Here is a 143,670-nt window from a genome sequence, read left to right as displayed (position 1 = left end):
CACAATTTGACAGTTTGTACCACAAAACAAAGTACCATAAACTGCCAGATTACCAGAAAGCTTACAAAAAGTATTACAACAAGCACAAACCACCAAAAAGTACCACAAAATGTTTCATAAAGTGTTTGTTATATTTGTAGATTGTAGATTGTGGTACTTTTGTAGTGTTAATGAAAGTGTGTGTTACATTAGTTACAGTTAAAGTTTGCAGTACTTTGAAGTTGGTGGCTGGTTTTGTAGTTCTTTGTGATACGTTCTTACATTTTGTGTTACACTGAACTTTGAGCATTTGTTTCAGGGTGTGGTACTTTGGCAAAGTGGGGTTGTTGTAGTACTTTTATGCTTTTGTAATGTTTCTTTGTGGGACACTGTGGTGATTAGTAGAAGCCCACCGGGGTGGTCCGGCTCTGTCAGGTTCATCCAACTGATGAACAAAGTGAGGTTTCCTGCTTTGTATTAAAGTACTGAATTAATAACACTGATTTAATTATAAATATATATGATATGATTAAAATATCAGATACTAAATGTGCTAAACTGCTTCATAAGTCAATAATGTGAAAAGGCAAAGGTCAAACAATCAGTTCCTAATTTTTTGTTTTCTAAAACAGGCAAAATCTCTGTGTGACACACACACACACACACACACACACACACACACACACACACACACACACACACACACACATATAAACAGGCAGTCCATTCTTATACAGTAGTTCAAAATCACATGTGAGCACTGCTGCCCTCTAGTGGCGACACCTGAGACCAACTATAGAAAACAGTAAAGTATATAATCAGATTGTGAAAATACACAAATGCCATAGAGATGAAATGCAGACTGTCAACCTTTATATGGAGCACGCTTTGTACAAGCGTGAGCTCCTCTTGAACACACCAACGTGACGCGTCCACCTGCCATCAGGGCTTATAGAGCAGCGTCATGTTACGGTCGTGTGAATACAGACAACTGTGTCGATGAGGCCGAAGGCTTCCTGCTGATAGAAACAATAGCTCAGTTTCAGCTGTGAGGGGAGGTCAAGCATGAAAGTCCCTCAAATCACGGGGAGATTATAATTATCATATCGACACTGCTCGCATCTATTTAACCATCTCTAATGAGGACTTGAGTCATCCAGCTCAGCTGTCTGAACTTGCCAATTACCACTAATGAGAAGCACGTACGTGACACAATTCAACATATGGATTCCAATAATAATCTTTTCGTTAACTGTACTTGTCTGAAGCGTCATTGTGAAATTAGATCATTAAAATAGTGATGGAAAGGATTATTGGTCGTTTTTCAAAAGGCTGCGACACATAATCAGCATGCTGTTATGAACGTGGGCGCCGGGTCGAAACCAAATCAACTTAACTCGGTTAAATTATGTTTATTTAAAAAATATATAGAAACAGGACACTGGTGTAAACATACAGTAACACGGAACAGTGTAGATATTCACACTTCAAAGCAACCCTGTTCACCTTCAACCGAGACTGGAAAAAAAACCCAAAAAACTCACAACATCACAGCAGCACTTTACCCTCAAACACATCATAACTGCACACACCGGATCCAACCGCAAAGGAAGTTTCTCAATTATGACACAACATTTTCAACAGAGTGGATCTCAGTGGGTTTTTTTAATCAGTGAACTTAAAAGAAATAAAAACGGTAGCCTTTAGTACTTCTGTGTACAGTATCATGTAGTTGGCCAAGTATTTGAGAAGAACACGAAGCTGAAAACTGTAAAGTACATCTGAACATACTGAATACTGGAATAAAAAACTCAAACCTTCGGTCAATTCTTTGTAGCATTACTTTGATTAAAGAAACTCACTTTTTAAATCGCTGCTTAGCAGATTACAGTTTTATGAAGAACTGGACTGACTGGAGCTCTTGTTAAACACCTTGGGTCAACATCATAACAACAACGTTTGGAACAGTTTATGTCGAATTAAGAAGTTTTACTACTTAAGAAAAATGAGAATTAAACGTGGGTGCCAGCATATAACTGAGAATGCAAATCCAACCTGTTACAGAAACAACCATAAAATGCAATCGTTAATGGGTGAAATTAGGTTCACTTATGGTCAGAAAAAACTAAAGTCTGGATTTAAACTTCATATTTGGATATTTCGTGTTCTCAGCTGGTACGAACACGAAAGACAAGTCAAAACGTGTGCCAGTGACAGGTAACTGGTAACTGGTAAACTGTAAAGAGACAAGAGATTGGTTTGTTCATGCGACTTTTGTTTTCCTTGTAACTGAGCAGTGGGAATCTAAACAAACCAAAAAGGAACAAAGGAAGGTCATCAAATATGGTTTGGACAAAATAAAGCAACGTGTTAATGAAATCACCAGAAGAAAACCTGTCGCGACAGAAATGCACGAGGGGGAAAAATATATACACGCTACTCCCAATATGGTAACGGCCAAAACATTTTTCTCATTTTGTTGGGACAAATAATCACATCAATATAATGCAATACTTTCTCCTACAATACTAAGGTGGCATTTTATCCGACCTGTATTTTAACTATTTAACTGTTTTGCCTTCTGGTTGAGCTTTTTGACTTTTAAATGATGGCACGTTCTCCAACTTCACGCACGTCGCACATTGTCTGCAGTCTATAAAACTACGTAAAACTGAAAACGGTTGAACATGTAGTCAATACAGAATAAGATTCATTCTTGTTGTTTAGGTGATGCATCCCAGATGTTCGTCTAACAGTCACCTGTATTATGATACCAAAGTATTGTGGAAAACTTGTGATAGTTAATGCTCTAAGTTACTCAATGATTCCCAAGTCCAGTTATGATGTTCAGCTGTATAACAGTCTGGTCCCGACTCATGAACGTCTTCAGTAGCTCCATTAAGTGAATGTCACTTGCCCATTCTCCCAACAGCATCACAGCAGGGCAAACGTCACAAACCGTCTGCTCTAAGAAGAAGCTTCTTCCTCCTCGTCCTGAAAAGGGTAGCTGAGTGCAGGAGGAAAGCCCTGACTCCGAGGCTGTTCGTCCAACAACATCAAATCCTCCACATCTTTCCCTTTGAACCTCCGTCTGCAGATCTTTACTGTCACTTTTCGGCCCTGAAAGACTTTTAGGGCCTCTTTGGAAGCCATGGCTTTGGCAGCAGACTCGTCACGCCCGTATCCTGTCCCCATGTAAACAGTCTGACAGCGAATCTCACACACATGGCCTTCCTTCTGTGTGCGCCCTGCGGGGAGGCCTTCAATGTCCTTCAGTGGCACAAACACACAGGCCAGGGTCTGTTTACATGACTCTACACAGCTACGAAGTATTTCAAAATGGTCCAAGTTGGGCCCGAAGCCCCCTGCCGACACCAACTTCCAGGCCACCGCCTTGTAGAGGCGGTTGAAGAAGGGCTGGTGCTCTGCTGGAGCCTGTGGAGGAGGTCCTGATTTCTGATTGACAGCCCACGTAGCTGTCCTCACAGCAGGTCGACTGTCAAGCTCATTAGGCCCACATTTGGCTCTTTTCATACAGCTGTCAGCATCGCCCTCTGCAAATGATGACACAACAGGCAGGACAGTGATGACTGCACAAAGTAACAGCATTTAATGAGGAAACAGACTCCAGCCTCAAGTGTGGGTGTGTAAAGAAAAAAACCTGCCTGTAGGTAATTACACTGAAACCCTGCTGAAATACAAAATAGCACTGATACACGCTGATGGTCCATAACGAGCTACGGAAGGAGAGTGCTTCCCACTATCTAGCTTATTCAGTTTGCAAGTAGTCACATATACGGGCTATTCAAGGTAACCAGATTTTGGTAATCCCTAATGTGTGTTCAAATCACCCCAAATCAATAATACAAAAATGTTATTACCATGCACTGTTTGTTGTCATTTATTGTAAGCCCTTTCTTAATACCATGAATCATTAGAGATGGGCTATAGGAAAAAAACACACAAAACATCAATAACATGACGACATTTTGTGGGTGACTATTTCAGCTTTCATTTCGGTTTTTGTGGAGACTGTCACAGAGGTGTTTACTAATGTCATTTTTAAGACCATGATGGATTGTGATGGATTGCAACGAGTTGAAAGGCATTCTAATATTTTGTTTCCAGCCATATTTACATACATGGCACTACCTACTTCACCTGCCATATACTACCTCATTATTTATTCTTTTAAACAGTGCAATACATATATACATATATATATGTATATAGATACATATACATATATACATAATATGTATATATATACATATATATATAGGTATATACATACACACATACATACATATACATTGTTTTTGTATATATTTTTTATTTTTGTATCTTATCTTTTATATCTTATTTTTGTACATACTCTTATTTCTAAATTTATGTTACTTTCTACTCTTGAATGGGAGCACCAGTACTGTATAATTTCCCCCCAGAATCAGAATCAGAATCACTTTATTGATCCCCGGAGGGAAATTGATCAATAAAGTATTTCTAATTCTGATAAACAGAATATTAGAAGCTTACAATGCAATCCAATACAACACCACCATCTGCCAGCATGCATAGTACAGTGTCACTTTCTTCTTATTTTTCTGTCACTCCACAACAGGCTAAAATGATAAAATAGTGTTATTGCAAACATTAGGTTTTCATACTGTGTGCACCTGAACTGTTCCTGCTTTATTAAAAAGATTTCAGCCGCATCATACACAAAGTAAATGCAGCAGTTTGCTTCATTAAAAACATGCAGTACATTACCAGATGTGGCACTCCTCTTTCCTCTGGCCATGATTCCATCTTTTGTTGTTTTATGAACTGGAGCATCTTGGACAACGATCCCCTCACCCATCTCCTTGATCTTGTCCATGACAGCCTGTGGATAGCTGAGGGATGAAGGGGGCAGAGAAAAGTGGACTAATGATCTGTATGCCTTGATCTTTGCTTTCTGGAGTCTATCACTCTGCTCTGTCAGTGTGTCTTACCTGCAGCCGAGGAAAACGTGATTGGCCCATACCATGGACAGAGAGAGCAGCCTGTCCAGACTGCTGCTGGGGACTCCTGGCTCCACTGTAGGGAAAGCCTCCATGTTTCTCAGGATGAACTCTCTACGAGCAGACCACTGTTTGTTGCTCTCACAGTACTCCCTTAGAGTGTCGACCCATTCGGCCAGCTGCGGGTTCTGGTCCAGGTACTCTGAAACGACGTCCTCTCCACTCCTCTCCCCCGCCATCCCTGCGATGACAAACTCTGTATATAAGAGGCATAGAAAACCCACACATGCTTATTTATTTGTCTGGCAGCTAAGTTAACGTTAGTACAGCTAGCTTGAATCGGGCTAACTGATGTAATTAAACCGAACGAGGCTAGAGAAGAACTGATAAAGCTGTATGCCTAGTAGTATCAGATAGTATTCTGTTGTTAACTTGCCTGGTTGTAGCCTAGCTAAGCTAACTAGTTTTCCAGATAGCCACAGACACTAACTGACTTTAGCAACTTACGTTAAGTTAAGCCGAGCGGCTAGCTGTTCAATAGCTGTGCTAGAAGCCACGCTGATAATTATATCATGTTATCAAGCTTAATAAAAAAGCGAGTAACGTGATATCCACAGCTTATACAGTCTGTATAAAGTGGCGTTAATCGTTTTTAACTTGTAACTACGACATACCAAGCTCTCTCCGTTGTGAGGTGTTGCTAGCTATCTACATGACCGAATGATGACGCAAGAATGACGACGCTGCCTTTTGGCGGGGAGGAACTACATTTCCCAGAAGCGCAGTGCTAGCTACAGGTTGCCATGCTAACTTTCGCTTGTTTTGTTTACATACCTCGCAGAGCTCATTTAAGCCCCAAAGCAACAACTTGTGCTTTAATGTCGTCTCTTAGCAGTGTAAAACCGAATAATAGCCCGTTTTACTTTTGTGACATTTCAAAATCAAAGTAAATGATAAGCGAAAACGACGCATCGTCGCTGATCGTTACTCTGGTTACTGCTGGCTAGCAACCACAGTCCATGCCCCGTGATGCTTTGCGTCGTTACGTAGCCAGCCTGCGACAGCTCGGGCGGCAGTTTGTTTTGGTGGATGAATTACAAACTCACCGCTGCATTTTCAATTTTACTCAATTCACGGTGAATTAACATGATTCACGAGCTGTTGCTGGCGTTGAGTGGATACCCGGGGACGATTTTCACCTGGAACAAACGAACAGGTTTGCAGGTAAAACTAAAACACCTTGCAGCTCTCTGAAGAAACAACGCTTCTGATTTAACATTGACATGCTAGCTAAAACGTTTTGCACTTTTTAAAGCATGTACTTTATACATCATATAAAACTTTTTTTTTAACAAGCCTAACATATCGCAATCATATTATTGTCTTTGCTGGCAGTATAGTTACACGTTAGCATAAGTTAGCTTAAGAGAGTGATTCAAATTCAGCAATTAGAAGTGATATGTACAATATTATAGAAACAATAATGTTAGACACTCTTATCTGCCTCTGAAAGTATCTTCTTCAAATATAGATGTATTGCTCTTTTTCTTATTTATAATAACCAGGGCTATATGAAAATGAAGAAGCATTTGAAGTGAATAGTTACATTCAAGAATGACGTTTTATTATATACATACAGAAGTTAGGAGAGTCTATAAATGGAGTTATATTCTTCTATAGCCTCTTCCCTGACTTTAGGGATTTTGATTGTAACGAACAGGATGATTGATGTTTTGAGTCACAGGAGGGTGCAACTATTTATTCATGTGCAAGCCTCGCTTAAAGAGTGGGTGTAACATCGTCATTGTACAGGGTTAAACTTGACAATAAGCAGCTGAAAGAAAATGCACCACAGTAGCCTTTTATGTATTGGAGGCACACAGTGTTTCTTTTCAAACATGAACCACTTTGTTTCACCCTCAGGTGTCCCAGGACCTGCCCTTCCTTCACCCAAGTGAGACCAGTGTCCTCAATCGGCTCTCCAAACTGGGCTCAGATTACATACGCTTTACAGAGTTTATAGAACAACACACCGGCCATGTGCATCAACAAGTGAGTAAAGTCTCTAGATGCTATATAACAGGACATATTCAGTAAAGAGCACCTTACCATTCTCTGACTGAATAAACCTTCCTCGCTGGATTTTTTTTTCTTTTAGGAACATCACACGAACCAGCCCAACCAGACGGGACTTCATGGAATTTACTTGCGGGCTTTCTGCACAGGGCTGGACTCTGTGCTGCAGCCGTACAGACAGGCCCTGCTGGACCTCGAACAAGAGGTAAAATGACACAACCAACAACAATAAATGGTGAAGTATGTGACAGGATGCTCATTTAACTTGTGTGTATCTTTCAGTTCCTTGGAGATCCACATCTCACAATATCTCACGTGAATTACAAGCTTGATCAGGTAAAGCATTAATGGGATTTCTAAAGAGATAAGTTTAAGATTTTTTCCATTGAACACATCTGTTTGTCTAACACTGTACTTTGTCTTTGTTAAGTTCCAGTTGCTGTTTCCTTCTGTGATGGTGGTGGTAGAGACTATAAAATCACAGAAGGTGAGGATTGTTTATAGAAGTAGTTCACCAGGAGATGTAAGTTCAGGGTGGCGCACCGTGCTGCCCATGTTGCACATGATTAGGAGGGGAGTGCAAACCAGAACCCTTGTTGCACGTCATCCCCCTTTTATCACCATAGCAGCCGATAAAAACCCAACAAAATACACGTGATCAAGAGACCAAAGTAATTTGTTAAAAATTGAGAGAAAACACAAATGTCTTCTCATGTGGGAGGCAGCAATGACGTGCCATGATGCCGGATTAATCATGTCATCTGGTCACATCCTCTTGACTATATTCATATGAAGGTAGTCAACACCCTGATTTAATTTTGCAGAACTTTCAGAAATTTGACAATCGGTCAGTCGACAATCATTTTAGGGTGCAGCTTGTCCATCTCTCAGTACATTTTATGCAAACTAAACGAAAAAAGAGACCAAAACATGACATAAAATTTGGGGTCGCACTGTGTGAAGAAAATGCCTAGAAAACTAGATCTACTAATCTAGAGTAACACTTGGGTACTGACAGTACTGGCAGAACTGACACCTATGTACTCCTTGCCTTGTGTGATGCTTTAGATCCATGGCTGTCAGATCCTGGAGACGGTGTACAAGCACAGTTGTGGGGGGCTTCCTCCTGTACGCATGGCCTTAGAAAAGTAAGTCCGCTCCCTCTGACAAAGACCTTAATCAAAGTTTATCATTGGTGGGCTGGGCTATATACTCCCTATATAATATAATTATAGTCATATTATCTTATTTATTATGTACGTTTTCACACTAAGATACAAAAACATTTGTGTGTCTTTGTGTTGAAGTTGTTTTTTCTACGTTCTGCAGGATTCTTGCAGTGTGCCATGGTGTGATGTACAAGCAGCTGGCAGCTTGGATGCTGCACGGATTGCTGCTGGACCAAAGCGAGGAGTTTTTCGTGAAGCAGGGGCCAAGTGCAGGAGGAGCTGCTGCCAACCAGGAGGAGGAGGAGGAGGACCTGGGGCTGGGAGGCCTGAGCGGGAAACAGCTCAGAGAACTACAGGACCTGGTGAGAACTACAAAACTACAGACCCACATCCAACACTGGACAAGAGCTCAGTACGTGTTTTTAAACTTGATGTCCTGCTGTGTTGTGGTGCAGAGGCTGATCGAGGAGGAGAACATGCTGGCTCCGTCTCTGCAGCAGTTCTCCCTGCGAACAGAGATGCTGCCTTCTTACATTCCCATCAGAGTGGCTGAGAAGATCCTCTTTGTTGGAGAATCTGTGCAGATGTTTGAAAACCACAACCACAGCCCATCTAGAGCCGGTAGTCTATCCTGCTATGATCTAAGTGAAGTCTTGTACTAGCAAACTCTGTCACTAAGAGAATACAACACATCTCGTTTGTTTCAGGCTCCATACTGAAGCACCAGGAGGACATGTTTGCTGCCGAACTGCACAGACTCAAACAGCAGCCTCTTTTCAGCCTGGTGGATTTTGAAAATTTGATTGATCGCATCAGGAGCACAGTGGCAGAGGTGAGCTCATGTACTGCTGCATTATTCTCTTCTTTCAGCTGAATAACATTCAAGTTGATGCTCAAAGTGACAAAAGTAAAAGGTCCCAATCTTTCTGACTTGCAGCATCTCTGGACGTTGATGGTGGAGGAGTCCGATCTGCTGGAACAGCTCAAGGTCTTCATTATATTAATCACACTTCTGGATCATAAATCAGTGCAAAATGAACATTGCTGACGTTTGTATTTTCTCCCAGATTATTAAGGACTTCTATTTGCTGGGTCGCGGCGAGCTCTACCAGGTTTTTATCGACCTTGCGCAGCACATGCTGAAGACGCCTCCAACAGCCGTCACTGAGCACGGTAATTTTTGATATGCAAACCTGACGAGATGTGTGAAGTCGTTTTCCTCCAGGCTTCATTGTTCAGTTGTTACACAGAATGCTTGTTGTTGCTGCTCCAACAATCCCAACTGGAAACCACAGCAGGGAGTAACAGGCCATTGATATTCATGGCTAAAATATAATAGCGTATAGATCCGATATCACAATGCCACATGTTGGGAAACATAAAAATAATCTCATTCATGCTTGCTCACGTTTGGTCAGAAGAAAAGGAGGCAATAAACCCAAACTACTTAGACGTAGATTCACTATTTTACTGTTAACCTCATTTTGGTTTATTGAAAGGCAAATGTAGAATGTTTTGCACATTGAACTCATATCAAGGCAAAGCAAAAAATCTACAATACTAAATTTAAATGTTGATGTTTTCATCCAGTGTAGGGGCAGTGGAGCATGAGAAGTCAGCAGCACCAGTGCAAACTCACTTATTGTCCACTTCATTGCATTCAGAACTCGTGGTGACAGCTGTCATAAGAAGAAGTGTGTGCGTGTGAACGTGTTTTCTCTTCCACAGATGTAAACGTGGCCTTTCAGCAGGCAGCTCATAAGGTGCTCCTGGACGACGACAACCTCCTGCCTCTGCTGCACCTCACAGTAGACTACCAGGGCAAAGACAGCAAAGGTGTGCGGCCGACCAGAGCTTACTGTTGATGTTGTGTTAACAGAAATGAATACCAATAGAAGCCTTATTACTTTGAGATGATGCTCGCCTTTATTTGGTATTTAGCGCCATCCAGTGGTTTTATGATCAAACTGTTAGACAATCAAGAGAGCAGCCCTCATCTTATACCCTTACATATCACACAACAAGGTGCCAGAAATGAGAAGAGAACCACACCAAATCTTCTAACTTGTGCTGAAACAATCACGTTTCTCTCAATCAACTAATCAAAGAATTAACAACAATGTATAGTTACTCAAACGTGAGGACGTGTTGCTTTTCTCTGGTTTATCATTGTAAAATCAACTATCTTTTGTTTTGTTTATTGTTTTGTAAACGATGTCCCCCTTGGGCTCAGGGAAGCTGTGGTGAATCCTCCTTACACACACCGTGGACGGAGTCAGTTATCGTCCAATCGGTAGTTAATGGTTATTATACCTGTGCTTTCAGAGGCGACAGGCCCCAGAGATGGAGCCACTCCTCCACAAGACACCTCCCCCCGTGAGGTCCCTCCCACAGGTTGGGCGGCTCTCGGCCTCACCTACAAGGTCCAGTGGCCGCTGCACATCCTCTTCACTCCTGCTGTCTTGGAGAAGTGTGTTCTCATTCGGCTCCATATTAGCATCTATTCAAAAGTCTCTTTGTTTTGAGTACAGCTGGTGAGCACGCTCTCCTCCCGTTTCCTCTGTGCTCAGGTACAACGTTGTGTTCAGGTACCTGCTGAGTGTGCGGCGGGTGCAGTCGCAGCTGCAGCACTGCTGGGCTCTACAGATGCAGAGGAAACACCTCAAGTCCAGCCAGACAGATGCTGTTAAATGGAGACTACGCAACCACATGGCGTTCTTCATTGACAACCTGCAGTACTACCTGCAGGTAATAATACTGTGAAAGAGGCAGCAGATGTATAAACAATGTGCACACATGCACCCCCCCCCCCCCCCCCCCCACACACACACACCAGTATTTATAAAAACAGACTGTGTTCTTCTTACAGTACGCTTGGTTTTCGAGAGCAGGTAAATCCCTGTTGATCTTTAAAACATGCACAATGTCATTTAACAAACAAACATTAACGGACCAGTTTTCAATGGATTTCCAGCTTCCATAAAGACCCTCGTCTTCATCTGGTTGAAAAAAATAATCACCTACAAGATAATAAAGATTAATTTCTAATCAAAACAAAGATGGCAGCTGCGAGTGACATGTCTGCCAACTTGTTTTATATAAAAAAGATGAACCCGTAATTATGAATGAAAATATAAAATACTAAAATAATAGTAATATTGATAACCTGTAATAAAACGTGTAACCTTTTCTATAATGTGCTAATCAAAGACGCATGTATAAACTTTATTTTAAATAATTACATTTGTGCGCTCGATTTTATTGTTTTTATTTGCCTGGTTTTCTAGTTTACATCATTTTATTTCCCTGTTTGTTCTCCTCATATGATTCTTTGTTAAGCACTTTGATTTCGCTGCAGATGCTTTCCAGGTGCACGTGATGAATTACGTCAGTGTGGGTGCTATAAACAGCCACAGCCTGACGTGATGGTTGTTTGTAAGAAGGACTGCTGTGGTAATTTTGGAGGACTTCAACAATGCGACACAGACAATCACTGAAATTGTGCTTCTTTGTTGTTCTTTTCATTGACAGATTTTAGGACTAATGGCGTTCGTACATCCACTCATGGCTAAATGTGGGAGTGGACACCAGGCCTGTGCACGTGCACAGTCTCACAGTTCTAGAGATTTATAAAGCAGGGCCACATAGCTTTATACATGTCATGAAGAGTGCATATTTGTCTTTGTGTGTAGGCAGAGTTGTATGCATCTGGCCCCAGAGGTGGCTGTTTAAAGACCCCTGTGATTGGAGCATTGCTTCCTGTTGTCTGTCTGTAGGTGGATGTGCTGGAGTCTCAGTTCTCTCAGCTGCTTCAGCTGATCAACTCCACCAGAGACTTTGAGAGCATCAGACTGGCCCACGACCACTTCCTCAGTAACCTGCTCGCCCAGTCCTTCATCCTCCTAAAGCCGGTATAAATCACTCGGCCAAAGTATGTTGGAGCTGAGACTATTTGCTCTCTAAATAATAAGTCTCAATAAATGTCTGTCCTCAGGTGTTCCACTGTCTGAACGAGATCCTCGAGCTGTGTCATAACTTCTGCTCTCTGGTCAGTCAGAGTGTTGTGTCACTGGACGAGAGGGGAACGGCTCAGCTGGATATCCTGGTCAAGGTGGAGTCACATATCTCCTTATTTGTCTAATGCTGGAAAATGTAAAGATATATTTTGTTATAACGCCATGTTTAAATTTCAGGGCTTTAGACGCCAGTCCTCCTTGCTGTTTAAAATCCTTTCAAGCGTGAGGAACCATCAGATCAACTCTGATCTGGCTCAGCTGTTACTGCGACTGGACTACAACAAATACTACACGCAGGCTGGAGGCACCCTGGGCAGGTAGGACCCAGAATACCACCATGCACCATTATCTGCTGGGCTTGAAATTAGCATCAAAATAAATTTGAGACAATTATTAGAATGCACTAATCAAACAGGGGTCAAGGTGCTTATGGTTAATCCCAAAATGTTCTTTAACTTCTTTCTTTTCAGTGTTTAAGAAGAGCTCGAAGGATTCATCTATTGCAAACTCACACTGAACAGAAGAAACTTTGCTTTTGCCTTAACCAAAGTACTGTTAATGTGGCATGCCTGTTAAAATCATCTTTAAAGGGTTAGTTCACCGAAAGTATTTTCCTCACTCACCTCTAGTGGTTTCTAGCTGTGCAGATAGTTTTTGTTTTCTGTCCAGAGATTTTCAGATGCGTTCCTCTGAAACTTAAAACATTTGCTTTCTTGCTGAGAGATGTAAAGATCAATAACACTCTCACAGAAGTCAAAACTCCAGCAACACTTGTAGTATGTTTGTATACGTTTCGTCAGGGCTACGGCCAGGATGGTTGGCTTAGCTTAGCAAAAAAACGCCTTTGGACACAGCCAGCCAGGCTAGATGTTTCCAGTCTTTATGCTAAGCTAAGCTACGTCTCCTGGCTGTAGCTTCATATTTAGCATACAGACTTGAGATTTATTGATCTCCTCCTTTAACTCTCGGCAAGAAAGCGAATAAGCTTTCGAATAAGTCTCCTGTGATACGTTTCCATGGTAACTGACTGTTAGTCAAATTTATTTAAACCTGCTTTATAGCAGAAATCCCTGAAAATGAGTCTGGCGTAACTGGTAGACCTGCTGTCATTTCTTTTCAATCTGTGAACATTACAAGCAAATTCCATTGACGTCCACTGTGAAGGGCTGGAAGCAGGAACCTCAGACAGCTCTCAGCAGCTCGGCTCAAACGCCGGACGCTATCTGCAGGCCGAGAGACCTCTGGAATGAAGTGGGAAAATGTTTTTTTGTGGTTTGGGTGATCCGACCCTTTGGCTATCGCTCATTGTCCTTGTATAAACTGTAAATATTAAAACCCCGCATGTACAATTGTCTGTAGAGAAAATAAACTTAAATCAATTAAAATGAAACAAGGGTCACAATTTATTATCCCATAAAAACAGACAGGATAAAGTTATATACAGCAGAGGCATGCAACAGAACTAATGCTGAACATTTAACGTGGTCGAAGGCATTTTGCACATGTGGACTCAGATTATGAGGAGGAGTAGTCGTGGCGATACTGAGGCTTGCTATGGAAACCCAGGCGCTCCCCACGGATGAGACTCTGGATGAGCCACTCAGGAGATACCAGCGGGACTTCCTGTGACGTCACATTATTCTCTACCAATGGTGGACAGGCATGGTCTGTCACCACGACATCATACTTGCCAGCAGGAATGTCTGCAGATGGAGAACAAACTGTCGAGCATCATATTTTTCACAGTGCACATTATTTGGACCTTCTGTGGTGGATTCTGTACCTGAGCTGTCCTTGTCTGCCTGGAACTGTCTGATGGAGGAACCTCCACCCAGGGTGATCAGCTGAGCCCAAAGCTCCACTGGTTTGTCAAACACCAGAAGGACCCGCAGAGCCTTGAACGGGCTGCAGCGGGGATGCCTGGTTGGAGAGAAATAAATAAATATATATATATATATATATATGCAATGTGTTGCATTTTCTAGATGTGGGAGGGCATACCAGGTTAATACTGTCCCTGTAGTTCCACCCTCAACCACCAGAGTCAGTAAGGCAATGAGAAGCACAGGAACCTTGGCCATCTTTGCACCCTCTGACAAGCCAATTATCTAAGTTACTGTGTGATTATTAGTATCAGTAACTCTGTATATCGCTGTGGTGGGCGGGAACATTACAACTGCACCTGTTTGTCTTGTTTTAATTTGGTCTCAGCTGGACTCTGGCAGCAGGCCTGACAGAAGAGGGTGAAACTAGATCCTGTTTGAGATCATCTCATCGTCAATCTTCTTCACTGTGTAACAGACATTTTGAGGAGTCTTGAAATACCAAACCAGCAGCAAGTGTTGTCGAACAACCTTCTGGGTTTTTACAGACTGTCAGGGATCTATCACAAAAACAAATGTTCAGCTCTACTAGATCCTAGATCCATCTGAAACCCAAAGAATGAAAAGCAACAGAAGGTGGAGCTTCATCTCACCACTCTACTATAGCATCATCTGGCCCCACGCCGGCAGGCAGCAGGTAGTTCCTGTAGTTGAGCAGCTTGTTGTCTTTGCAGCAGTCTCGCACCCAGATGTGCGACACACACGGCACGCCGCTGGCCAGACACAGCAAGTACTTCCTTGTACGACAGTGCTGGTCTGCGATGAGCAGGCTCTGGTAAGCTGCTTTACACTGAAGAGGGAACCAGACACGGACGAGAGTGATGATTATAAACCTGCATTATTCATTTACTGTAGCTGGAGCTGTGCTTTTACATGATATCATCATGGATAAGTACATTAAAACATGACTTGAAGTTCTACAACAGATTTAACAAACATTGAAGGGGCCCAGAATAATTTAGGGTTATAAAATACTGGAGGCAATAAATGTAACAGATTTTAGGCATTAACTTTTCTATTCACAAGAAGTTGGAAGTTGAGTATTTTGGGGGTTTTCAGAGCTCTTACCTGCTCTTCATTGAAGTCCGGCAGGATGAAGCCTCCACCTGCCTGCAGCTGGGACTCTGTGTATACTTTGTTATACGGGCCTGTCTGCACGTAATCTGTTGAAAAGAAAGAGTTTACAATAATTATCAATCCTTCAACCATTAAAAGGAAGTTGGAAAGGAAGCTTCAGCTGATTCAGCATGCTTCTCCTCATTTTGTTGTCATCTTCTGCCTCACCGTCCTCATCATCGCTGGCCGGCTTGTTGGTCAGCCGGTCGATCTCAGACGAGGCCGTCAGCATGAAGGCGAAGCCCATGAAGAGAGACGCGTTCTGGGGCAGCGGACCGTGAGTGTCTGCCACATCACGAGACTGACCGGGGAGATCTGTGCCGCTGCCGGAGGTGTTGCACTCACCGACCCGCTGAGCTGGAGACAGAAATACAGGAAAGACAGTTGTTGAAGCAGGAAAGACAGCAAGCAGATAAAACCTGGGACTTTAAAAGGTCTGCTCATCCAAATTACAAAAACATTGTCTCTCTCACGCTTAGTGATTAAAGCTGCTGACTGTGTGTTTTGTGGATGACCCAGAGTAACAGGGACACGGTTGGAAAAAGATGTTGCTCTTGTTGCTAAAAATCAGGGCACACATGGTCGACACTATCTGCATGGCTACATAAAACTTCTTTTCTGTCATTTGGCTGAACAGACCAAATATAGCAAATACCCCCGTGACTTTACAGAAACACACACTTCATCTTCCCTCCACCTGTGGACCAACACCATGGTTATACAGGTGCACGTTATTAATTACCAAGTCAGCCTCACCAGCAGCCAGCAGCCAGCAGCCGAGGATGGAGGTCAAAACGTCTTAGTTATGCTCAGCACAACAATCACACATTACTGACTTCATATCACACAAAAAGAACATCTGAAATCTGACAACCATCACTGCATCAAGTTGGTTGTAATATTCTTGAAGTGAATTAAGACAGAAAACAAGATTTAAACATTTCACATGCTCAAAAGTACCATTAAGTACGATGTTAAACAGGTTAAAACATCAGGTTCAAAAAGCATTTAAAAAGTGCAAACTGACACTGTAGACTTATTAAAAGCTTAAATATTTTCTATCAAAGCCCATTCACATGAGAATACTCCATTATGTTTAAAATCTAAAACTAAATTAAGTTGATGGATATAGTTACACATAGTATGTAGGAGTATTTAAAATATGTAGGCACATAAAAAAAATGGAAAAACAAAATCAAAGCATCAATTAAAGAAAACCTGGTTAAGAAAAACTGAAAACTCCTTGTGTTAAAAAACATGAGAAAGAAATACGGCAAATCACGAAATCCTGACCACCCCCCTACACCCCACCCCTCAGATGCGGTCATGGTTTTGGTGAGCGGGTCTCCGTACCGGCTCTGGCGCCGGGGCCCCTGCGGCCCCTCTTGGCCGGCATCCTGTCGTCCTCGGAGCTCATCAGCTTCCTCTTGCCGGAGGGGCCGGGGGTTCGGGGGCTGCTGGAGGAGCTGCGGTTGGGAGTGTTTTGACCCTCGGGGGCTCCTCTGCGCCTCCTCTTCCCCTCCACCAGGTTATCTGAGGAGAACATTAACAGCCCTTTTTATTAAGGATCCAGATGTTTAACAGCACCGGGGTTACGACAGAATCTGAGATTGATAAAAACACACCAGCAATTCAACCTTTATCGAGTTAATGAAAGACTTTTGCATTTTGATTAAAGAGAAATGAAACATTAACACTATCTGTCTGCAGTTTTCTTACCGAGGCTGATGTCGGAGGCTTTGGCCAGAGGAGTGGAGGGCTCGTAGGGCCCGAGGCTGTGCTGCTCCCTCAGCTTGTTTCCCTGCTCCAGAGACAGAATGATGGCGGTCCTGTTGTACCACTGCCTCTGGCCGTCCTTCTCCACACTGTAGAACAGCTCCTGGCCCTCTGTTTTATGACCCCTCACGACACCTGCAGACACGAACAAGAGACAGAAGATTATCAGAACCAATACCAATATTAGTGAGTTTTTACTGGTTTCTACAGACACTGTGATGCTTCTTTGCAATGTGAAAACGTGTCTATATGGTGATCCACTGAAACAGCTGTGTGAAACAGCTAGTGAAATTGCCCAGTCCAGTGTCCCTCAATGATCCCTGACTATGTTTCCCCAAAACTCCATTACTCCAATGCTCCATTCATTGTTTTTTCCTGACTTTTTGTGAAACATGAGACAGAGATTTCAGTGTTCACGGTGTTTCAGAAGCTCACTCGTTTCCTCTTATGAACATCCTGAATATTATATAAAAACTGTCAAATTGAAAAATATTAGAGCAGAATATTTGTAATCAGCAGCATCAAGATAAAACTATCTGTGGTCGTCACTGAGCTCAGAGGTCGCGTTAACCCCTGAACCTGCCTTCGACATAACCCTTCTCTTCTCCCTCACCTATGCTGAAGTACTCGTCCTCCAGCAGAGCAGTCACCTCCGTCTCCAGAGGAATGGGATCACACAGCAGGATATCCTTCCCTGCCACCTCACACTCGTAGCCGTCGTCAAACCGCAGGCGGAATCTCCCCTCGCCGGCGTCTTTGATGATGCGGCCTGAGTAGAAGTAGCCGTTGGACGACCACTTGGCCACCACCCTCAGGCCGACGAAGCTGCTTCCGGCCGAGCTCGCCTCCTCCGGCGATGACCTGAGGGAGTCCGAGTGGCTGGGGAGCTCAGCGTCTGTGGGGCTGACAGGGAGGCGAGGGGGGAGCATGCGGGTGTAGGGCTCGTCCTCTGGGGAGGACAGTGGCTGGCCGTGAGCACCGAGCCTCTGCAGAGAGCCAACACCACTTCCCCTTAGAGAGAGAAACAGAGTCTTTGAGAGTTGTTGATTTGAAGGGTCCCTGTTGTAAGAATTCACTTTTTCCTCGTCATATATACACATCTTTTTTTTAAAGATAAGACATTGGCAGAACTGGCTAAACCTTAGTTAGTAAAGTTATTGTGTCATAACTGGAATGGGTCTTGATTGCCTGCCTTTACTATGCAATTACAACCACTTAGGTCAGTTTGCTCCACTGAGCAGGTTTAATTAAGTTCATTGTAAAGAAATTGTAAATTTGAACTCGGATTTTTACACACGTCATTGTATGTTGAATATCTTTGGGTTTTGGAATGTATGTCGGACAGAACAAATCTGAAGATGTCACCATGGGCTCACCTTGGGAGTTACTGATTAATTGAAAAAACAATCAACAAATGAATCAGTAGTTGCAGCTCTGAGTGAGAAGATTAGTGAAAAGAGGAAAAGTAAAGTGTTATTAGAGATAGAGTAGGAGGAGTGGGCTCATGCAGTTTCCTGTTGTTATTGCTGGTGCAGGGCGAGCCTCAGAGAGGACTCACCTGGACAGGGAGGAGCGGGACGGGGGTCGGCCCCTTCTAGCCCTTCCTCTGGGGGTCAGCGGGATGAAGGCCCGGGACCCCAGGGTACCGTAGCCTCTGTCCATTGTGATCACTGACCCTGCCCTGTGACCCCTGTGACCCCTCTGTTGCTGCCCGCCTCCCCTCCTGGGACTGCGGACACACAGAGGGGACGAATGGAGTCGGTCAGGTTGCACAGGCACTGATCTGGGGCCACTCTCAAAATCAAAAGCACCCCCCTCCATTGAATGAGGGGCGTCTAGTGACCCCAGATCCATGCCTGTGAGCAACTTGTCCCTGAAGCTGGGACCAGTGAATCACTGAGAAATTAGGATGTTAGAAAGTCACAGAAAGTGAAGGAGTGACAGGAATCAGCATGCAGCTACTACAGACAGATAAAGCAGAGAGACTTTAAAGACCGGACCAAAGAGAAATGTGAGAATTGGACTGGCAGCATGGAGGTGGAGGCAGCACCTGGTGGATTTGGTTCCTCGGCTGGGCGGCATGATGAAGTCCGGCCTGCCGAAGCCGATGCTGCTGCTGGTTCCTCCGGAGCTGTGCTGCAGGCTGGAGGCCTTGGACGACAGAGAGCTGATGTCTCCCAGGTCACCAGAGGTCACAGAGCTGCTGCCTGTGCGGCACGGGGAGATGTCGCTGTCCAGCACCTGGCAGTCCACCACTGGCTCCTCGCTCTCCTGGTAACATCAACGAAGAGCATTTTAAAGTCAAAAAGATATTAAATATGTAGATTTACAGACTGCTACTATGGTTGCATCATCAATCCATTTAACAGTGTTACGTTTGACTGATAAAATGTGAATTCAAATGAATGCTCGTTGGGGAGGATGTAGTTTGTGCTAGTTTGTAGAATTGTATTGCGTCATACTGAGAGGTGCATCCAATATTTAGTCTACCCTCGAATACAAAACCACCAAAGTGACGGTAAAGGAGAATCAACACCTCTCTAAAACAGTTTGACTCAGTTTCATATGTTTACTAATCTGTTACCTCTGAGACTTTGCGCTCCACCTCTTTGCCATCCTCATAATACACGTCTGTGATGATCCGTGTGATGGTGGTCCGCACTTCCTGGATGGTGCGCACGTGTCTGCGGTGGGAGGGGCCTGTGGTTCTTCTGAAGGACGGAGACTCTCGTTCACCCTTGAAGACAAAATGCGAGAGCGTCAACGGGACAACATTCACAAACACAAGCATAAATTCCTGTCTCCGTACACTCCTGAATCTCCGTACCCTGCCAGCTGGGGAGCGCAGCCCCGGTGCATCGAAACTGGTCTGCTGGGAGACAGTCCGCTGACGGAGCTGAGACACACAGGACAGAGTGATCAACACCACCACGCTAGCACTTACTTAGGTCCCAAAAACGGAAAACCTAAGCAGCTGATTTAAACACTGAACACGAGTTCAGGTGTTTGTTTGACTGGGATGCACTTCCAGTTTTTAAACAAGTCTGAGATTTTTAAGGCCGTTTTAATGCTGCTGGGAAAAAAACGTCCAAAGACCTGAGAACAATGTTTAAAACTCAAAATCAACCAAACACATTTAGGACTTTAGGACCTTTCATTTAAATTCAATAAAACATTTTAAACTTTTAAAAACTTCTACTTAAGGGACAGCAGATTGTATTCCAACAGTGTACATTTACTCAAAATGAATAACTAAAATCATTATGTGCTCAATACAACATTTCCCTAAATGAAACTGAAACTTAACTTTTATTGAATTTAGCTGTAATTTCGGTCTTTTAGCCAGTCGAGACAGTAACACTGTGCCATGTAACGTAATATAACAGACCATAATAACCATGTTCAGTATCAACATGACCAATTAGCTAAATTCAAACACATCCTCTACACTGGCCTTGTTAACCCTTTGTGCTGTGGTGAGCACCAGATGTGTCCAATAACTGACTAACCTTGCTGGACGGACTGGAGGGGATGATGTCGAGGGTCTGCTGGGAGACCCTCTGTCTGGCATCTGTCCTGTTTGGGGTGGGCGGCTCTGGAGCTTCAGGCGGTCCTCGTCTATCTGCAGCAGGGGCGGGAGGATCCGTAGGGGTCTCCTGCGGTGCTGTCAACACTTCCTGTTGTGAAGGCTCTGATTGGCTGTTGGGGAGGCTGTTGCATCCCAGCAAGGACGCCTGAGAGCTCCTCTGTGGTGAGGCGAACAGCTCCCCTCTGCAAAGATGTTAAAAATATATATAAATGTGACACTGTGGGACATCTAGCAGGCAGCCAACAAAAATATGGCATCAATATTAGAATCTACCCTCTTCAGAAATCAAAGCCTCTTAATTAGATAACAATACACTCTTTCCTCTGGAACCATCATCCGGCCAAACCTTAAATCTACAATCCCTCGTATTTATATTGACAAACAAACAGCACAGTCCTCTTAACTATTTACTGCGACAAACAAGTGGATTAAAGAGAGGATGTCAAAGCGGGAGGACAAAACTACACCTCACCGCCCCTCGTGCCCCAAGAGAATATGCACTCAGTGTAAAAAATAACCATCCGACCCACCTCCAAACTCCTAATGTAGGTCTCTCTCTCTCTTACACACACACACACACACACACACACACACACACACACACACACACACACACACACACACACACACACACACACACACACACACACACACAGTGGTAACCAAAGTAGACCTATTTCTGTCTACTAAAATACATTACAACAGGGGGAAGCTATTCATACTTCGTCGGGTCAAACGGACATGTGAAGCTCCTGCAGGCCAGCGATCTCAAACAAACATGTACATAAACAAAGTGTGTTACAAACTACTCAAATAAAACTAACCTTTTAGCATCTTTTAGAGTGTGTGTGTGTGTGTGTGTGTGTGTGTGTGTGTGTGTGTTTTTCAGATCCTACGCATGGTGGTGTTACAAATCTAGACTGCAAAGCAAACAAAAGTGGGACAACACTGTAGTGAGCATATGGCAGGCTTTTCCCCTGGTACCTTCATGTCTGCTATATATTGCATTCATTCTCGCAGGACCAGGGGGGTGTACGTATATACACACACACACACACACACACACACACACACACACACACAGTGATACAGAGAAACTAATGAGAAGCTGCAAACCAACGGCAAGGACAGTAGAAGACGTTTTGGCATTTCACAACCACAGTTTCAACCAGTTTTCTACAGGTTTATTGTCATCACAGTAACAGAATCACATCTGGCTCAGTGAGATAATATTACATATGGCATTACACAAGTAGATGCACTCCTGTACTGTGTGCTTACCTGACAGGTGTGGTGTTGCCTCCAGCCTGGCCGTCCTCCTCTGCATCCTGCTGCCTGTGCACCTGCCTGACACGACTGAACACTGACGGGCTGCTGGGACATGAAGCATCAGTGTTACACTTCAGCACAAAAACCCTCTTGCAAAGCGGTTAACTCATTGATCTAGCAGTGTAAACTCATGTGCCAGGGGCCCAAGAGGTCAAAAAAAAACGAAGATGCATTAAACTGCAGCTAACAAATCATCACATTCACACACTCTAATTGTCACTTGCAGATGCAGTGAAATGCTGCACCATTAAGATATGCCCTGACCTGCGCCAGTACCGATCCTCGTGATCAGCTCGGGACATCTCTACCTCAAACTTTTCTGTGCTGGACTTTCTTGTTACTAATCAGACAACACACACACCGATATATCTGTGATACGCTAAAGTTGGCCGATGCATCAGTTGGGCTTCTAGTAGATTTACAGTTGAAGACATTTGTAAATATCCCAATACATCGGTGTAGTTGTGTGTGTAGAGGCTGAAGAATGTCTGACTGAAGGCAGCATCACACCTCTGCAGGAGTTCAGTGCATGAAGAGAGTGCCAGGTTACCTGGTTACAGCCTTGGCACCAGTGATGACCTTGACCACAGATCCGTCCTCGTCTGATAGTGTTGGCTCTGTAGGAAAGAAATGTATTACTGAGAGGGTGATGACTGCATGCAGCGTCTCCGTGGATACACTTGTCACTCCCAAGAAGATGCATACGCCCGGGGCTCAGCATGAAGGAACAGCTCTTACTCTGCAGGCTGAAGCGCTCCGAGCTGCCCTCCTCGACGGGGGTCACCAGCTTCATCCTCAAACTCAACTTCCCGTCTCCCTTTTCCGTCGTGTCCTCGCCGCTTTCCCCGGACACAATGTCGCTGGCAGCCATTGCATCCGCAGAGACATCACCCACCACGTCCGACTTCTCAGAAAAGGAAGTGATCTCTGGAGAAAAAGAAAAACATTGAGGAAGGAAGATAATGTTATGCTGCTTGACATTTAGTAGACGAGCTGTTGCGCAGCTCCAGCTTGTCCGGCACAAGAACCCACCAATGGGAGTGCTGTGTCTCAGCGTCTGCTTCAGCTGGTTGATTAGAGGGGGCGTGGCACCGACGACAGGACCAATCAGCTCCCCTTCTTTAGGAAGTGTGAAGTGGAATGAAATTTCTGTCATAGAAAAGCATAATTGGAATCTGATCAGATCTATTATAAAGAGGTTTAGATCATTTGTACACGGAGAAATTTGGCTTCCTCCGTTTGCACCTGACCTGGAACCACTGCTTTTAACACTTTGCTGACTGTGAGATCTAGAATATCTGTGCCCAGCTTACCTCCCGAGCTGTCACTCAGGCTCTTGTCTTTGAGACCCTCTTGTTCAGGCCCCGCCCTCTCCATCTGGGAGAGCCTATCAGGAGTCACATGCACCTTCTTCGTCTGAGCCTGGGACTCGTGGCCGTTAGTGGAGATGGACACTTTGCTTCTGACTGGCTGGGAACTATTTGTCTTTGACTGCGGCGTCACATCTTTTTGGAGAATCTGGGAGTCTCTCTCGCTGTCTGCAACAACGATGACGCTGTCCTCTCCCTTGTCTTCACTCTCGTCCTCCTCCATGGGCTCAGGAGACAACAGCTGGCTCTGAGAGAGAACCAGAGCCATTCCCGAGGCCCCGCCTCCCACTGTGCTCTCCTCCTTCATCACCACCTCCTCCTCCTCTTCGTCCTGCTCCGCCACGTCTTTGACCGTTTGACTGTTACCAACTGTTCCACTCTTCTGTGACAGTGACTCTACAGACTGACTCTTTGCAGTTCCTCCTCCTCTCAAGTGTACAGAGCTCTTCACCACATCCACAACAGACGTCTGAGAGATCATGGACTGCGAGGGCGAACTGCAGGGTGTAGTGTCTGAGGGAGTCTCCTGCACACAGCTGTTCACAGTCACATCAGAGGAGTCAAACTTTGGTTGAGAGCAGGACACCACGTCAGCTGAGCTCGCCTCTTTGCTGTCTTTTACATTCACATTTTGTACATTCAAAGAAGTTGCTGTCTTTTTGTGCACGTCGGACTTTTGCGACAGATTGGACTTGGACTGCTCGTTCTTGGCACAATCGCTTCGATGCTTTGGTGATTCAGCAGAGGTGGAAGCTTTGGAACTGGTGGCGGTTTGGGACTCTGAAGTGACGCCGTTACTCTCGCTCCTCTGATCGCAGCGTGAAATCACAGAGTCGCTGGTGTCGACACCGGGCGGCTCTTCCAGTTCCTCTATCTGCGTGGCCTGGCTGTCCTCCTCAGCATGTTCTGAGGTCTGCTGAGCTGCGCTGCTGCTCTCCGTGTCCACAGAGAGCTGCAAAGGCAAAGTGAAAGAGGCTGACTCCAGACGCTGAGACTGTGTCTTGCGAGGCAATGATGCCGTCTTCTTATCTGACTGCTGTTTTGCCTCCTGACTCTGTGTCGGGGCAAACACGTCCTGAGAAAACAGAAAAACCCCACACATGGATTTCATTATTGATTAACCTGTTGAACCTCATATTTTGAGAAGCTGTAACCAGCGAATATTCAGCACTGTTCCTCGATAAACGACTTAAAGTATTTATCAATCATCAAATATCATAAACCATGGAGCAAGTCAAAAAGAAACAAATTAGTGCTGAATGTCCATTAAGCAATTAGTCGATCAAAAACAACTCATCAAGCAAAGCTGACATGACGTTCTCTGACTCCAGCCTGGAAAACGTGAGGTTTTCTCTGTTTTGTATCACTGTTAACGGAATATCTTTGGGTTTTGGACTGTTGCTCGGACAAAACAAGACATCCGAGGACGCCAACTTAGGCTCTGGGAAAGTGTGACAGGCATTTTTTTAAATAATTAATCGACTTATGTAAAAGTCAGCGAAGGGTAAGTCAATCATGTTGCAGCCCTAAAACAAATAAGCAAATGAATAGGCTCATTAATTAAAATAAAAAAATGTACATACATGAGAGAACTCTGGCTGGGAGGGTATAGAGAGAGTTCGCTCTAACACAAAACCAGGGGAATTCTGGGATACAGGAGTAGAGGCAGATGGGTGTGGCTTGGAGGCGGCCTCTGTTTCCATTGGCTCTTCGTTTTCCCCTGCTCGGTCTTCTGGGGGCAGTGAAGTGTCCATCGGTTCATCAGCACCTGTAAAGAAAACTAATGTTTAGCTCCATTTACCAGCTGACTTGCTCTCTCAATTTAAATTCAATCATTAAAGTAGGTCAAGTCACTTACCGTGTTCATTCTCTGGTCCGGTTGGTGAGTTGGGAACAATTAAAGGGGTGTGGGTGAAGTTGTCCGGAGTAGGGGCAACATAGTCTATAGAGCTCCTAGAAAAAAAAAAACAAAGAGCGCAGAATATCAGGTCATTTTCAAGGCTGTGTGGAAAGGGTAACTCAATATGAGAGGCCACTAGGGACTTACTGGGACAGACTTTCCTGCACCAGTGTTCCCTGTCCAGACAGATGCAGCAGTCGCAGGGTGTGGGCCGGTGTCGGGGTGGGGCGACCCTGCTGCTCCGGCTCAGACACCGTGCTGTCTACTGCAGCACCTGAGAGGAGCACACAGGTCTTTCTTATTTGACCGACACAACTGTAACTTTGAGACAGAGAGAACTGATGATCTGGTCTGAGAGAGGCTCAAACTGGAGCTTCAGTCAGCCAGTGCACTGCTTTTTATACATGGCGAGGCAGTCAGGGGATCAACATGTGTAACAGACATCAGAAGTCTTGCCTATCACATCAGGGTTTAGGAGGGGCGAGAGAATTAGGCTGAACTGAATTTTCAAATCCAAGCAAAGACATACAAATGACCTGTTTTAATATAATGTGTCAAAAGGAGTCTATCTCTTTACGTACCCATGTGTGTCACATATGCATGACTTTACCTGTCTTGTCAGCGTCAAACATGTCCTCCTGTGAGGACAGGATCTCACAGTCCTGCTGGTCCTGCTCTGCAGAGGCCTGGGGGCCCTGTGAGTGCAGCAGAGCCTGGACACTCAGCTGCCTGCCCGACTGACCCGGAGACTCCAATGAGCTGCTGGAGCTCACCTCAGACCTGGAGGAGGAAAGAAAAAACACGGCTCACACCAGACCAGTAGGTGCCCTCCAATGAAAGTAGACTTTGAACACCACATGGAGCTGTACCTCACTGCTTTGTTGTCCTGACTCTCTGAAGTCCTGGGAATGATTTTCTGCTCTGCTGGTGATGAGAAGAAGGTAGAAGTGAGACTGACTCTTTAAATCACATGTGACCCTCTTTACACTTCATCTATTCAGATTGAGCCGATTAAATAGCTATCAAGAGACAAATAGCCACGTGTAAATACAACCAAGAAGCACTGAAGCTACAGAAGAGGGACAAATACTAACATAAAGTGACTTAGCAAGTTGTTTTTACACCACAAGCCAAGTCTCTGAACTCTACTGGAGAGGCGAACAGCATTATTCTAAAAAATATTTCTGATGGTGGTGGAGAGCATCGTCTAACGTGCCGCCTAAGTGTTCAGTTGGGATGAAATCTGGTGACTTTGTAGGGTCCTGCATGGAAGCATCTGCATTTGTTAAGTTGCTCCACTCATTTATTCAGGTTCTTCCTTTTATTTGTCACCCGTCAGTACATTCGACTTGAAGGCCTGACCGCAGCCTTTTAAAAGTGGAAATCATTCGAGATGTGCAGGTCATGTTCTCTGGAGATTAGAGGCTTAATAACAAAGAAATACAAAAGAGGAATGACAAAACAAAATCACAGCATCTATAAATAAAAGTGTAGATACCTAATTTGGTGCGTCTCTCGCTGTCCGGCTGAGGTACGATGTCTTCTTCTTCCTCCTGACTGTTTGCCACTTCACCACGCAGATCCTGACTCTGAGAAAGCTCCAGAAAACCAAACTGAGACGTTCCCTCTGAAACACAGACATACAGGAGTCGTTACACTTAATAACACATGCTGTAATAATTCACTCTTAAAAAGTACTATCCTAGACATGACTCAGTATGTGAGAGGAGCTCCTACCCTCAGACTGAATGCAGTGTGTGGTAGAATCAGCTCCTGATTCCATATCAGTGTCCTCTGGTGCACGCCTGAAAGAATAGGAGGCAGTGAAAACACTATCATTGTCTAATCCTGACAATCAGCAAATCAATCAGCAAAAATGTCTCCAAAAGGTCTCCACATACTTTTTCTTGTTTGGAGGAGTGCAAATGTTTATAACTTGACTCTCCTCCTGGAATGCTGAACTGGGATTGGCCGCCATGAGAATGCCTAAATAAATAAACAGCTTTGTTTTTTTTGTTTCTGTTATTTTTAATACAGGATAAGTGATGTGCTGTACATGTACAGGCCGTATCCATGTTGTTATAAAGTACTGACCCGGTTCAGCCTGGCTGTTGCACTGGGAGCCCTCTGATTGGCTGTCAGTCTGAGAGCATCTGCTTCCCAGCGGGGAGGATATCAGTTCCTGGAAAGGGAAAACTCTTCCTTAGTTTGAAAAATCTGTTGTCATTAGTCAGGTTAGGTTCCCTTTATCATTATATATTGGTGAAGCAAAAGAGGAAAAGTTCAGATTTAGAGGCGGTGGTGAGCAGCGAGGGATGTCTATCTACTAAACAAACTTTTCAAAGCTATGTATATAAATAAATAAAAGATTGTTCTGTAAATAATATTATAAAAAGAGTATGGTCTAGACCTGCTCTATATGAAAAGGGCCCTGAGATAACGTCTGTTGTGATTTGGCACTATATAAATGAAACTGAATAGAATTGAATGTCTAGAAACTTGTCCAGAGTGTATCCTGCCTCTCGTCCGATCTCACCACGTCACCCTGAACAGCTGATGGACGGGTGGCTGTTGTAACTGTGCAGGATGAGGTTGGAAAACACTAAATATATTTATGGGAAAGTGTCAACAAGCTGGCTGACCAGCAGCTGTGGAATGTAACCAAGTACTTTTACTACTTTTGGTACTGTACTTAAATACAATTTAGAGGTACTAAAATATTGTACTTTTTACTCCACTACATTTATTTGACAACTTATAGTTTACTTTTTTCCAGATAAAACATCCTCACACTAAATTAACTTGATAACAATTAGATTATGTTATCAAATATGATGCGTTGTTATACAGTATATAAAAATGTTTAAATCCAGCTTCAAATTGAGTAAAATGATGCTTATACAATAATGCATCAGTACTGATAATCATTATATAATAATTTAAAACTTTTTCTACACAATGACTACTTTCATTTCTGATACTCTATGGACATTTTGCTGATAATGCTAGTACTTTTACTTTATTTGGCTGCAGGATTTTTACGTGTACTGGTGTTTTTTTTTTTTTACACACTGTGATACTTTGGGAAAAGTATCTGAATACTTCAAACAGTCTCAGCCGTGGTAAACCTGCATCATCGTCGCTGCAGCAGAAACTGTAAACAAGTCTTGGATGTTAGTAACTCGGTAGCTTACCAGAACGGGGCTGCGGGCGGTGGGCTGGAGGCTGGACAGGCGGCGGGCCAGCAGAGCTCGGTAGCTGCTCTCGGGGTCGTCCTCCAGGGCGACACTGTCCGGCTGGGAGTCCTCCACGATCAGACACGGGTTCTCGGGTTGAGGCAGGCTGGAGTCCAGTTCACTTCCACTGGGATCCATGAGGTCAGGCCGAGGACAGGAGACGGGGCTGTTGTTAGCTAGCCAAGCAGCAGTAAAACAACGAGGGCAGGAATGTGAGTCTCCAGCCGGTTATTGTTACCTAGAGCTAGCCGGTGCTAGCATGTGAGCTAATGGCTAGCAGCTAACGCTCCGCCCAACAACAAAGCGAGTGGTTGCTGCCCACCGAAGAGTCAATGTGCTCCGAAGAAACATCAGCACACATCTGGAGCCATGTAGTTTAACTGATAACCCGGCAAGTTATCAAAGTATTAACTTATATCTTCATATGTGTTCAGCTACTTGTCATTTTATTCAGAAAACATACACACCCACTCCGGCTCAGCTCCGCTGCTCCCGGCAAAACTTGCCAGAAGCGATGCCATTGGTCGGGTGGCCGCGGTGACGTCACACGCGATTGCTGATTAGTTTTATGGTTTCAGGGTTTTTCTTTCTTTTTACTTCTTAATCATTAATGGAAATATTAGCCCTATATGCACCTTCTGTCTAGCTGCTGAATGATGGTTGTTGGCACATTTGAAAAAGAGGGTTTATTATTTCTTGTATTTTATAATATTTTTGCTTTTTAATTTCATCAGATATCAGTATATTGTCATTTTGCACACTCTGTATCATTAACGCCCCCTGATACTTTCAACAAGAACTCTTAATTTTAAATGAAATAAACAAGTTAATCTTTTTTGTCCATCATGTAATCCATCATACATTCTGAAATCCCTTTTCTATTAGACTTTTGGTATTTCCTTGTATTTTCAATTATAAAGACACTTCAAGGTTTTACATGTTATGTTATACTACTACTGATATAACACTGTGTAAAGATAAATCATATAAAAGAGAGAAATCTAGGCCATTGCGTCCCACAGTGGGATCTCAGAGACCTTCAGAGGTCCTTGAAGGGCTTTCAGGGACTCCAGCAAAATGAGATATAGGTTAACTTTCACAATCATTTCCCTCAGCTAAGAGTCACTGAGTTTGTGTTTCTCCACAGATTTCTGCATATACCGAGCTATCTGATTTGATGTTTTAATCATCACTGAGGCAAACTGTAAGGAAAACTCTTTACAGAAGGGAAATCTTGGAACAAAATCTGAAAGCATGAGAGTTTAAGATGCAATGATTGTGCATCAGGGCCATTCTTCATATTGAAAATACTTGAAGAACACAAACACTGAATAACCACTTTAGAGCAGTACAGTACTGTAGAGTACCCTCTTCTTCTCTTTTAGAAAGTGGGATATCTGTGTCATAACAGATAATAATAATAATAAACATATCTTAATCATAACAGATTAAAATTGCAAACAAGCACAGGTTAGATGCATGCATTTTGTAATGAGCTTTTAATGGCGTGACGCTCACAGGTTTGAAGATTTACAGGCAGCCTTTCAAATATTAACATCACTTTGTCATCATCATTTGACAGCCTCAGTTTCCATGGAGACACCACATTTCCTGTAACACCGCAGTCTATGCAAATGCGGATCACAGAGACATTGGCAGAGAAAGTATAAAGCAGCCATCATTTGCCTGTTTGAGGCTGCTGGGAAAGTGAGTTGCTACACAGCGAGTCCTCAGAATGAACTGAAACCTGGGTGAACTAAGTCACACTGACGCTTTGTTGGAAAAGAGTCGAGAAGACCCCGAATAAGAGTCATCACAAGCACAAATGCTTTTAACTTACCACTGAAGACCTACAATTACCCATGAATACATTTTAGAAGGATCAAATGAAATGTCATAGTCACAGTGATGATACTAAACACCAGGAAGCAGGATAAGGTCATTTTAATTCACTACAGACAGACTGAACTTCATTTAGCAACATTATAGTGATTTTAGGAGTAGAGATTGCAATTCACTGCAGATTTGAATGATTTCAGCTTCTCTGTGAAGCCTCTGGGTCTTTTTCTGTTCTGCTCCAAGTCAGCTGAAGGTGTATCCTGGCAGACAGCAGCCATGGGCCTGGCCACAGCTCTGATTTACAGGAAAGCAGCAGCAGCAGCAGCAGCAGCAGGGGATATTCTACTGAAAGGCACTTCAACATGAGGACACTGAGGAGGAGACATCCTGGCTGCGAACAATGCAATAACTGATTCTGTTAAATGACCAGATACGCAGCTCACACTGGTTCTGTTCCTGACAAAAGAGATAAGGAAACATCCTTTTCAGCCCCAGCTGGATGCAGGCGGGCATCAGCCTCCAGCAGCCGAGCTTACCGGCTGGCACCGCAAAGTTCAGCGTTACGTCGTCATTTCTGCAGGTCGGGCTGACACCCACATTAAGAAATGCGCAGCCACTGCCCAAAATGTCTAATCTTAGCCACCTCTGCTGGAGCTGACAGACACTGAAACACAGACTGGAAGCGTACGCTGCTGCGCCTCCTCGCCCTCAATCATTCACCGTGATTTCACCGCAAAGCAGAAAGAAACATAAAGAGCTTTACCTTCGAAATCAATATGTCAGCTCTTGGGTTTTCCAATTTGTTTCACTGTCCCGTTGGTTGCAATAATAACGCGTCCAACATCGCTCAGTGCTTCCTTGCCTCTGTTTTGCTGAGAGTCAGGGTGTGGAATACACACGCATGGCACGTCAAGATGCAAAGGCATTTTTTAATGTAGATATCATGCTCATTTCCTCCGGAGTCAAACACAGCTGCTTCTCACGGATGATGATCGGGATTAGATTCATTTAGAGGCAAAAATGTTTGTTTTTTTTGGATTCCAAAAGTCTACTTTAAAATAACTTCTTTAAAATAAAGCAGACAGAAGACAGCTGAGTGTGCTTACAGTGTTTATATGGGACAGAAAAGAGTCACGTTTATTCAGTTGTTGCATTTGTAATGGATCATTCAGTTTAGTCAAATCCATGTCAGTAGCACGTTTATACTATTTATTCTAGTTAAATGTAACTGGAAGTCTTTGCGGATGCTTTATTTATCGTACTGTAACATGGAAATGTAACTGTGGGACACAAAGAAACAGACTAAAAAGACTAAAAAGTCTTGTTATTTGTGTTCTTGGACTCAAGACTAATAAAAGAAAACTGAGTTTCTCTCATCTTCAGTCACAGCAGTTAAAAGCCACACAGAGTTTTGGTCTGTTCAAGTGATTTTATCTGCTGTTGTACTGAAACATCATTAACACGTTAATGCAACATGCACACAGTCTCTCAAGTGACGGATATATGATGTCTTTCATATGTTCACAACATATGAAAACAAATGTTACCCTCATTTTCTTTGTCCTTGTATCATTTTTTTCCCTTCATGTGTTTTAACAACTTAATATGAAAAACTCTATTATCTTTAATCTATAACAATATGTCTTCAGCATTGCTAAAGAAAGCTGATTTGAGCTGAAGTCAAACTGTTTGAGATTACTGACATTTTTTAATCTGTAATTGGGTTCCGGGGTTGTTAGGAATAAAACTGTAGCTGGTAGTCTTGCAGCTCCCGTCGCTCCCAGCAGAGGCCAGTAGACATCTGGAGTGTCTGAGGCCGGAGTGCTGACTCACTCCTGGTAACACACACCTTCCTGAGGGGAGATTTACACACAGAGAGGAGCCAAATTAAACCCCACAGTGATCCAGCACCGCAGCAGATGTGTCACTGTCTCCCGGCCGCACCAACAGCACCACGGCCTCGGCTCTGAAACATACATGTGAAGAGAAACCGGGAGGAGAGGACCATCACTGACCCATTCAGATCCAGAATGATGACTAGAAACTAGTCATTTACCAGTTTATTAGGTACACAGAGCTCAAACTAATGCGGTCTGACACAACAGTTCTGCAGTTAATCCTCCTTCATGAGGGTTATAATGTTCACTTCGTGTTTGTGGTGCTGTTGTACTGTATTTTGTACGAGTGACAGGTGTTTCTATTATTTTGTCCACCCCATTTATATGAATGAGGGTAGGCTAATTAACAGAAACACCTCTCAGCACATAATTCAATACAGTTTCAACACAAACTGAACATTATAACCTTCGTGACGGGAGGATATTCACGGTCAGGTTGCTGGTAGTGTTTTTAATGTAGTTATTGGACGACAAGTTCAATTTTTAATTAATTTAAAAAGCGTCAAATCACAACAGAAGTTATCACAGGGCCCTTTTCACAGAGCAGGTCTACACTGTTCTCTTTATGATAAAAGAATAAGATGCATCAGACTTTGACTACACAGATAACACAGGTAACAGCTGTACTAGTTAGTAGCAACCATAAAACACCACCAAACTTATCCTTTAAATATTGTTATATGTTTAATGTTAATGGGTTTTATTACATTGCTCAATGTGTTGTCCACATAATGCCAACGTGCAGCTTTTGTTTTTTGGCGGAATGAGCTCATTCAAATGTCTCATGAAGCCTAAAATAAGGGTTTTTTTCTGTGCTGACGGTGAGCCTTTGTTGACAGTGTTACTCTCTGCACAGCTGAAGCCTTGTTTCGCTCACGATGGGAACAAAGAGGTGTCAGTTTAGTAACCAAAGCACATTGCCTGGTACTTGCAGTGACACTGATATAAATAGAACCTTTGTGTGCCACAAATGTCTTATTTTCAGCCCCTTTTGTCACGAGAGAGATACTGTAAGTCACACTGATTACACTCAGTAACCCCAGATTAGTTATATTCTTTTCTGGAAGCGCTCACTATACTTTTATAGATGTTTTCAAACATTGGAGCATTTAACTTCAATCTCGACCTTCGGGTATTTTCAAACATTGCCATTGCGAGATAAGTTGTCAACAGCTCTTAGTCAATGGAAACAATATCTCCACCTTCACTCTCTTCCTCATCATCAGTGACAGTGTGCTTCAGCAGTGTCATATAACAGAAATATGATCAACATTTTCCTCTTGTCCAATAATATGCCGTGACATCAAATAGCCACATAACCTGCGATCCAATCAAATATTCACCATCCAAAGAGCCACGCCCACCAATCCTCCCAGCTCATCCTGCACTGTCATGGTGCTTGCTCCGGATGCAGTTGTCATGGAGATGGAAAAGGGCTCAGCGTCCACGAGTGGCACTGTTACCATGGAAATCCCCATCGCAGCAGCTGCCTCAGTGGAGCGAGCAGAGCCGGAGGAGTCTGTTCAGCACCATGGACAGCACCGCGCCGGAGCTGACTCCCAGCACAGAGACTATCGCATGCTGATTGTGATCGGAGAGATTTCCACCAGCCATCACCTCGATGCTGCCAGGAAACAGATCACACAAGGTGAGCCGACGGGGGGGTGGGGTCAGAGGAATAACTGGCCGAAGGGAAGTGGTCTCTGGGTGTCAGCCTGGAAACACTGCAGCTGGAAACATCTCGGCGTTCAGTTAACATCTTCAGTTCAACTTAAATGTTGTCAAATCTATTTTAAACAAACAATATACGTTGCAGCTGTTTTACTGTGTGCTCACATTTAATTCTCCAAACTGTCTTTAGATAGCCGCACATTTGAATTTTTGGGGCAAACAGCATTCAGCACTTTTAAAATGTGAAGGATGCAATCCTCGAAAGGGCTTCAGTTAATTATTAGATGTCCAGTAGTTCCTGACTCCATACTCTGATTTCAAAACGTTATTAAGTAAAAGTACAGTATCAGTAATATTTGATTTAAGTATCAAAAGTAAAAGTACTCATTATGCAGAGTGGCTCCTTTCGGTTTTGTATTAAATAGTATATTGTATATTAATACTTATGACATTTTCAATGTTGTAGTTTGTAAGTGTAGGTCTTTTATACACTCCTGAGTAGTGTCAAATAAATGTAGTCGACTAAAAGTACAATCTTTCCTTCTGAAAGTATAAAATGAAGAAGTGAAGTACAAGTACTTCAAATATGTACTCAAGTACAATACTTGAGTAAATATACTTAGTTACCTTCCACCTCTGTAGCCTTCCATGATGCTGCACATGCTGAAAAAATCCCCAACTTCTCAAACATGTTTGGACAAACCTGCAGAAAGTTCTTCAATATTTGTAAAATGTGGGTTGAATGTGTTATGATACCAACTAACAACACAATACTGTAATTACTGTGACGTCAGTGGTTGTAGTAGTTACATGCTGAACATCCCATCTCAGATCCAGAGCAGCTGAATACTCTAAATACCCTCCAGTCATATATCTGAACCATCTCCTGTTGGGAGAGATCTAAAAGTTCAAATAGAACTTTTCAGCCTTGTGACCGATTCTTTTAAAATCAAAAAGCAAATATATGGACGTTCTCATGCAGCTGGTTAGACCACACTGTCAGTATCACTTTCCTTACTCTTTACTGAGGATAATGTGGAATTAAAGCTGAATTTTAGACACACATTACCAAGTCAGTTATAAAGGTTCTTTACTTTTATGTCTGTAGTTGTCCGTCAGGTGATTCTCTGCAGTAATGTAGTGCTTAATGTGAAGTATCTTCCACCATCGATGAACATTACTCATGCTGTTCTGTTTTAAACAGGTTTGCGTTCCTGGAACGTCGATCTGACTGTTTGTGACCTGAACAAGGAGCTGCAGCTGTTTGAGGCCAGACACACCGCTCAGTTTTCTTCGCAGGTCAAAGGTCAGTGAGTGCACTGAATTGGCAAACTGTATAGAAACTTGAATGGCAGCAGTTACTGTATTTTGCCGCGTGTACAAGTTGTTTGTGTGACACGTGTCCATGAGGACTTACCACGTTTTGTCGCTTGGAGACGATAACTGTCAGCTCGGACTTGTGATGGTATCAGCTGGAGGGACTGAATGTGTTGCTACCTGCCTGTCAACGTATCACTCACATCTGTTCACGTGCAGCCAGTCTGCAGCGGTGACTGCAGACAGACACAGATCAGACTGCAGTCAGTCTGACTTTGTCCCTCTCTTGTCCCCTTTCTCCGCACATGCGTGAGACGGTTCCTAAGGATCTAGAGACGATGCGGCCTGTATTGATCAGGCTCTCGTGCACAGACTGCATGTCAGAGTGGGAATCAATGAGGGCTGAATGTCAGAGTGAACACTATCTGCAGCGGGATCAGGCCCTGCTCTGTGAATGGAGCCAGTGTTAATGTGGAGCTGGCTGGGAGGTTACGTCTGTGAATGTGACTGCTGTCTGGGTCACTGCTTAGTATATACAAAGAACACTTGTATACCCGCATTCATAATATCTTAAATTCAGCATTTACTGTAGCTTAGTGGGGTCAAACAAACAGCTCAGATGAGAAGATGCACTGGCTGAATAAATGGAACTGAGTGTTTTCACTTGGTGCACATCGATCCTCCCACGCAGTTCTTTGGCTGGTTGTGTTACGTAAAGAGTAGAAATAAGCATATCTGTTTGTTGACATAAGTCTCACAAATAACAATGAGTGTGTAACCATTTTATAATCCTTCAATTGTTGATAGCAATCCATCTTAAATGTATACTCCAGTAAATCAGAATTGCACTTCCATAAAGTTGGGGATCAAAATGAAAGTAACTGAGGCCAAGATATCGTGATTTATAGTCTGTAGCGTTGGTCACGCTCCAAAAACACTGGATCCTACATTTCCCATCATGCAACCAATAGCATGATTTTATTCCTTCCTCCCTGCCTGGTTAGAACCATAGAAGACGTGATAAAAAATATCAGTTATAGCAGCTTTAAGTGTGAAGCTGGAGCTGGGAGGTTAGTTTAGCTTAGCATAAAGAATGGAACCAGGAGGAAACAGCTGGCTCTGTCCTAAGTTCATAAATCTGCCCACCAGCACCTCTAAAATTAACTAATTAACATGTTATATCTACTTTGTTTAGTACATACAAAAAACGACGTGTAAAACAACAATTTGAGGTTTTATTGGGGGTTATATGTCGGACTATTTCTTGGCGACTTCCGCGAGTCTTGTCGTCACAGCAGAGACTCCAGATTTTGTTAGCTTTGAAGGGAGTCAGGCTAGCTGTTTTTTCCTGTTTCCAGTCTTTATGCTAAGCTAAGCTATCCAGCTGGCTGTAGCCTTATATGGAACAGACAGATACATGAGTGGTATTCATTTTGTCATCTAACTCTCTGTAAAATGAACGTATATCTCGATATGTCAAATTATTACTTTTAATGTGGAGCTAGAGCCAGGAGGTGATTAGCTTATCTTAGCATAGGATGTGTTAGCTTGGTGGAGGTACTGGAGGTGTGTTGGTCCAAGAGAGGAGGAGTGCTGCTCCCGGGAACCCCAGAGTCTCTAATTTACATGTTGTCTCATCTAACTCTGTGTGAAAGCATGTAAATACATTTCTCAAAACGCTGAAATATTCCGTTAAACAGGAACCATATGTCGTCTTTCAGGAGCATATTTTGATTTTTAAGCACAACTGACTTTATAGAAATTAATTTTAAATGAGGGTTGCAACTTTTAATGTTAGCTTAGAGGTCAAACATTTGGCATTTGTGGTTTTTGCAAGTTATTAGATGCTTTTTAGATCGACCCAGCTCTGCATAATTTCACATTACGTCATTGTCTCACTATCACAGTCCACTCAGGATGCACAAATCGACATCCTCCTCTGGATCTCGCATTTCTGTCACCACCACAAACCGACACGGCAGCATGTTTTCAGAGCATTTCAGATGGAATATTTAACAGTTTTTATCACCTTTCTTCTATCTTTCAAACGTAGCTCTCATGTGACTCTGATTGTGCCGCTGTATTCTAACTTTCCTGCCAGCTACTGCATGAATAATTCAACATTCTCCATTAATTATCCTTTTCTGATAAATAACAATTATTTCCAACCTTTCTTCTGTCAGTTTCAGTTTCTTTATTTCCCCCCTGATTTTACTGAAGCACAGAAAGAGGCTCACAGCTCAGTGCTGCTGGAGACTCAGAGATGCAGAGATGGCTGACAGAGAGCATCCTCTGGGCTCCAGCCCGAGCAGACATGCTGAAAGGCAGAATGTTTCTCTCACTGGTGGAGTTAACCCTGCCGCTGCCGGGACAATCTTATTTCTGCCTGTACAGTCATGTATTTATACCTGTTTATATCTTGTAATCCACTGCAATATTCTCTAGACATGTAGAGGCTGTATTATCATCATTGTTTTGTCTGTTGCAGAGTTATACAACATGCAACCACACGAAACTGACGATAGGAATTTAACTGGTTGCAACAAGTAACAGTGTAAAAGTTGTGTAGACAAAAAGCCCTATTTTTTACATTTCTATCTACGTCTTGACAAAATACCCCAAACATTACAACAGGAGTCAAAATCCCTGTCTGTTAAAGAGGTTCCTATGTAGCTAATAAAATAGTTTTAACAATATCATTGTTAAAACGAAAATGCAATTAAGTAATCTGGTTACTGTTGGCTGTCTGAAGTGATGAGATTTCTTAAATGTCGTATAAAGGAGAAGCCCGATATCAGTAACTGCAGTGAGAGAAGACTGTAAGAGAAAGTTTCGGCGGAGAGGACGGATTTCCTGTCCATGTACAGGTATATGCTGTATGATATACTTAACAGGGTTTCCAATGGGGTTTTACATGCGTGCATTTGCATGACAAAGACATTAGAGAGATAAAGCGTCGCTGTGACAGCAGTGTGGCAGAATGAGAGGAATAATGTTTGCTCCTGGGACATCTTTGTATCCAAGTAATCCAACCTTCAGTCAAAGTCAAACAGAAACGAACAATTAGTTAAAGAGGTCAGTTTACGTAGTGGAACAGGAGGTTGTACACGAATGTACGGTAAGAAAAACTACAGTATGTGGTCTCTCACTGCAGAGCCTAAAAACAAAACAACATGCAATATCAAAGTATATCAAACATAAGCAGTCGGAAAGGCGATAAATGTGATGCATGTAAATGTGAGTTTCCCAGTAAACTTGATCAACTTGATCACAGTCAAGCGCCACACTATTGATTACTCTCTCTGTGTCTTTGTCTTCGATTCAAAACCCTTCAGTCTGCCTCACGGCTCACACGGACTGAAATCTTATCCAGCTTTTATCAAGCTTTAAACCCACTGCAGTGAAAACAGAGATGGGAGCATCACATGAACATACGGAGATGTGTGCTGCAGCTTAAAGCAAACACAGTGTGTCCCTCAGGATCACCGACAGATTGCAGCAGTCATCTGCCTGCTGAAGCAACACACAAACACACACACACACACACACAAAACAAACAAAATCTACAGGATTGTATTTCAGTAATTTGCAGGATTTGTCTCGACAGTCTGTGGACGCTGCAGCGAGGATATCAACCTGTCCAGATTTTCCCATTTCAGTAATTTAATATGATGTAAGAGATTATCCATGCATAGGAGCGTTCCAGTAAATTGCATTATAGCACATTATAGAATCCACTATGCTCTGGTTTTCATTCATTCAATTGTTATTTCATAGGTACTGTTATCATGTTATATCAATAATTATTTCCCACTAATTCCTGCTCGTGTGCTGTTTTTCTTATCGGCACTGAAAAAAGATAAATTTTAACACAAAAGTGCATGTTAATGCTCCATGCACTGATAAACGTGATGACGGAGGGATGAGTGCAGCTCAACACCTCTGTGGATACGACATCTAATAGCTGTCAAGACATTTAACTCAAAACCACAAATGTCAACCTCATGGTGGCGCTAGAGGAAAGGTCGGGGGATCGCCATAGTTCATGGGATTCCTCCTTTGGGAACCTTGAATGTTACATTTCAACATTTCATGACAATTCATGAGATAGTTGCTGAGATATTTCTGTCACATCATTGTCACCCCCAGAGCTAATCTGCTAGTGTGGCTAGAAACTGTTTATTGCTTAAAGTAGTCTTGAATAGGACCTAGTTTACTCTGGTCTCAGTCTTGATGTGATCTTGTCTCGATCTGGACCACATCCGTTTTTTTTGCTTCTCGTAAACAGCCAAAAGAAATGATGACATGAACAGCAATAATAACCTACAAAGGTAGTCACATGAAGGTTTAGAGAAGATTGTTTGTGCCTTCAGGGATGCTGGTTCAAATCAGGGTCACCCCAGAGGGAAATGAGCAGGTAAGTAACACTTCAGTTTAGCTGCTCGTCTGAGCTGTGAATGAATTTGAGGAGAAGATTGAAAAACTGCAATTTCCCCTGAGTGAACACAGGTTTTTACAAATTCTGTCTTCTTGTTTTATCTCGAAAAAACAGGAAGACAGCAGCAAACAAAGACACAGGAAAAAGAAAAACGTCTTTATTTGAAAATAAAATAGACTGAAGACGGGATATTGAGGCATGTGTGGTTATGAACCCTCTGACAGTGAGCAGATTCAAAAGGCCATGTTGCCTGAGGCACAGACTTCAAACATGCTAACATCAAGAAACAGCCCCAGACAAAATGGCAGCAGCAAACCTCTCTCACCAAAGTCTGGCTTTCTGATTTGAAAGGATAAGGCTGTTTCTTATTCTGTATTTTTCTTACTGTCACCAAATCCCATGAAAAGACCAAAACCAGCAATGTGTTAGTCTGCCTCTCGATACTTTGACTTCTCTGTCATCTCTGTGGCTCATTTGTTCCTTCTGAAGACATAAATCCTTAAAAACAGACCACAAATATATAATTTCATATTTTTTAAAAGGCTCAGTAATTTGCTGAAACAGCTGCTCACTGTGGTTTTCATCGAAGGAGGAAACTGTGCATTGGTTGGGGACTATTTTCAGCGGCGGATTAATCCACATCCTAGTGTTATTTTAGTATTTGTGGCAGCCGGACGGTGTATGTGGGACTGTGTGTTCGTGGTTTCATGGTTCAAGGAAATCTGCTGCTTGCATGAGGTGACTTAATGATTTGTAGTTCTACGTTTCTATGGCTTTGTTTCCAGAATTACGGATAGGCTTTTATTGGCATCAGTCGTTTGAGTAAAAATTAGTGAACCGAGACAGCAATCAATTTTTCTTCCGTCAGGAGGCGGGGGGAGAAGGTGCGTTGGATGTGGAGAGGTTAATAGCTCAGAAACGGTGGACATAAAGGCGTCATGAGAAGCTCTGTGAGACACTGTGTGGCCAATAAAAAGACGCTTGTTAGCCCTATCAAAACATTTCATCATGCTCTTCCATAATGGGTTTTTATGCCATACTGGTTTCTATATTGCTCATAAGCCTGACTGGGTCCCGATTGAACCCACGGGAAACTCATGAGTTCTGGTGGAGGATGAGGTGGGATGAGACAACTGTGTTCTGGGTTGCTTGCAGGCATGCAAAGGTCACGTTGGAAAATTGATCAGATCCAGGCAGTAAAAATATCTATTCAAAAGAGGGTGCACCCTGGACTCGAAGGTCAGTCCTTTCATACCAGTGATGCTCGGAGGGGTTTAGAAATCCACTCCTGGTTTGTATTTACTTTTCAGGAGAACCTCTCACAGCACCCACAAGGAGCTTGCAGGACTGCCTGTAATACTACGGCTCCTCCTCGTCTGTGCCTCGAATACTAACATGCTGCTAGAGGAGTGCACAGTCATCATGGCTGACGGACTCAGACACAGAGGAAGACTGTGCGACCGAGAAAGAAGGACGGCCTTTGTAATCAAACTGGACCAACTGGCTTCCGCTTGCAGTATAGCATGTGATCAGATGAAAGGTTGGTAGTTTAGGGACGGTACGTATCTTGAAACAGTAATAGCTGAAGTTGTTAAGCTCATCAGCAGAGAAACATGCAGGACAGACGATGATCAAAACAAAGTATTTATGTCTTCAGTTCCAGTAAGAAAGCTTTTGTGGATCAGTTATAAGACTGCATTCAAGTGGAATCAACATTTTTCATTAACATCTCACCCGAGTAAAAATGTGTGTTACAGGAAAAAAAACACCAACCAGTGTCAGCACTTCCCTCCACACTCGAGCCCTCTGATGCTCAGGCAGCCAAAATGGCAGTGACCTCCCTGATGGGTGGCATATGTGCTGAAGGACAGCCAGTGTCCTCGAGCCTCACAGCCCCCCTGAAGGCCCTGCTCTGCCTCCCTAGAGCTAGTGCGTACATGCACACACACTAATCTGCCTTAACACACAGGACACAGGACAGGGGCAAGGCAAGTTAGACAGGGGGGTTAAGGAGTTGAGATGGGGGTGGCAGATGTTGTCTGACCGAGGTATGGGGGGGGGGGGGGGGGGGGGGGGGGTGTGATGAGAACACTTAAAGGAAAAACCCACCCAATAAAGTAGATGTTTCAACAATTTAAAGCATCGACAATAAACTCTGTATTTGATGTTAATCCCCCAGAATCAAAGATGGAGGCTTTTTTTCTAAAGATGACATTTTGAACCGCTGTTCATGTATGTTACCATACAGGCAGACATCCAGCATCAGACTTCTACAATCCCGTACTGAAGGCTCGAAATAGACCAGATTGCAATGCGGCCCCAAGATGGATTTCAGACTTTATACAACTTTATTCTGATAACGGCAGGTGTGTTTTATTGATACCTGTCCCGGAATTCTGTTGGAAATGAGTGTGTTGACCGCCTGGGGCGGTAAATACACCTTGAGGAAATGCAAAAGAAGAAGAGCGACTGGTACATCTCTTTATAGAGCAGCCAAACAAATCACGGGCTGAGAGAATCCATCGCATGATGTTATCCACCACTGCGATGCTGAACTCCTGATCGAATGTCGTCTTCGAGTACGAGCATGAAGCGTTTCCTGTGAATCCCTTTTGTCACAAAACAAACAAATCCATTAATTAATTAAATTTGACTCCAATGGCAAAAAAGTCAAAACACTCCTGTCCTTCCTCGGAGTGTCACTCTAACGCCCTGACCTCTTTCCCTGTCAATTTAAAACCCTCCGTTGCCTCTTTCTGAGCTCCCTGAAGACGGCCACAGGTTCCCCGAGGAGCTGTGCATGTTGACGTGCTCTTACCTCTGTTGCGTCATGATGAAATGGATACAGTATGAGACATAGGTAATCAGTGCATCCATCACTGTATGTCCATTAGTGTCTTGGTCCTCCTCAGCAACAGACTGTTTCCTGATTGAGTGATGAGGCACTGGGACAGTCTGGCAACATGAAAGATTACCTTTCATCCCAGGAGAGGAGGAGGAGGGTGGCAGTAATGGAGACCATGAATGTAGCTGTCGCCCACACAGTACACTTAATAAAGACTCAGTGGACCTCCGCTGCAGACTGATGGCTGATAAACAGGCAAACAACATCAGGAAGCCTCAAGGGAAATGTAGTCAGCAAAGCTCGGTGCAATAATTCAATGTTATTGTTTATTGTTTCTTTCACTGGAATCTCATTATAAGTTCATGTTGTCACTTTACAAAATACTTTTACCCAAATAAATAATTCCAAGAATTTTGTAATCAAAACTAATAAGATGAGTTGTCTGATACATTAAAGTCAACACTGTTCATTGCCTTGAACACCGGATTCTTTTCTGTGATACTCTTTATAATAGATGATGATATTGGAAAAATATTTGGATTGATATTATGATATTGATTTCAACCATTCTGCCCAGCCCTAGTTAGTGAAGGCAAGGTGTTCGTAACTACAGCCGTAACTAAACTGAGCACCGAGACGCTTTTGTAACAAGGTTATAAAACATTTTCATACCTTTTTCAATTCTCTCCATTTTTTTCTTTGTCAATTGCGTTAACTTTTCTTTCATGTTGTTTTTATTTCTGTTGATGCAAATGATAAAATTATCAAAACAAAAGGTTGAAAATGCCCTGATACGTTGGCAATATGATACTACAACGCAAACTTCAAACTAGTGATTAGCACTGTTTCTGTTACCTACATCTCATTCATCTGAATCCAGATACAGTCTAAGCAGAGTAATTACACATGCTGGGATTTTACTGTTAATTTGTTTAAATACCCACTTTGCATATAATATTATCTTGTTTAAAGGTACCCTGTGGAGTTTCTGGCCAACATACGTGCACATGCAAAAGGTAGGAAAGATAAAGTTTGCTAGTTAGCAAATAAGAATGTAAAAAATGCAAGTTCCAATATATTAAAAATACTGGCAGGGCAAATATTTTATGAGAAAGAAATTGCATTCAACACTTTTGTGGGGCCTCAAGGACGCAAAAAGTGCGTGTTGGTGAGAAACACTAAATGTAAACATGAGTGGTTGTTTACAAGAAATCTCCCCAGAGCACCTTTAAGTTGTTGTTAAAGTTGCAAATTCCAAAACATATTGGAAATAAATATAGAATTATCTGCTGATACATGATAAAGCTTGGCCATTCACCTGGTTCAGTTACTTCACTGTCCCTAATCCAGCCTTGAAAAAAGGGCCACTCATGTAGAATTATTTGAGAAAATGAAAGAGTGTCATGCAGTCATAGCTCAGAAAACCTCCAGTAGTCAGATATAAAATCTCAGTTTTATCATTCACCACTCTGCAGCCACGCTAGCGGCTCTGGACTGTACTCACTTACTCAACATGCTAACATTTGCTAATCAGCACGACACAAAGTGCAGCTGAGGCTGGTGGGAGTATCATTAGTTCCGCAGATATTTAGTCATAAACCAAAGTAGAGGTCAGAGGTCAAAGTTTCATAGCAATCCATCCGATAGTTGTTGAGATTTCACAAAAAAACACAAATGTGAAAAGTCAGGGGATTATCAAAGCCAAAGTTTTATGCCAATCTATCCAGCAGTTGTTGAGAAATTGTACTGGATGAGCAGAAACTAGTTAGGGGATCATCTTCTGGGAACCACACCTCATGACAATCCACCCAAACGTTGTTAACGTTGGGCTAAAGTGTCGCGGCTAGCATCGCTAAAAGAACGTAGAAGATGAATTTATGCATGACGGTATCTTTTGAATAAACACAGTGTTCACATCACACACTACTTGATTGCCCCACAAACCCCCACCCACCCGAAGGTGGAGTGGGTGTTCACAGAGCGTGACGGGCGTAACAGCAGGCCAAAGCTGACAGGCAGAGACGGAGATGAGTGATGGCTGCTACAGAGGAGAGGCTGTCAGGGAGATGAGCAGCAATATTAAAGACCCTTCACACACACACACACATGCACAGGACACCCAGGTACAGCGACATTCTCCTCACGTACACACAACAGATATGCTGGCAGGGAGACGAGAGGGGAAAAGGGCAGTGCAAACAATATTCACGGTAATGGAGGCTGATGCATCATGAATGGGCAGTAATATAATGTTGCCGTGTCAGCAGCTGTAGTTCCTGTGTGTGACAACTGCATTACCACCTTATTAACTTAACACTTACAACTCATGTAATGTCATTTTTTGGGGGGTTCTTTCTTCTATAATCTTTTTTCCCTCTCTTGAGGATTTTGGTATCGACGCTGAACCGACAGAAGGGCCGGTTATGAGTTTCTCTCCCACACTGCACATGCTTGGCTTACAGTGATCTGTTTCTCCATTGATTTCTGCCTGAGAGGGGCTCCAATACACGGCAAATCACAGAGACGTGCTTTGAGAAAAGCAACACAAGCAGGTCACGCCATTGAAAAGGAAACTGATTGATTGATATGGTTCAGAAAAGAACCCGCGGGGGGGCGACGCGCAATCTGTATCGTTGTCATTTATCTAATGAGTAGTTAAAATTTTAATGACACGCCTTAAAAATGTCCAGCATTTGTTCCGGGTGCGGTTTAAGAGAACGTGTGCTGATTAATAATTCAGCAGCTATTATTGATCTGTCCCTCAGCTTCTCTGCAGTCAGGGCTGTACATCAAGAGGGAGGGTCCCCCAGAGCCTTTCATCTGGACCTGACAGCACACGCCGACACACATGTGCACTGTGTGAGGACACACACCTGCACTAAAAGATGTGAAATGACTGTAACGTGAGCTGCGCTGAGACAGAGGAGAGTCTGTAGGGAGGTTTGTAATGTCTTTGGGGTAGAGGACAAATACACGAGTTACCAGTTCATCAGGTGCAATTATACAATCTACTGCGATCCTGCACAACAGCACGGCAGTAAAGTCGCTCCTTCAGAAGCCTGTAATGTTATTGTTGACATGAAATGTAATTAGGGAGGAGTTTTTCAGGTGGTAGTTAGTGGCGGTGTTGTATTAGATTGCATTATGTTAAAAGGTCAGTACATGATGATCTTATTCAGGCTGCAACTCATTTTGATTTTCATTACTGATTAACTTGTCAATATTTTTATTCATGTGATCAATCATTTGGTCCATAAAATGTTATAAAACAGTGAGAAATGTCTCCCGGAGCCGGAGGTGATGTCTTCAATCTTGTCTTCAGTCCAAAACGTTAACTATTCAATTTACAATGACATAAAAAAAAAAGAAAGAAGAAAAGCCACAAACACTAAAAAGCTTGAACAAGTGAATGTTTTGTATTTTTGCTTAACAAATTATTTAAATGAATAATTAATTATATAAATAGCTGTTGATTATTTTCTGTCAACTAATGGACTATTTGTTTCAGCACCACTTTTTTGTGTGACGTTCCCTTGATCTACCATCCATCCATCAGCCTGGGGAAGTTTGACAATAGCCAACACTAATTGGCCTGAAGGGAGCATTTAGATTTTAGACTGACACCAGCTTTGAGAAAACAAAAGGACACTTTCACATGGATTTTAATGGGCCTTGTCTGCAGCTAGAGTGGAGGGTTTGTTGCATAGTAACGCTGCTTTTAATGAAATGCAAATGCGAAGAAAAAGGGGAGAGTAATCCTGTCATATTACATCAAATCTGGCGACTAAGCCAGTCGATTTTGATGCAATGCTGTGATGTTATATTTGCAGAAAGCAAACCAAAATCAGTTTGGCTAAATTGGGCATCTATGATTAAAGTTACCTTGCGGAGTTTCTGACCACTAGTTGTTTTGTTTGTGTTGTGCACAAGTTGGTGGCAGTAATGTGCAAAGAAACGTAGCAACGCCGCCACACTTGCTCAGAAATGTATTTTTAACGTCTCAATAAGAGCTGCTGCCTTTTAGATGAACTGCTCCACACAGGTCACAGAGAACAGAGTCGCTCAGGGTGAAAGCACCCAGTCGTGGTAGTAATACTTCTCTTTCTCAGAAACACATTAGTCTACAAATACTGGAAGACCATGTGACCTTGACGAGCTGCTGCATGTGTGTGTGTGTGTGTCCTTCCATGTGTGAGGGAACTGAGAGTGATGCTAGGAGTGGAGGAGGGAGGAGAGGAGGGCTGGAATAGCTGAGACATTCAGGGGAAAGAAAAACAGCACGTCTGGACAGAAGGGCGCGGCAGGCCGGGCGTCCGAGCTGCTCGGCTAACAGCTGTCTGACATTTAGAGGAGACTGCCGGTCATCTGAGATGATGCTGCATCAGTGCTGCTTCAACAGAGTGCATATGATGCATTGAGTTTCACTAATAGGCTTTTTACAGAGGGGGGTTAAAATACCATAGCAACCGCAGGCAACGCTCTTATAATAATCAGCAGGGGTCCTGAAGAGTGAGACTTTTCTTCCCTGCACGGCAGTCTTAAAGTCAATAGATGACATTCTCATCACATTTAAGTTTGTGCATCTTTCTTTCTGCCCCCCCCCCCTTTGTGAGCTATTCTCGTATCACAGAAAATAATTCTGTGTGATCCAAAATAAGTTATTTAAGGGACAAAGTGATAACCGTCTAGACTACGTTTGATGGGGGAGGCAGCTGAAGCACTGACACCCACCTCTCTGAATTAGCGTCTATCTCTCTCTGTTAGCTAAATGTTGTGATTCATGGTTCATAGTTGGTCAGCTTGGCAGAGCTTAGAGTCTATTTTAGTTTGTCTCAGTCCCACCCAGCAGCTGCTGTTTGACTCACAGCTGTTTCAAAAGTCCCCTTCCCAGAACAATCCACTTGCTTCCCACTGAATAATAATAAATACTAAACGTGTACATCATCCACCTCCACAGTGAACTTTCTCAGGATGGACACAATAAGGAGACTGATGTGAGTGTGTTACATGTGGTCAAACCACTGGTTTCATTACATTTCTTACTTGACTGAGGTAATAACTAACTTTGCTTTATCTGTTTTTAGCGTCACCTTATTGTTTGGTCTCATGCAGCACAAATGATTGTACAGAGACTTAGTATCATCTGTCTGTGTGTACATATGTTGTGCTTTGAAAGCATCAGGTTGATTAAATATTGGCATATCATTATTTATGAAATATATTTCCGGAGGGTGCATCCCTACTAATAACTACATTCATTATCGGTTAATCAGCTGGTTACATTATTGATTCATTGATTCATAATTTGTTCTAGAATAATTCCAAAATATCAGCTGAAAAAGTAAATGAAGATTTAAATGATTGATCGATTATTAAAATTGTAGCAGATTAAGTTTCTGTCGATCAACTGCCGATTAATCAAATCATTTTTTAAGTGACCAACCATGCTAACTGCTAACAAACCTTCATGGCGCACAGCTGAGGCTCATGAGGTCTGATAACATTATATATTATGATATATTATATTATTATTCTTTTATTGCAATAAGAACAAAGGTCACTTTTCCGATTCACGCGAATGCTGCTGGATCACTCTGCAAGCTCTGAAGCTGGAGTGTACGACGGGTTCCTGAATGCAGCACGAGCCAGCAGATAGCACAGTGTAGGTGTCGAGCTGTACCAGGCCGATCCTGCCTTCATCCTCATCCTCATCCGCAGCCCAGCAGCAGCAGCAGCAGCAGCAGCAGCAGCAGCACCGCCCCTCCCTCCGCTCCATCCACTGACGGTAAGACGCTTCACCGTTGCTTCTCCGTTCAGACACCCTCACAGGCTGCAGACGAGGCGGCGGATATCTGCCTCTCCTCACACCCGCCGTGCTGTTAGAAAGCAGGCGCAGGGAGACCGGGAGACGGACCGGACGGGCTGCTTGTTTTATAACGCCGCGTCGTTACTCTGGAGCGTCTCTCTGCATGCAGATGGTCGAAGTCACTGGAGGAATCTGACTGCATGAAGAGCAATCTGTAGCTGTACGTGAGGCTTATAGGCTTGGACTACATAATGTGAGTAAAAAAAGGCTCATGTTAATCCATTTCACTGCATGTGGTTGTGGCGCATATATTCATGCATATATGGTGCATTTAAGTCACATTTTGTACTCTGTGGTTGAAGGACAGTAGCCAGGATTATGGAAATACTGAGGTCATGAGTCCTGATTCCTCCCAGCACAACCTCAGGCGACTAAAGCCACCAAGAGAGGCTGCAAAATGTCAAATGCTTTTCATTTAAATGTGAATATACATTTTCTGTACACGTTACCTCGCTACATGATGGTTTAAAGCCTTTTTCACAAAGTCAGGGATATAATCCTATAATCCGTTTATTTTATTGTCATTACTTTTACTGTTTGGCCTAATGTGGTCAAATCTAAGACTACCGACTCATCAGCCTTAAATGTGGAATATATGAATGTAATTGTAGAATGTAAACTCCTCCTCAGGTTGTCTAAACCCCCAACTTCCCCCAGATAACACTGAGGTTTAGGGCCTCAGTGCAGCCGCAGCAGTTCCTGTCGTTGCTTAATTCTCTTGTTATTATCATATAGGATGATAGTGCAGTGACAGCAGTGAAGGCCTTCAGTGTAAAAGCCTCTCTGACTCATGCCCAGGTCTTAACCCACACTTTATGTTCATTTGTCAGTGCACTAGCTGCTCTCAATTCAGTTGAGTAAATTTGGGTGACCTGATTTTTAAGGTGGGGGGAGAAAAGAAAACCAACCAGCGCATCTTCTGACCTGAAGGCAACAGCTGAGACCTGCTGGCTGTGAAGCCGAGTCTCTGGTCTGGTCAGGCCGCAGCATCCATCATGGGAAACCAGTGTAGGGACGTGGGTCAGACTTTGCCCACCGAATAACTCCAAACTTATGCAACAGACCAGACAAAAATGTCTAAAAATAGAAAGCTGCACGCAGACTACTGACAGCTGCTTGAATCCAGAAACACGCAGGACATCGTCTCTGTGAGTTGTGTTTCATTGACATAATGGAAATGTAAGGTTTTGCCTGGTGAGCTGGTAAAGTATGGAAATGTTTAGCGATATGCGATCATCAGTTCACTTCATCAGTTAGTTGATTGATTGAAATAATCAACAAGAAATTTGATCCTGGTTAAGTTTCTGTTCATTGGCTTTTTTTTTAGCGCCAGTTGGTCGAACAAAACAAACAATTTGAAGACGTTGGCTCTCAATTTTCTGACATTCCATCAATGCAACAATCAAAGACGTGTAAATCAGTCGGTGGCTGCAGCTACTTCTGATGTAACCAGATCACCCAGTTAACCGACCAGTGGTTTATTATTACTACCCGAACTGGAAGCTGCCTTTGAAATGTCCTTGAGCCGCCTTCATGTTCCACACAGACGCAGGTCGTCTAAAATAATGTTTTCAGTTTCTGTCATAACGTCTAAAGCCGACTCAAAGGGATCAGATTGGATTCTTTGTGTTATTAGATTCTCCTGTAGACAAACCCATCCACAACCACCCCCCCACCCCCACATACCCTGTGCTCTGTGAACTCCCATAATGCCTCAGGGTGGGTGAGGCACAGTGCTGAGCTCAGCGGGATCAGGCGGGGTGGAGCGTGGAGAGACAGGATGCCCAGCAACAAGGATGGTTGTTTATGCTGGTTTGGTGGAGGTGTGGCCGCCGAACGACTGGTGCGATACTGGAAATCAGAACAGGCCTCAACGCCGCAGTGTTTCACAATCAAGAGCGTCTTTCAACATCATCATTTCTACACCTGTTTCCCCTCAGAAGACCTGAGTGTGATGCAGCCAGAAGGCCTTTCAGTAAGAGAGGTGAGAGGTGCTTTCCCGCTCGTACTAAAGGGCTCAGTATGCTTCAGACGAAGTGTTAGTCTTCTAGGACAGTGTCTGAAACCCCCTCCAACCGACGTCCTTTTGATGTCAGATTTGCGGGGGCTGTGTTTGCCAATTTTGGCTACTTTCAGAAACCAACAATCTGACAAGCACGCCCACTTGACGTAGCCATCAGTCAAGAAGGATTTAAGCTTTTCGTTGTTCACCTCTTCCATTTTTTGGACGACACATTTTACTAAAAAGCATACATATGCGACAGCTCTGTCTTCCTACATGTAACCAACAGCACAAAGCGAGTTCTCTGGGGGCGGAAGAAAGGCATTTTGGGAAAAGCAGGAAATCATGAACAAAAATAGAAGTAGATGAGGCTGGTTGAAGGAAAGCCGGTGCACTATAAAGTAGCGCTGAAATGAGTATCAGATGGAGAGAAAATTAATCAATTAACAAAAAAACGTGATTATCACATAATCATTTAAGGAAAAATGCTGAAACATCTGCTTTTTCCAGCAGTTCAAATGTGAATTCAATGTCTTTGGCTTTTGGACTGTTGGTCAAACAGCAATTTGAAGAGACATGTGTCACTATTTTCTGACGAATTTCTGTGTTTAGACCAAACAATCAATTTGTTAAACTAAATAATTAACAGATTAATTGATAGCAAAAATAATCATTAGTTGCAGTCAGTTACATGCTGTAATCTGTCAAATGTCCCCCCCCCCCATTGTCATGAATCCACTGTTGTCCGAAAACGATTAAAAACACATCAGTGAGCCTCGCTGTTCCTTCATCACCATGAACACACACTCTGTAGTTTATGTTGACTCAGTCCCACACACACCGTCCTGCTGCCACAAATACTCACCAGAGCATCAAATGTGGATTAATCCACTGCTGAAAATAGTCCCTAACAAATGCACTATTTCCTCCTGTTCCTCCATGAAAATTACTGAGCCTTTCTGAGGATTAAACTACATATTTGTGAGCTGTTTTTAAAGATGTCTGTCTTCATTAGGAACCAATGGACTTAAGGCTGCGTTAACACATAGGTTAAGGAAGTCAGGAAGTATTGATGGACTAACACGTTGTTGGTTTGGTCTTCATGGGATTTGCTAACAATAAGAAAAATAAATACACAACACATCAGTCTTTCTTGTATAAGACGCTCCGTATAGCAGGTTAAGTAAGAGCACATATGTACAACACACGGTGTCTTGACTGAACATTCAGTGTTGGCAGTGCTAATTGGTTTCTGTTGCTGCTAACAGGCTGTTTCTTGGTTACCTAAGGCAAGATTATTTTTGCAGCAGGTGATAGCTGGAGGAAGTGAAATATACTAATTTCATAGCGACATGGTGTGACATTGTGAGATGTGACACCATGAAGTTTTAAGATAATGTGACACCATGAAGTTTTAAGGTAAGGTGGAGGTATTGATTGACATTGATTGAAACATCCTGGTCTGGATGTTTGCTGCCAGATTTGGAGTGAAAGCAGCTTTCACAGAGACCAGCTCTCTGATCTGAATCTGTTCACACTGGAGCTTCCCGTGTCACCATCTCACACTGACCATCTTTTGATGGACCACCTTCAAAATGTCCTGAGCGCGCCCTTCTAACAAAGCACTGCATACATGCTCATTTAATTAGGTATGTTTGTGCTCAAGTTGTTCTCTTTTAAAAAAGGTGCCACAGTAATTTGGACCCAGAATGAGTAATTATGATGTTGTGCAAATGTGGATACATCAATTAAAAGTTGAATTGAATTATTTAAATTTAAAAAAGCAGCAGGAAAGATTTATTTGTAAGTATTTATAACGCCCATGTTAGACAACACAGAACCTTTTCATTTACTTCTGAAATAAAAAATCTTTCATCATAGGTGATGAAACAATTTTTTGAGGGTCGAGGGTCTCCAGGAGCCCAAAAGGAACTTAGGGTTAAGTTGTTATGAACACAAATCGCTTTTTTTTATTCCAGTGAACCAGCATTTTTCAAAGCAGTTGCTCGTAGTTTGTGCTGATGATTCAACCAGGAGAGTTTCATGGCTTTTGAAGTGTTGGAGATGCTCCAACAGACAGTCACCCAACATTGTGTGTGGAAATACTGAATAGGACTCCAGAAAGCTGCTTGATATAACTGAGCCCACATTTCTACACTAATAAATATATTAAAAACCACCACAATGCTATCGAGTCAAAGCGCTGTCTGAACTCAAAGACAGACGATCAGGACCAAGTCCAGCCTGGCATTAATGATGGGTTTTGAAAATACGTTCACCCCTTCAATAGAATAAAAAAGGCTTCATGAAATATCTTTCTGCTGCTGCACCACAGGCTCTAATTCAGCCCGTTGATTATTTCCCTCAAGGCTCACATACATCTGACGGTGAGAGCAGCAGGTGCAAATCACCTGCATGTCACAGCTAACGTCCCTCTAAGGAAATGTACGCTGGACTGCTCTCTCTGTCCCTGTTGCTTGGAGTCATGATTCACTTTAATGTTTCATTTCCTGCAGCTACAGTTGTGCTTCAGTGCGCTGCGCTTGTTCCTGTGTTCTGTACAGTCTGATGGACGAGGAGTTAATTGATGAATCAGGGCAATAGATCCTGTTCCCCTTAAGGAAGAAACATCACCTCTGCTTCAGTTACACGTAGTTGGTGTATCCACTCTGTTAGCATTGCTGTTTTGTACATTTTGGACCCATTTAGAGTGAAATAGTCGATAAAGCAGGTTGTGCTTTAGGGCGGGCCTACCTTATGACTGACTGTCAATCAGGATAGAGGCGTTCGGTTGAACTAACTCTCTGGCTGTTTGCCCAGCTCCACCCTCTCGTCCAAATATGGCCACTTCTGGTTCCGAAAGACTCGAGGCTTCAATGGTACTCCTCAAACCAATGGGTGACATCCTGGTGGCTACGCCCACGTCTTTTATACAGTCCATGTGTAGTATGCTAGGATCTGTTAGTACTCATCTCAAAGTACAACTAGACTTACAAAAATGATCTTACTTTTAGAGATATGCTGTCATGAAGTGGAAATGTTGGCCAGTTGGTGGCGCTACATGAAAAGTCAGGGGGTTGCCAAAGTCAGCAGGATTCATCCTCTGGGAAACATAAATGTTGGTACCAAAGTTCATCCCAATCCATCCAACAGTTGTTGAGACACTTCACTCTGAAGGTGTTGGTTTGACAGAGCAACAAACTGACTCTGCAGTCCCCACAGCTACATTGTTAGCACGGCTAACATGTAAATTACAGCACTTCCAGACAAAGTAGCTCTCCTGAATAAAGTAAGCATCCTAAATCAGTCATAGCTGACTGTGTTAGAGTGTTCCTATAACAAACAGTAATAATTACCACCTTTTATGTGGTAATAATTACAGCAAGAGCAAGAACAAACAGTGCCAATCACTCCACTCATTATATTCACATTCAGCTTTCCCCGCTGCGACTAATAACCCACCCGATGACTCTGACCAGTCATAAAGAGGGCAACGCATTGCTCTTGTTATAAAGGAAGGGTATCATTTATCATGCTGACACTCAAAATGAACTAGCTTATAGCTTATAAACAAAAGCTGCCGCCAGCTGGAAGCCGAATTCTGGGGTTTTTTTTCGTTCAAAAACGTCTCCGATAGCTCGACTCAATTAGCTGAGTCGAGATGAAAATCTTTACAACAGGTGGGCTTTTGAAATCCTTCTGAGCCCTTACTGGCTCGACTGAAGAACTGGCTGAGATGTAAGGTGAAAACAGCAGGTTGTGTTATGTGAGAGTGAGTCATTCATTCGGGATATCTTACAATATCTATCAATTATTTAATGGGGTTATATTTCATGTTCTATCTGAACAGAGTCCGGCTGTATGTGTCCAGAGTCAGTGCTTCTTCTTTCCAACATCTTTGCAGTGGAAACGCTGAACCACCACAGGCAACATTTTCCTGTTGTATTTTTAACCTCTGTGGGAGAATCACGCCACGCGGAGTCACACAGAGTGACATATATGGGACGTGGTCTACTGTTACCACGACGTTCACAAACGAACACAAACACAAAGCCGGCATCTCTCGTGACCTCAGGTGGCATTTCAGCATGTGGCCTCCACCTGGCAACGAGTGGGCAGGAAATGTGTACGCCGGCTGTAAACCGCTTCCCATCATGCACCAGAGGCACAAGTGTGTAGGCTCACACTGCTTTTATTTATTATTTAATGCTGTACGCACCCACTCACTATTAGACATCTCACTTAGAAGCTTTTCTTCTGAACCATCTTATTTTGTAAAGCTCAGTGAAACAACACAAAACACATTTGCTAGAGGACTGTGTGTGTGTGTGTGTGTGTGTGTGTGTGTGTGTGTGTGTGTATTCTAATATAAGCAATATACCAAAAAACAACAAAAACAATATTACCACAAGGCCCATTTCAGTCAAGAGTGCCTGTGCTTTTGATCGTATCACACAGTTGTGCCCAGTTCACGTTTCTGTTTGTTCTGAGCAGTTTAAGGACTTCTGTAGCTAAACACTGTGGTACCATCATGTGTGGTAACTGCTATCACAGTAAAGCAATAAAGTGTGATTAAAAATAAACAGCAGTGGTTATATGGCTGAAATTCCTAATCAGAATATAGAGATCTTTTATAGTTCAGAGATACGGAAGTCATAATCCTCCAACGCCTCCCTTTTCTTTGATGAATGCAGTGCGCTTCCATAGAAACCAGACCATTAACTATTAACTGATTAAAGTCTTAATATTATTAAGGCTTAAACTCACTTCATAAAATCATAACAGCTACAGAGCTGATCCACCTCCATGACAACGAAGCATAATTCCGCCGATGAAGACAATGAGAGACGGTTGAAAGCTCTGGAGAAAGCTGTCAAAGAGACTCTTTTAGGTTTAGAGGTTCCTTTAAAGGTTTCTTCCCCTCCGTCATATCATCCACAGGCAACACTGAGTCATTATCCAGCTGTGGTCTAATGCACCAACCACAACCTGCTGAGTGGTGCTGGTGCCACCAGGGCTGATAGCAGCATCCGTCCTCCCTCAGCTACTCCTCCATTGTTAGTGCTCGGTACGCCCGGGTTCTTGTGTTTAACTGTAATAATGATAACTGGCTTTTAAAACCAAACTCTCGCCTGTAGTCTCCTCTTTAGAAGCAGTAGTAGAAGTGTGTGTGTCCAATATCCAGATTTGGTATCAAATTCTTGGTCAGATTCTTCGCCGTTTCTAGATATTCTTTGATCGGATATTGCCCGACCAAAGTTTATTAGTTTAGTCGGGAGATAACAATTATAATAATTAATAAGTAAAAATGCCAAACGTTACCTAGTTCCAGCTGCTCAATTGTAATGATTTATTGTGAATTAAATACCAAAACAAGTCATCTGAAGGCTTCACAGAGGGTCTTTGGAAGTTTCCTGTCATTTCATAGTCAAAACAATGAATAGCTTCGTTGAGAAAATAATCATTAAGATTAAACAGTAAGGAAAATAATCTTTAGTTGCTGCTCTATCAGAGAACTTCTACATTTTAGACTGTACTATATGTATGTTTTAATCCTGCTTGTCTCAGATAACAGCAGCTTTGTTGCGTCTGTGAGGCAGCGCTGTTTGATTTAAAATAAAGTGGTCAGCAGTGATTCTGACAGAGAAGAGGAAAGGGTCACACCTGTCCTCCATTCGTGTAGCAGGATGTCAAGGTCGTAGAAACTGTTATCTTCTTTCAGATGCCTCCTCTGGTGTCAGGGCTCCGATTAATGCAGCGTCAGAACAGTTAAAGGCACTAAAAGAGATGAGATAATGACACATGCAGTCAGTCAACGCCCTTTGAAATAAAGCCGTCAGAGGAAGAGAGATAGTTTAAAAAGACTTGATAGCTATTATATCAAAACGTTATTAGAAAATACAATAATCCTTCCATTAGTGTTCCCAACTGAAAGAATAGATAATAGACATTTAACATTTTTTAACTGTCGAGCTGATTGTGAATGTGATTTGGACGTGACGACTGTTCCAGTCTGGGTCTGCTGGTGTCGACAGTCAGCAGACAAAATCACATATTGTGTGATGTGTAAATAATCTAATCTGAAGTGGCAGCCGGTCGTTCTCATGAAGATTTTTGATATTGGCGGCGGATGGCGTTGAAGCGAGCACAAAGGTTTGTGGTGAAATGGAGGATCTCGCCCAAACTCTGGGTTTTTTTCCAACTTATTTGGCCTTTTCAGTGCAAATGTCACTGCATATAAACAGTGCAGGCTTCTGGTTGCCATCCATGTTTGTTTTGGTACAAGAAGACACGACGGTTGACGTTCTCGCGGGACTTCTAAACTGACGCCGGTTAATCCAATCCAGTGAATTAAATATCTAAAAACTAAACTACATCATCACATTGGTGCATATAAACATACAAAATCCAACATTTCTATAAATGGAAAATACACACCTTATTGTCATATTGCTCAACTCAATAAGGTGCACATACCTGTGAGTTGTGAGCAGTTTCATCAAAGAGATATTTTCCTTTCTAATCTCAGATTGTTTGATGGAAGTCATTGTCAGAAGCCTGAAATGGTAAAACTGTCCGGTACTTCACAAGAAAAGCAAAATCAAAAATTAGAAAAATGATCAATGTAATTTTGTGCAGCAGTTAATCATCTGACTTGCAACCATTCAGGTTTATCTTACAAGCTCGGCTTGGGAACAACTGCCTTAAATTGCAGGAACAATGTACAAAAATGGTTAACACTGCGTCTGTCTGTGGGTTAAAGACCTCTGGCGTACAAGTGAAACGTATTTATTTAAAATATGGTGTCAGAGCAGCGTGGCAACCCAACAGGGTCCAACATTTATTTAGGCCATTTGTTTTAATTTAAGTGGACCAGCCTCAAAAGTGGGTTTGGTGTTTAAAGTAACTGTGCAGTTTCTGCCACTCTGTGTGCTGATTGGGAGTGAACGCAGCTGCAATCTGTGAGAGGTTTCAGAACATCCCTGGTGATTGGAGGAAGGACATGAAATACACTAATAAAGTGCTGAAATGTGGAGCTAAATGTTCGACATGCTTAGTAGATAGCAGGAGAAAAGCATCAACAACTGGTTATTTTCATTCACATCAATAAACCACGTGCAGAGTCCAGGATCTCCGTTAACGACCTTCCAGTCTTCATTAACATACTGAGACGAACATAAAAATCCTGGATGTCAATATTAGCCTTGTTTTAGTTGTGTTCATGCTGCATACAGTGCACGCCTTTCCTCTGGTTGTTACTTTTACATTCATCTATGACTATCTCTATCAGTTCCACACTACCTGTTTGAGCAGCAGCTGTGCAAATTCGGATTTCAGCGGAGAATGTGACAGTAAAACAACAGCATCTGTAAACTGGGCCACAGCGTGTTTACTCACTAAACAGCTGCTGGTCTGATGGTGACCAGTTTGCACAAATTGGTTCCACGATTCGGACTCGCTGGATGAAACATTCCCCCAGATGCTGCTAAAACCTTGTAAAGTGACACAGCCGTCAGTGCCTCGTGTAGCTGTGACTTGTTTATGAATGTAAGGTCCTCTGACCTAACAAATAACCTCTGAATAATAAGGCATGTCATTTTCCCTCCAAGTGCTTTCTTTATTAGGAGAGATAACCGCTCGGTGACAGCTCCTCCACATTTTTCAGGTGGAGGAAGAGCCAACAACATCTTTCATGCTAAAAATAGATCCCCTGATGAGGCGCTTGCATGCTTATAATGCTGCTGCTGCTGCTGCTGCTCTGGCACTCGCCTTCACCTCCTGTACTATGTGATGCTGCGTGCATACTCTCATGCAGTACGAGCCTCCCCTCCCTCTTGCAGAAATGCTGCAATGCGTCTCCCTCATCCAAGGGTTAGTGTAACTCAGCTAGCAGCAACAGCCAGAGTAGCGTCCCCATAGCAACAGCCAATGAGGCTTGTGGCTGAGGGATTTTTTTTATTTTTTTTGCGATATTGTTGTGATTGTATATGAAAAGAGCGTATTTCCAGGATTAAAGTCGTCGGGGGGGGGTCTTTAGTTAGTGCCAGTGGAGAAATAAGATGGCAAGTGAGCAAAAGAAGAGCCGAGGCGGGGTTGAGGATGCTTATGCACAACCATATGTGTGGAGTAATTGTACTGGCAGATACTGGGAGACAGGGCTGTCAGTACTGGCAGTAAATGTCCCTGGTCATACAGTGTTTTCGTACTGATTTAATCGCTCAACAAGCACAGTTTTCCAGGGCTGTGTCAGACTTCCTATAGAGTGTGTATTTATAGACGACGCTCTGCTTTGTTACATAACCTGCAGCATTACACTATAAGCAGGCAGCCCTTTTATCAGGGAGGGTGTCTCAAAAAGTGGAAGAGGTGTTGTGCTGCTTGCTAACATCTATTTGTGTTTGACCTCATTACATATAGTTTTCCGCTTTTTAGGCATGCCAGCGGTGAGGGAAGGCAGGGTTGTTGGGTCCGACACTTTCATCGGCTGAAATATCTCAACCAATATCGGATGGATTGCCATTTGAGGAGTAATTGTAGTAACTTCAGTGATCCCTTAACTTTTCATCTGACCAAATATCTGCTTCGGGTTAGCGCTAATTTGCATTTGTTAGCATACTAACACGCTAAACTGAGAGCATGAACATGGAAAACACTGACCAGCTAATCACAGCGTGTTGGTTATCAGAAGGGACATGCAACGCACCTAACCAGTGGGGTTTTTGAAGTGTTTAAAGGAATAGTTTGACATTTTGGGACACATTTTATTTGCTTTCTTCGAGAGTTGGATGACAAGATCGATACCACTCTCGTGTCTGTACAGTAAATATGAAGCTAAAGCCAATAGGCACTTACTTTAGCTTAGCTTAGCATAAATTGTTTCCCCAGAATGTTGAACTATTCCTTCATTGTGTCTCACTGTTAGGAATTGTGTGATTGTATCCTACCAATGACTCTTGTTTAAGAGCAACAAGCAGCTAGAAGGCCTCTGTAACTCAGCAAGTGTCTGTTTTTATTCCTTGCCTGTCATTACTTGGCCTTGGTGTGGTCATAAGCTTTTTTCATCTCTGTTTCCTGTAGGCCAGCGGATTCTCCAGTATCACAGTGATGTCCTCGAGACAGTGGTGCTGGTGAACCCATCAGAGGAGACCGCTGCCTCACAGGTGAGACACATCCGGACAACACAGACAAAACTCTGCAGGGTGATGATGACCACAATGACCACATGCTCCGACTCCTGCAGGACACTTGGAAATGTTCTGTGTTTTTATTTAAATCACGCTGAGGAGTTTCAGGCCAAAGTGTTCAGTCTGGGTCGAACTTGGTTTCACTTATTAAGAACACAGCGGCACCTGCTGTTCACCGTTTAGCCACAGTGGGAGGTCCATGTCTCTTATGCTGTTGATTAACAGGAAAACACTCTGTCACTCACTGTGTGAGACACAGACACTTATTTGATATTCTGCCAGTAAATAAACCCACTCAGAGGCCTCAGCTTTGCCTGACTGTCAGTGTGAAAGTGAGTCAAGTGTTAGCTAAGCCCTTGACTACTGTGTTGTGTTGAACTTCGATTATTATTCTTGTCTGGGGTAGTGTGATGGAAAGGCAGGTAATGGCTACATCATTGAAACAATTTATCTGTAACGCACCAGATCCTTGAACCTGGCAAGAAACCCTGTTGGTTTTGGAAAAATACTGCAATGTGGAATGTATTGTGCTGTACTTCTTAATGCTGCAGCAACTTCAGCTTCTCAGAGACACAACGATTTATCAAAAATAATGTGTGTCTAAAATAATTGGCTACTCTATTTATTGTCCCTTTTGCTGTCTGACATCAGAAGAAACTTTGCCTTTTCCAAACAATCTATTTTGGGTATGGAGTGGTAGTGATTGCATTAGTAATTTTAGACTGTTGCATTTATATTTGGTGTAAGAGCATTTCTTCAAAATCAGTGTTTGACCTTTCGTCTCTTACTCATTGTTTCAATGTCTACTTAGATTTTTTTTTAAATGTGTCTTCTTGTCTTTAGCATCATTCACAAGTGTTATTACCACTCAGTGGCTCAGCATTGCCTGAATGACATCAATTAGGGGACAAATTGAGCAGCTCTCAAACTCAACAGCACTCAAATCAAATCAAATGTTGTACCTTCATGATACATGTGAGATGCTATGGGAGCTTTGTTCTTTGGGGAAGCATACTATATAATAACTACACTGCTTTCATTTGGTCACTCCAAAAATGTTTCATCTTTCCAGTACAGTAACATTTGACTTTTCTGCTTTGATCTTGATGCCTTATGTAAGATTATGTTAGCTTTTCTTATAGTGGTTATCCTGTACTCTACCCAGATTCACTCTCTGATCACTGACTTTGCTGGGAATAAGTTGCTGATACTGAGCGGCCAGAGCTCTGAGCAGGGAGGTGACGTCCTACTGCAAGGTGGAGCCTTCACCTGGCAACACTTCTCCAACATCATCTCCAACCCTCAAGTAAGCCGAGTGCGCTTTCTCTCCAAATAGTTCTTTACGGTGTACGAGTATGAATCAGCTTGCGATTAAGAAGCTTTCATAGGCACAGTTATTTTAGGTTGTTTTCACTGTTACTGTGTTCCCAGGTGATTGAACTCCTGTCCAGGGCCTCTTCAGAGCAGCCATCCAGGCTTACTGTTTCCTGTCAGGGAGACGGGGGCTGGAGCTCCCTGGGCCAAAGCCAGGAGCAGCAGTCACTCCAAAATTGCCTGGAATACCGCCTGAACCCCGAACCTCACCTCCCCGACATGGACGGAGTCACTGAATTTACCGAATATGTCTCAGAGACAGTGGATGTGCCATCGTCCTTTGACCTTCTGGAGCCCCCAACCTCTGGAGGTTTTCTGAAGCTGTCCAAACCCTGCTGCTACATCTTCCCTGGAGGCAGGGGAGACTCGGCTCTGTTCGCCGTCAATGGATTCAACATCCTGGTGGATGGAGGATCTGATCGAAAGTCTTGCTTCTGGAAGCTGGTTCGCCACCTGGACAGGATCGACTCTGTTCTGCTCACCCATATTGGTGCAGACAACCTCCCTGGCATCAATGGGTTGTTCCAGAGAAAGATTGCAGAGCAAGAGGAAGAGCGTAACCAAGGATCTGGCTCCAGCAGCAATGGTGAGTGGGTGAAGAACCTGATCTCTCCTGAGCTCGGGATCGTGTTTTTTAACGTCCCAGAGAAGCTCCGGATGCCCGAGTCCACGCTGAAAGTAAAGCGAAGCATTGAGGAAGCATCTCTTACATTGCAGTACCTCAACAAGCTTGGTATCACACCAGAGCCTCTTCACAGGGTAGTCAGCAACACTATTGAACCTATCACACTATTCCACAAACTTGGGGTCGGAAAGTTAGACATGTATGTCTTAAACCCTGTTAAAGAGAGCAAGGAGATGCAGTTTCTAATGCAGAAATGGGCCGGAAACAGCAAAGCCAAGACAGGGATTACAATGCCCAATGGAAAAGAAGGAGAAATATCTGTCCCTTATTTGACATCAGTTACCGCTCTCATTGTTTGGATTCCTCATCGTCCAACAGAAAAGATAGTCAGGGTTCTCTTCCCTGGAAATGCACCGCAGAATAAAATCTTCGAGGGCCTTGAGAAACTGAAACACCTGGACTTCCTGAGATACCCAGTGGCTACCCAAAAAGACATATCATCTGGTGCACCTCCTCCCATCATCAAACACACTAAAATAAGATCCAGAACTGACAGCAAAGAGAGTCTCAAATCTTCACCCAAACCACACTCTAAAACAACAAAGAAAGAAGCCAGTGGGCAGGAGGAAGAGTCCAAGAGTGACATCACTAAAGAGAATAAAGTAGAAAAGAAAGAAGAGAAGAAACTCAAAAGTGAAAGTCTGAAAGCCACCAAACAACAGAAAAACAGTGAGGTGGCCCCTGTGGCAGAGAAAAAGTCAGAGAAAAAGAAAATATCCAAGAACAAAACTGCCAAGCAGGAGAAAGTGTCCAAGATGGATGAAAAGAAAGACAAAGAGAAAAAAGAAATTAAGAAAGAGAAACGTGAAGCAAAGAAAGATGAAAATATAAAAAAAGAAGAGAAAAAAGAAAGTAAGGTCAAGGATGATAAAAAGAAGGATCCAAGTAAACCAGAGCTGAGAAAAATCACTAAACCTGACCTGAAGCCGTTCACCCCTGAAGTGAGAAAAACTCTGCATAAGGCTAAGGCTCAAGCTAAGCCCAAGACAGACAAAAATAAAGCTGTTAAGGAAGAAGCAAATGAGAAAAAGCCAGTCCCAAAGAACATCCCTGAAGAGATTGCAGCAGCAGCTTTGGCTGACAGGTCCATTGTGTCCTCCCCAGAAGACCTCACTGAGGACTTTGAGGCTCTGAAACAAGAAGAGCTGTCCAAAGTTAAGACTGAGCCGATCCAGAATGATGTGATTTCTGGGCATTCAATGTACACAGATACTAAAGTTTCTTCCTTAGTTTTCCGTGATGAGAAAGTCACATCCCCAGCCAGTGAGATAAAATCTGCTTCACCCAAATCCCCTGTCAAACAGGAAGAAGACAACAAAGACAAGGGTGCATCAGAACATGTTGCAGCCACTGAAAAGACGGAAGCAAGCGATGGTTTTGACAAGAAGTACGAAGAGGAGAAAATGGAGAAATATGACAAATACCCTGTAAAGGACGACATAAAAGACAGATCAAAGAAGAGTGACAGCTCAGAGGAGGAGGATGACGTAATTGAAAAAGCCGAATTTGAAGGAACAGAAGATGATGAGGTCCTGAAATACAAAACAGACGAGGTGAAAAAGGAAAAAAATGGAAAGGAGTGGGACACCAAGCCAACTGAGCAAAAACTTTTATCAACCACAGCCCTGTCTGGGCAAGTAGCAGCCACCGCCTCGGAGCAATTCTCCTACATCCAAGACGAGACCATCCCCGGTTACTCTGAGACTGAACAGACCATCTCTGATGAGGAGATCCATGAGGAAACAGAAGATAGGATCCCACAGCTGCGCTATGATGTAGGCTCCTATGACATCTCTGTCCCCGACGTCCCGGGCACCTTTGACTCCATGGATGGTATAAAAGAGATGAAGAACTCCACTGTGTCTGATGTTCCAAATATCAAACCCAAAGCCTTCATGGGAGGTCACGAGCCTGAGCTTGCACCTTACCCTGCCATCCTTGCTGCTCCCCTCGCAGAGGAGGAGCACATCTCCTCAGCAACATCCATCACAGAATATGACAAACTGTCGTCTTTTGCCACGTCTGTAGCTGAGGATCAGTCGATAGCCTCTGTGACAGCACCTCAGACTGAGGAAGCCGGGAGGAACTCTCTCCTGCTCGACACCATCAACAGTATTCCCTCACGTGCTGAGGCCATCCCTGGGAAGGAGTATCTCCACTCAGCAGGAACTATTTCACCCACCTCCTCTCTAGAGGACGATAAGTGCTTTAAGTCTCCTTCCTCTGATGAGTATCAGCCCAATATTCCTGAGATGGAGGGCGATGCAAAGATCAAATTAGTCCATGAAGAAGAAGACGATGAGGAAGAAGAAGATGAGGACCAGACTCCCAACGTTGATATCCCCCTGGGTAAACTCCAAGAGGGCTATGAACACGCAGCCTCCATGATGCTCCAGGAGAAGGAGAAATCTCCCTCTGCCACTTTTTCTCCTCCTCCCTTCTCTACCATGCAGTACTATCCCACACAGGCTGTCAAAGAAAACCAATCTCTCTTCAGCACAGAGGGATTTAAGACCGGTGCTGATATAAAGCCTGTGTCACCCCCTCCATCTTTCTCCCCTGGGTTGGAGTCCCACTCCAGGCAGGAAAGTGAGGAAAGATGTCTAAGTCCAGATGACAGCACCATGAAACTGGCCTCACCCACGCAGTCTGTACCTACAAGCAGTGGCTACTCTCCGACAGAAGAGAAACCCTTTAAGACAGAAGACAAAGATGAGGCCGCGAACGATGTTAAAGCTGACTACCAGAAAACAGATAAATCAGTCACCATCTCAGACAGTACCTCCTTTGTCGGTCTGCTAGGTGACAAGACAGCATTTGAAACATCTGAAGACTCCAATGACGACAATGTGGAAGAAGAAGAAGAAGAAGTAGAGGACTGTTACACCAAAAAGGACCTACAGCCTACTGTTAAGGCCAAACTTATGGAGGCAAAAGAGGGGTGCTTCTTGGATGACGACTACACCTTTGAGGCAAAATCTGCAAAGACAGACACAGAAGTCAAGGGCTCGGACAAGACACAGGTGTCTTTTAGCGCAGAGGAGAAACCAAAACCTCAAGTGATGTACTCAGATGAAGATGAAGAGGAGGATGAGAAAGATGATGGTTTCCCAAGTGGGGTAGGGCCTAAGTCCTTATCAACAGATCAAAGCAAAGTAGACTTAAAAAATGAAAGCGCAGAGAAAACAGATATCGCTAAAGAGCCCGAAAAAAGTGTTCATTTCAGTCTCTACGATTTTCCAGAGAAGGAGAGCAAAGAAAAGGCCTTGTATATAAGGCAAGACACACCCTATGTGCACGGCAAAACATTCTCTTACAGTGACATTTATGACAGTAAAACAAGCTCAGTGGACTCTGATTCATATCATCCGGAGTCCTTAGATAAAAAGGACATTGCAAAGGGTGACGTGGATTTCCAGAAACCCGAGCCCCCATCCCTGGTAACAACCACGGACAAGATGTCGGAGAAGGAGGGATTTACTGTCTCTTTTGAAAAAGAGTCCTCCACCTCATCGTGGCTCGACTCCAAGAGCACTTCCGCTATACCTCCATTTGAAAAAGAGGTCAAAGAAAAGGACACTATTGAATACAGCACAGGCAGCCGATTCCCTTCAGTGGCTGATAGACCTGAGGCCTCGTCCACTTCTTTATCATCAGAAAAAGACTTGTCTTTTAAAAGCCAGACTGACGGCACAAAGCCTCAGACATACTCCTCAATGACAGCATTTGATGTAGACAAACTTGCTGCCACAGGCTACAGCGAAAAAGGAGCGTGTTTGGAGATTGATATGCGAAAGCTAACAGCAAGGGATGAGGAGGACTATGATGATGATGTTGTAGATGAAGATGATGAGGAAGACGAAGAGGACGATGATGACGACGATGACGACGACGAAAGCGCTGTTGATTCTGATGTGGAAAAAGGCACCAAAGAGAAGTCTGAGAAGGAAGTAAAAAGTCCAATCAGCGAAATGCTTGGCTCAAACAGGCCTGAATTTATGGTTTCTATGGCTGGTTACGGCTATAACAGTCAGGGGAAGCCAAATATGGAAGAAAGCAGCTCTAGCTCACTCACAAAGGCTGAAGACAAAGCTAAGGTTGACTCCTCATCCCTCAGTGGAAAGCCAATGGATTTAGGGGCTACAGGTTTCTCTGGCTACTCCTCAGGGTTTGAGTACTCTTACGGAAGTGGTGAGAAAGATTCATTTTTATCAAGTCAGACCACAGACAAAGGTAAAGAGGATTTCACTTTGAAATCAACAGAGGACAGTTATTACCAGAATGACAGAGCTGATCCTGATTTTGAAAAGCAAAAGACACCAGACCTTCTGAGTAAGAGATCACTGGACACGAGCTTTCAGTACGCGACCACCGCTGCCCCTGGATACTCCTCCTCCTCGGCCTATAGCTACTCCTCCTCCACCTCTGGCTCCCTCTCCACCAGCCGTCAGTTTGGAGAGGAGCTGGAGACACCTGCCGAGCCCCTCTTTGAGTACTCCTCCTTTAAAGATGAACACTCACTGGTCATGGATTCCCCCTTCTCCAGCTCTGCTGGCGCCAAAGACGACTATCTAGAAGTGTCTGAAAAACAGATCACTGCTACAACCACGGCTGAGTCCACCTCCAGTTTAGCCCGCTTCTCACCCCTCAGCCCATTCGAGGAAGTCAAGTCCTTCCCCTCGCTCTCATCCACTGCCTTTGCCGAAGACAAGAAGGAGCATAAGACTTCATTAGGTGGAGTTATGGACAAAGGCCCTCAATCAGACTGCTTCTATAAGCCTGAATGGTCTGAAGGTGCCAAGCTGGACACGGCTGTTGGCTTTGGGGCCTCAGCAGGACCATTCTGTCAACCTGCAGAGCTCTCCATGGACAAAGAGGCAGCCAGTGCCGCTCTGTTTGGTGTCACTTCCTCACCACGCCCAGACATAGAAGGCAAGCACTACTTTGAGGAGACTGACAGCAGTGAAGAAGAGGATGAGGAGGCTTACATGCGTGAGATGACTCGGAGGTCGCCTTCCAGCGGCCTGGCTGGTGGCCTCTCATTTTCTGACAAACCTGTTGCTCCAGTTGACAGTGAAAAAACTGGTGGTGCACTCCCTGATGTTCTTGGCTCCTACATGCCCTCACCTCTCCAGGCCAGCAAGCCAGACACAGTCAATGGCCCCACGGAGGTCAGCTCAAGCTCCACCCTCCTTGCTGGAGCAGCAGCCAGTGGAGCATCTTCAGGCCCAACCAAGGCGGAGCCCAGAGAGGGAGCAGCAGGTTACAGAAGCTCTTATGAGTGGGAGATGTCAAAGCCCCAGATGGGGATGGTGCCCGGAGACTCCCCTCCCCATTACCGTCATGATGATGAGTTTGAAGAGGAGTGTGAGATGGAGCCAGAACACCCTGCCCGTCCACTTTCACTCTCTTCAACCGATCAGCCATTCCGCTCACCGTTCTACGCTGAGGAGTGCAGCCGAGGAGGGCAGGATGACGATGATGACAGCGACCAAGATCTTGCTGGTGATGTGCCCATGGGAGCCACCTCCTCTTACACCAGCCGCACCTCTCCTGGATATTCCTCCTCAGAGTGCAGACAACGCAAAGAGGACCTCTCACCTTCCTTCATCAACCCATGCATGCGGCAGTTATCCAGCGACGAGGATGATGAGGAGCACGGGCGCAAAAGTGACCAATCGCAGGGCGATGAACATGACCTATCGGTCAAGAGAAGGGCTCACAAACAGCCTCATCACCAGTCTCACAGCAGGGACAGCAGTTCTCTGCACCAAGCTGGTGGCATGTCAGCAGGGCTGGGTCTGGCCACAGAGGACACACCACCCACCTCCGTCAGCGAGTCTTTAGCCTCTCAGTCAGACTCTGACGTGCCTCCAGGCACTGAGGAATACCCCTCGGTCACTGGTGAAGGCAACATGGACTCAGATGAGGATGCAGACTACATGCCTGTTGATAAATTATCTGCCACAGGAGGAGGCAGCCATCATTCCTCTAGGAGGAGTCACGACCCTCCTCCTGCTCCCCTCATGGACCCCTACCCTCACCCGCCACACCCAGACGTTTGCATGGTGGACCCTGACTCTTTGGATAATGGCTCCGTTAAGAAAGAGACAAAAACCAAGGGCTTAAAGAAGGCTTCGGGGAAAACCAAATCAGCATCTCCAGCCAGGCGCAAGAGGTCTCCCATGCCTGTCAAACAGACGTCGTCTCCTCGCAGTGCCTCGCTGAAGAAGAAGGAGGCAGACAAGAGCTCACGTATGTCTCGTCTGTCAGATGGACAGGGCTCCAAAGACGATGACCTCTCCAGGTCGAGCTACAATCCTGGCAAGGGGCTGACTAATGGTGTCAAGGGCAGTTCAGGTAAGCAGATTCATTAAAAAGATAATCCTGAAAGCTTTTCAAATATACACTTCATTTACTTTTACAGATTTTGTAAGACAAATGGTTTTCCACATAGTGACAGTTTGGTTTTGTTCTCCCACACAGGTTCTCAGAAGTCCGGCTCTGCAGCTGCTCCTGGCCTTCCTATTTATGTGGACTTGGCCTACATTCCAAACCACTGCAGTGCCAAGAACGTGGACCAAGAGTTTTTCAAACGCATTCGCTCTGCGTACTATGTGGTGAGCGGCAACGACGCAGCAAGTGATGAACCAAGCAGAGGAGTCCTTGATGCACTGTTGGACGGCAAAGCTCAGTGGGGATCAAACCTACAGGTAACGTTTCTAACTGCTCTTAGTTTGACACGGAGGCTAACTTGTATTCTGAGATGAAGATTAAGCTAGCTGGGGTAGGGCATACAATATAATTGGTAAGCTAATCAGCAGCATTTCTGCTATAATACACACACATCTCATCGTGGTTGTTAAATTTCACAAAATGTAACAGACGGCTCTGCATTATAATAACATCAACAGCTGGATACAACTTTGGGCTTTGCTATATTTCCATCAGATACGTGAGGGCCCTTGAGTCTGAGACCCTCCCCCCTTGGCAGTAAAGTAAAAACTAAGTGGGCGAAGCCTGAAATCCGCAATTTCCCTGAGGACAGAAGTAGGCTGAATGCGCTTACATTCCCATCAAGGCTCAAAGTTAAAACTGCTCCAGATTTTCTTACTTGCACCACACAAAAAAAGTGTCTTAACGAATGCAGATTTTCATGTACTTCTGTAAAACATGAATTATCTATTAGCTTGAAATATTTTATTCTAGTACACCAGCTCTTGACAAGTCAAAGTCAAAATGTTAATTCTGAATACATTTCGACAGTCTCACAAATGTCCACACAGTGTGGAAACCTGGTTTTCTAGTCTTTTCTAACTTTTCCTCTCAGCAGTGTCAGTCGTGACACTTCCCGATCTCTCGTCTCCCCCTCAGGTGACGCTGATCCCCACCCACGACACGGAGGTGACCCGTGACTGGTACCAGCAGACACACGAGAAGCAGCAGGAGCTCAACATCATGGTCCTGGCCTCCAGCAGCACCGTCGTCATGCAGGACGAGTCTTTCCCCGCCTGCAAGATTGAGTTTTAAGATCCTCGTTTCCTCTCTCCCTCCTCCTGGCCTCCCCAGTGTAGATCTGTTTTTAATTGCTCCTCTCTATAGCCTGATATGTAAATCTGTTTCTGCTTTGGGCTCTTGACCCGAAGCAGAAACAGACCTGGATAACTGTATTTTTTCTAGATTTCTATTCATTTATAAGCTCGTCGTGGCTATCACCATTTGTATTACAAAGGTAGTCTTCTGACAACTCTGTCCTCCACTACGTCATTTCTTTCTGTTCCTTAACTCGTCTTTTCCCCAAACCCTGTGAGACAATGGAGTCTTTGTTTATCGGCCAAGACGAAATGGCTGTTGAATTATCAAAAAAAAAATATATATATAGGAAACAATATAAAACTGATGTTTGGTTGCTTGTCTTCTAATTGGCCTAAATCAAAGCACAAGTTTGCGCACCTTAAAGCTGGCAACAAACTACAAAATGATTTTCTTCCACTGAAACCCAAACATCGAGCCTTTCACGGTACAGATGATCAATTTAATACATTTAACATCATGCCAGGCTGCTAATTGTGATCAGTTTTACTTTCCTGTGCTCTATTTTCTCTTTCTGTCTTTCTTTTGAAACGATGACAGTCCCAGTGTTGAACTCTGTTCCTCCTACTGACATAGTGAGATAGAAAATGTTCCAGTACACCCCAGCGGTCCTTTCAATATGTCTTTTGAGTATATTTGAAGTAGCATAGGGAAGGCCGTATTCAAAAATCTGTATTGTAGTGAATTATGATATTTCTACGGTTATCTCAAAGTGAAAATCAATCGTTACAGTAAGAATTTCTCAGTGGCTGTTATTTCTTAGAGTGAATTTGACGAATAAGTTTCTCTCTATAATTGTTTCTGTAGTCTTTGGTGTATTTTTTCAGTGTATTTCCAGTTAACATATCGTTGCAGATCATGAGGAGAACTGAAGGCGGCGATACCAGTACAAAATCATCATCCTGATCTTTGGATCCTACCTGTTTATATCTTATACGTACAGATACAGCACTCTTTGTTCAAAGCTCCTTAGAGGAAAGAAGACAAACCTCATAGCAGTTGCTGCGTCGAAAAGATCTTTATCCAAAAGCTGTGTTAAAAGAATGAAGAATGTATTCATCTACAACAACAGGAACATGTGGTTGCGAGGAGAGATTGTGTTTGCCTGGTGAACAAAGATGTGGGCTGGTTCGATTGATGGTAGAGGTTAGACTGTCACCCACATGTGCCTTTCTGTCCTGCTGTGCTGGAAGGGAAATTAAATGTGTTTTCGTCATAGAAATTTAAGGTATTTCAGTGCGAGGTACATCCACGGCTCTGTGGCAGAGGCTTCGGCGAGCTGGTCTCCTCTGTTGTTGTGAGTTTTGTCGGTGAGAACGTCAGTGCACAAAAAGGTCTTAGTTGTACATATTGAGCATAAAATGGCACTTTTTAAGCACCAACTCAGTATTTCAGCGGTTGCGTTTTAGATTTCCTGGAGCTGCCACTCAAAGAAGCACAAATAGTAACCGGTGTGCAAAACTTAAAGCAGTTTTTGCTTCTTTCAAATTTCGGAACATTAAATGTATAATTTTAGAATTTGCAACACTGAAAACCTGTGCTACTTTTTTTTTTCTGGTTCCTTTAAATTATTGACGAAAATATCGTTTTTTCTTGAGTTTGCGAAGTTGTTTTTAGCCACAGTCACTTTAACTTATTGCATCTTGTTTTTTTTAATTGTATCATTTAACTGGCTTTTCTTTCCTTTCAGTGGTAAATCAGTGGATGTTTCTAAGTAAGACTTAATATTTTGTGTAGACGTGTTTTAATTTGATATCGCTGATTTTATATTTTGATAAGTTTTGAGTAATTTAATAGATTTTAACAAAACCAACTATCCAACAAATGACAGGACCAACACGCTTCACCAGGGTTGCTATTTTATGATCCACAGCAAAAATCCAGATATTCCTCTGTATGATATTTTATTCCCTGAACTCATGTAGTGATGCATGTACAACCGATGCATGTCCATAAAGGCTTTTTAAAAACCAGAGGGCTGCTGGGAGCAGAGCCCAAACCTCAGTGGCTCCAGTTGATTTGAATGTGAAGATGCAGATTACCTTTACGTTCTCAGTGGAGGACTTTGATCTCCTGGTTGCCTTGGTTACTGTGCATCATATGGTACATCTGACTCATCGGTCACACTGGCAGTAACAACCGTACTGCAGCCTGCAATACATCCCGACTCTGTGCAGGGAAGAAAACTTTGGGTGCAGATTAAACCCACCGCGGTTTCTTTCTTTGGACGACAGGATACAGTTTGACAAACATTATGATTTCTGTCTGCAGATTAAAATGTTGTCAGCATGATAAACAAGTTACAGCGTCTGCCACGTTGAGGAGATGATGTCGAGTTGAGGTTCCTATTTCCTGCTGAATTCAAAATATCCATTAACAGCTCCTTTGATGAAACAGGGTCGACCGTGACGTCCTTCCTGTTAACCCACTGTGCTGCCCAGTCAGTCAATGACAGTTTAATCTGCATTCCTATTTAATACTGCATCACTGTAAAGGCTACTAATAACAAAATCAACACTACTCGCATATGAGCAGAGCACTCACGACCCAGACTGCCAGACACGAGGGACTCCGTTCACTCATGTCAATACATTTTTATCTATAGAGGATTGCCTATTATCCACACTTTTTTTCCAGACAAAGCTTAATATACACACACACACACACACACACACTCACACATAACCGCTGCATTTTCGTATTGTGCAAAAAAAAAGAAAAAGAAAAAAGAAAAACCGTCTGTGGCATTCAGACTGCCGTGAAACAAATCATCATAAACACTGTTGGTTTTCGGTGAGCCCTGCTTGTACGTGCATGTGTACCTTTTGAGTTCTCCTGTATTGTAATAGCTGAAGAAAAACCTGACTTAACATAGAAATGCTATTTTAAAAGATGTATATTTAAGAAGCTAAGCTGTCCGGTACTGAGGAGGCACATGTAACCTGGCTGTGCTGTGCTGTAAAGAAAGCCTTGTGATCGTTTTTTCCTCCTTTCTGCTTCATGGTTCTACTTTCATCTCTTGTTTTAAGTGCAATATTCTCTTTATCTCTCTTTAAATGCTTAAAAAGGTAAAATAGAAAACAGATTTATTGTTAAAAGGGAAAAAGTGTGGTGAAGACCAATAAAAACATCATTTACTGAAGAAAAATGTCCCCCTCTTCTTTTCTTTTCATGACAAAGTGCAAATGTTGTCTTTTTTTAATCAAACTGATCATGGGATGTCATTTCTAGGCCACAGGTTCCCAAACCTTTTAACTAGTGATCCTTTATAGCCAAACATTACCTATTAACGTGCCCTCATCACAGGTTGCATCATGTGCATGTACAATTTGACCAAAGGGTTTTATTTGAAACGTTTTCGCAGGATGAGGCACTAAAACTCCAGCATTCCTGAAACAAGACTTCAGCACAGCGGCGCTTGGAGCTAAATGCTAACACCAGCATGCTAACACGCTGATGTTTAGAAGTGGAACACAGCCGCCATGTGTTTTCCCGCTATGACATGTCTAAATGTCTGCCGTGAAAACGTTCACTATGTTGACTCTTAGGTTAGCATGCTAACATTTGCTAATTAAGACAAAACACAAAGTACGGCTGAAGCTGAATGTCATTCGTTTTGCAGATATTTAGTCATAAACCGGTGCTGGATGAAAAGTCAGAGGATCGGCAAAGTTATTATAATTCAGACTGAGGGGAAATTGACGTCTTTACAAAATAGCAATCCATCCAATAGTCAAGATGTTTCACTAAAAAGCCAAAATGTCAGTCGGTAGTGTGATGGCAGCGTATTAGGATGCGTCCTCCGGGGACTATGAATAGACTGACATCACATCCCTACAGCTGTGCCGCGTGGCCTGAAGAAACTGGCAACAAACAAAGAAGGAATTGTACAGCAGAAATGATTTCTCTTCTTTCCTCTCGTTAATCATCTTCCGACCCACTGTGGGGTCCCCAGCCGCAGGTTGAGAACCAATGATCAGGGCTTTGTAGACACCCGTTTTCCTTCCTCGCTGCCTCAGAGTGTAAGGATGATGTAATCGGGTGGGGGTTAAACCCCACAGAGTGGTCCAGACAGGAACAGTGTGGGCTTTGTTCTGAGAGTCCGAGGATCTGCATGGTGAACGCGTCGAGGCCCCGCGGGGGCTGATGTGAGCCGTTTGTCATGCAAAACAAGCTGGACGGAGACGGCAGGGATTGGTGGAGCATCAGCTCCCTGATGTTTTTGTTGTCAGCTGTCGGACACAGTTTGGTCTTTGTGAAGCTGGAGGACAATCACGGCTGTGAGAAGCTGCAATGACATCACCTCCTGGGTCACATGATCCGGGTGGAGAACAGAAGGAACTACAGATGTGACGTTTCCCTGCTTTTCTTCAGAGGTGGAAATAATAATAAGTATAAGTACAGGGTTGAGTATCATGTTCAATACAAATACTGACTTCCATAGTGATACTCATCTTCATTTGAGGACTTAAGTACTGTACAACAGGACAATTCTGAGCCACTTTTATTTTATGCTACTTTATACTCCACTAAATATTGTACTTTTTAACTCTACATTTATTCAACTGCTGTAGTTACTTTGCAGATGAACATGTTACACAGAAAACCTATGAGCTTGTAAAATATGATGCATCTAGTTTATCCAACAGCATATCAAGTCAAAACGAGCTCCACCTCAACCAGCTTCAACATCAAGATGCTACTTACACAGTAAAGCATCAGTAAAAATATTCCAATAATACAGTAAAACTAATGCAACACTGGGCCCTTCTGCTGCCAGAGTAACTACATTAGTACGTTTTCCTGATGCTGATACTTTTTTTTTTTAATACTGTGCTATGGTAACTTTTACTACGTGAACCATCTGAGTACTTCTTCCATCACTGAAGAAATATAAACATGTTTTACAAAACCCCCCTTTTCATTTAATTTTCATTTCAAATGCTGCAAGTAAAATATCTTAAAAATGGCTAATTTTGATGCATCATCACACTGTCAGATGTTTGATACTCCGTCCTTCTCAAGTAGTATTTCCATCTACTTCGAGATATATATACACACTATATTTACCTGACAGCTAGAGTTACCGGTTACACCGCAGCTTCAGATTTTACATTCATCATAAACTCTGTCCTCGTCTTCGCTCCTCAGCTCCACCCGAACATCAGTCTCTCGGCTCAGCGGCGACCTTCACAGTGACGATGCTGACTGCAGGCGTCCGGACACATTTAGCTCCAACAGATTTACTCAACGGAGTAAAACTGTCTGACTTCAGAGGTAATTTACCTGCTGAGGTCTGAGGATCATGATCCTGTAGGGAACCTTTGGCTCTGGATATTGTCTGGTACAACATGACAACACCCCCGTGCACAAATCCAGCTCCATAAAGAAACACTTTTCCCAGTTTGGAGTGAAGAACTCGACTGGCCTGCACAGAACCCCGACCTCAACCTCATCCAACACCTTTGGGATGAACTGGAACGCCGACTGTGAGCCAGACCTGATCGCCCAGCATCAGTGTCGGACCTCACAGCTGAGAGTGGAGGCTGTTACAGCAGCAGACTGATGCTCGTGATTATTGAATAACACGTTCAGTGATCACTTATGGATGTAATGTTCAGGTGTCCACATGCTTCTGTGTAAGACACTTTCCAAATGCCACAGATTCAAAGTCGTTATGAAACCCTGATTTCTGACTTGTCCACTTAAAATCCAGCCTTTTATACTCCTAACTGTCTTACATCAATCGGTCATATTAAAGCCGGTTTTTCTGTGACATTATATGGTAATCCACCTCTTTTAACTTCATCTACTGTCCCTCAGAGATTACATGGATGACTAGCCACAAAAATGACATTCCTGATTTTCAATACAATAAAATCAAAATATAATTATTTAAATGCAGAACAAAATTGTACGCACGCCCGAAACAACATTGCGGCAAATGCTAAATTCTACATACATAATGTTTTTCTAAAAATGTGGTTCTTACTTGATATTCAATTGGTTTATTTCAGAGGACAGAAACTAAACAACAAAGTAGACCCACAAATGTCTTGCGTAACATTGTTGGGAATATTACAGTATACTGTGGATGTTCCATATAATGATCTTTCTAAAACCAGATTACTGACTTCACACAGACGAGATTATTCCAGAACAACAAGACAGGAAACATTTGCTGTGGAGTCGATCGGCTCGGGAAAACACGCCGAAGCTTTTTATCCAACAGGTTGAAATATCAGACGTGAAATGTGAGAGCGTTTCAGTTCACAAAGCATTCAGAAGAGAGCGGCTGCCAAAGCTCAGCAGGGAGATCTTTATTGGATTACTACACAGTCTATCAGACGATTCATCCTCAATGATTAAAAGGTGGATTTCAGAGCAGGTTTTAAAAGGGTCGGTTCACCCATAGTACAAAAACATATACCTCTAGTGGTGTCCAGCCATGGAGACAGCTTTGGTTTCACTTCTCCAGGTTTTGAGAAATCCGTCTGAGGTCTCCGATTCAAGTCTGAAGCACTGACCGTGAAGCCCAAAGGCTGCGTCCACACACACAATCATCACGTCTTGAACACTCGTGCTCTCAACCGCTGTACCTGCAGAAGCCTGAAAAACCTTTTCAGCGTAGGCGCCCACTGAGCAGAGGAATCAATGGGTCACAGATCTTGGAACAGTTTTTCTCAATACATCTTAAAATGCAAATGAATGCACGTTTCCATCCACTACTGCTGTGCAAATATTAGGAGTTTACTTATCAAGACATTGGTGCTAATTCTCCAGTCGGGCGACATTACACCAGTGCAGAAGAGGAGGACGCAACAAGATGATGTCATTAAAAGAGTTAAATCTCAAACTGTCGAAAACAATGTGAAATGTCTCATTGCTCCACATAAATCTGATGTTTGAGGACGCTTGAGTGACATGCCTCATGTACGTCACCATTTATTTGTTTTCATTGCATTTTGCTGCCTTTTCTTTTTAATCAATGCACCAACTTTTTCAGATCCGCCAAGCATCAAAACCTTTTGCGATATTTAGACTTTTTCCTCAATTTTCTGTGTTTCCAGTCAAGCTTTATTATGCATAAACACAGGTGGATGGAAACGCACGTATGTGTTAAGTTACTCTTACGCATACAGTACAGCAGTTCCACAGAAAACCATTCACAGTGAGGTCTGAGACACTGGTTCCCGGTTACCAACTCATCTTGGATGTTTTGAGGGCAACAATCACAGACCTGGACAAATAAAACCAAAACTATCTGCACGGCCAGACACCAGCAGGGCTTAGTGAGAAAGTGTTATGTTTTTCTTTTTGTGATCAGAGCGAATTGACTCTTTCAGCAGAACAGTGATGATCCGAACACAGACAGGATGGCAGCTCACAGTTCATCTCTACAGTACATCGCAATGTAACATGAAATCCCACAGATCAAACACAGAACTGCACATCAGCTGACTCATCTACCTGAAATGCTTCTCAAGCATGTGTGCACCCCCCCCCCCCTGCCCCCTCCCACACACACACACACACACACAAACACACCTGCTACATAACTGCTTGCCACAATAAAAGCACATTTAATGTAAAATGACCCCCCCCCTGTTTGTTCAGCAATAAAATGAGAGATTAGCTTTTAGATTTTCCCACATCACAAGGTGATTTTACAAAAAATATACAATAGCTATGGTACAATTAAATATCTGACGTGGGTATCAAAAATACCAGACTTTTTCTTTCTCCAAGATGCAATTTCAAAATAAATATTATTTTCTCTCTCTATCAATTCCTACTGATTATATTAAATCTTCGATGAGGCTTAAGGACTTTGGCAGTAAGCAGTGCACACACAGTTTGCCCCAGAGATTAAACACGTATTATATTTGACTGGCAGTAACGAGGATTCAGCGGCTGTCATTCAGCTTTTGTTTAGCTTTTTTTTAAAATCACAGATGCAGGTACTAAACATGGAGCGCCACAGAAGCTCAGCACAGGACGGACGCTGGCGTGCGATGAAGAGTCATTTCCTGTGTTTCTCTGTCTCTGTATCCTGTAACAAAGTAAACAGCAAAGCTTGTGCTTATATACTTATGATAAAGCACGGCTGCCTCAATGCCAGGACACCTGATACCTGTCACCTGACTGTGATGGATGTTACGAACGTTGGTGGTGCGAAGGCTAAAACGTCACTACTGCAGCTGTCTAAGAGAAAGGGCTGAAAGTAAGAAAGACTCAAGACAGACTTTACACAATTTAAAGCTCCATTAATCAACATCTTCAAAGGTCACAATACATCAATTGAAGTGTCTTTTAGCCTCTTTTAGCTCGTTGTTTTAGTTTTACAGCATATTTCCTGTATGATTAAGATTCAACGCTCACGTCAACCCCTGATAAATCCACTGTGCACTTCCTGTCCAGCACAACATGGCAGACAGACATGTTGGCGACTAGAGAGTGAACATTGGACTTAAATTCATCATGCGGACACAAACTCCAATAGTTTTGTTCCATGTCTTATATGACCTGATTGCTAACACCTTAGCTGTAACAGCTTCATGAGGTGATAATAACATGTCAGGGCTGTGGGTCTCTGGGGAGTTTCTGCCCCCTAGTGGCCAAAAGTTGATTAATGCAGCTTTAAAGGAAAGGGCTTGTGCAACAGCATATAAGCAACAATAACAGAGAGATGTTGAATTTAAACTCGACAATAAAGCTTCACCTTACAACAAGTGGCTTCCTACATCTTCAGATCGATGAGCCGAACCAGTGGACTGTCAGAAGAGGCTCAGTGGTGTCACTGGTGTGTCACCAGTGTGCTTTTTAAAAAGGCAATGAACAACATGTGGCATTGTCGTATGATTCTCCAACACGGAGCCTCGTGTGAGGATCAGCTGCCCATTCGTTACTACTCTACACACAGTCATCAGGCTAGAGGAGATGGGAAGCCCGCTCAGCTGAGGCTCAGTGCCTCACTGCTCATGATTGACAACAAGGATGAAGTTACATATGTAAGCACAGTAGTTTCTGACAGGTCTGTAGCCTGTTGCTCAGGAGGTCTCCGCGGTCTACGGCTCTGCTGTGTGAGTGGCCCCGACCTCTAGAGGCGTCTCAGGACAGGGGAGGCTTTCTGGACTGTCCATCCACAACTCCATCGACTCTTGGGTGTCAAAGAACTCGTCGGGTCCCTCAGGAGACTGGGGCGTCTGGGAGCTGGAGCCCGCCTCACTGCTGCTCTCTCGGAGCTCCAACAGCACAGGCAGAGATCCAGGGAGGCAGTAACCCTCCATTCGACCCAGAGAGAGCTCAGCTAACGAAGAGCACGGCGGCCTCAGACCCAGATCTGAAACTGCACCGCTGGAGGCATCCACGGCTGCAGAATCCACCTCTGGGCCTTCCTGTGTGCGTTCAGGGTCATCAGGCTGGTGACCAGTGACTGCGCAGTGCTCAGCATCATCCTCTGGTGAGTTATTTGGAGTCAGAGGGACTTCTGAGGGGTTTGAAACAGCAGGGCAAGTTGGGTCAAGGACTTGTGACCCGGCGACGGCCGCTGGCTGAGTGGAAATGTTCTGAGAGGAGTGCGTTTCCTCGCTGCTCTGAGGGGTGAGGGAGATCTTATCACTGAAGCTGAAGCGTGGGGAGGTGTCAGCTGTAGTGGGAGAGGACGGTCCAGCGCTGGATACTGTGCTGGATGGACCGCTGCTGTCTGCAAGGACAGAAAATAAACCCACAGTACCAGTATGAGAGGGAGCAAGAATATAGACGAAACTGTTCTGATTCATTCGGTAAACGTGTCGTTCAACAAAGAAGTAAAACTTAAGGTTTCATTTGCAAGAAAAGACCGAAGTGTTGTGAGTTGGTTCACTGGGTTCTGCAGAGCAATGAGTCTGAAAAGATGACAGACAGCACCAACAGAGACTAAACTGTGAGGCTGTAATGGACGACTTGTGTTCCATAAATAATCCACAGACGTCTGAAATTGAGACAGTCGAGGGAGGCCAACCTAGAAATGTCAAGTCTTAGTGGGAACAAGGAGATGCTGCGATACTCACACCAAGGAGGTCTGTCAGAACGAGATCTGAGAGAGATGGAGGAAGAGACTCTCTGAGGGATGTACGAGTCCACTAATGGCTGGTTGTGTGTGTCAAACATGGCTGACAGAGCTGCAGGGATAACACAAGGATCATGGGTCAAGCTAAGTGACAATAATTCTGATGTCCATACAGTAAATGATAACATGAATTTGTGATTGTTTCTAACCTCTGGTAGTCCTCGTGTGTGGATCCCCAGCGCTTTCGCACACTCCGGCGAGGAACTCGTTGACCTGTTTTAGCGACAGCGAGTTGTGCAGCGTTTCCAGAGGATAGATGGAGGGCACCATGGAGCAGCCTTCGAAGCCTGCGGCAGAGGAGAGACAGGACGCCCGCAGGCACATCAGCCCTCAGTTACACCGGGCAGTCAGAAGAGGAGCAGGCAGGACCACTTCAGCTGACGCCCGACACCACCGCCCCAACGCCACCCGTACACTACACCTCAACACGGTGCTCTGAAATCCTGCTCCTGTTGCTGAACGGGCCCTAACCCGGTGTGAACTCCGGCCAGCCTCTACGGTTCATTTCCACACAGGCAAGTTGCAAAAACCATGCTGGACGCCAAGACAACATGACACCATATCAAACGCTAACAAGTCTACACACCTCGAAAACGTCTCGCTGCGTTTACAAAAGCAAGCAGATCTCAAAAACATAACATCTGCCTTTGTGGTCAGTCTCAACACACACAAGCTGCAGCTCTTACAGCAGCACACAGAGGTCAAAGCTGTCCAGACTGCAGCTCAGGTCCAGCACACGTTATCCAAGGCAGTTCATCCACTGTTAGTTCACAACCAAGCCGCACTTCACCAGAGCCTTTCACAATCACAAAGCGCCAAACCACAGCTTGCCTCGATCGTCTGAAACCTCAGAGGAGGACGTTTTTACTGAGCTCACCTGCAGAGGGCGCGAGTACACCTGATGTACAGCAAACACACAGGAATCTCATGCTGGTCAAGGTCAGGTAGGAGGGCAACTGGCATTCAAATATAATTCAGACAGCTGCTTCCAAATGCACACAGTTGAATGTAATGTGGATTAATAAAACCAGTTTCTGTATCTTTATGAAACATGGAGGTTCAGGCTAGTGATGATCGATTAGGGTTAGGGTTGGACGATGTCTAACTTAATTTAAATCACGATATAACGATGGTGGAGGGCTCAGTGGTCGATGACTCTCACTCTCGGTCCAACCCTACTGAAGCATAAAATAAATCTTTAATCTTGGATCGAGACAGCTTGATGCCAAGATGACGCCGCTTTGTCAGCAGCAATCTGTTTCTGTGTCACCTAAACATATAAAAATTCATATAATATGTTGTCAAGAGCCCACTGCCAATATGACGCCATGCGCAATATGTTGATTTATATACAGTCTGTGGAGGAATGTGCTGAGATTTCACTACTGTTCACTGTGCGTACAGGGGAGGGTATATATCCGAGTGGGGCCAATAGTAGAATGTAAACATGTTTTTCTACAAAACCTTTACTTCATGTTAAGAATAAACCAAACGTCTCGATGCATCAGTGTTTAATATTGCAGATCAGATTTAGATCAAGAAAAATCTGACAAAAAAATGAATATTCTGCTCCCATTTGAAGCTTTTATTTTTGCTTGTTTGTTGTTTGCCACTTTGTTAAACTGATTATTGTGCCCCTTCTCTGTTGACACATTTCCTGCCAAGATAAATGTGTAAAAGTGTAATTTCTTTCCATCGAGATGACCTCAATCTTTAACCGACTGGAGTGACAGTGAAACGGCAACACGCCTCATTTCCATTTTCACCCAGTGCATAATCACTACAGTGCTGCCAGTTTGCCTTGGTACATTAGATAGAACTGCTTCTAGTAAATTCACACTTCACAAGCCATTGTCACTTTGCTTGGTAATATTGAGTTTGGAGAGTGTACATGTTCTTTTTAACGAGTAAAAAGAGAAAAGAAAGTGGGACAAGTCTGCTATCTTTTTTTTTTCCCCTTGAAAAGGAGATTTTTTAAATCTCAATAGGACCTGTCCAGGTTGAATAAAGGTTAGATAAAAAACAAAACAATAAATTAACCAGACATGTGAATGCACACAGTTTTTGGTATTGTGTTGGTTTCAGACTTTAGACTTGCTGCACAATGTTGTTAACATGAATTCTGAGGTGATATGTTTCTCTATAAAATAATCTATCAGGTAGGCCAAATATTAATCAGAGCAAATCAGATCAGCTGCTTTTTTAACTACCATTACCAGTACTCTATGATAGTTAACTGAATATCTTTTGGGTTTTGGACTGTTGGTCGGACGAAACTATAATAGGTTAATAGCGACTAATGGCAGACTATTCCATAATGAAAAAAGCTGTTAGTTGCAGCCCAACCTTTTCATATCTTGTTCGGTTAAATTCCAAAGTACATGGCTTTAATTATATTTCATAAAGTATAATAATCTCTGATCCTTCAACAACTTAAAAATATCAGCATTACAGACTCGGAGGGTTTACAGATTGGAGAAGATGAAAGGAAAAAGCTACCGACACCACTGCAAAGGGGAAGGAAAGTAGTCGCAAAGATGGCCCAAAAATCCCAAACAGCTCACACCACTCCAGCTTGCAATCTGCACAACCACAGAAACAGGCACGCATGCAGAAACATCAAGAGGCAAAGCATGAGAGTCAACCACAGAACAAGCACAGTCCCAACTAAACCGTGAGCAGTGGTTGAACGGGGCGTGAGGCTGGGGGTATGGAGGGCGGGGCCAGGGGCTGACCGTGGAGGTACTCTAGGGGGTCTTGGCCGGAGATGAGCCAGTTTCGGAAGAGGCGGAGGTGGTAGGAGCACTGGTGGAGGTGGTGGGCCAGCGCCCCGTCCAGAGAGAGGTGGCGGCCCAGGCTGAGGTCGGTGGAGAAACACCTCAACAACTGGGCCACATGGTGCTCCTCCAAGGGCTCTGAGGAAGAAGAGGGAGAGCGAGGAAGGACAGAGCAGTGGAGGAGGAGGAGGAGGAGTGTAAAAGACATGAAACGGTAGGATATGAGGGAGGAGGAGGGAAGAGAGAGAAGGACAGAAGTACGAAACAGATGAGAGGGGAATTAAGAGTTGGGAGAGAAAGGAGGAGGGATACAGAGAGGGGAACATGGAGGGAGGAGGAGGCTGTGCGTATGAAGGTGGTGCTGGAAGGAGGCAGCCAACAGCTCATCATGGCCGCCAAACAGCCAAAGCTCAGAAGAAGCAGCAAATCATCTCAAGCAACTTTCTGCGATAAAAATCATCCAGCACTTCAGCAAAGCCCAGAACAAGACACTGAAATTAAAAACATGTTGCTCCTCTGCAGTATCTCATTTTTTTAATAAGTCTGCATAACATTGAAAATAACATCCAATTCAGGAGAATCCACGAAGGAGCAAGTGTGACACAAGACATTTACAGGAAGCGGTAACAGTGTCGCAGCCACGTCTCCAAACAAACACTGCAGAAGCTGTTAAATGTGCAGACAAATCTCGCGTCCACATCAACGAACGATTTGGACAACTGATGTCATCTTGTTACGCTGTTTACACAAAGCTGCAGCTGGACATTTGGTGCAAACACAAAACTGCATCGCTGGGGGCCGTCGTACCTGTCGCAGTGCACCAGAGAGGTGGAGCAACTGCTGGGGTGGATGTGTCATCTTGTGTTCCTGTGGTGAATAATATATGTAAGAGAAAAAAAACATGCTAGTATAGTGTGTGGACGTTATACTCAATGTTGTTGCATGGTATCATTGTAACAGGAAGTGCTCATTTTGTGGGGTCATTTGAATTTTCTGAAAAAGGTGGAAATCCAGTCGTGTTGACGCGTTACTGCTCGGGTCGACGGGTCGACACTTTGTGAATCTGGATGAACAGACCGGTTGAACAACCAAAAAGACACAAAACTCCAACTCGGCCATTCAATATAAAAGCAGAGATATGAGAAGATTTACAAAATCCAGACTGACCAAAACTTGCCTATCGAATCCAGCCTTTTTTCCAGACACACAGAAAAGCTGATCATACAGATAAGTGCTTCATAACAACATCAATATCTTATCGTCTACGCTTCCCTTCTCTCTCGTCGTCCATACTCAAGAAATTATCCAAAAATCAATAGAAATGGCAAAGTGGAGACATTCAGCTGTAACCACACACATTGTCATTGCACTTCTTCATTAATAAGTCTTTCAAGTCTTGAACACACTGGACGACCACATCTGTGCACTGAAAACATTGAAAAGCATGTGAGCTTATGAATGGAAACAAAACTGGCCGACGTTTCTGTCAGAACAGACACAGGAGATGGGATGAACAATGCTTTAACCCTTCCTCTGTTGGTCAATTAGAGCCGATCCTGGTTCAGTCAGCTGTGATTGAACCGTATTCATCCTTTAATCCAAATAATACAGGCAGCCTTGTTAAAATGACAGGTTAGCATTACTGTGGGAGAGCCATGAAGCTGAGGTCAGAGGAAGGGTTAAACATTCATGTGCTGCTGGTGGCGTTTTAACAATGAGCTCAACTCACATCCTCTGCAATGATGGCAACGGGTGTGTATTCTATGTAATTACTGTGTACACATGCACACAAGCACACACACACACACACACACACTCACACACATCTATCCACTGGAGGAAAAAAAACTGAATTATTGGGTAATGGTGATCAATTTACAAATTGTATGCAGGATGTTAAACAGGGTTCCCACCCTTGGCTCAGCACATCATAAGGCTCTTTGCATTCTGCTGCTTTTAAAACATGAAAAACAGTGAAGGAGGGATGGATTATAAAAGGAATGATGAATCTAGTTGCTATCGCGGGTCCAAAAAGAGACCAGCAGGGTTCACTTGTCATTTATGAGTATCTGGTTTCTAAAATACAGTTCATATTTTAACTGATGGAGGTCGGTTTACTCGTCACAGGGAATACTACTGATGTGTAATGTCTTCTGTGACTCAGGAGGACCGGGGTTATCTCGGCTAAGAGATTCAGTTTCACTAAGGACGTTACGTTTAGAAGACGTTTACCAGTCAGGGAGGATCTAACCAAAGACTGAGTTGCATTGGAAGTGTAGGATCATGTGTTTTTGGAGCTTGACCCAAACTACGGACTAAAAGTCAGTACATCTCCCTCTCTGCTGCTTCCATTCTGAACCGTCTTTGTCTCTTGCAAGTCCACAAACTTTATGGAAGTGGCCCTTAATAAATCAGGGCTGGTACTATAAAAATCTTTGACATTGACCTTCAGAAACTATTTTTCAACTGGCCCTGGAACAAAACACTTGTTATCTGTTATAATAGAGGACACAAACCAAAACACGCTGGTCTTGTGGCTGTGTCCGAAATCACTTCCTATTTACTACATAGCATATTATATCTACTGTCTGCCATTTCATTTGAATGTCCAAATTCTGAGTGTGTAAACTTATCCACAATATAGCGTCCTCAAAAATTCGACAATGGAAAGAAAAAAGTAGTGTCCATGGCGTATACACTACTTTCTGCTAACAATCCCACAATGCAATGCTCCCACTGGGCAATATGCTGCTCACTACCGAGTGAATTATTTAGTGTCTATCATACAGGAAGTGGTTTTGGACACAGCCTCAGCCAGACGAATGCAGGGACAAAGCCATAGTAACCATGACAACCACGACGCACCATATAAACACTGCACTGTATGACTAACTTTGCATTTGTATGGCTTGTGATACAGGAAGAGACAGCGACCTGGTTACTTAAGTACATGTAAACACTTATTGAGACCAGTGATGAGTCTCTGACTGAAACTGGACTCAGTGGCAACAGTAAATGTAGGTTTTGCAGTGAATGTCTGTGAAATGTTGACTGGCACGAGGTAAGCAAAACGTTGTTATTACCTACTGTGAAGGCAGTGCAGGATGATTCAGTTTATTAATGCTGTTTTGTTAATTATCCATTGGTTAGAAAGTGAACAGATTCCAGGTAAATGGAAATGATTCCCACTTATTCCTGCCGATATACCGGGTTTTTGTTTTTTTAACAGGTATAATCAGAGTGAAGATGTCTGCTTTATTTTCTGCAACACTACTATGAGGCCTTTGTAAGAATTTACTGACATTCCCTGTCTCCTAATTTCTTTATATTTCCAGTGGGAACCCTGGTTAGAAAGATAATGGCAGGTAGTGTTAGAAAAGTCCAAAGCATATGGGTAAACAAAAAAAATAAATTAAATTAATAAGTAGAAAAACAAAATAACGGAAACCTGGAATGCTGGAGGGCCATGTGGAAAAAAAAACCCAAGGTCAAAAAACAAAAGTTTGAAGACATGCAAGACAAAGGGAGGTGAAGTGGAAAAATACTTGAAAGAAGCAGACGTACCATTAGTCGGAAACTTTGCAAACGACACAGAAAATCGTTTTACTGCCGGCATAGACAACAACTCTGAGGAAATAAAAAAAAAAAAAAATTCACTAGTGTTACTTTGAGCCACAGTAGCTTGTATATCATGTTTTATCATGTCCCTGTTCTTTTCTAATGTGGACGCAATAGTGGAAAGATCAACCATCACCTACACAAATGAGTGGTTTAAGAATCAGAACTATCTGCTCCAGTTTGTGAAGCCCTAACTGAAGTTACTGTTAAAACAGAGATATCTGATGTTTGAAGATGTTTGAAGATGGAAGTGGGGCAACACATGGATGGAACATCTTCTGATGGCAAAGTGAGATGAAATGTTTTAACTCAGGATGTGAAGAGTACACACCAAGAAATATAAAACTTCGAAAAACAAGCTTAATATTCAGGTCCAATTTGTGTTTCCTTCCCTCTTCCTGCTCGAGGTCTAACCATGACAAGATAAACAACAATCCCAGGAAATGGTTAAATGCCATTCAGCCCGTTCTCTGTACTGAGACACAGAGACAACAATGAAAAATATCAACTGGTGAACCTGACCAGATTTAAGGTGCTTCAGCATGGAGAAAATGACACCGACGCTACACTCACGGAGGAGCATGCTCTCAAAGTCGACTGCATCAAGACTAGAAGAATGCTCCCTTTGATTCTCGAAAATGAGATGTAACAAGATGGATGACAAAGACCAACAGCAAGGCTACATGTGAGACAACCAGAAGGATGGCAGCTGAGAAGAGACTGTATGTCTGTATAATACCACAGTGACACCTACTGGACGACATGACAACAGACATCGATATCAGCTACACAATCAGGGCCGAGCATGGTGGCCATGTTTTGATGCATCATTAAGCCGTGGATTTAATATTGACCGTTTATCATTTCTTTTCGCATATAATATTATTCAAAAAATAGTTTGAATAATATTTGTGCACAGTTACAGCCCCAGCTTTCTGACTCCATCAGCAGGGGGGCCAATACATTCAGAAAAATGTGCAAAAAAAAAAGCAAAGAGTGGATAATGAAAATGTAAAATTGCTGTATGACTTCTGCTATTGAGTCACAATATATCAAAAAGTGACGAGGTTATCCTGTTTCTTCTGGAAGTATCGCAAATGTTTCTTATGGCAGTGTGCGGCAGGTGCTGGTTTTAATGCATCTATAATGAAGTTTATCTTCAGTGTGTAGATTTCACTGTAATCACGAGCATCTGACACTGAGCAGACTGTAACAGCAAGTCAGTGCAGCCATGGACCATGCAAAAAAACAAACAAACATGGGAAGATCATGAGTTTTGAGAATGAGGGGCAGTTAACGGACACAAACCGATGAACAGTTGCTTCATACATGCAGTAGATCTAAAAAATATTTATATATGTTGTATGCTGGTCAGAATTAAACAAAAACTTTTACTAACAACACAACTCAAAACACTCAATGCTGACAAGTGTCATCTCCACTGCACAGTTAATATTGCAGTTGACAAAAAGATGCTAATCATAGACAAAAGTTTATGTAGCTCAGCTAGAAATGAACCTGTGTCCATAAACCATTTTTTACATTTATTACACTGTAGGACACTAATAAATCTGGACATTGAATTTGACGAAGCTGTTGTGCTATTCGCGTTTGCCACATTTCCTGTTGCGGTCTTCACACATATTACACAAAGTCTAAGTACTGTTTGGAAGTTTTAACTGGGCCTGAGGCAGCATGTATACAAACTGCTAAAAAGAAATACACCAATTTTACTCAACGTGGTGTGGAGAAAAAAAAAAGATGGAAAAATCCAGTGGTTTTGGTGGCTAGAATGAATATGGAGTCTAAAAATTACTAAACAGAAATGACTAAAAACATAGCTGTAAAATACATGTATGAGCATACATGATATTGATTCTCACTTTCCTCATAGAGCACATATTCTTCCAGTCCAAATCACTTCTACTGCTGCTATTGTGCACTTTCTCTAGCTGCTGTAATCTTACTACTTTTTCCACACTAAACCTATCTACAGTACACATTTCTACTTAGGAGGTTTACGTGCCCAGCGTCCCCACAGGGCGTCGCTCAGAATGTCAAACTTACAATACTTTACATTTTAGCACTAAGAGGAAATGTGTGACTCTGATCTGCTGTTGCCCTGTGCAGGTTTGTGAAGGAGCGCAGTCTCAAACACGTACCGTCTTTGTAGGACAGACTGCCAGTGGAGAATTTTTTGCGATGTGCGCGTGCGTAGTCCTGCAGGTTAGGGGCGCTAGAGGACCCACCTAGGACAGTGGTGCTGAAGAGCCCGGCGCACTGAGAGCCTGCGAGGGGGGCGGGGGGGGGGGGGGGATTAGTCACCACTACATATCATGCTGTTACTCAAACAACTATCCAGAGAGAGAGGCAGAGAAGGTGAGAAAAGGAGACAGAAAAACAGAGAAAAAGAGACAGACAGACAGACACAAGGACCCAGAGGAGACCATGCATCTCCTCCCAACATCTCTGTCCATCTCTACACTCCTCTCAAGAGGAAAGAGTCTTTAAACTTTAGCCACTATGTCAGACTATGAGGCTAAAAGGAAAAATCCACCTTGAAATCCTTTCAGTTTTTCTTACCAATTTGTGACACATTCAATGCATTAAGTGTGATTTTGTTTCAACATCATTACGTCCAAACAGAGATCACAAAAGAGTAGCATAGAAAGAGAAAATAGTGAGAGGCGAAAGCAACAAATGAGTCCGTCTTGGTGACTTTTGTCTGAAAAATGTCCCGTATGGCTGTTGAACCACAGCGCAACATGGCAGCTCCCAACAGAAGTGGTTGTCCTGTAATTCTGAGAGACTGACACCAAAACGTGATGTTTATCTCTGATGTTTTAGACAGCCGAGACTGCATCACTGCATATGTGCTGGGTGTAATTCAACGCACATCCCACAACAGTGATAAGAAAAACTAACCCCCAAACAACAAAACTGACACAGAAATGCAACTTGGGGTGGATTTTTCTTTTATCAGCCACGACATTCATATAAGATCGGAGGCTTACTGTGGTGGAAAGAGGAGTTAATAACAATCTGTATGGAGCTGCATAAAGGTTAACAGTTTAACTCTGAACAGAAATTAACGCCTCAGTAGAGTTTCTGAACATGCCACTGGACAAATATTTGATCACATTTAGTGAATGGAGTGGAAAACAATCTCACAATTGACTAACTTCTTGATGCAAAATAACTGCACATTGGAGAACCAATGGAGAATCACCATTTAAAAGCAGGTACTGCCTTTGAATTCTGAATCAGTTACAAAACTAGAATATTGTCAGATGTAAAACATCTTTTGAAGACGGATTTAGATCCCAAAAACAGGCATAAAATGTAGCCACCATTTTATCAATAGTCAGTAAATCATATCTGGAGACTCAAAAACAAGCAAATGCATCAACAATTGTATTTATATCTCCATCTGGAGACATGATGTGAAGACCAGCTCCCACACGCAGTGAAAACAGCCCTCAGAGCGTATTATTTCCATTAATGATAATGTCCTCCCAGATAAAAAGTCATCTAATGAAACCCGTCCCGCCCATCCCTCCCACTCCGAGCCATTTCACGCTGTCATCTATACACGCAGTTGCCTTGGAAACGGGGCATTATGACACCTACCTAATCCACTTTGTTTCATCTCAGGGGACTGACGTGAGCAGAGCGAGAAGAGGCGATAACTGCCTACTTTGGAGGATGATGTCTCTGATAGAACCTGGTGGAAAAAACACACACACACAACCTTCAGACAGCGGTAACAGGGTAGCTTCAGTGTATTTGATATCATGCAACAGACTTCACTGCTGGCTGCTAGTTTGCAGAGTGAAATATGACCTTGGACAAGAGGAGAGGCCAAAACCGCAGAAGAGAAGCTCTGGGTCTATAAAACACACTGATTAGATAAGTAAATAAAAATACACCATCTCTGTGGAGGCAAATGGCTAAACAGACAAACAAACAAACTGATTTGATTCATGGATTTTCATGGACCAAGCTGTAACTCCTGAACTGTAAAGTCCACAATGAAAGAAATTGATTTGGGTAATGAGTCTGCATCACCTCCATGGATCCGGTCTTATGATTGCGTATGAGTGGGGACCTCCTCTGAATGGTGATTGGCTCAGACAGCGGCACGGCACGGTCGGTCTCGTCTCGCGAGAGGTCCTCCAGGCTTCCGGGGTCGGTCTGTTTCTGCCCGTTCTGAATGAGCAGAGAAGAAGAGTGAACGCACGTGCTGCTTTCTGGAGAACGAAGAAAGAAAGGAGAAAACGCTGGGATGTGATTCTACCTGTCGTGCTACCTCTGCAGAAGCGGGCCTGAAGCCAAAGCCGGTCGGTGCGTTCTCCTCCTCCTCAACGCCTTTGACGCCAGGGCTGAAGTGAAGCTCTACGTGGAAGCGTTCCTCGGAGGAGAGGTCCTTCAGGGGGAACAACAGAGATGTTAGAGACATCATTTTGAAAGGTTTCTAGTTGAATGATTTATTTTCTGATATCTTACGTATAAAATGTTCTCTCAATTGTTCAGAAACTGTCAGATCAAAGAACAGAAGGATACAAATCAGAGTAAGCACTGGATGACAGCTTCTGGTACTTTCAGTTTTCAATAACCAGCGGACACATTTCTGTCAGTATCAGAAACTTACTGAGGTTCAATACTAATAAAAGGCAAATGTATGTAGCAGGTGCTTCAAAGTCTCAGATTATCACTACAGAAGGAAGAATCAAGGTTGTAGTATGTGGTGTGCCCTCATTTACAAGTAGTTTAAAAACTAAACATGTGTATATATATATATATATATATATATATATATGTACACACAGACAGACAGACAGACAGACAAGTGCTACCAGGATGACACCCTGTCATGGAGGCCGTGTGCCAAGGTGGGTGTACAAAACCAAAATAAATAAACAAAGCAACAAAAACACTACCTTATTATTGTCCTCATACAACATGATGACAATCTGAGTCATGTAGTTGAGTTCAGAGACAGCGCTGAGGTAATCCATGGCACGCTTCCACTGCTGGTCCTTCTCCTCCTGTCACACACACACACAGACACAGTTTCAACTTTTACATCTGAGACACATTCAAAGTTCTGTAGGATTGATGTTTGATTGCTTACATCGAGCAAGCCTCCATAGCGGAAAATGCTGAGCAGGGAGTGGACGTGACTCTCACTGGTGAAATATAAACGTGTCCTGACATGGCGCCCAGGAGACATCACTCCTCGAGAGTAGCTGTGAACAAGACACCACTGAACTAGAAGCTCCAAAATATTCACTTGGTCCAAACACTTTGCGTCATGTCTTAGCCTCAGCCTTGTACTAAATCAGATTTACTCTTGGGACTCACAGAGGGTGCAGTTTGTTGACAGACTCGTCCTCGTGGGTCCTCTGCAGGTCCAACTGGATCTTTCTGACCAGCGGGAGGCAGTAAGCGTATGCTATGTCCAATTTCTCCACTTTATTTATGCCATATTCCTGCAAAAACACAGAAAACGTGTTAAAAATACTACTATAAAAATATATTAAAGCACTTCAAAGACGTCACATGGTGATGCTAGAGGAAATGTCAATGATACAGAAAATGACGGTAAATTAGCAACAAAACATTATTTTAGGGTATATAGGAACAGTTCAAAGATATCAACACAAAATTTCCAGGCCTTTAACCGTAAATACATATTACTTTTATTATTACATTTTCATGTGTGTTTTAAATGTAAACGACTGCGTAACAAACTAGATTTGATTGAAAGAAGTCAATAAATAAAATGTATTTACAGAGTTTTGTGCAGAAAGTTCATTTTTAAATCCAGTAACTGTGCTTTCTTTCTGGTTCTCTAAGCTTATCCTCGACTTCTCATCTAAAAAAATGGAACCATCCTTAAACAGGAAAAGAAAGTAAATGTTTCTTTGCGGTAGTCCAGAGGCAACACCCCTGTCCTCCCGTCTCTCTCTCACCTGCGGGATGACGATGTCAGCCAAAGCTCGGGACAGTCTGAACAGCTCCAGCGTGTCCTCCAGGCCCAGAGTAGCGTTGTGGATCACATCGTACTTCACACAGTCGTAAATGTCAGGTATTTTACTGATGTCATAGCGACCGTTCTTCATGCGGAAGTCCCTCTCAAGTTTGGACCAGCGCTGCAGCATCAGCTCCAGTGTCTCACTGTGGTACAGCTGCAGGTCTGGTGAGAAGATTATTTTAATTTTGATGGAAATTAGTTTCAGTAAAAACTGTTGTAGAGTATCAAGATTTCAGCAGACTGGGCTGTTGAGTTTTTAAAATGTCACAAGTTAAATTCCATGAATCTACTGGAGACAAAACACTCAAAACTTAAAACCTGAGCACATAAAACCAAAACATCTGCGTGGCTGTACACCACTAGAGAGGCAAGTGAGAAAACGTGTTTTTTAAATTTCAGTCTTCCAAGATTTCTCACAGCAAATGTGATGAGATGAAATAAAAAGCTGATACTTGAGATCAGTCTGAGGCTGACAGGATTTTGCTCACCAGCTGACTTGGGGTCCTCCATCCTTTTGCGGATTTGGGAGGTGAGGCTCTGAATGAGGGCATAGACCTGGTCACATGTGGCCACAGGGTTCTGGACTATCTTCATTGAATTCACCAACGAGGCACTACAAGTCGGGGCCAGCTGTCACACACACACACACACACACACACACACACACTTCATTAAAAAGCCAATTAGACAGAACAAATGAAAAGTGACTACTTTCACGTTACAAAGACCTCCAAAGCTCAAATCTGTGTGACTTTGTCATTTGATTTAACAGAGCTACATGGAGAAACATAATGAATCTGCAAACAGTTAGCTCAAGAAATACGATCCTTTCAGCTTTCATTTTGACAGGTTAGTAATCCACTGAATGATCAAAGGAGATATGGTCACATTAGGTACCCAGGTTAAAAAGTCACCCTTTGCCTCTTCATATCATCCTCTCAGTCTAACAATTACTGTGGGAAACATTTGTCAGAAAAACATACTTGGATTCGTAGGTTAAGTGAGAGACGTGAGAATACGTGACTATTTAAAGCTACAGTTTGGGAGGAGTAGCTGCAGTGGTAAGATTCTGCAAACAAACACGTTTGCTTCAAAGTACAACAACAAAACAGAACTTGAGCCTGTGAGAAGCTCAACTTATACAGTAATGAAGTAATGGCACATTCACTGTATGCAGAATTCATCCAGCCAGCTCTGGATTTAAACATAAATCAAGAATTAGTAGCATCAATGTTCTTAAAAGGCAAATCTCAATCCATGAACTACAGACTGGTCTCTTATAGTTGCAGCTAATCTGTAAATGATTGTAGTGATACTGCAGCTGATCCAAAACGCTGCAGCCAGAAAGGTCATGACACATGACACAGACCTCACATGTGGAGACTGAGAGCTATTCACCCTATCAAAGTCTTCATCGGTGAAGTCCCTGTCCTTCTGCAGAATCTCATGGAGGCGAGCCTTGACGCGGTGCTGGCAGCTGCTCAGCGAGTCGCTGTCGTTGTCCAGCAGTCCGTTCATGTTGGCGCTCTTCACCATCTGCACCAGGATGGGTGTCAGCTCACCCTCCAGAGCCAGCAAGCCCTGCTCACACAGACACACAAACAAATGCAAAGTGATAATTAGACAGTTTGTCAACAGTGTGGCCAATACTTTGATATCTCACCAATGACAACTAGCATGAGCTGTTTAACAGGGACACAACATACCATGACACTTTGTGACACGACTGGTCTTGTTGACAGTGTCATTTCTGCACTAATGTACTGTATAAAACACATTTTACCAAATAATATGGTAACAGTTTAGTTTCACAGCTATTACATAGCGACAGCTGACAGTACTGGACATCACTCAGCAGTCTTTTCTCATTTCAAGAAGCTGTTAAACTCTGAAAGGCAAAAATGACCAGCTGGGAGAAGCCTGCTTTCCCTTTCAGAGCATCTGCTTTTCTCTGAGAATCTCTCTGTTAATGTCATGTGAGATTCTGCAGGTGGCGCTCTTTTCTTTCCATTTAACTACACAGTATTTTCTATTAATTCACACAGCTGTTGACATTTATGTAAACATACAGATTTACCTCCAGTCATTGTTTATGAAATACCACTTATTGATGCTTATAACAAAGTTCAAAGGTTTTAACTGCCCACAGGTTGAATCCTTTTTGTTTGTATCAACGGTGATACAGAGCAACAGAAAAGAACTATCTTGTATGGAGCTCTTAGAATACTGCACACCTTTGCAAAGGCTGCGGCCGTCATCTGCACCCTGCCTTCATCGGACGCATATATCTTCAGGTCGTGTCTGTAGGTGCTGTGTAGCCGAAGTAACCCACAGCCTGGAAATCCAGCATAGTCTCCTACAAAAACACAGTGCCAACAACAACATTAGTGAACACGCAGACACAGGTGCTGCTGGTCTAAAAGTCACTGTAAACAGGCACAGTTTGGAAAAGATGTCACCGCCTTGGTATTAACTGACTCTGACTTGGGATCTCCTCTCTTATACACCTTTACTGTGTTGACATTGCACACTTTGAACAAGAGCTAGCTGAAGCCACTCTGTGAGCCTTCTGCAACTGGGCTAAAACATCCTGCAATTGTTTTCCCAGCTTTTATAAAGAGTGTCACTTTCCTTGTCCAGGTTTTCTTTGTTTACACCTCTGTCCTAACATCTCATGTTCTCAGCTAAAGAGCCTAAACAACCTTTATGTTTTTTAACCATTAAATCCTCATATTCCCTTTGCTTTTTTTCTCTTTTTACACAGCAAGGGTTTTATTTTATCACTGCAGTATCTTATTTCCTTTGGTTAGAGTCACTTCTTTGATCTATAATATATGCACACCTACAGTCCTGGAAATACCCCACTGTGTTAAACCAGACGTATGTAAGTAAGCAATGAGAACCGCAGAGTAAAAGAAGAGAGGGAGAGAGACAGAAAGAGACGGAGAGATGAGCTGTGTTTGGGCAGCACAGCATTTAAAATATAAACTTATTTCAGGATAGCAAATAACAGAAATTACTTTTATTACAAAAATAAAAATAGAGTGTAACATCTCAACATTACATTGATGCTTTACCATAAGTGTTTATATCGACTGTATGTAATAATAAACCATTGATACAATATTTGTTTGCACTGTGTATTGTAGCAGAAACACACAAGTAAAATGGTATTTGTTTACGCACTTTTCTTGTCCCTCTTCCCGCCTCTCATTCTGACCTTATGTGGATCAGTGGCTGCTCAGTGTGGTGGCACAATAAGCAACTCAAAGTGTCTCAAACATGAGGCCACAACCTCTTACTGCAGTAACAGTTACTGATGAAGGTGGTTTGCATATGTAGCTTAAGACCGTTCTGAATTCATATTTGTTGCTGATGCTGTGACTTAATTGTTTTAATACCACCTTAACCAACACTGACCACAGATAATATCTGAAGTTTATTTTCCATTACCAGCTGGGAACTCGCTCATCTGTTTACATGACAAAATGAGCTCTGACATGATCCTGGAAGGTAGGAAAACACTGCTGTGTGTGTCTCACCTTGTCCTCCAGGGTACATACAGCGGAAGGCCCTCCCCAGCTCCTCAGCCTGCACTCTGCCAGCAGGAGTCAGCTCTCCTCCCCACTTCAGCACCAGCAGCAGAGACGGACCTTCCTTACGCGTGTCTGAAAACCAAATCCAGAGCACTGCAGTTAACAGTCACTTCAGTGTTTTGGCCAGCTTGAGCTTCACAACGTAGTGTCTGCCTACCTTCTTCCTCACTTGAAGTTTTGGGCTGCCCATGGGGCAGGTAAGTTAGTTGCACTTTTCTGTTGATCCCCGAGAAGTGGCCATACCTTTATTAGCAAGAAAACAAAACAAGGCTGGAATCATTAAAAGCGATCTATGAATGAATGAATGAAACATGGTTGTATGCCTTCTTTTACCCCTGATAACAAAATGTCATTACTAATGATAATGATGACTTCGAACAGTGCGGCGTTGACTAGTGTAGAAGCAGGACAAGGACACGCAGTTTCGTGCCAGTAATCATTTATCGAAATACAATGATCTGTCATATTGTGTGCGGTATATTATGAACTAAATGTTTTTAATGTCTGGGCATGTGAAATATTTGAGAAAGACAATTGCCTTCATTTCTCTGCGTGCAGGCTGTTTATAGGACACTGCAGCCGTAACAGCCACAGCACATTAAATACTCTTGGAGGTGTGTATGGCAGATGGTGACCTTTTAAAACTCATTTGTCACAAGCACGGGAGGAGGCCAAGGCAAACTTAGGAAACACTGTCCAAACAACTTTTAGGATATCCAACAGGAAGGTGAGCTTCAGAAAGTGAGGCTAAGCATATCACTTACCAAATTAATAACAAATCATTTCATAACTTTACAGTGTACGAAAGCATGCGTACAAGTCTCAAGGTTTGCTACACAACCAGTAAATCTGAAATTCCTTTTTGCAGTCTATCATGGTTTAAAACTATTTGCTGAAACAACCTAGAAATGAATTAAATGAACATGAGATCAGGGACTAGTGGTTCATAAAATGACCCAGTTCACTTGTCACTCACATTTCCAGAACCGTCTTCAGCTGCTCCAGTTTGGACTTCTTCTCTTCGATCTCGCAGTCATTGTGCTGTCCTAGTTCTACTAACAACTGCCGAGTGATGTCCAGCACCTCCTGTTGAGGTTCAGAGTAACACGCTGTCATAGATCTTACAGTGTTAGGGTTAGGAGTGAAGTATTTCAAGGTAAAACCTATTTTACCATGCTGTTGTCTGACTTATTGTTACCTGCAGTTGTTTTGGCTTCTTCAGCTTTAATTTCCCCGTTTTGTATCCTCCATATTTTTCAAATAGATCAAAGAACCTGGATGAATCAAAGACAAACTTAAGATTAATTGAAAGTCTTTAATCGGTCTTTGCAGTAAAAAAGGAAGGCAATAACAGAGATAACCTACATGGGGTTGCGAACTTCCATCTTCATCTTCTGTTTGGGCGTTCTGTCTCCATGTCGAATGACAGCGATCACACAGCGTAGCTCCATCCTGAAGAGTGCAACAGTAACAATAACAGTTATTTCACTGGTGTTGATAACAAACTCGTGCAACTCTATACAACATTTACAAAGATGTTATGCCATATAAACTATTATAGGACAATCTTAATCTTATTATATTAGCAAAAGACAAATAAGACAGGAGCATTTTGCAAGAACAATCAACTAAGAGCTGCCAGACTCTTTGTGTTGGAGTCGCCTTGTTAATGTGTACAGCAGTCACCCAGCTTTAGATGTCAACATGTACGAACAGGTTACAGGTCGTTCAACTGGTAAACTGTATTTAAATGTGTCTGTTTGACAGTTAGACCTTGGCAAAAAAAAAATTGGCATTTTACCAAAAAACATTTAGACACAATAAAGCGACTGAATACCACTCGCTGATATTCACGTCTGCAATGCTTATCCTCATTTAAGTGGATTAAAGTACATAGTGTTGTCTCAGGTTACTGCACTGTGACAGTCCAGGTACAGTTGATGAGCTCATGATGATAATTAAGGAACCACCCAAATGTATTTCAAACACACTGAACACGACTCCACCACAAACATATTGAACTGGTTTGACTACTGCTATTACTGACATGGTCCCTGACGTAGTGGGAACGATGGGGATGTCCTCTGCCTCAGTAGGGATGGACCAAGGAATCTGAAACTGAGGAGCCAGTTCACGCATCACGATGTTCCTAAAGAGCCACGAAGAGTCACAAATTCAATGAACAAGAAATTATCCAACGCAAGTTCACGCAGAAATTGTCAAGTGGACAAGGAATGACAAAAGAAATAATAAACATGGTACCCGAGGATCTTGGCACAGTCGTCATAGTACTTCATCGAGTTCTTCACGAAACTGAAACCATTGACATCACACACATACGAGTGTCCATTGGCTCGGAGGAGATCGAAGCCACAGACAGTTTGCTGCAGTGAGAGAAGGGAGGACACATTTCTTTCACTGATGTCGAGATGCGACAGTATCAGCGACTCCACAAGGAAGGAACAAGCTAACTTGGGACAAACCCGACTTTATGAAGGCAACGCCTTTGCTTACCTTGAATGCCAGGCAGACCTTACGGGCCACCAGTTTCTCCATGGCTGAGAGCATGACGGGGTAGCGGACCTCCTTCCCCTCACTGTCTCTCTCCACTTTCCCGTCCAGAGCGGGGGACTTCCGAGCCTCAGCGTGAGCATAGTCCGGCCCCACAGTGTACACCTGAGGTCACATGAAACACCCACAACCATCAGTCGTTCTAAATCTAAAAGTTGATTCTATATCTTGCGCTGTCTAAGATGATTATTGTCCCATCACACAAACATTACACTAACAGAGTTGGGAAGTGGGAGGGGCAGCTGGTTCCAAAAGTTTCTTTCAAAGATAGAAACACAAGACTCTTCAACTTCGCTTCTGAGAAAGTCAAAATATTACCATAGTCATGAGCCTCAGGCACCGTTGCTACGGTGAAGAGGTCAGTCAGTGGCGCAAATCAGTGAGGTAGTTACTGAATTAATTAAAATCGATGTTGATTTTTGATCTGTAGCTTCCACCTACTATTGGCAGTGCACTTAACAAAACTTTAAGCTTGGTGACTGGATGTTTCCTGCACCTTGGGAGTCGTAGTTAACTTCTCCCCCAAAGTTTTTTTTATGTAGACAGGCTTGTACCTTCGACTTTTTAATCAACTTTTTTTTTTCATGCCGATCCAATGGGGAAAATAAAGTCAGAGGTGCACGAAACAGCTCTTTCCACTTCCAAACTCTATACATCTGCTAAAAATAAATAATGTATGGCCCTTTCAAGAGTCTCATTCCATATCTGAACTGAGTCAGCAACTGGTTTCCTTTCATAATAATCAATACTTGGTCGATACTCTACCTTCACATCAGTGCCGTCTGTTGGCATGAACTCTTCATAGATGTAAGAGCCCGTCTTCCTCACACTGCTCTCTGGTGAGTACACACTGCTCCGGCTTCCGATCTGCACAAATCACAAAGCGAATGAAAAATGTTGTGATTCTGAAAACTGCTGTTGTCTGGCAAAAGCTTTTTTTTTATTTATAAAGTGCAACTGTGCACTCTGAAGAGTTTCTATAACATCCATCACAGTCTAAGAGTTTAAGGCTGCAGCTCCATGTTTGACAACAGTGTGCCTGATTTATGATAATGTTCTTTCTCTGGCAGAGTAATAGATCCATGTACCTTTACAAGAGAGGCTATTAAGTGGTGCAGGTTAATGGCCTGGTGCATTGAAGTCTGCTCAGTTGATAAATAGTTGCCATTATTACAAATAAAAAGAAGGTGTACATTCAAAATGTCAAGGCCAGCCATGGGCCTGTAATAATTTTCCAAATATAACATGAGTGCTGTGACCTCGTCTAGACAGGGAGACGAGGGCTTGAGTCTAAATCTTGATCTTTCAGCTGAGCTAGTGTTAAGGTGAGGACTTCTAGAAACAGTCGAAGCTAAGACCTTTCTAAAGAGTCGCTGGCTGCCACCACCCGCAGAGGTGGGGTAGTAGATGTAGACGTTGTGGTCCTCAGCGCAGACAGGCTTCTCAACAAAAGGCTTCTGGAAAATCTCTCCGTTCACCTCCACATGGTCCTCTCCTTCCACCAGGTTACACTCTGAAACACACACACAGCAAATGTTTCTGTTTGCCAGGAATCCCATTTTCATTACCCCTTATAATATACACAGATGACACTTGCCCCATGAGTGTTTACTCTTGAGCCCTGCGAAGCAGCTCGGCACTCTGAACCATGTGACGTTCACTGGTCGTTACAAAAACTGTCATTACTGTCAAGGAAGGCAGAGACATAAAACATCTGATCTCTCATCAGTCCAGGGACTGTCTGTGTAAAAGCAGGATTTGAATGGCAGACCCATCATATCACAGCACTTAAGTATGGTACACTTGCGACTGCTTCACATTTGATACTATATTTATCCACAAGCTGAAATAAAACCAATGCAGCCCTGAACTCAGGATGCTGCATGGGCAGGGGGCTTCAGGGCAAGAGAGCTTTTTCCAGACGAACAAAAAGCTTTAAAATTAAGTTGAGTGAATGCAGTCAGCTTCTATTGTGTTTTCCCATGTTATGTTAACTGTAGTAAAAGTACAAAAACATATATGAATAAATAACTAATGAGCTTGCAGACTGACCATCTGGTTTATCTGGGTCACGGTTCAGCACAGCATAGCGTGGCAGATCAATCCCTTCCTCCTGCAGGATGCGATACACCTCTCGCCTGTTAAAAAAAATAAAAACAAAATGACCATTAAATACATAAACATATAAACTGTGGTTGTTGTAGCCTCACTTTAGAAATATATAGTTAGGGTATGACACAGTACCTGTCCTGTATATAGTACTGCATGTTCAGGTCATTGATGAGCAGAGGGTTTCTCAGTTTGGCATAGCTCACTGCCTTATCCAGCGGGAATCCTGGTTTACATGCAGAGAAATTATTCCATTAATAAAGCTCACAGATAAAATGACATTAACAACAGGGGGCAAACAAGTTCAGAGTTACGACTACTGAGACATTGTTAGAGAAATCACAAACATGTGAGGGACTGTAGACTCACATATGCAGACAGAATGACTGTGTTGGACTAAATATAATGCTGATATTGTATTACAAGACAGGAACTCTTCTTAGTGTGTATATGGTTGGGCAGTTGATGAGAAGCCCATGTGATAGACAGTACACAGAATTTGTAATATGAGCATGTGTGTGTAGATTTATTTGATTTTGTATGATGCAGCATTTAAATCAGGTACAGATGTCACCTCTGAAGGACACACATTAAACATAACAAGAACATAACATGCGTGTGTGTGTGTGTTGTACCCTTGGAGTGGAAGGAGATGAGGCAGTCACAGAGAGGCCATTTGTCCACGGGCTCATTGAGGATGGCGTCCTCTGGGAAGATGACCACAGTGATGTACTCAAACCTGCACAGCCTCTCCAGGATCTGGGTCATTGGCTTAGACTTGGACTTCTTCATCATGCAGCAGATCCCCACCACGATCTGTCGCTCCGGGGGCTGAACAAGGGAGAGGAGAGCAACATTTCAATGACCTGTCTGAGGGAGCAACAGAGACACAATGGGAGCTTTGTCCCATAAAACTCCCATAAACCTCATACTGAGGAACTGTGCATAAAAAACGGAATAGACTGCTGTTGTGTCTCCTCTCCAGAAATTCAGTGAAAATCTCCAATTTAAAGTTTTCTCCGAGTTTTATTAATATAATTATAATTATTCTATACAAAGTCAGACTAAAACTGAAGTTAAAAATAGCTGCTAGTAGTCTAAATACGTCTGTTTCTACTGCTGAGCCTTTGACTATTTGTAAAATTCAAACCTTCATGCTGTGAGGAAAAGCTGTGCTCTCGCTGTTTATCTGTCCTGTCCAAAAGTGAGGAATTCCAAAATGGCTGCCAAGGGTGCACAATGTTAACTGAAAGCCGTCTACTGCTGACTCATCTTATTATTCACTGATAATCTGATGCTTTTGATATGATTTTCTACCAAATTTCTTCGAGCTTGCACCGACAGCTAAGTGGAAGAACAGATTATAGTAAAGAGGTTATGTAGTTTGACATAAGTCCCCCACCGAGTCTGTGTCTTCGTCGTCCTCATATAGCTCCATGTCTGTCCTCATGCTGTCCTCCAGGACCTCGCTCTCATCGTCCTCGCAGCCCACGAAGAATCTGGGAGCGCCACGCCGGCTCTCGCCCGGGCTGTTGGGCTCTGACATCACAGTCCCCCGCGGCGGCCCTCAGCGTCCCACCGCACCATCGTACACCAACACACCGCCAGAGCGGGCCGCCGATGGGAGGGCGCGAGGCCTGGGTAGAGGGACGGGTCCACTCTGCCTGGGCTGGACAGCACAGCTGGTAGATGAAGGTGTGTGAGGCAGAGGAGCAGAGTGAGACTGAATGAGCGGCGCTCAAACATACAAGGTTATGTGGGAAATGATGGTCCTGGTCAGTCTTCTGCAATGACGCCGTTACTCAAGTTTCTCATTCTTCATTCAGCAAATTCACATCTCATATGACTGGCTGCAGCTCCAGTTATCTGATGACAGTCCTTTCCTCCATTTATACCGACAGTCCTACAAGAGAAACAAAACATTAAACATTATTTATGCAATTTGGCTTCACAGTGTTGGAATATTAATCAAAGCTATAGTCTCATAGCACTCCACAATAGTCATATCATAAAACACCCTGTACACTGCTCATCCATGTTCGTTTACATGTAGGACTTGTCCTTTGTGGAAAGGAAATGATGTGTGCACGTTAAACCCTTGTTAAAAACCCTTAAAGCCATGCAGGCAGACTAAGCGGGCGAATTTTCTGTGAACAGAAACACTTTCTTCTGATTTAATTGAAAAATTTGAGGTTTACTGGGATTGAGAACCGAATCCAGACAGAATTAAAATCAATCAAATTGAATCTAAATTTAAAACGTTTCAGTGCTCATCTTTGTTCAAGGGCGTCCGATGGCTTCTTTCCCACACAGTCTCATTATGCCAGGCTGTGTGGGTAATTTTGGTCTTCAACTGCACAGTAAAAAAAAGAACACCACGTCTGGCACTGCAAATCCCAGCCAATATACCATCACTTTAAGCAAAAATGGCCATGGTCTTGAGCAATAATTACCTCCAGCACTTACTCTAGTGTTACATATTTAACCCTCACGCCGCAGTCTGGTGCTGCAAAACATCTGTGTTTCCATCGCCACTAAACATTAGCCGGTCATGGAGACAGGACAGGCAGCGGACCACATGTCATACCGTAGACAAACCACAACTGCTCATCACTCTCTGGCACGCTATCAGACACCCATCTGAACAACAAACCGCTTCACCATCAGGCACAGTCACTCACGGGTCAAGACTGACTATTGGCAGTGGGAAATGCTGTTATTAGCATCAGCAGCCTAGAAGGGGTCCAAATGAGATAATAAACAAACACGTTTGTCCAAAGCCTTGGGGATCTCAAACTGAGGGAATACAAATAAGAAACAAGTTCCCTAAACAGAATCTGCTTGTTTAATTCAAGGTCACTGTGACCTAAAAGACGCAGTGCTCTGCTAATCTTCCTGGGGTTCACAAATAACAGTACAGCACGTACGCAACATTTTCACTTTGAGCAAAAATGATTTAGTACATGGAACGATTCATTGTTTTGTTTTCTTTGTCTTCAGTGATAGTAAATTAGGTTTTGGACTGTAGGCCATACAAAACAAGCAATTTATATATTTCAACTTGGGAACTTATTTTGGGATATTCTAACAGACGATTCATGAAAAAGAAATAGTCCACAGATTAATCAATAATAAAAAAAACATGTCACATTAAAACATTGGACAAATGCTTTGTGTGACAGCAGGAATAGTCAAGTCTACTGCTGTCTTCCACCCATGAAAGGTTCTTGGGAAAGTGTCATTAAAAAGGGGGACAGAAGACATGTAGTAGACAGTAACAGTTAATGGAAATATGAAAACAGGGGTTATTTCTGGTCAAGTCTGTGGCTGTTGGGTACAACTACATTATAAATGTTTAACTGCTGCCTGGTACACACATACAGAAATTCATCCTAACTCCCATTTTGGCAGCGAGTTGATTTAAAATAAACTCTTTCCATGCCTAAGTGGATTAGTGTTTCAGAGCTTGAGCATAACAGTTAATCTCTTCTATTACACCTGCTTACTCAGGGTACGAACAGGGCCATAGCTCCCACTGAGGACACTGAGGTCATGTCCTCTTTATTTTTTATAGGACTTAGGGGGTTTAGGTGATCCACGGTGCAGTTTACATTCTACAATTTCATGCTGCACACGGCTGTTGTGGGGCCAAAACCCTGTATCTCCAATACGTCAACTTTTAAAAGGAATTTAGAAAATCACATCTTGTTTTAATCTTGATCAAAATGAATTTTTGACACAATCCAGTTGGTTTTGAAAGGGTTTTAATAGACTGGGGAATTCTGTCAACCCAAAGAGCAGATTGTAATCGTTCAACTTGATCTGACAACATGAAAGCCAATTAGGTTTTCTTTATCAATTAATCGGTTAATTGTTTAGTCAATCCAATGCCAAAAAATAGCAAAACATGTTTACCAGAGCCCAAGGTGATGCCTTCAAATGTCTTGCCAACCAAACCCCAAAGTTATCACATTCACAATGATATAAAAACAGAAAAAAACAGCAGATCTTTAAATTTGAGTATTTTACTTATCTACCTTAACAATGAATCGATTATCAAAATAGTTGCAGATTCCTTTTCTGTCCATAGACAATTAAATCGACTAATTGTTGCAGCTCTAATGCAAAAAAACAGTTGGGGATGCAACCAGACAGTAACAGCATGGTGTTTTTTCTAAAAGCTGATATGACAAAATAGTAAAACGCCTGCCTCTTGCCCTTTTCCTAAATTTCTGCTTTTCTTGTCTCACAAACTACCACCTCTACCCCACCTTGAACCAGATGACTCAGGACTCCTTGCTGGGACAGGCTCAGACGCCTCCTGCAGAGCGCTCTGCCAGGATCTGCTCCAGCCTTTAACCTGATGGACAATGGAGCCGGAGTACGCGCCAAAACTATCTTTCTCATTCATGGGCGTCACAGCCTTTTTCACTTGAAGTTTATTAAGGAGGCAAAGTTTCTATGGTCTTTTACCTGACAGTTAGGATTGCCACCTAACCAGAACCCAACCAGAGTGAAGTGGGTGTGTGGTTGGAAATTTACTGCCAAATCTTGATTTCAAATAGCCACGTTTAGTGATGGCCATCCCCTCCTGACAGACCGATGACAATAACTTTGTGTCTTCATATTTGATTATTTTACCTCCACTTTACTCCTTGCAGTGTGCAGGAGGCTATTAGAAAACAGTGTTTCCGCAGTCTATACATGTATGGCAACTAATGGCTTCAAATGAATAATAACATTTACTCAAAATGAAATTAAGTTTAGGATTGCAAATAAGAATTATTATTTTTGTGATGGATTAATCAGCTGATTATTTTGCAAAACTAAATCGCAGCCAACAGTCAAAAACGTCATCTCAACTGAGAAGATATTAATCATCAACTAATTGACTGATCATCTAATTGTTTCAGCCGTAATTGAGGAAAATTAAGCATGAATCTAAATTATTACCGTATTTGGAGTCCATTCAAAATGTTCGGCAGGAAAGAGAAGAACGGGGAGTGATGATCTTAAATAGGAGGCTTGGACTAATGACCGAAGTATTTCTAAAATCCTGGCTTTGGATCTGCTTTTCCTTTGCAGCAATGCAGTTCAGGGAGTATGAGGCTTCTGATATAAAATACACTGTCTGCAGATACTATAACGTCGACATACTCTGGACGGGCTGAAAGAAAACACACCTCAGTGACACACATGTTGTAGCTGCACCTGATGTTCCAGTCGGAGGAGGCCTGACAGGTTTCACTGTATGAATTTAGGACACAAGGCGGGATGTTAAACTGAACTAAAAATAATCAGACTGTAACCAGCGTTCGCGGGAAGGATAACGTTAACATCTACCACAGATTGATGGTTGTAGTTAACGTTTAATCGCTGCTTTACAGCAACAAGTACATTAGCTAACGTTATGTGCTATGGTAACGTTATAAAAAAATGGGTGTTAAGAGTACGAAGACGAAGATATTTTGAAACGTTAACCAAAAATAAGAAACACATTTAATGGCGATGTTAGCATTAAAAACCAATCTCGACTGCCCGACACAAGCGGTTGAGTTAAAAAACCCCAAAAAAGATGGTCTTTGACGTGGAAATTGACGTTAGCTCTGGTTCATTTTTGCAATGCAAAAGACATTTAGTTAGCTAATGTTAGCTAGTGTTAGCATTCAGCTAGTACCCCGGCTGGTTCGGCAATGTAAACAAGTCTACGAGAATGAAGAGCCATTTTGTCTGCATTTGAAGCAAATACCAAATGTCTGTGCGAGCATTAATGTTAACGCTTAAGACTGGAAGCGTGTCGGTGATATTTTCGTCACCAGCGAGTAACATTAAATTGTGAACTCACAGTGTAGCTGGAAGGTTTGCATCGCTGCCATCAGCTCGCTTCCTCTACTCTTGACAGTTTGCATGTGAAACCAATCTTATTTTTTCAGTTTGACGCACGGTTGGGCAACGTATGAAACGACCAATGGGAAGGGAGAACGATTTCGAGGAGGCGTGACATAAAAACCACATCAGCCAATAAGCAACGACCAAAGTCAGTCGGCTGGCACAACAACATCCCAAGGAGGAGAAGAGAGTTAGCGGCCTCTAGCGATGTACAACCGAAAAATCATTTAATAAATAAATCAAATCAAATCAAATCAAATTTAATAAAAAATGATTGTCCTTGTAGTTACAGTCTTTTCCTTCAGCACCTTCCATTTTGTGCTACCTCATAGTTCTCCACTACACTTTGGTGGGAAATAATGAAACTTTGATCTTAGAAATTAAAGTACAATAAAATCTTATATTTGACACTTATAGTTACTTTACAGATTAAGATTTTACATTCCCTATGATGAGACTTCAAATACGACGTGTTGCCATAAATGAACCTACCCAACAGTATATCTAGTTGTTGAAATTAGCTTCACCATGGACAGCTACAACATTAAAATGCATCATCATAACATCATCATAGTGACACAGACAGGGGCCAGTCTGCTGCATAATGACTACTTAATGGATACTATAGTACATCTATCTGATAATACATATGTTCTTTGACTAAGTAAGATTTTGAATGCAGGGCTTTTAGTTGTAATGGTATATTTTTGGTATTAATAAAAAAAAACCTAGGTACCACTGGACCACTATGGAAATAAGTTATGTTAACTTTCAGTGTTTTTATACCAAGTATATACATATTTTTGTATCTACTAATGCTTCTACTTCATTACATTTCAGTGGCAAATAATGTACTTTTTGCTCCACTACATTTTTTTCATCACTTACAAGTTAATTTACAGATTCAGATTAATAATAATATTATTTATCCTGGGGGAAATCCACAAGCTACAGATGTATGTTTCAGCCCGCCTGCTGCTGCTTGAAGAGCCAACATTGACGTCAGTGTCTCTGAGCTTCCCTGTGCAGACCAGAGTCTGTTTGACCACCACACCACCCTGACCGTTACATACCTGTGTGCAGGCCAGCTGCTGCTGCTGCTGCTGCTGCTGCGGACTTTGTGGGGTCATAGTGGGTCGTTATACTGCTTATGAAAAGAGCATTTTAAACATTTCAAACAAGGCTCTTCTATAATCAAACTGAACAGGGACAAAAAATAGAGAAATATTATCAGTACAGAAATGAAAATGATTTTTTTTTTTTTTTTAATAATAAGCCACAATTTACACTAAAACTCAAATTTGGTGTTTGTGTTGCATCACCTCAGCTTAGTATAGATTGTCAGCTTTATCCAAATTACTCCTGTCTTCTCCTTCACTACCTACAGCTCCTGTTACAAAGACCCTCTGTGAGGAGGCCCTCTGCTGCCCCCCTCCCTCATATGGCTTCCATTTGCCAAAGTCATGGCGCTACACTCTCTGTGACATACGGCAACAGGTCAGACTAGGACAAGGAGGCTCATTATGAATGCAGCTCCAGTCTCTGTACCTCAGGTCTCTGGGCCCCTGCAGGAGCTGGTGGGTTTCCAGTATCAGAGACTTATTCCACCTTTGGCTGTTAATACCACCAAGTTGCTCCTTGAGCCGCCATGTGGATGAGGCAACTCGCCGCTCGCAGGTTCAGGTGTGGCATGTGGAAATTTCCACATAACAGTCAAATGAGTACTTCATGTGCATTTATATCCCAGTCCACAATGGACTGTCAAGGATAAGTCTGGTTATATTTTATATTTTCTTCCTGTTGTCATAAATTCCATGAAAAGACCAAAACCAACAATGAACTGATCTTACGAGGAAGTCTTTTTTGTGTATCCAAAGTCTGGGCAATGTGATTTCTGTGTCACTGTTGTCTGAAAACTAATAACACATTAATGAGGCACACTGTTGCACTGGCTGACATGTTTGTTAATGACAATCAATATGGGCACTGCAGTTTATTTGGAGTTAATCTCAGATACACTGTCCTGCTGCTCACTAGCGCATCAAATCCACAGCTGAAAATAATCCCCAACAAACTCTCTATTTACTGTTTGAATAATGTTTGCAAAATACAACAGCAGCCGGCTGTTTTTGGAAATTATCCATCCCTCATTTAGTGTGTCTGTTCTCTTCTTATCAGATGCAAATAGCTGTTTTGTTGTGTGTCGACAAAAAGGGAAAGAGGAAGAAATATTGTTTTCTTTTTGTTCTCATATCTCAGAGAGCTTCTCAGAAATGATCCTTTCAGATGTATTCACCTTAGTGTGGAGTAACTCCTCTCAGTGCATCTGTACTGCATCTGTGGGATCAGATGTATTGGAACATGAAATAAATGAAATTTGCTTTATCTCATCTCATATTATTGTCACAATATCACACATATTGTCTTCATACAAAGTTGCCTGAAATTTCATTTCATCATTAACGCTGAATTTTTGCTTCCTATGCATTCATTTCTACAACCAGCTGGAGAAGTCACATGATATACTACAAATCTCAAGTACCTCTTTTAGTTTAAGCTTTGCCTCTACAAACAAACCCGCCCACAGAAGGTGTAAATAATCACAGTTACCCAAGAAACTTTGTTTATCAAGGAGCTACAGTGGCTTTAAGTTATTTCAACACTACATGTGAACACGTCCTGTTTGACCCAGCGCAGTGTGAATGGTGTCTGAACGCCATATAAAACATGTACAAGACTTCTTTCAGAGGGTGAAGGCACGTGTCACAACACCCGTGCAGTTATATGAGTAACGCCGCGGTTAATGACTCTGGGTGTCGAGTAAACGCAGGCTGGCAGCGGTCTGGCTGCCGGTGGACGTCGTCTTTTATCAGCGAGAAGAACGTCTGCTCTGTTCTCTGCCGAAAGGAAACAGTGTTCTGTCAGAAACACGCTGAATAAGTCCACAGATTAAGTATTCATTCTCACATGTATGAACATGCACAGGCATGTACTCGAGCACATTGTGGTCAGGAAAACTGTAACTGTAGTTTCAGGGGCTTTCATGTTTTCACTTCAACTGAGTCCAATGAGCCATCAGCTGGAGACCACCAGGATTATAAAAAGAAGTCTTCCTCTTTGCTTTTAGGATTTAGGAAACTATACTATACTAACTATATTTACCTGCACAATGACAGTTGGTAATTAAACGCCAGAGTGACACAATTTTTCGAATCCTCACAAAGATCTTTAATTGCTCAACATCAGCAGATAATGACTGAGGCAGCCTCCAGTCAGTTCTTATAGCACTCAGAGATAACACACAATAACTCATCCTCCTGTCCAGCTAAACTCTTTTATTATCAGCTTTTTTTTTGTTTTCAGTTTCACATTGTTATTAATTTCCTCTTTTCATATTGTGAAAGGCATGATCATATTGGAAAATATAAATAATTAAAAGCAGGATTTTCCCTCACAGCTTTCCCAACAATTCACTCATGAGTATTTGATGAGTATGTTAATTCCCAGGAGTTGTTTTGGTAGATGGATCAAAGTCGTTCAGTATGTTCAGTACGAAATATTCACAATGAACATATCTGAAAAACATTTGCTGACTATGTACTTAATTTTTCCCCTTCAAAATCTGCTCTGGCAATATGATATCTGCTCTTAAATTTGATAAACTTTTTTGTGGTTATGTTTAGGCACTCTCATATTGAAAAAGTCAAAAGTGACTCAAAGCATGAGACAAGACGTGTTTATGATAAGTGCAGCTTTTCCAGCACTCAGAAAAAAAGTTACCTGTGAACACAATCCAGGCAGCAATGATCTTTCCCTCAGAAAGTACTCAGCAAAACAAATCTTAGCTGTTTATGAATGTAATTTATATGTCTTTCGTTTCTTGCATGGCCTGTACACAGTATCACAGCTTAGTGTCCTCTTATCTTTAATGTGGTTGAGCTACTTGCATTTTCCCTGAATAGATTCAATCTTAAAGTTTGTGTTTCTGTGGGCTTTGAATCTACTTGGTCAAAGTAAATCTATGGGAGTATAGATGAGATGCCTCCACTCCTAAAAATCTATTCTTCAAAATAGTTTGACCTGTTTTATTTGTCCTGTTTGAGGTTTAGACTCAGACGGCAGATATGTTGTAGTTATTGTGGAGGTTTCATGTGCAGCAGGAGTCAGGAGCTTGTTTCGGATCTCCTGTACAAGGTGAAGCTGCACACAGCAGCCATTCATGTGTACAAGGCAAGAAAAAATAAACACACTCTGCTTTCAACAAATGTTCTCCTGAGAGGATTCTAACAAAATCTTTTCAGCAGCGGAGAGCAGACTTCCTGCCTGCAGGGAAGCTTCTTAGGTCTGAAAAGTTTATATGGAAGTTACCAGAAGTCCATCAGCTCGGGAAAATCCCTGTTTATACACACCAGACAGAACAATGAGAACAGTGGAGAGCTTCTCAGTTCTCTGCTGCAACAGCAAGTCAAATAGTGTGAATTCAAAAATAATCTTCGAGCACAGTTCAGCAGTTAAGCATTCATATTTCAGCAGTTAAGGAAAAGTGATGAAGTCTCGTTTGACAAAACAAAACATACAAACTGGAAACTTTGTGCTGAAAATGTATTTGTTATCTACATTTTGAGAGTGAACTTCTCTGAACTGTCAAAATTGATCATTTCGACTGGCTATCATATATTTCTGGATATTTCTATTGATGCCACTCTCATGTCTGCATGATAAAGACAGTGACGTTGTGGGGGTGCAGCTGGACTCTCTGACGGTGGTGTCAGAGAGGAGGATGCTGTCTAAGCTGCGGGGCATCTTGGACAATGTCTCACATCCTCTCCATGACGTACTGGTCGGACACAAGAGCACCTTCAGTGGGAGACTCATTGCTCCCAAATGCACAACTGAGCGACACAGGAAATCATTCCTGCCTGTGGCCATCAGACTGTTTAACTCCTCTCTCTGAATGTCAGACACTCAGGAAGAGACTGGAATCCGTATCTGTATCTACCTCACCTGTTCATACACCACCTCACTATTTATTCAAAATGTTTAAGTGCAATACATATATAGTCACACACTTTAGTGCAACACATACATACATATACATTGTTATTGTATATATTTTTACCTCATTTCACTTAAATACTGTAAATGTGTATATTTTGTATTTTCATTTCATTTTTCATTTCACCTCATTTCACTTAAATACTGTAAATGTGTATATTTTGTATTTTGTATTTCTTATTTTTATATTTTGTACAAACTTTTAGTTCTAAATTATGCTACTTTCTACTCTTGAATGGGAGCACCGGTACTGTACAATTTCCCCCCGGGGATCAATAAAGTATTTCTGATTCTGATTCTGATTCTGATCTGATTCTAAAGACAGAGCAGGAGCCAGAACATGGTTAGCTTAGCTTAGCATAAGGACTGGAAGCACTGGGACACAGCCAGCCTGGCTCTGTCCAAAGTTCATAAATACTAACACATCTGAAGCTCTCAAATTGTAAACATTGTACTAATCTGTACAAAACAGAAATGTAGAAATGAATTTGTGGTTTTAGATGCTCCCTATCAACTCATCCCTATTTACTATGTAGTCTATGTCGATTCTGAGTTATTAATGAACTACTTATTAAGGATTCATTAATCATCAGGTCGTTCCTGATTGGTTCTTCACTCGCTCCTCAGTAACTTCTTCCAGTTTAAGTGTGTTCCTGTTCCTTCGACAGCGTTTCTGCTACTATGCTCTTAAATATATCATTAAAAACAACGGGCTCTGGTTTGAGAATAGGTAACACAAACACAAAAAACTGTTTTCCAGTTTGCAAAAGCGCAGATGCTTCAGAAGACGTGTGTTCTGAAAACTCCTCATACAATCAACAAAATCACACACTGGTGTCTCAAAAGAAACGGCAGGAACAAAAGACTCACTCAAAACAGCAAAAGCAAACAACAACCTTCAGTGTTCATGACTGTACTCCCCGTCTCTGCTCTCAGACAGCAGTCCTGTTCAGAAAGTGGCCTTTGTGCTGTGAAAGGAGCTTATGAATAAAGTTGAATGTCTGCTGATCCCCGAGGATTTAACTGAAACTCTGTCATTGATCCACCACCGTGGGTCATTTCAGTTTCAACTCTGTTACTGACGAAGACAGAAAACGATAGAACCGGAGACGCACATGTAATCGTCCTCCAGCAGCCTCAGACGCATGAATCACTTACAGTTTACCGTTATTCTTATGTCACTGCAAAACAGTTTTGCTTTGTTGACAGGTTGCTGAGGTGGGGCCTGAAAAGTTGTTCAGTTAGTCAAACAATTTAGTCATTTCACGCCGACCCTGCGTCCAGTATAAATAGCCCAGTTTGTAGACACACCCTGACCCAAAATCTCTGGACAAACATTCCAAAAGTGGAAAAATCTAAACATCGCAGAGGAAATATGGGACAATTGCTGACACAATGTCACCATACAGGAACAGTGAGCACAGCCAGAGCCCCCCCCCCCCCCCCACCCCCCCCCCCCACCCTCTCCTTCGAAGCCTGGTCCAGGTGGTTCAGTTACTGTACACTATTCAGATTTAAATCCAGCGAGGCCGACCCACAGAGAACAAGCCCAACCCCACACCTCTCAAATTTAGCCTTCTCCCCATTCCTGCATCCCTTGAGCGTCTCATCAGAGCATTCATAAGGACAGTTAACAATACACAGTGAGGTGAGCATTCCTATGGAAGCCCAGTATTCACGTTGAATGATGTTTTGACCCGTCACCAGGCCCTGCAGAGGGGTATCGGGCTGTGCAGTCATAAATCTACTGGGCCCCATGACAGGTAACATCATTCTCCAGGCCTGACCTAACCTACCGTCTACTCTCACCCCAAGCAAAGAGCACATGCTCTGCTGCATGAGCCGGCCTTATGTCTGCAGTGTATCTGTTCAGGTTAAACTACAGCATCTGGCCTCACTGGTTTGACAGGCAGTTCTCAGTTGTCCAACCACCATCACAGTACAACTGGCTCCACTAGTCTTACCAGAAGCCATAAATCAACACGAGGAACTCCGGTACGAAAAAACGTAAAATAGACAATGGATCCGAGAGGATGTCGAGCGACTTCAGGTGAACCCTGTGCACCCTGCCGTGACGCCAATGTCCAACTGCTGCCTCTCTGTAGTAAACTCTGCAGTTGTGAAACATATCTGAATGTCTTGAAAATGTCTGGTACTTTGAAGTACTTTTCCCCCCAGAGTATACTATGTGGAACAGAGCCAACTGCATTTGCTAAATCTAAGAATACCAAGTCTCTTCCTTCCCTCTTTGCTGTCTGAATTCGATGCCACATCATGCTTGTGCTCTGCAAGCATCCAGAAAAACCTGGCATTCTGTACTAATGTGTCGATGAGCTAACTCCTTTCTTACCTCCTACACTGAGAAGACAGATAGGCCTAAACTGTCCTACATCAGCAGAATAAAGATCTCTCCTGCCCTTCGCCGAGACCTAACAAGCCGCTTCCTCCATGTTGCCCTAATAAGCCTCCACCTTGAGGCCCAGGGGCTGATGCTGATCTTGCTCACATACTGTAACTACCACCTCCACCTCTTTCAAAGTGGGGGCTTTAACACGGAGAGAAGAGTTCAGAGAGGAATCAGTAAGCGTTGAAATAATCTCCCTAGTGATTTATATTTCACTTAAAAAACTATAAAGGGTTAGGAAAGAAATTGTGCAACATCACAGCATAGAAACGTAAGTGGGAAATGTGCTGCTGTTGGAAATAGAGTGCTACTGTTATTATGTCCCACTTAAACTCAACCTAGACTCCCATTATAAGTTAAGTGGGGTTCATTTGTATCCGAAGCAACAACATTTCTAGGCGTGTGGGTACTCTGTAATTGCACACGTTGCTGTTTGCCCAATGGGAACTCAGTGGTACCTGACTGAAAGAGCAGCTTTGTCTCCAGTTTGGAGGGTTTTTCTTTTTTCCTTTTTCTTTTCAGGAGTGAAAGCAAGCGGGCGGAGAGAAGTTAAAAGGGCGAAGCGGGATACTCTCAAATATTTTAGGAGCCCATTAAAGAGCCCAAAGGTGACAGCAGGACAGCAGAGCAGAGACTCACGTGAACTCTGCAGATTATCATCATTGGACTGAGATGTTTTTATCACACATCTGGACTGGACACATCTGGCTTTCTTGCAGAAATAGATGAGGATCATATAAGGAGGTGTCTCACTGAGTCAAGACAGTATACATGATAAGAGCCCCTTTAGGAATACAGCAGTATTATGTTTCATTTGGGCGACACTGACTCAAATTGACAAGTCTGATGATTCAAAAGACAACGTTGGCGAGGATCATTACCTCATTTCTACCAAGTGGGTGGAACTGCACACACCCTCCTACCTCCACCCCTCTTTACACCCTCGCCCCCCCCCCATGGGACAGTCAAGTATGCCAGTTACGTTTCCTTCAAAATAAAAGCATATTATTTGCCCGTTTTGATACAGACCATAAAAAAGGTGACAACAACAACAACAACAATACTGATTCTTCTATTACGACAACTACTACTATTACTACTACTACTACTACTATACTAATACTAATATAAACGTTTACAGAGCACTTTCAAAACCCAGGTTACACATTGCTGCACACAGGGCAGCAGATCAAATTCAACAATTATGACATCAAATATAAAAGTAAGTAAAAGAAAAGCAGATATTAACTGGATAACAGGTAAAACCAATATCTATAGTGATATATGACAAATGAAATAAAGAGACAATTCAAGTAAAAGGAAGAGATTTAATAGTTGACACTGACTCAGCCAGCCTTATTTCGTCAGCCAGGTCAGAACAGATGAAAGACTTCTGCCTGAGAATCTAAATTTAACTGCAGCTTGACAAAAAGGTCAGAAATGAAACAAGAAGTGAGGCCACAAAGAGAGGAGAAGTGACCACAGTCAATCCTGAAATGTACCGGGAGCCAGAGAGGCAGGTGTGATGCACTCACGCCGCTTTACAAGTAAAGAAAAAACCTGTTTAAATATGGAGAAAGATGACGAATGCAGACGCATACAGGATGCGAGGACTCACTACACGGTTTGATAAGAATAAAAATGATGGGAGTCACATGCTATAACCTTCACAGTCACTGATCTCAACAAGTCAGTAGTTCGAGGTGCAAAATGTCAAAATGATCTTTCATGTTTGCAGGGAATCAACTCTACCTATGTGAGTACAATGGGATGCGTTTGAATGCTTGATTTTAGATTCACAAACGATGTTGAATTTGGATGAGCTGAACCCACACGAGGGATGTTTTAAGCAGCAGCTCTGCTTTTATTCTGACAGCAGTAATGAGACACCTCATCCTTCACTGTGAGCAGCTTGACGGCGGCGTTTCCCTCTGAGGTTTGAAGCCTGACCTGGTCCCAGTTTCTTTCCTCTGCACACAGCCCAGCATCCTGAGCTCTCTGCTGCTGCTGCTGCTGCTGCTCACTGGGACTTTTAAACTCACTACCTGGAGCTCAGCTGACCCACAAATACACCACTGAAGAAGAGTTTGACTTTGACAGAAGGGAAGGTATTTCTACAACAGGTGGGTTACATACTTTGTTTGACTGTTTGGTTTTGTTTTGACAAATTTTATAAAGAAATGTGGAAGTTATGAAGACGACCAGGCTACTTTCATCCGATAGTAGTGTGTACTACATATATAGTACTGATACACACATTTTTGTACCTTAATATATGCTCATTTAGGCTAATTCACATCCCTGTGATATTATTGTAGTACACTGTAAAGATTGATCTTCTTCTAAAAGGGTGGATAAAGTGAAGTTCAGATGCGTTTAAAGTCCTCTCTACTTTCCTGAATCCACCCCCTCTCTTTGTGTTCATGATGAAATTTGTTTTCTCACCGGGGAACAATATTCAAAAACAAAATTTCGGGACTGTATTTGTGTTTTTCACTTGAAACCGGACATTCTTATCTACCGGACAATCAGTATCATATCTGTATGATTTCCACACAGCCCTGAAAAAAAGTAAAAGTAAAAAATAAAAATCATCATAAAAACGGATAAAAATAGCAAAGCAAACTAAAACCAAACCTAATATTCATTTTACTTGATTCTAGACAAGCAAAATTAGATATGATATCATAGCACACGTTTCGGTCGTCCACAAAGTATCAGAAAGTCAGTATAACTCATTACAGGCTCTGATATATTGAAGTTGATTGCATTTTGAAGCAGATTTAAAAACAGCTGGTGTTGATGAAAATACTGCAGGAAGTGGATAAATCTATACAATCTGACTCCAACAGGTCGCCGACATATTTTACATCCCTGTGAGAGTAAAGTTAAACCTGATCTGATCTTGATCTTATGAGAAATGTGCCTCATGTAGAGAGCAGAGTTTTAAAAAAACAGATGGGCAGGTGAGGATCAAAGCCCTGACGCAGCCTCGGACTCCTCCCAGCCCGTCCCACACTCCCACCGTCTCCTCCTGAATGTTGGCAGTGTTGAGACGTGATGGAAAGGCTGGGCTCTGGAATATACACCGGGCTGTTTACATAGGCCCCGGTGTCGTCAGAGCTGCCATAATACGTTCTTCAGCGGGAACAGATCTGGTCTTATGGGCCCCCGGTCTCTCTGGGAGTGGACCTCACCAGCGTCTGAATGAGCTCAGTGTGGAGGCGGCCACCAGCACGGCTCACACTCAACTCAGCCGCTAATGAACTGTCACTTAGTCCAAACACCACAGCTCAGTCCTGAAGAGACACTCCCTCCAGGTTTCAACAAGTTAACCCCTTCTCAGAAACAGAAGTTCTGACCTCCAGTCAGAGATCAAATATTATCACATCCAGTTCACGTTCAAGTTCACTCTCGTGTAAAATATAATTTGTTGAATGTCGTTCCTCTGAGACCAAAAGTGCAACAAAGAAAAATATGGACGACACAAACAAGTCAATTACATTACATGTAAAGTCTCACGTTCAAAACTTTACTGAAGTAAAAGTACAGAAGTATTATATGCAAAATGTGCATAAAGTATAAAAAGTAAAAGTACTCATTATACAACTGTAAACTGTATAATTCAGAGTGTTATATTTCCTTGATATATATCACAGGAATATGATTACTGATGCACTAACATCCAAGCAGCATTTTAATGTTGTCAAGGTGGAGCTCATTTTAACAAATCATCTGTTTTACACGTAAAACTCTGATCTGAAAGGTAACTCGTAACTTTAGCACTGAAATAAATGTAGTGAGTCAGAAGGTTTTCCTTTATTTCTAATTTCAAAACAAAAGAAAATGGATTGTGAGTGAGCTAGAGTTAGCAAAGAAGGCTAACCTAAACAACATGTGTGTGTGTACGACACAGTAGAATACACACAGAGGTTACATGAACTCTGGTGAATGTGAGGGGCGTTCACCCTCCGCTGCGTCTCTGGCAATAAGTGAGCGATTTGTTCAGGTTCTAGAAAGTGTGTTGGTTTTCCACAGCTCAGAGAAGTTTGCAGGAGCTTGTTGAATCTGTGGTGGGGGCCAGAGCTCTGACCACAAGCCCCGTGACCGTCCAGGAGTTTCTGTGTGTTCGTGTAGGACAGTACTTTCAACTAAACAAAACAGTAAACAACTACTAGCAGTAAAATGTACAGAATTGAACATGCACAGTAAAAAAACAATCCCACTTGGCAGACCAGTGGGGGGCGTACGACACAGGCAGAGGGAAAACAAATATAAAAGAAATGGCTGAAGTGTGGACATGTTGCCTCTGATGCACGAGCACACTGATATGAACAAATATACAAACACAATTCAGGAAAAGTCTCTTTCACTGTGGGAGCAGGGAGGAGCAGGAAGTGTTACTCAGATGGAATAACAGCAAACATTTACTGCTGAAAGAACTGGAGCTTGAAGTTTTCCGGTGAGAAAATAAGAGGCGTTTGTGAGAGAGTGAGTGATGAGGCTCAACCGGTACGTGATGTTACCGATGTGTGTTGCTCCTTTGGGAAATTTCATGTCTGTTTGAGTGTTTGGAGGTGTGGACTTCATCTGCATCATGTGTTTCAAATGAGAAAATATTTCATTTTAGTTGAATTTGCCAAAACAGAAATAGTACTGAATGATGATTATTGAATTCGTAATGTGACGATGTTACACGGAGTTTGACTCATATTCATTTCTTACTTGTATTTTGCTAATTTTCCTTTTTTGAATTCCAGGTGAAATATGATAAGGTGGATTGTGTTGCTGTCTGTGTGTCTACATGTCATCTCAGCATCATTTGATTACATGTATGAAGAGCACTCCTTTATGGGTAAGAAAGCGCATTTATAATTTATACCTTTTCTAATAAAAAGTAAAGGCCAAGTGTGGTCAAAACGTCAGTAATACAAATCACTACAATCAAATAAACCAGCGCCTTGTTCACTTCTTCAGTTCACTCTTGCTGATCTCCTTCACAGACCCGGACGATGTGCTGAGTGTGAGCATCCCTCTGGAGGAGCCACAGCGCCCCCTAATGGGAGGAACGTTGGTACTGCCGTGTTACTTTGAGGTGTGTAATTGTGAGCTTTTACTAAATGTTTGAGTTTGTTTGAATCCCAGTATGTTTCCACTGTATAATTTGTCACATGCTCAGATTGAAGAATTGAAGAAGAATCAATAAACTCTATGGAGCTTATTAGCCTCTTTTAGACTCTTTATCTCGTTGTTTTTGTGTTTCGGTCTCAGCACTCAGATTAACTTAGTTTCCAGCAGCAGACCTGTACAGAGATAGTCCACCTCCAGAGAGACAGTGCAGAGGAGACAGAAACGGTTGATGACCAGCTGAAGGAAGTGAAACATCCATCAGCTAAAGAGCCAGATATTTACTCAGGAGTTGGTGGAGACCAAACCAGAGCTAAAAGGAGAGTGAATGTTGGACTTAAATTCATCAAGAGGACATAAACACACCTCCAAGTGAATGTCTGCTCACACAGGAAACAAATGGTGAATTGTGTTGTTGTTTCCTGTGTAGGACCACACTGTTCCAGACCCAGGAGCCCCCACCGTCGCTCCCCTTTCTCATCGTATCAAATGGAGCCTCGTCACCAAAGAAAAAGTCACGACCATCCTAGTGGCTTTGGAGGGACAGGTGCGCGTCAGCGAGAGCTACCTGGACAGGGTTCACCTGGTGGGCTACCCCATGACTTCCACAGATGCTAGCATCAAGATATCAGAGCTGCGGTCCAGCGACACAGGAGTCTACCGCTGCGAGGTTCAGCACGGCATCGAGGACAACCACGACATCGTCCATGTTCAGGTTCAAGGTATGCAAATGAGCTGTCACATGACGTCAGTGAGACAAATGTGGTGGATACAACAGATGACATAAAAAAATGTGAAGGATTGTTCAACCTTTGTGGAAGCTTCTTGAGTACCGTCTAGTTTTGTGGTCTTAGTCATTATAAATGTTCTTGTTTATCCGTAGGTTTGGTGTTCCACTACCGGGCCATCATGGGGCGCTACACTTTGACTTTTGAGAAGGCGAAGGCAGCGTGCACCCAGAACAGTGCAGTCATGGCTTCACCTGAACAGCTTCAGGCAGCCTTCGATGATGGATTCCACCAGTGTGACGCCGGCTGGCTCTCTGACCAGACAGTCAGGTCGGTTTGTCAAATGAAGGGCAACAACTTTCCTCTAAGTTAGCCCCCCTTTAACACAGTGGGCAGAGCAACATGACACAAACACATTCAGGGATGTAACTTGACCCTCAAATATGAAAATGAATATACTTTATTTATTTAAATGTGCTTAAAAAGTGCTAAAATACTTTGAAGTGACCGTATGTAACTTTCCAAAGCAAAGTTTTCATTCGTTCCATTAGAATTGCTTTAGTTAAATGTCTACCGTGTAAAATCTGTCACTTTTTAAAAAGACTTTCGTCCAAGTTTGTTGTTTGTGTTTGTTGGATGTTCCAACATCGTAGTCAACAGCACAGTATTGACAAACTCAAAGCCAGAGGACAAACAAACAAACAGGGATGTTGTGAAAAGGAGGATTTGGTAGTTTTCCTTTAGCAAATGTTGGATGTCAGTGTGCTTGAGAACAGGGGGCTGATATTGAAGACATCAAAGCTGATTTTCATTTAATCAAAAGGTACCCAATCCATGATCCTCGTGTGAACTGCTATGGTGACAAAGAGGAACTGCCTGGGGTCAGGACATATGGAGTCAGAGACCTCAATGAGACTTATGATGTGTACTGCTTCACTGAGAGGATGACAGGTACACTGAAATGAACATTTATGATGGTTGTGGTTTTCAGGTTTGGGGTATTTTGAACTCATTCTTTCGTTATTTTACTCTTTCACTGTAATGAACCCCTCTTACCTGATACAGGCAGAGTTTTCTACACCGCTTCTGCTGAAAAGTTCACCTTCTCCGAGGCTGTGGTGGCGTGCGCTAATCAGGCGGCTCAGCTGGCTACCACTGGTCAGCTCTACCTGGCCTGGCAGGGTGGGATGGATGTCTGTAACGCCGGCTGGCTGGGAGACAGGAGCGTACGCTACCCCATCAACATCCGTCGGCCGCAGTGTGGAGGAGGTCTGCTGGGGGTGCGAACTGTTTACCTACACACAAACCAGACAGGATACCCACTTCCTGAGTCCCGCTATGACGCCTTCTGCTACACAGGTAGGCCATCATTTAGACAAAGAGTGGAGATACTGAAACCAATATTTTCACTAGTCAGAGATTCTTACGCCAAGAGACTGACCACTGATAGTAAAAGGTTGGATAGTTCTTTTTGGCGTTCTTTGAGGGAGCTCTCAGGAGCAACAAGGATTTTGCTGCGAGACCTAATCAACAAACAAATACATGAAAACAGAATATAAAGTTATCAAATGTCTGGGGTGGTGGAGGGAGCTGTGGAAGGAAACAGGTATGAGCAGAGTAACATTGAGAAGTGCCAGATTATAAAGGCCACGCTTTACATCCGTATGAATATGATTGGATGATACTGGTCAGGTGGTAGCCAACCAGCTGATAAATGAGCCAATGATGGTGATGCATGTCTGGAGTAACACAATGCTCCATTTACGAGCTGACACATGCAGTTAAGAGGTTAATTTTACATTATCTCCGATCCCCCATGTTGTCACTCACTTTAAACTGCTTTATTCAATGTTTTTATATTAACAATGGCAACTGTTTGTTAACATGTTCGCCATATTAACTTATGTGCTATAATATATTAGAATACTAACATAATATATAATACAATATGTTGATGTTGATGGGACTTTTGGAGTTTGCTATATTATACTTTTAAGTAAGTACACTTCTAAATGTTTGGTATCTGTTGTCAGTCTTGTAAACGTTTGACTCTGTGAACCATCAGAGCATTTCCTTACGGATCTCTCTCGTCAATCACCTCCAGAGTCCCCTGACGAGGAAGGTTCAGGCATCATAGAAGAGGGAAGTGGCGTGCTGAGTGTCACCACAGTGACACAGAGCCCGGAGGTGTTCTTCAGGAGAACGACCACAGAGAGCGAGGCGGTCGGTGAGGTGGAGACTCAGCAGCCTACCGTTGTGGACGTCACCTTCACCTACACGGAGAGCCCTACCGAACTGCCGCTGCCTCAGCCGCCAAATGTCACTGAGTTTGTCACTGACCTGATCGAGCCCGCCACCGCCAGGCCCGACACAGGCAGGGAGCGCAGCAAAGGCTTTGTGATGCCTCAAACTGGTCAGTGGAAGAACTGCCGATGCATGTTGTGATTGCTGTAACATCACATAGAAGGTCTAGTGACTGTACTTGATAATAATGTTCTTAGTAAGGAACGCCACACGAGAATTCCCCTCGTTTCTCTGTGCAGGTGTGGTCTTCCATTATCGCTCAGGCTCCGGCCGCTATGTGTTCACCTTCGTTGAGGCCCAGATGGCCTGCCAGAGCGTCGGAGCCTCCATCGCCACACCACAGCAGCTGCAGGCAGCGTATGAGGCTGGATATCACCAGTGTGATGCAGGATGGTTACTGGACCAGACTGTAAGGTAAATCTGTGAATGTATTTTCAGAGCTGGTAGAGAGATTCCTGTCCCAGTTAATAAGTCATAACCTTTGCTCTTTTCTAGGTACCCTATTGTTTTCCCTCGAGATAAGTGTGCTGGAGATCTGGGGGATCAGCCTGGAGTTCGGTCCTATGGTTTGAGGCCAGCAGATGAGAGATATGATGTGTACTGCTACATTGATGGTCTCAAAGGTAAGAAAAAAAAAACACACTTTAGCTTGTAAAATGACACGCACGAGATTCATGAACTGAATTTTATCATGCACAAGATGACAGGGTCAATCCAAATGAACAGGCTTTCCAGCATTGTCCCACTTTTTGCACAGCTACTCTGTAAAGACATTGTAAGTTATAAAAAATTTTCTTTCTTGACATCTCCTCATCTGCTCCACAGGTGAGGTTTTCCACGTGGGCTCCGCTGAGGGTTTCACTTATGACGAGGCTGTTTCTAGCTGTCAAGAACAGAACGCCGTATTGGCCTCCACCGGCGAGCTCTACGCAGCCTGGAAAATGGGTTTAGACAAGTGCCGTGCTGGCTGGCTAGTGGATCGTAGCGTCCGCTATCCCATCAACAACCCCCGCACTGAGTGTGGAACTGGGAAATCAGGAGTGCACACTGTGTACGCTCGCCCCAACCAGACAAGCTTCCCTGAACTTGATGCCAGATTTGATGCTTACTGTTTCAGAGGTAAACGCTTGACTGTTATCTAACGGGCTCCTTTTATGTTTTATGTTCATTATCATTAATTTGTCATTTTCTCTTGTTGTTAATTGTTACAGCGGATATTCTACTTATTGCAAATGAAACTGGACTGAACATCACAGATATCCAGGAGGCCCTCCTTAACCTAACATCAGTTACTGATTTGTTGAGGCCTGGTAAGCTATATTTGAATAACAAATTACTTTCTTACTTGTGCAGATATCCCTTTTATTTCTCATGTCCCCCCCCCCCCCCTCTATATGTCCCTTCAGCTGTTCCTTCCATCGTCCCTCCCATCCCTGTGGAGACTTCGGGCTCTGGCTCAGGCTCAGCAGACTTTGGCTCAGGGTCTGCGGTTGATGGTGCCTCTGGGGGTCACTCTGGAGACTTGTCTGGTTCTGGAGACCTGTCTGGTTCTGGAGACCAGGTAATCTCTGGAGATCTATCTGGCTCTGGAGACCTGTCTGGTTCTGGAGACAGGGTTATCTCTGGAGATCTGTCTGGCTCTGGAGATATGTCTGGTTCTGGAGACAGGGTTATCTCTGGAGATCTGTCTGGCTCTGGAGACTTGTCTGGTTCTGGAGACCGGGTAATCTCTGGAGATCTGTCTGGCTCTGGAGATATGTCTGGTTCTGGAGACAGGGTTATCTCTGGAGATCTGTCTGGCTCTGGAGACTTGTCTGGTTCTGGAGACTGGGTAATCTCTGGAGATCTGTCTGGTTCTGGAGACCTGGCCGGCAGTGCAAGTGCTGAGCTGCCCAGTGGAGCATCAGGTTTCAGCAGTACAGATGCTTCTGGATCAGCTCTCAGTGGAGAAGGATCCGGCTTCACTGTTGTTTTTTCAGGCATTGGCAGCATTGTCTCTGGAGAGGGCTCAGTTTCAGGAGGACTCCAAGAAGCCGGAGAGGGAAGCACAGCAATCTTTATCTTCCCTTCATCAGAAGCAGGCTCTGGAGTGCTCAGTGGCAGTGGGGACCTGTCCGGATCTGGCACTGGATCTGGTTTCAGCTCTGCGGAGAGTGGCTCTTCCATAGACAGCTCTGGGGAAAGTGGACAGTTCTCTGGCATGTCGTCCGGATCCATCAGCAGCCAGGACTTTTCTGGCTTCAGTGGTTTACCATCAGGATTCTCCTCTGGAAGTGCTAGTGGACAGTCAGGAGAACCTTCGGGAAGTGGTGAAGCTCAGATCTTACTGATAGATGGTGAATTGATTGATGCGTCCACCGCTATTACCCACAAGGAATATGAGCTTGGTGGAGGCCTTCTGGCGTTCAGTGGCTCTGGAGACATTTCAGGATCTGGGATTCTCAGTGGCGATCTCAGTGGCTCTGCCTCTGGTAGTGGCTCTGGGTTCTTCTCAGGTGTGACCTTTGTGGAGTCAGGGTTCACAGACCTTACAGTGTCATCCTCTGGAGAGCAGGAGGCCTCTGGGTTTTTACTCTACAGCTCTGGACAGGGAAGTGGTGGACATTTGTCTGGATCTGGAAGCTCAAGTTTCCTCTCTGGATCTGGATTGGGAATGTCTGGATCAGGAATGTCTGGATCTGAGTTCTCAACAAGCGGAGAAGAAGGAAGTGTTACATTCTTGACAGGGGATTTCATGACAGAGGTATCCAGAGACACCACACTGTCTATGGAGCTTGGACAGGGATCGGTGGAGTACAGTGGAGAAGGAAGCAGTAGCAGCAGTGGCTTCTACTCTGGTAGCGGAGACGCCAGCTTGTCCACAGCCAGCGGTATTTCTTCAGGAGCTTCCTCTGGAGATCTTTCCCAGGAGGTGCTGGCCATTCCATCCAGTGGAGTGGAGTGGACACTGACAGAGACCACCACAGGACCAGAGGAGGCTCTTAGTGGGGCTGAACCATCACAGACCCCTGGTGACATCTATGAAACTCCTGGTCCTGTGCTTGCCCCTGCAGGACTGGCTGTTCCACCCACAGCAGCTACACCAGCCTCTGTGCAGACACCAGGCACTGTTGAAGGTAGGTCAACCTAGTCTTTCACGTTCATTACAGCCCTCTCAACTTCAGGATGGAGGTTTTAAACCTGCTTTACAAACATCGAGATGAACTCCAGGGCCACGATTGACACATCACTTTTAACCCAGAGGTTAACTTGTCGATTTGATCTCAGCGTTGAGTTAATTTCATTTGCATTCTGTGCAGAGTAGATCATTTTTAATAGTCACTTTAGCTCTTCTCAGGACTGTGGTCTGTCCACACTTTTGATCATGTCATACACCAACAACTGTGTCAGTCAGCACCAATCCAATCTTTGATAAAGTTTGCTGACGCTGGCAACACAAACAAAACACAACATTCAGTTCAAACTTTCAGTTCATAATACCACAGATTTGGATTAAAATTGGAGTGAGGATGCATTCAGGTGCTGCACTGTGGCATTTGTAAACATCACACTGATGAGGTCAAAACTTTTAGTCCACAACTGCTACACCACCGCTCCAGTTCATATGAAACTTCATGCCTGAAACAAGACTGATGCATCTCTCTTTTGTATTACTAGTGTGTCTGTCATGGAGGGAATCATGTTTGAATCCGTATACCTGTTTTTCTAGGTGGTGTTAACCCATGTGAGCCCAACCCCTGTGGTGCGGCGTCATGCACAGTAGAGGACGGGGTCGCTCTGTGCCATGGTAAGTCCCAAAACGGGGGCAAGTGCCATTTGTTACTCTTCTTTCTCGGAAAACTACTGAATTCGATATTGTGTGATGATGTTTTGGTTTAACAGACTTTGCCAGTAGCGTCTCTCTGTATGTCTTTGTTGTTGAGCAGTTTGCATGTTTTATATTGTTGGTCTGCATTCTGTTTGTTAATCAGTTATATTTCAAGATAAACATTTAACAGATTGCGATTTACTGTTTATGAATCAGTATTACTAGACTTACCAAAAATCTGTTTATCTCTCCCTGCTGCTCTGTCCTGGTGTGTTTGGCATCATATTTTTTGCTATGTTTCATGTCCCTTTGATTTCCTTATGTTCATGTTGTCTGTGTCTGCTATGGGTCTCTGTGTTTGTGTGGCAGATTGAATGTTAGGGTTGCTTGTCAAATATGTATCTGCTCTGCTCTGAGGTTGTACAGCCTCTGTGTCACACGTGTTATCACAACTGTCTTCAGCCTATATGTTGTTTTTGGTTTGCTGTGCCAGTGCGCCGTCTCCGCTCTGCTGTATGCATGCTAAACCCAGGGCAACATATGTGCTTTCTGGCAGCATATGGGTGCTCTCATCCTGCTGCTATTTGAATACTGATCTTCTGCTGCAACTAGCCACAGATTAAAAACTTACTGCAGATATCACAATTATTAGTTGTTCTCTTTGCAGAAATAAAGACATATTTGGTATATATTTCAGTATATATCACAAATCATCATCATTTTGTAACCTGAAAGATCTCAAATTGTAAGATTTATCCAAAACTAAAGAATATAGATGATGATTCAGTGTGCAGTAAGTCTAATCTGGATCAGAGGTTGCAGCAACTACAGTAGTGTTCACTAACTTCTCAGTCCTGAGGTGTGATAGTCCTTCTATCACAGCCTCATCTCCCTCGCCTTGCTGGCCAACCCCCCATCCCCACCCCACGCTCAAACAGTAGTGTCACCCGCCCCCTTTTTTGCAGAGGTAGATGTGTGCCATTCCAACCCTTGTGCCAATGGAGCCACCTGTGTGGAGAGTGCAGACTCTTACAAATGCTTATGCCTGCCCAGCTACGGAGGGGAACGCTGTGAGATCGGTATGAGATCAGCTTCAGCTAATAAATACTAACAACAGCCTCTCAAAAACAACTGAAGAGAGAGAGGGATGCTAAACATCAGCGGCCGATAGCATCATTACTCGCTGTGGCTCTGTGAAAATACAAAGTCACGAGGAGTCCTGGGGGCCCAGCAGTCGAAGATGCACGACATGTAGCTGTGATGACCCTGGTTTGTCAAGGGACCCTGTTTCCCTATATGGACAAAAGTAACTAAAGGGTCAGTTCACCCCAATCACAATAAAAAACATTTACTACGAGCAGCATCTAGTAATGCAGTGATTGACTCTTTGTTAAACCCCCCGAGTCATGAACACACGACTGTAACAGCACAGCAGGTCATTTAAAGTTGTCAAAGTGATGTGCATGGGACATTAATGAGAGCAATACTCAGCATCAAAGCATTATTTTACGTTTTGAAATAGGCCTGTTCAGGACCAGTGCATCTAGTGCATGAGTGGAATACAGAGTTTGACAGACAACAGTAAGTAAGGGGGGAGAGGTTAGAAAAACCCAAACTGCAGGGTGTGTTTTCACAAACTATATCTTACCCGGGATAAACCACTAAATACACTGTTAAACAACTATTTATTTGACATTAAGTACTTCCAGTGACGACTGTTATTTAGGTGTGTTCAGACAGAAAGCAAAGCACATTCGCCCCGAGTTTGACCACTTGACCCAAAGAGCCAAACTGTCCATTAGCTGTAAGCCAGCGACGGACGCTCCAGCCCTGTCTGTGGAAGTTTGCATCCAGCTCAGATTCTGACTGTGTATTTGGGCGCTGACAGAAATCTTAGAGGTGGAGATCTCAAAAGGCAAATTATCTGCAGGGCTAAGTACCGCTAGGGTTAGGTGGGAAAATATGAAAGTGTGTTTTTGTGTAATTTGGGTGAACCGACCCTTTAAATAAAGTAATTAAGGTGGAGCAAGAGAATGAAAGAAGCCTTTGAATGTTACAGTAAATGGGGAAAAAAATTCACAATAACATTACTGTTGGGCAGGGTTCTCCCAGCTCAAGCGAAGCTTTATGTATAATTTTCCATTCTGTGTTGAGACGTTTGTTTTGTACGTCAGGATGGAAACGCTGTCCAGGCCGACCGAGGGAAAATATGCTCCTCACTGACTCACAAGTACTGAACACGTAAAACTGAAACACTACATGGGTTGTGAACAATATCAAGCACTTTATCAGCTGCGTAAACACTAACACCACACAGACAGCAGAAAGAATGATGAGAATACAGGAGGACTTCTCATCATCAGATGCTGTGCTTTAGTTTTCCAACCCATTTGTAGTTGTGGATGAGGAAGGATATTTAATTTATGAGTCTTATCTGAGTCTCAGAGCCCTTGAAATAAAAAAAAAAGACGTATATATTTAGGTGAAAGTGCATTCAGAATGGCTTACGTTGAATGAATGTTGACTCTTTGGTGTTGCGGCTGCAGATGAGCAGCAGTGTGAAGACGGTTGGACTAAGTTTCAGGGGAACTGCTACCTGCACTTCTCTGACAGAGAGATGTGGCTGAACGCCGAGCAGCGCTGCCGGGACCTGAACGCCCATCTGGTCAGCGTCATCACGCCGGAGGAGCAACACTTTGTCAACTGTGAGTGCGTAATGTGTGCGTCCATAGAGATGAAGACAGAGAGAGAATGAAAAATAAAGTCTCAACACGTTGTCTCCCACTCAGCAAACGCACAGGACTACCAGTGGATCGGGCTGAACGACAAGACAGTAGAGAATGACTTCCGCTGGACAGATGGCACTCCGCTGGTGAGTGAGGACGTTACACTGGTGTGTTGCTCCTGTTACAGGCGGGGCATTATAGTATAGTATGGTGTCGTGCTGTGGTTCCCATCCTGTTTGGTTTCTAACCCTTTAAACTTTAGACTTTAGTCTATTTGCTACCCATTATCACAGTTTGCATGCAGTGTGACTACAGGTCAGTTCAAAGAGTGATTTTTCTCTCCCAGACGGTTTTATGTGGACACTCTTCAAGGCCGGTATAAGAGCAGGTGACTGATCAGGGCAATGAGATCCAGGTGTGGAGATGAGCGGGGAAACTCAGGTGAAGGGACAGGCGGGAGAAAGGTAACTGTAGGCAGGATCTGGAATGACAGGAGAATAGTGAAAAGGCAGGTAAACACAGGACAAAAAGCATGAAAGATGGTCTCTATCAAGGTGAACTCGTGACACCCAGACCTCTTGGGCCCGAGCCTCCGTATTAAGTGTTAAAGCTTCTTGTTGGAAAGTCAATGAAAGAACTGCAAAGAGTCGGAAAATTACTGCAAAGAACTACCACAAAGAACAAAAAACGACTATAAAGAGACAGACTAGACTAGTAACGGTGCGTCAGTCTGGTTGTCTTTATCCCGAGTCTGTGCACAGGGGCCCATTTCATAATCCGCCCATGCTTCAGGGACTTGATGATGTCAAATTATTAAGTACTTCCAATAAAATATGTGGCAGAGATATGAATACATTTTTGCTTTCCTGTCCTGTTAATCAAATCACAACCCCTGAGATTTGGTGGTTCTGAACCCCCAGTTTGGGAGCCACTGGTGTGCTGTATCGTAGCATAGCGTGGTGGTGGTGTAGTGCTGTGTTGTGCAGTGAGCTTCAGTTTTTTCTCCACAGCACGGAAGGTCAGCCCAAACCTGACACCTCATGGGAGCTACATTATCAATCACCTATCAGTCTAACCCAATACAGACTTTAATCACATTAAAAGGTAGATACTGATTTGCGTTTCACTTCGTAAAAAGATAAACATTATTTCAAAATGCATGAAAAGTTTTTTTGTGTGATTTTAGAGAGGCCTGTGAGTGTATCTCTGCCAACTAAAGCAATGGAAATGCTGTTTGCACTTGAGGTTGTCTGAGCAGGTGAAATGCAAATGCAATGTCATTGCAAAACAAGCACTAAAATAGCACTGCAGCATCTGATCTGCATAAACACAACCTCAGCTGCACCACTCCACCCACCTCAACACAGGTGGGTTTATTTAAGGGCACAAAATTACCCAACAGATGCAAGCACAAACAATTTTACTTCACTAGCAGGTGTTAGGATGCAAAACAGCACTGTGTTTTAAAAAAGGCGGCAGCGCTGATGGAAGCTGGTGGCTTCAGGTAACAGAGCGATGATACACGTCCAGTTTATGAAGAATGAAAAACGAGATGAAAACGTTAAGAGCCTGCTTACTTACAGCGTACAGTGCAGAATGATGAATAGTCAGAGATTCAAATGAAAACCCTAACCCCCTCTTACTTCTTCTCTGTGTCTTGGTTTACCTTGTAGTAAAGTATGTTTCTACTTCCTCCTCTTCTTCAGCAATACGAGAACTGGAGGCCGAACCAGCCGGATAATTACTTCAACTCCGGAGAAGACTGTGTGGTGATGATCTGGCATGAGAACGGCCAGTGGAACGACGTGCCCTGCAACTACCACCTGCCGTTTACCTGCAAGAAAGGCCCGGGTATGTTGGCTCATACCTAACATCTGCTTCTGCTTAAGTCTGTAACAAAAGCTTTACTGCAGCTGGTTTTTGGGGCAACTAGGGGTAAAAAAAAAAAACCCCATCAAGATACAGTGACCGACACACACACAGCCATGAATATTATTGCTTCATAAAGTCCAATACTCTTCTTTGAGCTCAGGTTTGGTTTAAACCTGCCCCCTTTTAGCTGTTATTTGTTTCCCTTTATTCACCAGCTAGTCACTAACTTTGTCTGTCTGCTGTTTGGTGCTGGGGAGGCAGCGTACAATGGGTTTATCAAAGCTTGTTGGCTGAAAATATTTCTGCCTGCTGCTGCTGGAAATGATGTAAAACCAAACAAAAAGAGCTAAAAGAGGCTAAGAAGCTGAATAAAGCTGCAGAGTTGCATAATTCTCCCCTTGGACCCCGTTCACACAGAGCCATTGGATTTGATGTTCATATATTAAAACATTGATTCATGCAGGTTTGATTACTGCATTACTCTGGTAATACATGCAGCTGTTTACTGAAGGAGACACATGGAAGTGGAAGCACGGTTTGATAGGATGCCCTGTGGCCTCTGGTTCTGCCCTCAGTGTCCTGTGGCGCCCCGCCGGAGGTGGAGAATGCCCACATGTTTGGTAACAGGAGGGAGGAATACCCCGTCAACGCCATCATCCGGTATCAGTGCAACCCAGGGTTTACACAACGCCACCCTCCGGTGGTTCGCTGTAAAGCAGATGGACAGTGGGAGAAACCCCAAGTGGAATGTACTGACGGTGAGTGCACGCTGCATGGATACCCCGTTATTTTCTTGGGACTAGTTTGTAGGAAGACCTCGCCGACAGGTAAGGAAGAGCGTGTTGTCACTCGTGTGTTTTTTTTCCCTCACTGCAGTGAAAGCCAGAAAAAGAATACAGCGGAGGAGCAGCAGGAGTCCGGCAGCCAGCAGCAAGCTTCACTGAAAAGGAAAAAGAGGAATTCATTATTTAAAAAGAACATTTGCAGCAAATAAAAATCCTCGATGATTGGAGGTCAGATGATTTGAAGGGCCCACATGAAGGGTCCTGCATCATGGTAATGAGATTTTTATCTGCTCCTGCCCCTTATAATATATTTGAATTATATATAATAATTTTATTGCTCTGAGTTTATTTTCATCGTGTGTATTGTAATATAGTTTTGTTGGTGAAATCATTGCTGGGATACTTCTACATTTCTAGAAGGCAGCATGCGTCTGGTTCACTGTAGTCTGCTGTAGATCTGAAGCACAGAGATGGATGTTGGCACGTTACCATTTGCTGTAAAACTGGTTTATGTAAGGTGATGCATTTGTGTGCCCATATGACAAAGCTTATTGTGAGTCGGAAGAAAAACACAGCAGGAGGCAGATACTCCTTTGGCAAAGTTAAAGGGAAACACTGGTGTTTTAAAGTTCACATCAATCATCCGGGTCCCCCCATGGTTTCTGTTCCAGTTGAAGGTATCATTTTCTGTTTGCCGCCGTTCCTTCCTGTAATAAAACATGAAAAACAACTTCCACAGCGCGAGACAACCATTACGAGAAACATGGTAAAACTTGATATTTCAAAAATGCTCGGGAGGTGAATGTTGTCAAGTGTAATGTGTTAATTACTGACCTTTAGAGGTGCTGGTAGGTGGATTTGTTTTACCTTTGGCCCCCCTGTTTCCAGTCTTTCTGCTAAGCTAAGCTAACTGCCCCCACGCTTTAGCTTCAGATTTAGTATCGACCTTCTCTTGGGAAGAAAGTGGAAACCTGTATTTCCCAAAATATCAAACAGCTTATTTAAGTGCAGCAGCCATAAATAGAGGACAATCCTAATCAAGTTGTAATTCCATGTCTGCATGTCCAGCGTGCATTTTTAGATGTTAAAAAGGTTTAGAGATTTTAGTATGCATATACATTTTCAGGATTATTGGATTTTATTTGGATTATTGGATTATTTTGCACCTCTGAAGGGCTTTTATTGGACATGATATCTGGTCAAAATGAGTGGAAACAAGAAAAGAGCATTAAGGAGGTGATATCCAGACTACATTTAGCCATAGAGAGAGAAAGCAAAGCTAATCCGACAACCTTTATAGTCTGCTATAGCATGTTGTGGTGTAAAGCGGAGACTGCTGGTCAATGTGAATACACAACCTTTTATTTATTGATTTCACGCAGTGACAGAGTCTGCTGGACTGAGCCAGTGATTGTTGTACAAGAGAGATTCAGTACTCTTATGAGACTACAGCAGCGCAGGCAACACACGGCCGGGGTGAATAAACTCCTACCAGCTCCATTTGTCATGTTTCATCAGTAGAGGATGAAACTGCTTGTGACCCCACAGTCTGTCATGTTGGCTGGTTTGACTCTTTTGTTTTCTGTGTGTTTTAGTTGTCATCATCTTCCATGAGGCTGTGCAGTGCACAGTGTTTCTGTGGAGTCAGTGTAATGAACCTGTTATCTGTTTCATGTTTGTAACCTCAGAGGAAATAACCTCACTGTCAACACTGCAGTGTGAAATGCCTGTCGTCGTTTTTATTCCAACTTGTTTTGTGTCGTTGTTGTTGTTGTATTTGGGGGCTGTGCCTCCTTCATACATACTGTCACCTGCTGCATGACAAACCAAAGACTGAGAAGACAATTTCATAGCTTTACATGTGTCTGCTGCAGCCCCATTTTATTCACTAATTTAAAGGACAAGCCTGTCAATACTCTTATTATTCTTATTGTCAACAAATCACATTAAAAGCCTGCTATATCTTATTTCTGTGTTCCATTGTGGTTTAAAAATGATTAAAATCACATCAGTGAGCCACAGCTTCATTAGGTTTGTTGTTGACAATAAGAAATACATAGTTTAACACCAGTCTTATTACAATTTGTCATCTCAAATGCAAATTCAGACATCATGTCAATCTGAGGAAAAAGTAGCAGAGTTTATATTCAGCTATGAAACTCTGGGTCTTGGAAATGATATAAAATTAAATAGATAAAATATTATTTAAGAGAAACACATATATTATATTTGCCTCCTCCTCACATTACAATGTCCTTTGGCTTTGTCTTGTGTGATGTTTTATGAAACCAAAGTGGTGCAGAAGGACGTCACATGTGCGCCATGTCTGAATGTTTGTACTCGCATCAATCAATGCCAAATAAAAAAAAACACTTTGGTTGTTACCTTCTGCGGTGGATTCAGGTTTCTCTTTTGAGTGTACGCTCTCGTCTCTGTTCATGCAGCACAACTACCTACAGATGTTTATTAGTGTGAGAGTTATATAATCAAGAGGCGGCAGAGATCAGTCAGGCCTCCATCATTCCAGGAGGGTCCCCGCCCAGATATTCCAGGTACAGACAACAAACACGTCTTTCACCTTGCGCCTGCCTCTCAGTGAGCTCAGTGTTCCTGAGGCAGCGGCTGAGGTAAATAGAATACGGCACTGACTCATAGGAATAATAAAATTACGGTAAATTTGTATTTGCCCAACAGGGTGGGTTGTACATGGAGTCAGCGTTCAGTTGTGACTGAATAGGGTCCTTTTAAGGATCCTCTGCACCCCACCCTCCTCACACACCGGTTCACCTCTCCGCCCCGGGCCTCCGGATGAATCGTCTCTCTTTGCTCACAGCAGATTTCACTTGTTAATTAGTAGAAAACAGAAAATGTTTGTAACATAAAACATACTGCTAAGCACTTCTTGCTGTGAGCAAACTATGACCACTTCAGGTGACACACACACACACACACACACACACAGACACAGACACACACACTGCGAATTAGAAACACTCACTTTATTGTCAAACTCTGTCTCAGGGGAACCACATGGACCTTAAGACTAAAAACCATATCAGAAAAGGGGTTACACAAATAACTGAAAAACTGGATTCTGCCACTTGTTACAGTAAGTCAGGCCAGCGTACAATATCTTTATGAAAACAAACATTTTATTAAAAAAGGGAACATGAAGAATAACGAAATATCCTTCATGCTAGACTGCATAGAAGAGCTGTGACAATATTGAACATGTTCAACAAAAAAATTAACCAGACTATCTTGTGATGTGATCACAGCAGCCACGACGCCCGTCAGCATGTCGATGTTCTGACCCATGAGTACTCGTAGTGATTACTACATTATACATGAGTACTCAGTTGTAATCCCTTAATTATTACATGAGTACTCGTAGTGATTACTACATTATACATGAGTACTCAGTTGTAATCCCTTAATTATTACATGAGTACTCGTAGTCATTACTACATTATACATGAGTACTCAGTCGTCTGTTTGTTTTGATGGGTTCCCCATAATGTTGAGATGAAATAATAAAAATAATATAACAATAATGTGGGTACTTTTCAATATATATATCAGTAAATAAACATTCATATCAGGCACTGTAGTGATTATACACACTCAATAATGTCATGATGTTTGTGGTATTTCAGTAATGTGACTGTTTGAGGAACCAATGACACCACAACACTTTTTCCGGTCGGACCATAATCGACGGGGACTTCCGTTTGTGCGTTTACTTGCTGGATAACGATGTCTTTCCCAGAGTTTACATCGGAAGAATTAAACTTAACGTAGTCATCCCTACACACCGAGCACATCCGAAGTATGTACACAGCTACTATGATTATTAAAATGATTGATGACATCGCTTGTGAGTCACGACTTTGCTAACCAAAGCCACTAAGCTAACCAATGCTAACGCGCCGCAGAAGACACAGCGCTCCTGTTAGCTCTGGCACAGCACACACACACAAGCTGCATTCAGCTAACACTTGGCGGCTCAGTTTCCTGATGAAGTGATCAGAGGCACAACTTCCACAGCTCAGTGAGTGAGTGGGGGGGTAGGGTGGGGTGGGGGGGGTCCTAGGTCCTGAGGTCTAAATGAACTCCTGCAGCTAACGCACTCCCGCGGCTGTGTTGTTGGCCAGAAATGCATTTTCCCTGCGTTAGCCTCGAGCCAGGAAACAGCTTCTTAAAGGTGTCAGATTAATGTAGTTTAATAAAAAAGAGTGCTGCTTTATTAGAAGTAGTGTTACCTGACTTGATTATTACGATAAATTGTTGTAATGTACTGTAGCTGCATTAAAACTGCGTTAAATAAATACCAAAATATCAATTATTCGATTATTATGATTTAGCATTGAGGAAGCCTCCTTATATTGTATTTAATGTGTTTCATATGCAAGTTATTTCCATTAATTGACACGTTTTTATTGACTCATTTGAACATTTTTCCTGTTTTGAGTTTGGCGTGTTTGAGCATTTGATTCTCTGTGATGCAGATGCTCCTTCATACATGCATTCACAGTGAAAGCACATGATAATTTAAGTTTTCTGTATTTACATTTAATAACAGATCATTCTGTTCATTAGGACCTCTACTTTGTGCACCTGTTAGGTGTGGTTGTTAGGTGTGGTTGTATTTGCAGTGACTCTTTAAAGAACAGTAGAAAACACCTGGTCAGTCCGTGTACTTTATCACATATTCAATAAGTCACCGCCATCATTAGCATTGTTAATTACACCTGTGCTTTACCTGCTATATAAGTGTCACTGTTTTTACTTTTTTTATCTTATATTTCGTGCATCGACTGCCCTCGAGAACTTTATAAATAATGTACCTTTTATACACAGGCACATTTAAGTGCCATTGAGACTATTACAACAGAATACATGACAGAATAAAATAGCTGGACTCAACAAAAAAACTAAGTGTCAGCAAATGAAATAGAGTAGAGCAGACTTTTGACATTGCAGACATAAAAACAGGTCCAGGTTTATTTAAAATCAATGATTTAAGTGAAAGTAACGACATATTGTTTAGTCTTAATTCTGTCTGTAACCTGCTTTTTATTTTTCTGTGCAGGTTGATGGCCAGTCCAGCTCCTCCCGTCCCGCCAGCTCTCGCCTCGTTTCTGTCCTCGTTGCTTCCCTGCGGCTTCGCTGTGGGGCCTTCGCGGCTCCGTGAGGGCAGGCTGGGGCTGTGGTGGGTCGGCCGCTCGCTGGAGGCCGGATGCCTGTTGGGGAGGGAGGGGGACACAGAGTGGGCCTCGAAATATCACACCGACCCGATGACTCAAAGCCGAGATGAACTCACGATGAACTCTGAGTCCAAAACAGGGCAGACCAACAGCGCAGAGGCAGAAAAGGTAAATTGAGTACATTTAGAACATTAATACAGATGCAGAGCATGCACGCACACGTTTTTCACTCAAAACCACAAATATTAGCCTCAAGGTGGCGCTAGAGGACGTTCTTGCAGTATTCACTCCTTCATGTCTGTCTTAATTCTTGAAGTCTGAACACAAACTCACAACTTTGTCTTTGTCTCTCCGTGATGCAGCTGACACTCGAGTGCTCGTACTAATTTTGTTTCAGTGCTGTCTTAGGAGCTGGTGTCATGATTGCATAATGGAGTTTTTCTCTGCATGCTTAACTAAACTGCAGATTTAGTTCTTCATAAGTGCCTGTAATTGTGCACATTTCAGGGAGCTGAGAAAGTACGATGCACCAGTAGTCAAATGTAGCCTGTACAGGAACCTACAATTATCATATGTTGAATCATGGCTGCACCTGAACAAGCAAGTTTTCTTAAATCAGTATTGCAGTACAAAAACACACAGTAATGAGCACCCTGCAACAGAGACGCTGTCCTTAGATAGAAATGGAACTGCAAATTCCAACTGTAAAATCAGTTTTATCAACATTTATCTACTTTCGAGCTGTTGTTTGTTCCATTTAGATTCAAAATGTCTCGACAGAGGCCTTGACAAGAAACAAGGCTTCCAATAATGATTTAATTTACTATTCAAAAGCCAGCAGTCAAGTATCAGTCTGCCAGAGTTAAGTGCCAGACATGAATCCATTTGGCTGCCTGATGCAAAGACGTCTCATCGTGGTTTTACATTCACCAGCAGCAGCTTCTTTTGTCTGCCTCTCCGCCTAATCAAGTGCCGACCCTGAGGGAAGATAACGGACCAGTCCTTGTAACTTCCACCGAGCTTTCTGCCGAAGAAAACGTGAGTCAGAGCAGCTTCACAGATAAAATGAGGTACTAATGATCATTTAGTGAGGGACTGAGTCAGATATGGACAGTAATCATCACCATTATGAACGTGAATATAAGAGTTCGTATTGTTTTCAGGTAGACATTGAACATCTGGGGCCACATTCACAAAACGTCTTTTAGCGCTGAGAGCAGATCCAGATTGAGGGACGTCAGAGGTGGTCCAGAGATCTGCCTGTTCTTTTGATTGTTTGCTTTATTGTTTTTACTGTTTATGTGCTCTTGCTTTGATTGTTTTTAATCATTTGTTTCTCGTGCTTTTTCCTGCGTTCTCTGTGGAGCACTTTGGGTGTGAAGTGTGCTATATAAATAAATTTGCCTACTCCCAGTCTGCAATGTGCTGCAGGTAATGCGTCTCATCACCATGATGAAGTTTTAAAACCATATTTGGATGGCAGCCAATCAGCTCACCAACAAATCCAAACAGTCCAACGACGCCGGAGATGTTTGGTATTAAATCTCAGATGTCCGTCAGAATTACACTAGCTGCAATAAATACACACACACACACACACACACACACACACACACACACACTTATCCAGTATAATCTATCCATCTATCTATCTATATAAATTGATTTATTCCTCATGCTCCTGTGTATTGATAAATATTTAATTTCTCATCCACTGACCAGTCGCCTGTCAAACACATCACTGTAGACACAGCATATCATTCATAAAACATGATGTCATCCATAGCGACGAGGTCAACCCCTCCTCTTCGCTCAGGACGTCTCTTAGTTCCTTCTAGAAGTTGCTCTCAGCAGCTTTGTGAAAAGGTCTTCAGTGGGACTTTTAGTGCCATGTGGTAGCGTGAAGATGAGCCTGTGAATATGTTCCCTGATTATTTAGGCAGCATCAAAATACATTTTGTGATGTAAACGTCTATGTTGTGTTTTCTAGGCACTGATGGAGATAGCAGCAAATAAAGAGGCTTTACTGCAGAGCGCCGTCTGGATCAAGTAAGTCGATGCACTGCTTCACACAGAAGAAACTGGTGCTTGTTTTCCTCTTAATCTGACTTGTAGAGATATTTTGGACTTTTTTAGGACGAATAAACACTTTGATTGGTTTGATTTGTTGTCAATAAAATGCAAAATACAACATATCAGACTTTGTCCATCATTCTCCCTGGTGTTGTCACACGCCACCAACCTTTATCAAGATGGAGACCATCTTTGTCTAACCAAAGAGCTAATGTTAGCAGCTCGGTGAGGCTGTACTTAGCCACAGCGGCGTTTTTAGCTAAATGCAAACGCCAGCATGCTAACATGTCCACAATTACAATGCTAGCATGCTGATGTTTAGCAGGTATAGTGTTTACCATGTTCACCATCTTAGTTTAGCGTGTTAGCATGCTAATGTTTGCTGATTAGCACTAAACACAAAGTACAGCTGAGGCTGATGGGAATGTCATTTGTTTTGCAGGTATTCAGTCATAAACTAAAGTATTGGACACAAGTTATTAGCATTTAGCCTCTGGAGAACATGAATGCTTCTACAGAACTTCACGTCATCAGCTTAACAGCTGCTGAGATGTTTCAGTCTGGTCCAGAGTGGTGGACAGACGGACCGACCACCGGAAAACTGAATCCTAAAAGTAGATCATCAATACATTTCTTTATGAAACAGGCTAGCTAGAAGGTAAATGGTAAAACATAAAACAATGCAGTCTTGAAGCTATAAAAATGTAAATATCCTTGGATGAATGAATGAATTAAGATGCTATTTAAAATCTGACTATTAGAAATGCGTGTCTCACCAAACTAATGTCATACCTCACTGTCAACGCAATGTCTGCCTCCGTGTTTGAGGTTTTTACCACATTAAGTTGTTTTGTCAACACTGTGGTTTGCGTGTCGTCTGCGCTTCCTTCTGCTGCTGGCTGTGTCAGTAGTGCCAACACTTTATCCTGCTCCGGGCTGTGTTCTGTGTTGTGTCCTGATTAAAAACTGGCCTATTTTTCTCTCCCAGAGAGTGAAACTGGAGAAAATTGCACAGTCATTTGCTGCCACAGGGGACAGTCGCCGTATTCACGGCAGCTCCCCAGACGAACTGTTATTTATCCTAATTATCATATAGAATATGAACTCAGATCATCACAGGAACTTTGAAGGTCTTTTATGCTCTAAATCTCTTTAATGTGTTTCAGTGTTTCATACGTACAGTTCACGGACACCCACAGGGATGAAACTTCATGTCAAACAAACAATCCAAACTGATTAGACACAGTAAACATGTCGTGCAGTGCAACACATTTAGATCCACTGTAACATCTGTCTGTTTGCATTCACATGTGTTTATTTGCCCCTAGATTTGCCTGCCAGGCGCGGAGCAGAGTCCAGCAGAACGTGGCAGCGCAGTGTGCCTGTGGAGAGGTGTGTGTGGGCGAGTGTGTGGATGTGTGTCTGCGTGTGTGTCGGGACGTCCAGCCGGGAACAGAGCTGCTGTTGTACGAAGACGCTGTGGGAAAAAGTCAGACAGCAGATAAACCTGACGCACAGGACGACGACGACGCCGGACGTACAGGTAATGGCTGCAGACAGACAGACAGAGGGAGGGACAGACAGACAGGCAGACAGGCAGGCGGGCGGGTGGTTACCGATAGACCAGCCAAAAAGATCAGTTCAGTGGGTTTGTCGTCTAAAGTCTAAGGATTAATGAATTAATTACCAGGTTTATCCTCCAGAACAGTGTGGGACTGAGTTCAAGTTGCCAGTTTTATTAAGAAAAGCACATCCAGTATATAATTATCATTTAACTATCTGATAACATGATAAAATTCTCATCTCAGGAAGTAATGATTTGGAGTTTTCTCATGTCACAATGAATGCTGAAAAATTAATTAAAGGATTTTGTTCTCGATAAACTCGATAAACTAAAATTGACTTAAAGCTGCATAAGTCCGTTTTTTGGCCATTTGGTGGCAGAACTTAAAATGGAAAGCGCACATATATTATGCCCCCTAGACACAGAGCAACATTATCATTCATTTAGAGTCACGTGATGAATGCAAGTCCAGTGTTCCCTCTCTGTCAGCTCTGGTTTTGGTCTCTATTAACTCCTGAGGGAAATATCTGCTGTCTTGCCGCAGGGCAGGTCGTGCACGGTGGCTTCACCGGAGCTTTTCTGCTGGAAATATGATGAGAGTGAACGATACAGTAAACGAGCTGAAAGAGATGAGGGGAAACTGCAGAGACTGGTGATGATTCTCTGTGGGTTCGTCACTACGAGTGACCCCTTTTCCATCACACAGTCATTTGACTCATTGTTAATATAAAAGTATTAATTAATGCAGCTATAAAATGATTGTTTTACCTCATTAGTTTGAATACTTAAGTGAATATTACCAATATTGAGATAGTGTTGTAGTAATTAAATCAATATTAATTGAACCCATGATTCACAGTCAGTGATTACTGATTTATTAAAGACTTATAAATGATTCTCTTGCATAAACCCTTCATAGAAGTTCTACAGTGAAGTGTTACCAAACATATATGTTAAATATGTCTCTGATTAATGTCGTCAGACATGTTGTTGCCACTTCAGTCCACTTCATATTCATTCATTCTCTCCACCTGGAGGCGCTAGAGGGGCATTTAACTCACAGTGGACTCAACAACAACAGCAGTTGACCCCCAGAAAACCTCATCTAACATCCGGTGTTATATAGCTACAGTCCCAGGTACAGTTAAATGAAATGAGGTCCTAGTAGATGAATGAGCATCGACGTCACTGATCAGCTCAGTGATAAAAGCAGAATTCCCACGTCATCATTATTTAACATGGCTGACATCAGTCGAGAGCTTTGTGAGGACAAACCTCTCCAGTCAAGATGAAGAGATGATAGAGGATGAATCATTTCTGGCCAACAACGAAATACATCAGTGAAATGAAAACACCAAGCAAGAAAACAAAATCATTAAAGCACATTTGTTCTATAGGAATGAAATGCTCTCCGGCTAATCCTTCATTATTTCTGCTGTTATTGATGGGATATTAAGGAGGACCTTCATACCTGGCGGCAACAGACTGTGGCTGTGCTGTGGATATCGTATTAAACTCTGGCTCTTGTAGAGTGCTGATTTAAACAGATTGAGGCTATAAATCATGAATGCAGCTCCAAAACAATTATGAATACTAAATGAAAGATAATAAGATAAGAAGCAATTGATCTCTGGAGGAAAATTACTTTGTTGTGTTAGCAAATATTCGTTAGCTTCAGAGGGAGAAAAGAAAGCTGTAATATAGGCGAGAAAAGTAGATAACAGAAGCTTTAAAATGAATAAAACATGATAAATGAATATTTGATGCGGTACATGCATGATAGGAGGCGTACATGTGGACCGAGAAGAGGTTCTTTATGACAGCGCCACCTAGGGGAGAGCCTAGGACTCGTGCATTCACCTAGCAGGGGGGAGCAGTAGGAATTACCCCAGTGGAAACAGACTCAAGTACAACGGTTTGATAATAAATTACCACACATGTATAGCAAAAAAAGTCCGACTATTCCTTCAAGTAAAATTTAAAATGCAGAACTTTTACTTTTAATGTTGTTTTTTCTTTTCATTGTGGTGTTCCTACTTTTATTTGCTACTTTTGTTTGAATAAAAGATCTGAAGCGATGTCCTCTAATTGCTTGTTTTGTCCGTCCAAGAGTCCAGAACCCAGAAATATTCAGTAATTATTCTTACAAAGATATACAGAAAACTAGAAGATCAGAGAATGTTTGGTTTGGGTTTTATTTTTCATCAATTGTCAAAATTGTTGCAGATACATTTTTTATAAATCACCCAACTGTTTCACTGCTTTGTGTTTTTTGTTGGACAGATAATAAAGTGGAACACAAAAAAGACCCAGAGGCTGTCGTTACCAACATATCGGTCACTGATGAAAAGGAAGAGCACAAACGGGAGGAAGAGCAGCACAGGAACCGGCGCAGATGCATCAAGAGGAGTCACACAACCACACACATGAGGAAGAGGAGGGCCGAGAAAATCCGCTCGGACAGAACAGCTAACACATCCGACAGTAATATCCCGACAGCAGGTGGACACACGGACGGTGCAGGCAGAGTCCCAGCGGCTGTGGACGGACACTCACGCTGTGAATCTACAGACAGGCAGACAGACCGCGGAGGCCTCTCTGCACCTCCTCCTGTCCGCTGCAGCTCCCGCCTGGCTGCTAAACCACGACGCGTTCACTGTCTGTCCAGCAGGGGGAAACAACCCGCTGCCCGCCCCGACGCACCCACACAGACAGAGGCACAGGGCCGGAGCTCGGGCGAGGCCTCGGGCGAGGGCGAGGGCGAGGCCGCCGAGTCCGTCACAGAGAAGGTGGTGTCCGTGACGACGGTTCACCCGGACGCTGAGGCTGTCGCAGCAGCCTGTGTGGCCGGGGCGGCTCTGACGTGGCATCCAGAGATCAGAGAGAGGCGCTACAGGTGTTCCAGCTGTGGCAAGAAGTTCTTCCAGATCGGTCACTTAAAGAAACACCAGTTCAGTCACACTGACGAGAAACCCTTCAGCTGCCAAGAGTGTGGGAAAAATTACACCTCTGCAGAAAGCTTCAGAGCCCATCAGGTAGGAAGTGTGACTGGATGATTGAGGGGATAAACTCAAAGACAGATTCTGTCTTTCTTTTTTACACACCACCTTTCTGTCTTTGAATTTCAGTCCAAGGGGATCTCTTAAATCTGGTTATTTAGGAGTTGTGGTCAAGATATGTATTCAGCAGGACATTTCACAGTAATGTAACAGTAAATATCACAACACAAATACGTTTAAAATTGAGTTAAAATTCATGAAAAATGTCAGAGGTCAAGTAAAAGCAGATGTTTTAAGTCTGTTTTCTGACCACAGTCAGCATCACTGATGGATGGTGATGTCACAGGGTGCTGCAGTACACCTGTACATCACTGCAGGAGGATTTTCAGAGGGTGTTAAGTGACTCTTTAAGTAGTCAAAAGATGCTTCCATTCATGGTGAAATGAGCTCAGTTTTTCATTTATTGTGGATATATTTTTTCCCATAAGCACATGAGTCTTATTTGTAGGCATCTTTAAGTTTGGCACTGAGCAGGACATGTTTTCAATGCTCTCTGGTGAACAAACTGTAATTGAGACTCTTAAATTACTGAAACTAAATGACCACAAACATGTCAGATATGTAATCAGCCAACATTTACACCGATGCTGCCTGATAATATCTCTTCCTTCCTCCTCTGCTGCTCTGTCTTTTCTTTTCTGTCTCTGTATGATTTGCCAAACATCGACTCCACAAAGAAGCCTTTCCTCTTTGATTCTGGTGACTGACATCAAAAGCTGATGTTAACCGTTGATTTTTTTTTGGCTGAAACATCTTCTGCTATCAGAGTTGTTATCCTCTTTGCTCAGTTGTCCACAGGAATAAAAAAAAAAAACCCAACCACTTGACAACTAAATGGCCAAGATACGTCACCAGAGGCTTTTTTTAAACAGTGGATGTGTGGGTGCGGGGAGTTCTTCCTTCACCGACTGCTCCCTTGTTGGCCACAAGCTTAGTCATCAAGCAGAGTAGCAATTTACTCATCCCAGTGAATAGAAATAATAGCAGTAGTAATAATACATTTTATTTCAAATAATAATGGTGTTACTTCCAGATGAGTCATCGCGGAGAGCGTCCCTTCTCCTGTCCTCACTGTGAGAAGACCTACGGCCTGAA

General features: G+C 43.0%; 7 protein-coding genes across 7 annotated transcripts in view; 4 read left to right on the top strand and 3 right to left on the bottom strand.

Moving 5' to 3' along the window:
- Positions 1–1,395: 1,395 nt before the first annotated feature.
- On the bottom strand, positions 1,396–5,598 carry cdkn2aip (CDKN2A interacting protein). The gene is made up of 4 exons (XM_070906606.1): positions 5,490–5,598; positions 4,974–5,238; positions 4,750–4,874; positions 1,396–3,533 (listed from the first exon to the last, which is right to left on the bottom strand). Exons 2-4 carry the CDS (start codon positions 5,219–5,221, stop codon positions 2,947–2,949), a joined length of 960 nt encoding a protein of 319 aa, XP_070762707.1. The 5' UTR covers positions 5,222–5,238; positions 5,490–5,598; the 3' UTR covers positions 1,396–2,946.
- A 509-nt stretch (positions 5,599–6,107) lies between these two features.
- tubgcp4 (tubulin gamma complex component 4) lies at positions 6,108–12,943 on the top strand. The gene is made up of 18 exons (XM_070929414.1): positions 6,108–6,206; positions 6,906–7,034; positions 7,141–7,263; positions 7,341–7,394; positions 7,489–7,545; positions 8,127–8,206; positions 8,388–8,589; positions 8,683–8,848; positions 8,935–9,059; positions 9,165–9,215; positions 9,295–9,400; positions 9,956–10,063; positions 10,553–10,697; positions 10,798–10,975; positions 12,004–12,138; positions 12,222–12,338; positions 12,421–12,560; positions 12,714–12,943. The coding sequence occupies exons 1-18, from the start codon at positions 6,129–6,131 to the stop codon at positions 12,718–12,720; spliced, it is 2,001 nt and encodes a 666-aa protein (XP_070785515.1). The 5' UTR covers positions 6,108–6,128; the 3' UTR covers positions 12,721–12,943.
- A 679-nt stretch (positions 12,944–13,622) lies between these two features.
- tp53bp1 (tumor protein p53 binding protein, 1) lies at positions 13,623–28,580 on the bottom strand. Its single transcript, XM_070929367.1, has 28 exons — positions 28,401–28,580; positions 27,301–27,388; positions 27,108–27,192; positions 26,944–27,011; positions 26,705–26,833; positions 26,076–26,130; positions 25,817–25,986; positions 25,354–25,480; positions 25,165–25,259; positions 24,890–25,074; positions 23,250–24,381; positions 22,969–23,085; positions 22,675–22,863; positions 22,487–22,553; positions 21,889–21,978; positions 20,528–20,789; positions 19,846–19,914; positions 19,603–19,755; positions 19,069–19,289; positions 18,577–18,747; positions 17,632–18,029; positions 16,962–17,153; positions 16,596–16,775; positions 15,411–15,599; positions 15,195–15,289; positions 14,720–14,916; positions 14,027–14,163; positions 13,623–13,946 (listed from the first exon to the last, which is right to left on the bottom strand). The coding sequence occupies exons 1-28, from the start codon at positions 28,578–28,580 to the stop codon at positions 13,759–13,761; spliced, it is 5,229 nt and encodes a 1,742-aa protein (XP_070785468.1). The 3' UTR covers positions 13,623–13,758.
- A 4,991-nt stretch (positions 28,581–33,571) lies between these two features.
- Positions 33,572–69,092, top strand: map1aa (microtubule-associated protein 1Aa). The gene is made up of 7 exons (XM_070906884.1): positions 33,572–33,827; positions 35,055–35,156; positions 59,397–59,479; positions 60,669–60,809; positions 60,935–67,922; positions 68,049–68,275; positions 68,937–69,092. The coding sequence occupies exons 1-7, from the start codon at positions 33,572–33,574 to the stop codon at positions 69,090–69,092; spliced, it is 7,953 nt and encodes a 2,650-aa protein (XP_070762985.1).
- Positions 69,093–76,728: 7,636 nt separating this feature from the next.
- ppip5k1a (diphosphoinositol pentakisphosphate kinase 1a) lies at positions 76,729–105,869 on the bottom strand. Its single transcript, XM_070909411.1, has 32 exons — positions 105,820–105,869; positions 101,377–101,877; positions 100,610–100,805; positions 100,110–100,200; positions 99,918–100,003; positions 99,224–99,378; positions 98,631–98,732; positions 97,809–97,970; positions 97,557–97,678; positions 97,342–97,443; positions 96,660–96,746; positions 96,493–96,568; positions 96,271–96,380; positions 95,452–95,537; positions 95,241–95,366; positions 93,933–94,054; positions 93,097–93,279; positions 92,187–92,328; positions 91,637–91,860; positions 91,026–91,153; positions 90,796–90,910; positions 90,602–90,709; positions 89,959–90,087; positions 89,730–89,870; positions 89,292–89,385; positions 87,824–87,949; positions 85,608–85,670; positions 82,851–82,910; positions 82,002–82,181; positions 79,416–79,553; positions 79,208–79,318; positions 76,729–78,861 (listed from the first exon to the last, which is right to left on the bottom strand). The coding sequence occupies exons 2-32, from the start codon at positions 101,518–101,520 to the stop codon at positions 78,224–78,226; spliced, it is 4,347 nt and encodes a 1,448-aa protein (XP_070765512.1). The 5' UTR covers positions 101,521–101,877; positions 105,820–105,869; the 3' UTR covers positions 76,729–78,223.
- A 9,526-nt stretch (positions 105,870–115,395) lies between these two features.
- Positions 115,396–130,875, top strand: LOC139284078 (aggrecan core protein-like). The gene is made up of 21 exons (XM_070904239.1): positions 115,396–115,445; positions 118,083–118,177; positions 118,326–118,417; positions 118,880–119,171; positions 119,333–119,507; positions 120,001–120,128; positions 120,243–120,536; positions 121,282–121,590; positions 121,721–121,895; positions 121,977–122,104; positions 122,307–122,600; positions 122,693–122,791; positions 122,888–123,129; positions 123,184–124,597; positions 125,191–125,268; positions 126,255–126,368; positions 127,836–127,994; positions 128,079–128,161; positions 129,722–129,866; positions 130,463–130,645; positions 130,764–130,875. Exons 2-21 carry the CDS (start codon positions 118,090–118,092, stop codon positions 130,829–130,831), a joined length of 4,560 nt encoding a protein of 1,519 aa, XP_070760340.1. The 5' UTR covers positions 115,396–115,445; positions 118,083–118,089; the 3' UTR covers positions 130,832–130,875.
- A 4,893-nt stretch (positions 130,876–135,768) lies between these two features.
- The window catches only part of znf408 (zinc finger protein 408), a 12,371-nt gene continuing 4,469 nt past the window's right edge, over positions 135,769–143,670 (top strand). Inside the window, exons 1-5 of the mRNA XM_070914752.1 lie at positions 135,769–136,047; positions 137,870–137,928; positions 139,281–139,495; positions 141,800–142,551; positions 143,609–143,670. The exon at positions 143,609–143,670 is cut by the window's right edge and continues 148 nt beyond it. Of these exons, the coding sequence (XP_070770853.1) occupies positions 135,769–136,047; positions 137,870–137,928; positions 139,281–139,495; positions 141,800–142,551; positions 143,609–143,670 (1,367 nt within the window). The remainder of the gene's footprint in view (positions 136,048–137,869; positions 137,929–139,280; positions 139,496–141,799; positions 142,552–143,608) is intronic.

This window comes from Enoplosus armatus, chromosome 1, assembly GCF_043641665.1.
Source record: "Enoplosus armatus isolate fEnoArm2 chromosome 1, fEnoArm2.hap1, whole genome shotgun sequence".
Taxonomy (NCBI): Eukaryota; Metazoa; Chordata; class Actinopteri; order Centrarchiformes; family Enoplosidae; genus Enoplosus; species Enoplosus armatus.
Note: the sequence above shows the minus strand (reverse complement) of the source record. Positions and strands in the feature narration are given on the sequence as shown.

Excerpts from the sequence above, each read along its gene's own strand:
- tp53bp1 (XM_070929367.1), bottom strand. The coding sequence starts at position 28,580 with ATGGATCCCAGTGGAAGTGAACTGGACTCCAGCCTGCCTCAACCCGAG. Across the intron at positions 24,382-24,889 it reads CCCAGCCAGAGTTCTCTCAT|GACGTGTTTGCCCCGACACA; the intron begins GTATGTACATTT and ends CTGTTTTCTCAG. Across the intron at positions 18,748-19,068 it reads CGAGGAACCAAATCCACCAG|TCCCAGGAGGGGAGGCGGGC; the intron begins GTGCTGCCTCCA and ends GTGTGTCCGCAG.
- map1aa (XM_070906884.1), top strand. The coding sequence starts at position 33,572 with ATGGTGCTTGCTCCGGATGCAGTTGTCATGGAGATGGAAAAGGGCTCA. Across the intron at positions 59,480-60,668 it reads AGGAGACCGCTGCCTCACAG|ATTCACTCTCTGATCACTGA; the intron begins GTGAGACACATC and ends TACTCTACCCAG. Across the intron at positions 67,923-68,048 it reads TGGTGTCAAGGGCAGTTCAG|GTTCTCAGAAGTCCGGCTCT; the intron begins GTAAGCAGATTC and ends TCTCCCACACAG.
- ppip5k1a (XM_070909411.1), bottom strand. The coding sequence starts at position 101,520 with ATGTCAGAGCCCAACAGCCCGGGCGAGAGCCGGCGTGGCGCTCCCAGA. Across the intron at positions 94,055-95,240 it reads TATGTACCCTGGAGGACAAG|GAGACTATGCTGGATTTCCA; the intron begins GTGAGACACACA and ends GTGTTTTTGTAG. Across the intron at positions 85,671-87,823 it reads CAGTCTGTCCTACAAAGACG|AGTTGTTGTCTATGCCGGCA; the intron begins GTACGTGTTTGA and ends TTATTTCCTCAG.
- cdkn2aip (XM_070906606.1), bottom strand. The coding sequence starts at position 5,221 with ATGGCGGGGGAGAGGAGTGGAGAGGACGTCGTTTCAGAGTACCTGGAC. Across the intron at positions 4,875-4,973 it reads CACGTTTTCCTCGGCTGCAG|CTATCCACAGGCTGTCATGG; the intron begins GTAAGACACACT and ends TTCATCCCTCAG. Across the intron at positions 3,534-4,749 it reads AAAGAGGAGTGCCACATCTG|AGGGCGATGCTGACAGCTGT; the intron begins GTAATGTACTGC and ends CATCATTTGCAG.
- LOC139284078 (XM_070904239.1), top strand. The coding sequence starts at position 118,090 with ATGATAAGGTGGATTGTGTTGCTGTCTGTGTGTCTACATGTCATCTCA. Across the intron at positions 119,508-120,000 it reads CTCTCTGACCAGACAGTCAG|GTACCCAATCCATGATCCTC; the intron begins GTCGGTTTGTCA and ends TTTAATCAAAAG. Across the intron at positions 127,995-128,078 it reads GGAGCAACACTTTGTCAACT|CAAACGCACAGGACTACCAG; the intron begins GTGAGTGCGTAA and ends TCTCCCACTCAG.
- tubgcp4 (XM_070929414.1), top strand. The coding sequence starts at position 6,129 with ATGATTCACGAGCTGTTGCTGGCGTTGAGTGGATACCCGGGGACGATT. Across the intron at positions 10,064-10,552 it reads CCAGGGCAAAGACAGCAAAG|AGGCGACAGGCCCCAGAGAT; the intron begins GTGTGCGGCCGA and ends CTGTGCTTTCAG. Across the intron at positions 12,339-12,420 it reads AGCTGGATATCCTGGTCAAG|GGCTTTAGACGCCAGTCCTC; the intron begins GTGGAGTCACAT and ends TTTAAATTTCAG.